The following is a 144179-nucleotide window of genomic DNA, read 5'->3' on the forward strand; positions in this document are numbered from 1 at the left end:
CATCAATAAGTAGAATCTAGATTCTTAAGGCAATATACTGCATCTCTATGAACTGCCATTTTCTTTTGTGGGTTGTTTTCATGTGTAACCATCCCTTTGTTAATTCTGTAGGTTCCAGATCCTTTAATCTCTGATCTGTGGCCTGTAACCTAGCATTCCACCTTTCAGTCCTCTTCTTGTATAAGTCTCTCTACTTTTGATCATTCTTAAAAATTATATATAACATTATGATTGTTATTGAAAAATAATTATTTCTAAATGGGTAAATATAGTAAAATTACATGGAATCTAGGTGCCCTGATCCAACAAGCTCAGAAGGAATGAGTCATGTGGACAGTATAGACAATAAAGTATCAAAATGGGCAGATAGTGATTGGATTCAGTGCAGAAAGGAGGGAAATCAAAGGATCAGAAAAGATGCTCTATCATTTTAAGCATTGTTATCCAAATATTGTCCCCAAAACCAGAGCACAAGCTAAATATACACATTTCTCTGTTAATAAAACGTCAATGGTTGAAATTCAGAAGACACAGATAGAATAGCATCATCTAAGATTCTCTGACACAATACTGCAAATGCCTCAATTTAAATTTGCAGTGAAATACACAGTATGAAAGGCTATTAAAATCTCTCTAAAATAATTCATTAAAGAGTACGTTATCGCATATGAAGAGTATATGCAGTAAAAAGTGATATAATTACAATAAATAGAATATAGAAAAAGGAAGCAGGATCAATGCAAACATGTAAGGTCCTTTGAGATTTTGTACACAAGTTAGGGTGTGCAGATGGGAGATAGTGACATCGCTTTGTGTGACATAGGTGTTGTCAGAGATGTCAATCTGCATGTCTTTCCCCGTGTTTACATTCACATCCTCTCTACCATCCTCTTCAGAGCATTAAGATAAGTACCTACGCCTAGAATAGGAGTACATTTGTGTGCACATGGCTAATGAGTTATGCAACCATTTCTCTAGAGTATTTAGTATGGAATTTTAAATTCTCACTGTCTTTCAGTTTATGCCTGACCCCCATGTCAAAAATGGCTTAGCAGCTATGGTGGGAAGCTATAATTTGAAAGGTTAAAGCCCTTCCACATCACTGAGCTAGGACATGGTTGGTGAAAGGCAATAGAAACCTGCTTAAGTTTCAATTGCTGGACTTTAATTGCATGAGCAAATCCATTTCTTGAAGTAGGAGTCTCAAATGCCAGCAAGATTCATACACACTTGATGGAAACATTTAGTCCCCAAGTTGTCCCTTAGTAATACTTTAAAAGTTAAGATCATTTATGTAGCATAATTTGGTATAGTAAAGAATAGAACAGGGGAATATTTTAGCAGGCTATTGTCAGGAATACGTTGGGCACATATTCTTCAATGAAACAAGAAGTTTATAAATTATATTTCCGTCACAACAAACATGAGTTTCCTTCTTGCTCCTGTAGGTTGCCCTTTAGGTAAGCTTATTTCTCCTCATCTTTTAACCTCAGATCAATCTAAGAAATTTCTGAACAAGAAGGAAATGATGTTTAAAATAGCTGAGGAATCTTGAAAGTCACCCCAAGAGAGAGTTAGTAAAACTAAGTGAACACAAGGTTAAGAGTTCAGCAGGATGTTCCACAGCCCATTAGGGCAGACAGTGTGTTCCCTGGTAATGACTCAGGACTGTGGCTTTTATTTGCTTAAACTTGCCTGTGCCTGTAATGCTACTGCTCATGAAACAGTAGTTTGCTTCACTGAAATAGAAATCAGAATACAACTGTGTTCTGCCTTCAGTTTGGCCTTTGAAAGTTGCCACCAAAGAATGCATAGCATTTTGGTTTTGTTAATGAAAAGGTTAATTTAAAAACATGATTAAAATTCTTTTAACAAGATGAATGACCTGTTATCTATTATTTTGAAAATGAAATATGTTTTAGTCTCTATTTGACAATGAGAGGAAATTATAGGACATTTTACCCCATTTTACTCACTCTTATAAATGATACTCTATACCTTTTAGGGGTCATGTAAACATTTGAAAGTAATTTTCTCTGCTCAAATCTATTTCTATCTTGCATTTAACTATTCTCATATAATGGACAGTCTGGAAAGACTTGGAAGAAACACTTTTAAGACCCATTAACTATTAACAGGGGCAGATAAAATTAAAACCATGAATTATTTCCTTAAATGTGAGTAATAGTGCTCTTGTCTCAGATACTCGTGCTATAGAAGTCGGTCGTGTCATTCCAGCACAATTAACCGCTTAACTTTCATTGTTGACTTGATATAACCAAGAATCATTTGACGAGAGAATCTTAATGAGGGATTGTCAACATGGAATATGTCTATGGACGTGACTGTGGATGGAGAGGGACGTGTGTTGAGTTATTTGACTTGGAAAAGCCAACCCAATGTGAAGAGCACCATCCCATAGGCTTGCAGTCTAAGCTGTCAGGAGTAGAGCTTGGAGCTGAGCACAGCAGTGTTGTTCCCTGCTCTTGACTACAGATGTGATGTGACTCCCACCCCGGTGATGAGCTATAACTTGGAGTTGTGAGCTAAAATAAACTCTTTCTCACCTGAGTTGAGCAGGAATGATCAAATAGCTTCAGAACACTGCTCAGTAACCACAGACTGCAGGCAGCTCATGCAAACAGACATTTGTAAGAGCTGACTTGCCAATGATGTGATTCCTTGAAGCAGAGGCAGAATTAAAAATATCCGTTGTTTAATAAAAAGATTTTTCTATGCTTTATTTGGGTCTCCTGAGACACAATTTTTACTTATTTGAATTTCTTCAAGTAATGGAGTAGATTAGTTATTAATGCTGAATCCCTGGGAAAACGCTAGAACTTCTGATATGATGACCTACAACTGACCATAGTATATTTAAGCCTGGGCTAGCCAAAGGGGAAAAATTGATCAAGTAGAAGTTGATAAGGTTAAGTATTTGAGCCACATGAAATCAGTTTAACCTCTAGGATAAGGGAGGAGTTCTGGAATATAACCAAAGGCCTCTTCAATTTTATCTGTGTAATGACCCCTCTATAAGATGCAATAATCTTTGTGGAGTTGACACTTTTGATTGGAGATGCCCATGTCAGTGCAAGAACAATTGCAGATGAGGACCGGAATACTTTTCATCTGTAGATATTCCTGTGTGACTGGTATGAAGTTCTCATAGACTCTGTACTTTTCAAGTGCTCTAGGTAAACTAACCTGCAGAGAGACAAGGGGGAAAAGATCCTAAGCTGTGGTCATTCAGCCAGCCAGATGCCAGAGCGGCCTTGAAAGACTCAGAATTTGCTCCTGATGTTCAAGAAGATGCAGGTCTGACATTTAAAAGCTGAACTAATTCTGAGCAGTGAGATAGTGCTTTACAATAGCCTACTGTTTGTGAGAAGGTAGATCCTTTTCATTTAGGTTCTTAGTCTCTTTTTAATTCATTCTTTCTCTTTGCTTCTTTTCTTTTCCTTTTGAACTAAAGAAAACTCAGTGGGTGATATTGCCCATGCACTTGAAGACCATAACAGGGATGTGTTTGTAAGTGCTCATGCTCAATCAGGAAGATAGAGAAGGGTGTATAGTAGGGCCATTTATTTAGTCCTCCCTTTCATCATAAATATGATGCTGTTTTAAAAATATAAAAATAAAAGGGCAGGGGTTGTCTTTTAGCCCGCTAGGTCTGCACCGCAGTGCCCCAAGATATCTGCTAGATATCTTGACGGAAACACATCCCAGCTGCGCACTTTCCTACACTCAAACCTTCACATAAAAGAACACACAACACAATAATCTTTGACCCAATTGGTAAGATATAATTGCCCACTTAAACATACAAAGCCCGGTACCATCTATTCCTAGGAACATAATAACAACCTGTAAATACACAAAGCAGAATATTAACATCACCTGCCATGGCTTCTCCTTCTCTCTCTCTCCTCTGTCCTGTCTCTTCCTCTCTCTCTCCTAGTCTCCTCCTCCTCCTTCAAACTTCTCTTCTGTCCATCCCTCCTTCTCCTCCAATGACAGGCTTCCTTCTATCCTGTACCTGCCCCTCACCTGTACTTTACAAATTCAATGGGGAGGTGGTTCTGGTGAAGTCACCTGAGTTCTGAGTACATGACTAGGCAGCTGTCCTTGGGGCAGTGGAATTAGCATCAAAATACATATAACTTCAGGGCAAACCACAACAATATATATTGTCTACTTATGCTTGTAATATGATTAAATATTGAAGCTGATGGACAGGTTCTTTGGTGCCAATTTCCCACAGCATTTGAATCTCCTTGTTGTTTGCTGACCACCATCCTCATGGAGAGGGGCTTTTAAGAAACTATCCTGTAGTTGTTTTAATGATCTGGAAAGGCAAGCAGGAGGCACTATATTTCACATATTTTACTTAAATAAAAAGAGATTAGCAATTTACCTTGTATATAAAGAGAGGGAACGGCAATGTAACAAGGACTGGACATTATCCCTGAGTCCTGATGGATGGTTTCCTTCCTTTCTCGCTGCTGCTGCTGCTGAGGAAACTGACAAGAACTCATGGGAAGTTGGAATCTGCTCATCATGGACATGGTTGTAACATAAGTAACAGGAAACCCACCCTCCAGCGACAGCCTAGGCATGAGAGCCTCATAACAGCAGAGAGAAAAGTCACATTCCAAGCTTGCTGGACAGCCTTGGGATCATGACACCAAGCATTTTGCCACTTGACAAAAGCCCCACATGCCTTTCTCAAAATTCTGTTGATCACATTGGAAATTAATTTAGCTTCATGCAATTAAATACAAGTAAGTATTAGTTGTTCATTTTGCAAGTCCTAGTTTACCAATATAGTTCTTTACATATAGGCTGCATGGTAGGTGTGGGACCACCAGAAGCTTAAGTATCAGTTACATAGCTTTGAGGTTTGTTAACATGTAATAATGGGCATAGAAAACAGATAACAATGGACAATGCCAACTTATGACAGGAATTTATGAGAATACATCTTCTAGATCAATAGCTTCATAGTAAGAAACTGAGTTATTGATCTGTCAAATGTGATCTTTTCAGTCTACTTACAAGAATAAGAAGCATTTTATAAGAAGGGGACAATGGGATGTATCTCAGGGCAAGAAGTAAGAGACATACTTCCTATGCAGGAGGCAACCTTCCTAACTCCTGCTTATGCACAGGTTGAAGTGGACATTCTGCACAATTGGCCTTCTATGTTAATACGATTTTGTTAGTTAACCACTGAAGAGGAAAGAGATAGTGTGCAGATATTCTAGAGAACTTAACTCTTTACTGTTAAGCAAAATAAATACTTGCTCCTCAGGCCCCCTTATTTAATGAAGACAGGTTGGGTATAAAGTACCTGAAGACCTATCTGTTGAGCTAAAAAGTGGCTAATTAATTTTGAAGATCAAGCAGACCCAGGCAGGCCTCCACTGCAGTATGTCAACACAGATGTTATTTCTATGAGAAGACCCAATGTCCATGCTGCTTTTAAAAGGAAAGATTATCCTGTGGAATGTTTGGGAAGCTCTGGATCAGTGAAAAGTCTATAGTGCCAGAGCAAGAGCTTGTAGTCCTGTGGTAGGAAGCTGTTGGGAATTTAAAAATCTTTTCTTAGTACAGTGAAGCCTCAATCACTAACCCCAAGGGTAAAATTCCTCTCTGCACAAACTGTCCTCCATAAACCATATATGGTTTTACACCAGTGAAAACCCATCATGTTCATCCAATGTTATAGGAAACATGTACAGAATATTACACAGCAACCCCAAACAGCACAGAAAGCACAAACATGACCCATCTCAGACTGGGTTTCTTACATGCATCCAAGAGAATTTAAAATTTTATCTGTTTCTATTAGTGACCTTAGAAGTGACTTAGGTGGTGTTTCCCCAATGGACAGAGTTTTGAGTCGTTTCCACTTAGTTAGAAAGAGGGAGTTAGCCTAAGGCAATTATTGTGTTCTTGAGCAATAGACGGTCAACTGTTTGGCCAAGGACAAACTTGTTTGAACCATTACAAACAGGTATCTTGAGATTTAAAGGCAACACTGGGTCCTGAATGTTGCTAATTCCGGCAACCTTGGTTATTCAAGTCTTTTGATAACACATAGTGACTAAGAATAAAATATGGGAAAATTCTGCAGAAAGTGTTTCCTATGCACCTTGTTATTCAGTGGTTTACTGTGTTATCTCTGGGCATAGAGTAAATGAGTCATAGTTATAAAATAACAGATGATCAACATCCTTGAGTGTTTAACATCTCAGTGGCAAATACCAATGTTAAACTCCACATAAATTGTCAAACCCCAGGGATTCTACCAACATCTACAGAAAAGTTGAATTCATTGCCTGTTTCCAACCTACAAGAGGTAAGAACAGATGATTACAGAGTTTCTACAATGCCCTAAATCTGAGGCGTATCAGTTACACTTTTGTTATCGTGCTAAAGTATAGCAATCTAACAACTTATAACTGAAGAGTTTGTTTGCCTGACGGTTGCAGAAGTATAAAGGCCCATCATGGCAGGGAACTATGGCAGCAAGTGGTAAGGAACTCCCTGGGACCTTGGAGGACAGCACCTAGTTGAAGAAATGAAGAACCTTGTGAGCTCTCTTGTGGATAGATGAGAGGGCAGACAGGGGCTACTCAGAAGCTGGAACAGCTAAGGGCTTAGCATGGAGGCTTCTCAGAGGTATGAGCTGCTCACAGGTTAGCAGTGTTCTGCTGGCAATCAAGGGCTCCTGAGAAATGCCTTAGGTTTCTGTTTCCTAGTTAAGCCGAGCTCAGGTGAGAGTCTTTGCTATCGACACTGACATTTAGGGGTTCCACCTGGTGATGTACCATCCTAGCCTTTTCCTGATAATAAGGGGCAATGGGAGTCCTCTGTCTGCTTTTGGCTGGGTGGGGCCATTGAAAAAAATGAGTCTGGAGTGTTGGACCAAAGCGGGGATCAAACTGATAGGTACTATTAGGAGATCTGAAGGAATACTGTCAGAAGCATCTGTTTCATTGAATGTTGGGTCATCTCATAATTCTTTTCTGAAAGAAAAATCTGAAGACATCTGGCAATCACTACTAGGAGGAGGATAGAGATCACAGAACCAAGGAGAGACATGAACCAAAAGCCCAAAGGAGACCAGAGGGAGAGGCCAGTATCACAGTATGCTGGGCAGGGTAAAATTCTGTATGTCAGCTGATGCAGATTCCTAATCTTCTCTTCTACGGATTCAGATCGGTTACATTGTAACAGAATTCTTCTTTGAGAGTGCTAAGGCCCTCTTTCTCTGGGGTCAGTAATTCAGAGGCCTTAGGTTTTGTAGGACCACCAGGGCTACTGAGGTGAGCTGGTTTTGTGGTAGTTTCAGGACTAAGGCTGATTTTGGGATGGTATCTGTCAGCAGGATGGAAATCTGCTGAAACTGATAAAGTTAAGACGATTAGGGTTTTGATCTTGGCAATCTTGGTGGCTGGAGGGTGGAATGGGGCCCCAAGACCAGAGGAAGGAAAGAGCCCACCCTCAAGGATAGTCAGTGGGCAGGAAAGCTTAATCTTTTAGTGGCTTCTTTGAGCGACAGAAGTCCTTATCAGGCAAGGGATCTGGAGTCCATTTGAGATATAACAGACGGATCCAAGACATGACACCTTGAAGCTTGCATGCATTGTTTTAAGGTGAAAAAGAGATAAAAGTTTTAGACATATCAGCAGGATCATTGTTTTACTTTGCATTGAAATTCTCATAGTAGAGAAAGTAATTTATAAGTGTCTGTGAAGTGCTTAGGTACATGTACACTTTGAGCCTTTGCAAAAATAAAGCTTAAAGAGCTATTAGCATAAGCATGAACAAGTTTAAAACAACCAAAGGAAATTGAAGTTCTTGAGCTTGTAACTATGATAACTTTAATTATTTTTAAAGCTTTAGTATTTCAATAATTATAACTTTTCCGAAAGATAATTAATCACTAATTAGATATTAATAACTAATCATTAATAGCAGCTTAATATTGATGTGTTAAATTTTGAACTTTTGGAAGTTTTCCTATTATATTATCAAGTTTAAGTCTCGTTTTTCACATATCTTAAGTCACTTCCTCACAGCCCATAACTGTATCTTTACAAACATTTATGTTTTGTGTTTTCTTTACGGAAGCATCTAATCATTTATCATGAGATGTAGGTGTTGGATAATTGAGATCAGTCACTGAAAAGGCTCTCTAAACATCACAGACACATAAAGTAACAGATAAAAAATGTTTCAGTTGCTGGCAGAGGCATGGTAGTTTTGAGTTTGTTTCTTTCACAGAAATGTGTTTATGAGGCTACCCAGCTCAGCAGGCAGCCTCAATACTAGGGCAAAGCAAGCCTGACATTTATACTTGAAACATTCATAGACCTAATCAGAATTTTGTTTTGTTGTTTTATTTTTGTTTTATTTTGTTTTTTATAAACAATTTAGGCTGGGAGGTAATTGAACCTTAATTTTTGAAAGACACAGATAATTAACCTTTTTTAAGCTCTCAAATTTGTGACATCAGAAGGCAACATGCCCATCTTTTCTACCCAAAGCTATTGAAAAGCCAGAATGTTTTCTAATGTAAAAGTAGTCTTTTTAACTTCAACCAGAGGAAACGCCAAAATCTTTTATCTGTCAAATTATCTCTGTGTTTTGTTTTGTTCCCCACACAACTGTCATGATCTACTTATTTGCTTCAAGATAGGGAAATATATTTAATTTGTATTTAAAAGGAACCAGAGGGATTGGTCCTCAAATGGTAGGGAGAAGGAAAGTTCAAGGAGTTAAAGGAAAAGGAGAAGTGAGGCTCAGCCATGATATCCCTTCACAGCAATGGAGTTGAGAAAAAAAACATAAGGAAGAAGCTAGGAGTCAACAGAAGGCTTGAGGGAGCAGAAGAGACCTGTGGCCTTGGGTGGGTGAAGCTTCCATCAATGCCCAACACAGAGATTAAGCAGGAAGTAAAAAGCAAATGGCCTAAGGGTCAATTTGTTACCTGCCATCTGCAGTTTCCAGGTCTCCTTTCTGGGAGTCATGGTGATGGTGATGTCCCAGGGCAGTGTCAGTCTTAGGCAAAGTAATCATGGGGATCAACCCTCCAGTGTCTTATCTTGGGTAAGATAAGATTATCACAGATGATGTGAGGGGCAGATTTTGTTCAGTGCCCAGTGTTGCCTCACTTTTATCAGGTCCAAGGTGGAGTTGCTGGTGCCCTATCTTCTTTGAGCGTGGACTTGGGGCCAGAGTTTGTTTTTCTGTCTTTTCCTGCTCTTCCTTTCCAGTAAACATCTTAAGTGCCATTTCAGGTCTCTCTGAGAGATTTGAGGGACATCATCCATGTCCTGAAAATTATTTTATATTAAAACAAACTTTTTTGTTTTTAGTTACTTGTTTCAGGTTGAATTTTGATACCTTATATGGAAGATTAAAGCTTGTCTCTGTAGATGAATTTTATATCCATACTTAGTATGTCTAGAAACATAGTCTTGAGTGCATTAAAAATCATGATCACTACCAGGCATGTCTTAACTATACTTCACAGGTTCCAAGTTACTAATTTTTATAAAGTTAGGATTGTCTAATTTTATCTCTGTTTGAGCCTTAAATTTTGTGTTTTGAATGAGGATCGGAATAAACTTTAAACCATAAATATAGTTCACAGAGTTGGGTAGCCTCATTTTCTTGTTCCTTTTAGAGTATTCTTTTACAAAATATCACAGTTTTTTTTGTATGACTTAACCTATCCAAATATCTAAAATATTAACACAGTTAGCAAAGACCTAGTAGGTATGTCTTTAAGTCAGTTTTTGTAAGTCTGAAGAAACCATTATAATCTTAGAAAGCCACAGATCTTAATAGTCAAACATGTGGTTCAAAAATTTTATTTACAATAAACCATGTCTATGGTTTTGTCCTTATTTGTCTTAATTTTTTATTTTACTTTTAGGGCAAAATCTTCATACAAAAATATAACCCTAACTAAAATATCTTAGAGGCTTAGTGTTGTTCCCTTAGTCTAATGTTTAAGTATCTATTTTGCAAAATAAGGGATGCTTTAATATATTATATATATATATGTGTGTGTGTGTGTGTTTGTGAGAGAGAGAGAGAGAGTGACAGAGACAGAGACAGAGACAGAGAGACAGAGAGACAGAGAGACAGAGACAGACAGAAACAGAGAGAGAAAGAGAGAGGGAGAGATGTTATAGCAAATTAAGATTTGCTCTACATCTTTGTACAAGTCTTAACTTTTTTTTTACAGATTTTATAAAGTACATGGCTTTTCAGCAATGGTTTTAAAGATAGTAAGCAGAGGTAAGAACAAAAGGAAGGAGGTCTGAAGCAAGGGGTAGATCCTTCTATTGGAAGTTTATATCTTAGCTGTTCTCAAGCACAAGCTGTCAATGTGTATGGATAGCAGGGGTGGGGCGGGGATCCAGCTTCTACTCTTTTTCTCTGTCACAGAGTTAGGTGGGCAGTTTGATCCAGGATGGGGACTTTATAGAAAAACTTTCAATAAACAGACTTGGGTCTAGAGTAGGCAGGTCAAATCCCATCTCCAGAGCCAGCTTTTTAAGAGACTCTAACAGCACGTCATGACAATATTTTAATGTTATCCATACCAAAAATATATTTGAATCTCTGTTAAATTGAACCCAGTGATCAGAGGGAGAGATTAGGAGAAGAGCAGAAAAGACTAGAGGAAAAGGAATTTGGCTCATTTGTCCATGTTGACAGAAGCTGTCACAATCTATGAGAATTTAGAAGTCGAATATTTTGGCCATTAAGACTGGTATGTACTAAGGCCAAGCTCTATTGCAGTAAAAATGAGATCAAGGCTCATTAGTATCAGCATCCAAGAGAGAAAAGAAACTGAGAAGGAAGGGGAAGAAGATTGGTGCAGTCATGCTCACACTAAAAAATTCCCTAGGTTAAAAAGTTGAAGGAGTCCTGAGAAGGGGGTGACAGGAAAGAACCCCAGTTTCAGAACAAAAAATGGGTAGCAAAACAATTAGGAAAGTCTTTCCAAACACTAGGAACTGGTTGCAACTAGAAGAGCCTCTGTCAAGAGGAGGCTACGTGGTATTTAAGCACAAAGAGGTAGGAACTGACTACCGGTCATAAGGATATAGGAGCATCCAGAGAGCTAGGGTCAGTGAACCAGAGCACGTTACCAAGTAGAATGAGGTTCATCCAGAGAATCCCGAGATCAAGATGTTCATCCCTGACTCAGTGATGGATTCCCAAAAGAGCACACGAAACTGCCTGGCATGAAGAAGACTGCGATGTGAGGAAAACTGAAAAGTGAGTAGATACTTCTGAGTGAAAGACATTCACCCCAGTCTGTGAGAAGAGAAGTGGTGAGAACAAGGGACTCCAAGTCTAAAGTCAAATATGATATACGTAGGAGGCGAATGATGCACCCCACCAGTGGGCCGAGTAGCAGATTTTGGTTCCCTTAAAGAAAGGACTGGGTCCCCAAGGAGGACCCGGGTGTCCTTCCCAGTTTCATCATAAAATACAAGTAAATGCAGCACACAACCACCACACACAGAAACTCCATGAAGAGGACAGCTCAATAAAACCCTGGCCAGCTGCCTTGGACAGGAGAGGATAGCACTAAGAGGAAGAAGCTTGTGCGGTTTCATGTGGGTGGATGACGGGTTGCGCATGGGCTGCTCAGAAACTGGAACCGCTAGGTGCTTAGCACGGAGACTTCTCAGACACGTGAGCCGCTGACAGGTTAGCAGTGTTCCGCCAGCCATGACGAGCTTCTGAGAAATGATTTAGGTTTCTGTTTCCTAGTTAAACCCAGCTGAGGTGGGAGTCATGTCAACACCATCAGCACCGACATTTAGGAGCCTGCCTGCCTTGTGACCTAGCACCTCCTGAGAACGTTTCTCATGCAAACCACTCACTAAGCTGGGGATCCACGAGTGATTTATCACTGCTGTGTGACAAAAGTTTGCCCGAGGAGACACAGCACATATCTACTTACTCCAGAGAGGGAACCCATGACAAACAAAACTAGACACCATCAAAGTCTTGCCGGATGAACTAATGAATTTTATTTAGTTTATTTATAGCAATATGGATGAGGGGTTACTTATGGGACCAGAACTGACTCAAAGACTACCCCAGCACAAGTAACAATTATACAGAGTCTGGAAACCGCACAGATTTCAGGAAGCCCGGCACTTTAGAGAGTGTCCTTTCCAAAGGACTTAGTCGTCTACACTGCTTTCAGGAGGCTGGGTCTCCGAAGCTTTTCTTCTCTGAAAGGGACTTAACAGCTTGGCTTATTTACAACTTGGGAGCAAGGGGGCTAGAGAATCTGTTCTGTTTTAGGGACTTTCTGAAGCTATTTTTTGCGCTGCTTAAGAATTTCCTTTGGAGAATAGAATGTTTCCGTCTTGGAGGAAGCTGTCACACAGCAAGCATCGTGTAATGTCTCTCAGAAAAGGGAAAAAGCTGTCTCTATAGACGGGAAAGTTTGACTGTGGAGTCTGTGCAGCTGCCCGTAGTTGACAGAGCTGGAACGAGCATCTGTACAGTTAAATTTCCAGGCTTCAAGAACAGCTTCTCAGCGTTCACGTGAGTGATACCGTCTAGGGTTAGTACTTTGGAGGGTGTGTAATGAATCACGGGCACCATATGACACTTCCTACGTATGTTACTTCCTCATCATGATAGGCGAGGGTAAATACAAGCAGGGAGGTGCAGTGTCAATGTCACTGGAAAAGAAGTCGAACCGTCTCTCACCACAAGTGTAGGCTGTAATGGGGCGGATAATCTCATAGCCTCATCCAATTTTATTTTTACTTAGTGTAAAAATGGAGGAGGCGTCATTGTCGGTGAGGTCTGGGCCTCCAAGGGTTTTGTAAGCCTCGTTTCATTCATCCAGGCCTGCATGGTTTACCCTGGAGCCCATCCTAGGTGTTTTCATACTGAGTATGAGTGAGAAAAGGGAACCCCAGTACTGTAAAACTGCAGAATTCAGGACCGGTGATGAGGTTTGGCTCCAAATACTCAGGAAGAAATCTATGTAAACGGTGGAGAGAGGAATATGGGGCCCTGGAGGATGCTTCCCCAGCATTTCTTCATGGGGGAATCTTATTGTCTGTGAAACTGTGTTTGACAATTTATCGTTACTGGATGATGTTTATTCCTTGGCTAACTTCCTATTGGTATTTAGTACATATTCTGAATCAATTCTTATTCTGATGTTTTAATTTTTGTATAATCTGATTTACTTAGAATAAATGCATATTGTGTAAAATGCGCATGGACAGATGGTAAATCCATCCATGTTCATAGTAAAAATATGAAAACTATGAATATTTTTAAATATTATTATACACACTCACACTCTATGTATTTATGCATGTATAATCTATATTCTATCTATAACATCCTATGTCTATTTATATCAATATTGATCTATACCTACCTATATCTATATCAATATCTAGATAGATGTTAGTGTGTTTGTGTATGTGTGTGTGTAGGTGTGTGCACATCTGAGTGTATACATGTGCATCTTGTATATGCAAGAGCCCGGGGAGGACAGAAATGGTCGTTAGGTTTCCTGTAACTGGAGTTACAAGTCGTGAGATGCCATATGGGTAATGGGAATCAAGCCCAGGTCCTTTGTGTATAAGTACTCTTAACCACTGAGACATTTATTGCTTCATCCCCAAAATGTTGCTCCGACTGTCCTCAAACTCACAGTTCCCTTGCTTTGTGTTTTCGGCATAGCCGACCAGTGTGCACCAACACAGCGTGGCTAAATTCTTAATAATGTTTCCTACAAGGAATTTCAGTCACTTGCTGATGTTATGCACAAACTTTCTCTCCCTATCATCCACTACCTAATTTTACATGTCTATCATCTGTCTGTGACCTTTATCTATCTCATTATTAATGTATGTATGTACTATTTCCGTAACATGTATATGTGTGTTTTACATGTATGTATCTATAATCTGTTTATCATCTATCTCTATCCCTCATCTATCCATTTATACATATAGCTATGTAGCTGAATTATAGAATCCATACAAAGGTTCCTGACCTGAGAGTTACACGTTAGTCATAGATAGGTTAGATTAGACTAACATAGTAACTGTACTAACTCGGATTTTAGATGATATCTTAGACAGAGTGATTATAAATGGGAAAAGATGAAAGAGTCTGTAAGTGATGTATTTGCCCTTGGCATCCAAGTGTCAAACTTCACAGAACTACTACACAGACATAGGAAGCTGTCCAGAACATGAATAACAAAATAGTGTTAGGCTAGAGAGACATACCAGTCCAATGAGTCCATGAGTATGAAGACTTGCATTTAGACCCCAGAACCCATGTAAAGTGCTGGGTAATGTGGTAGGGACTGTGCAATCACAGGTCGGGGAAGGAAAGACAGCCAGATGCCTAGGAATTACTGCCCAGATAGCTTAGTTGAGTCAGCTTCAAGTTTAAGGAGAGACCCTGTATTTATTCTCAGAGTTCCTTAGGATGATCACTGAGTATGCATGCACATGCACACACACACACACACACACACACACACACACACATACACACACACATACACACACACACACATGAACCTCTATGATAATGAATACATGTGTGAGTCTGACACACATCCACGAACAAACTTATACATATCCACACACAGAAAAACAAAGAGAGAAGAGTTTCCTTTAGGAATTTTATTTACTTTGAAATCTAAGCCATGCATCTTGCATAACAAAGTGTGAGGAAATCTACCCATCTTTATGAGTATTGATATTCTGGTCATTACTCAGAGAGTCTTTCAGGAGACAGGAGGAGTTGGAATTCAAGCTGGAGAAAGTTGGCAGGTGAGTAACAATCCAGAGGAGAGAGATGGAGTCTTAACATTCTTGCAGCAACTCTATGACAGAGGGCAGGCAGCCTCCTGAGGAGAACAGAGAGCACAGGCAATGTCCCTTTGAAAAGCAAACTCCTTTGCTCTTGATTTACAGCATGCATTGTTCCCACTACTGCCCTGCTAAGCCCATGAAAGTGGCTTGGCAGTCTTACTTACCTTTATCATTAACTCAGAAGAAATGGGTCTCCCTCCCCCAGTAATGTCATGCATCCATTCTTAATAAATGTCCACATTTCATCCTGTCACCTTTTAAAATCCGCAGTCACCATCTGCCTTCATTAGCAGCCCTTCCAACCTATAAATACTCAGCTATGCTGTCTACCATCTCCTAGCCATTCCCTGCACACCCATTCTTTCCCTCCACACACACTGTGCACTCTCTGCTCTTGTACACACGGCAGTCCTGGACTCTCTGCAAACCCATCCATTCGCTCCATGCACACTCTGTGCACACCCCTTCTTTCCCTCCACACACACTGTGCACTCTCTGTTTTTGCTCACACTGCAGTCCCCACACAATCTTCTCTTTTGGCTACCTATATTCCACCACTGAGGCTTTGTGGGCCCTCATGTTTATGAGATTTGATTCTTAGTTTAGAAATTCAACTATACACACTTGTGAATATAACACCCATTATCAATCTTCATAGTTGTTTATAAATTAACCTTTCTTACACATTGTAAATGTGGGCAAACTCTTTAAGCACCACAAAACAAGCAAAATTGATCTGAAAGGAATTGGTGTAGGTGTGATTATGATCAAGACATATCGTACTAAATTATATGAGGACTAATATTATCGCAAAATATTATATTATATGAATGTTAATTTATTGACTAGTCTTTATCATGTTACTTGGACCAACACTGATTTATAATGATGTTGATAATTTATTCAATTTATATAATGCCCTTCTCTTCAGAATGATTACACTGTTAATTCCATCTCTCTCTCAGTGTGTTTTAAAACATATCCCATACTGCCAGTAATGTATTTCTGTTTAAAGTATTATTGAAAATTTATCCTTCAAGGAGTAGTTCTCAAAATTTTTATTTTGTATGATTCCCTCTAAAAACAGGACAAAATTTAATTTGACTTTCTGTGAGTGTACACTACATGACTAACTAGATAGCTGGCAGGTCTCTTCTCCATGCTTTCTCAATGAGAAAGAACAGATGGCAAATATTAGGAATCCAAAAGATGGACACACACACACACACACACACACACACACATAAGCACAAACACATACATATGCACACATACAATTATCTAGAACACACCTCTCTGTTAGTATCACTTCCTCAACATTTGCTACTGGTATCTAGTATTTTATGATGAATAGATTCCTTTCTATGCACCACAAATTGACTTATCTTTTTAACAGTTTAATTTTTTAACTTTGAATTAAACTATTGAATCACTCTTTCCAATATCTAATATTTTGAAAATATTAAATAAAAGAAACCTCCCCATCCTATCTCTTTTCTTCTATGAAGCCTCTTGTACTCAATCCATGTACTCTAAGACTCTTGCTTTGGATGTGTAAGTGGAAATGTCAAGAACAATTCTGTGTGAAATACCAATAGATATAAAATGTAGTCCCCAGATACATTTCTGGATCAGGGTTTAGTGATAAATTTACACATAGGTAATATGAGCCTCACAATTGTGATATGACTCTACAAATAAATGTATCCTTATTCCAACTTGTCCTAACCCTGTGTGAAACAAGCATTGGTGAAAAAAATCATAAATAAATAATAAATCATATTGTACAAGTATATTGCCATGAGATCATGTTATATCTTTATATACTCTCCAACCATGAGTTTGGACTTTAGTATAAATAAGAGGACTCAGGTTGAAATTTCAGCTTTAGTCACACCTCAGAAACATGCTTCCCACAAAGCATACATATGGCACATATGTGCCATCTATTGGATGTTCAGGCCGCATGCAGACGGCCATGAGATTACATGTCTCCCTTGAAGAAGAATGATCCCTGAGCTACAGTCCTAACGGTGTTCTTTCTACCTTCCTGCTTTACATTTGCTTGCTTTAGTTCCTCCATGTTATGGCTGCTTTTCACTTTGCTCTCCTCTATATGATGCTAGAATACTGGCCAGAGATGCACATAAACACACAAAATGTCTTCTATGAGGGGATGACCTCTATTAAATGCCATCATTTGATTTTTCTGCAATGGAAACAACTTGGGCATCCACTAGAGAGTAAAAACTAGAATCCTAGATCTGGGTATCAATGGGGTAAATAACTGAATGCAGCAAGGCAGAGTTATCATCTCAAAGTTTAATTATGACAAAAGGAATTTGCACCAGAAATAAACATGTCTTAATTCCCCCAAGAAGAAAATTCTACAGAGTAATCCCTGCCTGAAATGAAGGGTGCTGCAGCTAAGTCCAGTTTCTATCTATTGCTTCAGGCACAGATCTCCTGCATATGATTATTTATTCCTTCAGGTAGAAGAGACAGAAAAGATCTTTGGCCCACAGCATACCAGATGCATAGCAGACCCAAGCTACAGCAGACAGCACTGTTTCAAAACCCACACCTTGAGCAGCTACATAATCCTTGTCCAGCAGCTGGTCTAGCAGGAGAGACAGTAAATAAAATAGGAACCCAAGTGTTAGCTAATGGAAGCTGAGGCCAGCTCAGAGTTCTCTGTTACATGTCAACAACAAAGGTTTTGTTCTCTTAGTGGTATCGGAGCATCTCATCTTGGGTTGACTGCTTTCCTGTCTGCCATTGTCACCCTGGATCTTGACAGAGTGGCTGCCGCACTGTCCATTGCTCCCCACTGTGTCAGAAGGGACAGAGTCTCAGAGTCTTGATCTGTGCCTCCACAAAAGAATGCATCTCTTCTACATCTGTCAGTCAAAGCAAATCCCAGAGCCGCGTCAGAGTTCACCAAGGCCTTCCTCCAGCATAGGCAGAGACACTCGGGACAGGAATGTGAACATCTGGTAAAGAGCAATGGAATCTATCTCACTAATGAACTGCATTTTATCCGTGTCAGAGTTTAGCATGACCCTTGATTCCTCTTTTAAAAATACGTGTTTAGAAACAGCTGAGAACTTTTCTATTTAGGAAAAAAATCCATTAGGGTACCAATAAATTGATCTCCACAAAAAAGGTCAATGATATTTGAGTGGCAATTTAGAGCTTTCAAAGCACTTTCAAATAAACATCTCATTTATTTTTCCTAAGTACTCAATGCAAACTTGAATTCACAGACTTTCATTCTGAATTTAACTATTTTAAACCCATACTGTAATTAGTTAAAAACGAAAAATAAATTTGCCTATGTACATAAAATATGAATTTATTTTATTTCCTCAGTCTCTCAAGATATAGGTCAAGGTATCTTGAGCTGATTTTGACAATAAATTTCTTTCTTTGATTTCTCTTATATTTACTGTCACGATCTTTGACTTTCACCCACTTACCTGTGTCCAACTCTGCTCTTCTAAGAACCCATTGTTCTTAGCAAGGTCATCTGCAGATGACCATTCCTCCTACTCTTAATTGGCTATATGCAGGTCATTGCTGTCCAAGAATAATCCTGCTTTCTTAAATAATTATGAATCTCATTTCCCAAAGTCATTGTCCTCGCATACTCTATATGGGAAAATAAGATATTTCTAATTAGGACTATTAAGCTCTAGGAAAACCATGGAGTTCACAAAACTCTCTTCAAAGAAGGAGAGAGAGAGAGAGAGAGAGAGAGAGAGAGAGAGAGAGAGAGAGAGACAGAGAGAGAGAGACAGAGAGACAGAGAGACAGAGAGAGACAGAGACAGAGACAGAGAGAAACAGAGAGAAACAGAGAGAAACAGAGAGAAACAGAAACAGAGAGAAACGGAGACAGAGCTACAGAGTAATAGAGCAGCTTCATTGAGATGTCAGGAGTAGAGAAGAGAATCTAGTCTACTATTCTGCTTTCTCCCTCCCTCCCTCCTTCCCTCCCTCCCTCCTACCTTCTCTCCTTTCTTCCCTCCCTCTCTCCCTCCTGCCCCTTTTCTTTTGCTCCCCTCTCTATATGTTCTCACTTTAGTTTGGGAATGAGTCCACCACTCTTGATCTCTTGCATTACTGTGTAGCTCTAGAGTCTGTTTGTCTGTGTCAACACTGATGAATAAATATGTATTTTTTAGATTACAATATAATTTCATAATTTACCTCTTTTCTATATCTGAATCTTCCCATATATCTTTCCTTGCTCTCTTTCAAATTCATGCCTTCTACATACTCACTCACATACACACACAATATATATATATATATATATATATATATATATATATATATATACATAGTGAGAGCCAAAGCGATATTTTAAGTTTTAATTGCTATGCCTAAGAGATTCATAAAACAAAAATACCTCTTTCCTGAAAGATCCTTGCTCAAGGACAGATAATCCCTCTAAAGTGCTGCAGGCTCCTATTCACTCACCTGAACAAGTTTGTTTACCTCAATGTCACCAAGTGTGCATGGTCACATGCTGGCAGGAAGTATATATGTATATAATTGGCCCTGGTAGGACCTAATGGCAAACATGGTGTCCTTATGGAGTTGCCCTTTTTAAGCAGCTGCAAAATTTGATATATCACCATTTTCTGGGAACCCAGAAGTGGACCTGGCCTGAGTCCACCATTCTGGCCATATTTAATTAATGCTTGCTTCCAATTTGCCTCAAAATTGTAATAAACGTCTTCTCTACTGGTACCATTACATATATGCATATATACACAGACACATATACACATATACATATATGTGTGTGTATAAATACATATATACATGTGTAGATATTCTTAAATAAATAAATACAATCTGCTGATCCTGGTAATATTACATGCAGGTACACTTTCATTGCTGATCATTTGGTATTGGATTACAGTTGGTGTGCTCTTCTCTGGGGGAGACTATTCTCTCACTGTGAGAATTCCTCAGGTCTCTGTAGGGTTGGGCCTGTGGGCTTTCCCCCTTTCACATTAGCACATCTACTGCCATCTTTATTCAGCCAAGTTTTGTCCTGTCTCACATGGAGGAGACCTTATGATGTAGCTTCTGATACTACTAGAAGATACAATCTTACACCAAACTCTCTGATACGATTGTTACAACCTTTCTATATGTTTCCCTTGATGTTTGCTGGGCCTTAAGTGCCAGAGTGTTTTGTAGATTATTCTTTGAGACAGGGCACCACAATGTGGCCTTTTGATTGGCCGTGGTCTCTAAAATACTGGTCATTTTTTTTTTTTTTTTTGCAAAGAGAAATTTCCTTGATGAAGCTGAGAAACACCTCTCTGTGGATATAAGGGGAACTATTTAGAGTATTGTGAGAGATTGTTGATGGTGTAGTAAAGTGTTAGATGCATGTAAATTCCTCTCCAAGATCTTTGCCTTCATTAGCAGAGAGTAGTTGGCTAGGATTCTAGTGCCACGCATGCTTTCCATCCAGTTGAGTGGGTCTTATGTTCAATTAGAAAGCTGTTGTCAACTCTTGATCTAATTTGGCCACACACAGAAAATGGCTACCATGCTTTAATTTTCCCTACCACCATTGGCTGTAGGCACAACCCACAAGACTCTTGCTAGAACTAGCAACTCAAATTTCTGTTCTTCTCCTGAGATTGGTAGAGCTATAACAGCAGCAGTAGCCCATGGATCCACAGGGGGAATCACCACCTCGTATGGCTCCCACTTGCAGACACTGTCTCTTGGGGACTTAATGTCCCTTGATGAAGTTTGAGGGACATGCTGACATTATAGCAGGAAATCTGGAATCCGTGCATCAAGAAAGAGTAAAAGATCAGGTTCGCCTGCCTACCCCACACTGCATCTTTAAAGCACCTTACCCTGATTTGAACTCTCGGTTCCAAAGCAGTTTATCCTGGAGGGTGCTTAGATACTGATAAAGGCAAGCGCATTTTTCTACACGTGTATCCCACGCATTTTTGAGACATGCTTCATGGAACTGCTGGCTTTTCTCTCCTAAACAGTTTGGGGAGCTAAGTCAATTTATGAATGTAAAGCGTTGGAAGGTTAATGACACCCAGAGAGCATGGTGAGTGCAGTCAATCACTGCCGCCATTCTTGTTTCATCAGTTCTGCCTCCGACAATAGCACAGCAGGATGCTTTAGGTGATCTGGACACGATGTAGCTTTTACTCTCTGGATTATTATATTTCAGAAGGGTGAATATACACCAACTTAATATGCTATAATGACCTTAACAATAATGCTAGGAGTGTGAGTCCCGCGGCTCAGACAACACAAAATTCACATTAAGCAAACTGGACTGGTTCTCAGATGCTGTGAAATCTAATCTGGGTCTAATGTAATTTGGGATCCTGACTGAGAAGAGAATGTAGTGAGGCTATAATACGACTAAGAATGGTGAGAACAGAGACTGTGCTCTCTGTGACTGAGAGAAACTAGAGGAAAAATTCAGAACAACTGAAGAAGAAACACCCAAAGAGAAGTGACAAAGAAAAGCAAACGGGAAAAACATTGCGCTGAACCTCAAGCAGTAAACAGCGTTCCCAAAGATCTATCTGTGTGCAAGGCAGCAAGAGGGGCAGGAGGGATAGCTCAGAGGGAGCAGACACTTCAGTTCGCAGCATTTTAGCTGCTTTTGGGTTGGAAAGAGCTGTAGTTTCCATCACTGTGGCACTTCAGCCCCTGAGTCAAAGGTCTTCCAACCCCAGATCAGACGAGCAGAGGCCGGTGTTTATGAGGAATGGAAATAAATGATATGGCACTAATCAGCACCGTGCCTCTGCTGCCTCAGTGGAGGGTGATAAGAGTGAGGTTATCATCTGAGAACTGTGAAGAAGAGTGAGGAACATTCTGATTCAGGCTCCCCTGGCCTCGAGGCTTCACCAACCTCTGAACTCAAAGTCTGGAGTGGACTGCTGATTGATGCTCACACACTGTGAGCTTAGCAGGCAGGATACAGCTGCTAATTTCACTATCTCTGATAAAATATAATTGCATTGTTTCATTCCAGTGCTCCACCCTGCCTCTCTATGCTCCCTCCCAATTCTCATCTGCCATTTCTAAAACCATTGCTGTTGTATGCACGTGTAAATTAGTAATATGTGACTAGAGTCTGATGAGTCCATCCAGTGTTGCACACAGCAGTAGTTGGTTTCATTTCTTTATGAGCCATTTGAACCCTGTGAACATTGCTTATGACCTGGGGCCACAGCAGATCCTGCAGCCAGACTGAAAGTTTCACACCTCTCTGTCAAAGGTATGCCCAGCTCTTGATGCCAGAGCATTGATGGAAATACTAGTCTACAACTGGGTAATGTAGGCATGTCCATTGATGATGTCAACAGGCAAGTAGTGCGATTCACTTATGAAGACATTCTATCTGCCCTTGTGTATTACATGCTGCTTTCCTTTCCTTGATATAGGTTATGAATTTGTAGACATTTTGGTGATTGTTAGAATCTGGACATATCTGCAGCACTTCATGAAAGATAATTAAATGTTTAAATGTTGGTGGTTATCTTAGTAACTGAAAGAAACAACACAGAGCAGAAAGACAAGGAGACATCCTGTGTCTCTAATTCACAGAAGTCTTTTACTCTGTAGATTAAATGAGGAGCACACCACGTTTTCCTTTACCTGCTGGATTCCTACCATGAATTCACATAACTTTTTATATTTACGTAGATAGCAGTGTTTACAGACAGTGGTTTTGAAGATGAGGAAAGCATTAATTGTTTAAGGATTCATGTCTATTGACCAAATCAAGGTGAACACATATGCAATCAAAGAACAAAAGGGGCATCTGAAACCTTAGTACGTCTACCTGTTTTTGCACAGGCTAAAAATAGGGCTGAAATGGAGTCACCATGGTTGAAGATACACATCAGCAACAGATCTCACTGCTGTCATATAATTTGTAGACAACTAGTTGGTGGCTCACGGAAGCTTTTGATTTCATTGAATTGAACCCAAAATGAATTCAAATTTCCAATGAAAAGAAATTCTGGGCTCTCTGAGTCACAGGTTTGCAGTGAACATGTGTGGGAAATTTTTAAGAGTCCTCTTTATCTCATGGAACACCCTCCTGTTTCCTCTCACATCTCTTCATACATTTTCCTTTTCAAGTTCTTCAGAATATGCACAAAATGGTTTTGTAGTCACAGTGATTTGACCCCTAGACTGTGAAACCTAATTGGATATGCACTTTATGAGGTAGAGACAATTTTGAACCCTGTATTTCATCATCCAATATTAATATTCAAGTTTTATATTCTTTCATGTGTTTCTTACTATCCAGGACCCAGACATGAATATTTCATACTGAATGAGAAGACAATTTTCTAACGGATGTTAATTACTTTACTAAAATTACATTTGACTATGGGAGGTCAAAGACACAAGAGACTTCATGATATGTCATAGTACAAATGTGTACATGGACTTTAAAATTATTACTACATATTCATATATGGCCAAAGTAGTAAATAAAAGAATGAAAGAAACAAGTACATCACAGGAGCAAGTGACACTTGCAGTAAATAAATGTAAGAACAAACTCTTATCATACCCACTTTATAGACTCAACAAAGACAGCATGATGTGCACACTGGCCATTGCAGTTTTCTGGAGATGCAAGAAGGAGGCCACAGTACCAAAGTCTCTACTCGCTATGTGGTCAGGAGAGGGCATCCTGAGCCCAATCAGTCATGTCTTAGACAAACACACACACACACACACACACACACACACACACACACACACACACACATGGGTACAAAATGTTGAATATATATAACACATTATATAGAACATATCATGTTGAATAGTGGTTACATAAAACTAATAAATATAAACATCACCTCAAACATTTATTTTGCTTTAAATTAAGAGTAAGATGTGAAGCGCAAGGCCCTGGGTTCGGTTCCCAGCTCCGAAAAAAAGAACCAAAAAAAAAAAAAAAACAGAGTAAGATGTACTCTCAGTGAGTATCAGGCATATATCACATTAGGAACTACTGTCAGTCTACTTAAATGTAGATATTCACAGATAAAACGATGGCTCAGTCATTTCCAGAACCCACACACAAGACCTGACCCTCTAATAAAATGGTTTATCAGTTGATATTTGCAATCCCACTACATGGCAGTACAATTGCTATTTAGGACTGTGCATGACTGTTTATACATGTATGTGTACATGTGTTTACATTCTGGCATTACATGTACCTCTGGGTGTGTCTATATGTGTGCATGTGCATGTGTGTGTATCCTTATATGTGTCTACACATGTATCCCTGTGTGTGTGTGTGTGTGTGTGTGTGTGTCCTTACATGTGTCTGCACACGGACATGTAAGTTGTGAGTATGAATATGGAGGCCAGAGCCTGATGTCACACAGAATGATCCACATGCCCCAGGGGCTTCTCACTCGCTCCTCTAGCTCTGGGCTTACAATTCGGTGCTGTCATTCCTGCAATCAGTCTATGTATATATTTTATAAATGTTAAAGTCTTGGTAGCTGATGTCTTCCTAGTACTTACTTTTACAAGTTATTTTATTGTTTGTATTAGAATGTTCCTATAATTAGCCATAGTCTATATATCTGTGATAGCAGTTTTGACCACTCTGTTTAGGTTTCATTGTGTTTATTTTTATTACTCTTACATTCCGTGGGTTTCTATTAAGTTTTCATAGAGCCATCAATTGTTCCTGATCGTATTGATTTTTCTGGCCTTGGAATGTGAACTCTGTGGTTTCTCTTTTCTTTCACCTTTGCCCTAACTTGATGATTTTTCCAACTTCTTCAGAGTTAACACCTCCTTTCCTTGAGCCATATGTTTGACAGGAGTTTACATTGCTCTTACTTGATTTGAGTTTAAATTTTCGTTACCTTTCTCTTACACTCATTTTACAAAATGACATACATTTTGATGTGGCATCCTGGTATGTTAACCTTCCATTCATGTTTATCTGTAATCAATGTTTTTTTAACTTTGCTCTCATTCTCCCTTTGTTTTCCAGTTTATTCCTCAGAACCTTGCTGTTATCCTACTGTTATCTTCCATAACTTAGAAGGTTTCCAGAATTATTTTGGTCTTGATTTCTAGTTCCCTTCTGTGATGTCTCATGCTGCTTCTCTATTCAATTTGTTATTACTTTCATGGTTCATCCTGTGTTGTACGAAATGAAATGTTCTGCCCCCAATGTGAACATGCATTCTGATGTTATTGGATTGAACAGCTTTTCTGTATGTATGTGACAGGTGCACTGTCCTAAAGTAGTTGATATCCCTTTTCTGCGTTGTGCCTGAACCAGGCTTGCTGGCACATCTGTACCCAGAGCATGCAAGCATGTAGCTAAGTGGAGAACAGCCTTGTAGAGGCTTGTGTTTTCATGCTGTTTTTGTTACCCAAAAACCTGTTTGCAGTGTCACACACAAAGGACTAAAAGAAGCTTGACCTTAGTTGGTTTTTGACTGGTCAATAAGGTTACTGGGGCCAGTGACTGGGCAGAGAGGTAGAGGCGGGACTTGTAGGATTCCTGGGAAGGGACTAAGCAAGGAGGAAGAAGGGATTCTGCCATGTTGAGGGTGTAAGAGATGGACCATGCCAGAAAGGTGCTGAAGGGAGAGAGAGATGACTTGTAGGTACAGGAAGAAAGCAGCCCCAGGAGGGCTGCCCAGCAGGGTCCAGAACAGCAGATAAAATAAAGATTTAGTTAGTGTTAACTCAGGAATTTCAAAGGGGAGTTTGTGTTAGCCACAAGAAGTTAGGGCGTAGCCCAGTCATTGAGCTGCTTAAGGCATATTAAAAAGAAGGCTGTGTGTGTGTGTGTGTGTGTGTGTGTGTGTGTGTGTGTGTGTGTGTATGCACGTGTGTGCATGTGTGTGTGCGAGTGTGTCTTTTATTTGTGAATATAAAACACTTGGGTGGATTTAGAGGAGGTGTGCTAACCTGCATGCCTGCACGGACTTTAGAGCAGATTAATAATCTGCAGCTAAACAGCATGGTTCTGGCATCAGGTGAGGCTGGTACTGAACTCATGCCAACCAGAATAGTATTTGTTTATATCTTATAATTCTTTCCTGAAAAGGGAGGCTTAGACTTTTCCATGAGTGCTTTTGGGAAAACTGTAAGGAGAGCATTATAGTGCTTTGATCCACTGGCATTTATGGCAAAATCGTAAGAACAGCCATGCATAGAAGCACGGTCACCATTACCAACACCAAAGCAACACAGTCAGGGACTCAAAGAACACGATTTTCTGGAAAACAAGAGTATGTAAAATGGACCTTTGCTGAAGTCACTGTTGTACTGATCATTTATTTGAAACATATTAGACATATGGGATTTTTTTCCTGAGTTGACTTCTTAGATTCCAGGGATACCTAGTCATTAGACGATAGTTCAAAGATTGTGACTCAAAAGTTGTAAAAAGGAAGTTGAAAAGCTATACTGTCCCAAGTATTTGAAAATGCTTGTTTTAAAAAGCACTACAGTTAGACTAGACTACATTCTTTTTTGCAAGTATTTAAGAAGGTATATTTTGATGCTGGCATGATGTATCAGTGGTTAGAGGTGTTTGTCTCATACACCCAGGAATGTGACTTAAAACTTTGGAACACACACGAAAGCTGTTAGAGAGAATCTATTCTCCCTGGGTGTCTTTGACTGTCACTTGCGCTTTGGTGTGTGCATGCCACCCATAACAAAACTAAAAATCAAACTGAAAAAGAGTGTGTATATGTATGTGTGTATACGTCTGTGTGTCTCTGTGGTTTTTTTATGTGTGTGCCTCTTTGTGTGTATGTGTGTGTTTGCTTGTGTGTGCCTGTGCATGTATATATAGAGGCTGTGTGTGAATGCGTGTGCTTGTGTATATCTGTCTCTGTGTGAATGTGTTTGTGTGGTGTGCATGTGTATGCTTTCATGTGTGTGAATATGTGTGCCTGTGTGTATATGTGCTTATGCATATGTGTATGTGTGTGTTATGTATGTATAAGCCTATGTGTGTCTATGTATGTGCATGCCTGTGTGTGTATGTGTATATATGTGTGTGTGCCACTGTATGTGCTATGTATGTGTAAACCTTCGTGTGTGTATGTATTGTGTGTGCGGGGTTATGTTTATGCCTGTATGACTGTGTATGTGTGCCTGTTTGTGTGTGTGTTTGTGTGTGTGTGTGTGTGTGTCTTTTGTAAGTTACCCTACCCCATCCAGTTAACAACATAACTTAAATACAGCACATTCATTTTCAGTGCATAGTTGGATGTTGGCAGGCAAACATTATTTCCTGATTTACTAATAGCATGTAGAAATATACATATCTGTCACATCTGTAGCTTCTTTACTACCTGCAACTAGGGAAATGTAGAATGCATTTCAAACTGTCTCCTTATGGGTTAATAGCACACACTTCTGCAATATTCACACTAGGGTCTCAGTTATCACTGGGAATAGATAGAGTGACAGTTAGTATTTCAGAACGTAGCTTTCCGTCCTCAAATTTACTTTTTGGGTCTTAGGGGCACATTTATTCTCCTGAGTCATCCCTGTGATGAGAGCGTGGACTTGTTCTATTGGGCTTCCTGATGTAATTTTAATGTCTGTGGTGATGCCTCTGTTTATGTAACAAGCCACTAAGCTGTTATATTTTCCTTTCCAACACAGAATATGCAATGTATCAGACTTTATCCCCTCATCAATTGACCCATTTATTTCATTTTTCTATTTCTAATTCATCCTGCTGAATTTGTTTATATTCTAAAAGTTCACAGTTGCCAATGAAGCTGTGTCAAACCATTATCCTTAACTGAAAGATCAAATGGTATCTGTGAATAAAATAGATGGCCTGATATTTGAGTCCATGAGTGTCTCTGGTGAATTTTTATACAGTTGTTCCCTTCTCCTGATGATTGTCCAAATGTCCTCTTTATTCCTAGGAGGTCTCCATTTCTAAATTGTCCTCAGTTATGATCAGTCACTGTGATTAATTCCATTTCAAGGGATGCTGGGGACAGTTTCTGGTACACGGATGGTTAAAAAGAGATGAAAATAACTCAGCTTCAGAAAGAAGGTCCCCAAAAAAATGTCAATCAAAACCAGGGTCTTCATCTTCTAGCCTCCTGCATCATCACAGGCTTTCCCCTACCAGTGAGATATCTCCATGTACATTATGTATCTCCTAGAAGGCTGTATACCATGCAGAACCTAGATGTAATAATTTATTTATTGCTGAGGACAATGAGACCATGAATCCTATAGTCTTTTCTTTGTAAGCTACCTTCTTCTCATTGTACTTTGAAAAGTTGATCTCAAAGTCATTTGAACCAAAACTGTAAGTACACCTTAACGATAAGTAAACATTTTATTCCCAACTAATAATTGTGCTCAAGACATATATCGCCCAGTGGGGGGAAAAATTCCACAGCTTAAACTCAAAAGTAAGTGTAGCCCACACACCTCTGGTGGGGTTTATAAGCTCGAAATAAATGTTTCAGGTTTTGTGGGCATCTACCAGTGGCCTATGATTTTCTAGATAATCATTCTCAGGGAGACGTTTGTCAGTTCTTCTCTTTACCTATAGTTTAATGTTGAGCCTATTGTGACACCTCATAAATTATGCATCAGTGAATGACATTGTTCGAATCTGTCCAGAGATCGAGGAAACAAGGTTTACGTTTCATTTCCTGGCAGCCAAAGCGAACAGATGACAGAGCTGTGATGTGGGTACAGACAGCGGACAGGGAGAAAGCAGAAACTTTCAGTGCCAGCCCTCGCTGTAGCTCACAGCAGTGTGGCCTTCTTGCAGGTGTGACTTCACAATCTTGCTCCATTTTGTCAAGGCTTCCTTCAGGAAAACACCTACTGAAATCTCAAATTTTTAATGAAATTAACATTTTTCAACAAATAATTTGTTGGAATACCTTGTTGAATTTCTGTTTCAATTAATTAAGTTTATTGTGATATTGTCTGGGTCAAGGAAGGAAGGGAGCATTCTGTATTACCTGTCGGTATTCTCTGTGTCACCACCTACTTGTATAGGCAGCTGTGACACATCAGGTTGATTACGTGAATTATTCTTGGAGAATGCATCTGAGTCCTAACTCGGAAAAAGCTAAACTATGACTTATAGGGTTACCTGCCAGACATACTCATGAGTTTCTAAATAGCAGAACGTGGTGTGTGTGTGTGTGTGTGTGTGTGTGTGTGTGTGTCTGAGTGTGTGTTAAATGATGCCAACCACATGAGACCACATCAGCTAGCAGTAGCAGCTCCCCTTGAGTGTATAAGTGCCCTCTACTATGAAATAATTCAAATATACATTTCTCAAAAGGTATTTTTGATATTGAGTCATGACTGAAAAGTGCAATATACTCATTTGCATATGAACATATATGTGCATATGTTCATATACATATTTTGCACATGCTGCTTCAGGTAATCAGGACTCAGACTAGAAACAATAGAATAGAACATCTTCACATTTGTCAAAATCTGTGCCCAACATATGCACACAGTCACCACAGAAGATAAACCTTTAAAATATGGCATTAGCCTCTTTTCTTGTCTGCTATTCAGCCTCCAACTCCAGACCTAATCTACCAGCTATGGATCACAACTGGTGGGTCCTGGGAGGGGAAGAGTGACGGATGGCCAGAGAAGAAGAAACTGCAAACTACAGGCATATGTAAACACAATGAGAACAGACTCTCAGGAGACAGCTTTAGTGAGACCTCTCATTTAATGGGAGAAACAAAGGCAACGTAAACATTTGGGGATGGGTTAGCTTTTTGGGGGACGACTGTACATGATAGGCTGGGGCCAGGGCACTAGGATGGTTCATTTGCATAAGGAAGAAATCCAGGTTCCGCTGGACAATACCTTATAAAGGGAGAGGAAGTTTAACCAGACTGTGGTGCTCTGGGAGCTTCTCCAGGAGGGAAAGGTGGGAGTTTAGGGATAGAGTGGGGGGCCATTCAGGCTTGGGGCATGGGGCAGCAATCAAACTTCTGTTGATCTTAGGAGGAAATTTCTTGGGTTTGGATGCACCTCAACCCCATTCTTATTCTGGATGGGTTTCCCCTAGTCCTATTGTTCCCTGACCCCACACTTGTCTGATCAAATGCCTGAAAGGAAGATACTTAAGAAGGGTGTAGATTTATTTACAGTTTCAGCAAGTATGGTCCTCCATAGTGGTGACAGAACTACAGCAGAACAAGAGATTTCTTAGTACTACTCAGTGTCTACAGTCAAGAAGCAGAGAGCAATGGAGTAAGACCAGCCTAATAAACCAGAAGATCGACCTCAATCACCCACTTTGTCCAGCAAGATCTTCATGAAGGTTCTGCATCCTTCATGTGCCAATACTTAGGTACCAAGAATTTAAACACTTGAGCCTATCAGGACCTTTCACATTCCAGCCTCAGGAAATAACAAACATGGAAAAATATTTTGCATCCTATAGAACCATCCTCTCTAATGGTCCAAAACAAAAACAACAACAACAACAACAACAACAGCAACAACAACAGAAAGGAGACTGTTGCTTCACTCAAGTAACCTAGGCTGGTTTTGTTGTGTGACACCTGAGGCATTTTCTACCCGATTCAAGGCAATGTGGTTGGTATTATTCTTTATAATGAGTGGTGACTGGTTTTGTGTTCATATTATTTTTATATTTAGGAATGAGATACTGAGTTTTTATTGCATCTTCATTTATTTCAACCTCAACCTATCGCCATTAAGGACCTAGTAGAGAGAAGAATGAACTGAGGAGAAAGTGGGTTGGGATAGCTTATGGTGATCCTTGAACCATTAGGTGGCATGCTGAATCTCAATGTTCTCATCAATTAATTGTGAATGACTTTTGAAAAAATAATTTATAAGCTTGTGCTACATGAAATGAAATAATTATTAATGTGAAATTTAAAATGTTCATATATAAGTCACAGCACAGAACAATAAAGAGAAATGCCCAGTAAAGGTTAAAGCTAATATAATAAGATTTAAATAGGAACAATAAATAGGAGGAACAAATTAATAACTTTTCATAAAAGTTCAAACATTAGGATATAGTTTAGATTTAGTGAAAAACTTGAAAAATTTTGTTACAGGCTTTTTCACCTTTTTTATTGTTTGAATATTCATAATGACATGGAATTAGACATAGGGATAGATAGAGAATAGGCAGATATGGATAGATGATAGGAGGACGGCAGATATAGATAGGAGGGAGATACATAGATATATAATAGATACATATATAGATATATGATATCTACATTATATGTAGATAAAGGAGATAGACAGGCTTATGTATATGATAAATTGAGACAAACGTAGGGTATTAATAAATAAATGCATAGATATTTGATAAGCAGGTAGATAGGTAGATAAAATATGGATAAATATATTAAAGATAGGTAGATGATACATAACATAAATTGATCATAAATGAATGGATAGATAGATGAAGATAGGTAGGTAGATAGATATATATAATATGTATATTACATATATGTAGTAGGTAGATAGATAATAAATGATAGATGATAGGTAGCTAGATAGACAATAGATAGATGATAGATATATGAATGATTGATGATATATAAATTTATGAAAAGGATGCATGACTACATATATAATATATAAATCATGGGTAAATATTGTTAATAGAGGGTATAAACCTAGATGACAAATGAAGCATATTATATATATATATTGCATATATATATGTGATATTAGATATGTGCATTGATAGTTGATAGACAGAGAGAAGTTCTACTAATCTGAAAGTTTCAATGACTGAACTGTAGTGTAAAGGAAACTAAGTGTTCACAATCCTAACTTCACCATTTTCTAGTCAAGTAACACAGAGATGCAATCAGAGTTACCCAGGATTGCTTTTCAAATTGGGTTGCAAATCCAAAGCATTCTTATAATCCCTAGTGTGGAGAGGTCATTTTTATTCAGTTTGAAATGTTCCCTCAGTTGTTGGTAATACAGACACAATCATCTTTTCATGATTACACTGCTCACCTTAAATGGGCAGCAATAAAGCAGGAGACTTCAGAGACTGAGGGACAAATAGAACGTCTTTTGTCACTCTTCCCGAGGGCTTTCTATTGAGATACTCTTGACAAATTTAAGAAGGCACTCATACTTGAGTATGGTTCACCTACTGTCTACATTCACTTTCTGTTAATATGTGAAATTCTTACCCCAAATTCCAAAGCCCTATTTCTAGACCCCTAGGGGAGTCATGGAAATCAAGTGGTGTGTATCTTTGGAGAATCCTTTAACTCAAGATTATTAAAATTCAATGCAAATATTTATTAAAGACTGACTCTCAACATCCCTCTGTTCCTGAAATTAGACACAGGTAAAAAATATTTTTGTTTCTTAGCTAGGACAGGAAGCATTGAAGGAGGTAATAAATATACAGAATAAAACACTGAAAATTTTCATGTTGCCTCTAAAAATTGTGTCTCTCCTAGTATAGAAGCTCTGAAGCCCTCTCCCTTTCACATGCAAATCTGATTTCTTGTAGGTTTTGATACAGTTCCTGTGGCAGAGCAACTTGGGGAGTGATGAATTCTGTACCTTCCATCATTCTTTACATATAATATGGATTATGTCTCATTGTTTGTATACATTGGCTTAGGAATAAAGCAGGTCCCCACTTACAAGTTACTCCAAATTCTTGAATATAGACACTTTTAACTTACTATAGCTTTAATTAATCTTCAACTTCATGGTGGTGTCAGAGCTATCATGGCTCAGTGGAAGCATCACTAAGAATTCTGAAATTTATTATTTCCTGTGAAACGTATGTAGGTTCTAGTTGCCTTGCCCTCTTTCCCATACATCACCCTCCTCCTGCAGCACCTGTAACCCTAACCCCTGATCTGAAGTGCAGGTGCTTTGCTGTGCAGTGTGTGTACAAGGCTGGATGCACACCTAGGCCAGGTGCATTAATGCCTCTTTGTCTATGATGTTCTTGCCCTATACAAATATATTTATTGACCTAACCCAGACAAATCTGGGGGACTCTGTGAGACTCATATTCCATGTCACACATGATAGGCTGTAGAAGCTCTAGTATGTAACCCAGGTGAAGTGAAAGGCTACTCAAATTTGAACTGGATCTTCCCACTTCTGTTTTCTTCTTGTTATTCGTTACATTGTACTACAACTATGACTACTACTTCTACTTCTCCTACTAAAGCTACTACTACTACTACTACTACTACTACTACTACTACTACTACTACTCCTAGTACTACAATTACTGTTGCTGCTGCTGCTACTACTACTACTACTACGACGACTACTACTACTATCATCATCATCATCATCATCATCATCATCATCATCATAATTTTGGGTTTTTTTTTCTTGAGATAAAATTTCTTGTGTACCTCTTTCTGTCCTGGACTTACTCTGTAGACCAGGCTATCCTGGAACTCAGGGATCTACCTGCCTCTTCCTGCCAACTCCTAAAATTACAAGTGTGTTGACTATACCTGAACCTTCTTTCCATTATTCAAAATCGTAGTAAAATTATGTTAAAGTTCCACTACTCAGATTCTCAGCCTTATGCTGTTTTTCAAGATTTGCACTTGAGCACTGTGCCACAATTGTATCATGAGGAGGTATTCAGTCTTGTACTGTGCTTGATTTTCTATTGCTCTTGAGAATCAAAAGCCTCACAAGGACATCTTCCAAGTCATAACAGCGGCTTGATAGAAGAACTTCTGACAATTCTAACATCTTGCAAATTAATAAATTCTATATAACTCCAGTCTGTCTGTTTGTTCTAAGGAACTGGATGTTTACTATTTTCCAGCACACCTTAGAGAGGAGAAGACTGATCCTTCTCAGGTAGTCTTCAGTGTGTACGTGAGGCATCAGGAATCGTTTTAACTTCAGTTGTCATATAAAAAGTTAAGGGAAAAAATGTTTCATAAGACAGTGGGCTGAGAGGGAAGGAAAAAGATTTCCAAATTATTAAAAATGACAAGCAGAGCCAGGAGCAGTAGTGAGGGGCCAGTTCTGTGCTACCAGTGACTCATAGAACTCCTTGCTGTCAGTAAGCACATTATTCATAAAGGTTTCATTGTAAGTTAAAAATAATATCATGTAAGAATGTTTTAATTAAATTTTTTATAAGGAACATCTGTGGTTATACGCTGAGATGGGTTAAAGGAGAGATTCTATGTTACATTTTGGTTTCTATCTTTTATCCTTCTGTAATAAAAATTTATTTATGTAGTAACTTTTCCAGACTGAGTTTGGGGAATATGAGGATTGTGTCCTAGATAGAAATTCACACCCTGCTCCTGGCAGGGAATCTGAAGCCTAGAAGGCTCCTAATAAATATGTTAAGCTGACCTAAATTTAAAACTCTGTTATAGTTTCAGCATACAAGAATGCTTTCAACTTTACATGCCTTGCTTCAAATAACCTGTAGGCATTGCATGATAAAAGCATAGACATGTTTTAGAGAGATGAACATTTATATATTGAGGTGGGAAGGTCACTGGAGTCTTGGTTAAATTAAAAATTGACCCCTGAAAGTTTTATTTAAAAAGGAATCTTACATTTCAGTATCCCTCTGAGGGTTTGTTGGACTCAGATTATGGGATCCAATGAAGTACATAATTTTGCAAGGTAATTTAGAAGCCAGTGTGAGACACTGTTAAATTCAGTATGACTATGTCACATTTGTTTCTATAAGGACACGGAATATAGAGATGGCAACTCATTCTCTTACCAAAGCCAAAAAATATTACCTTTTAATATTTATTTATTTATTACCCAAAGGATGACATCTTTCATAAATGTAAAAAATGGTAATAGATGTTTGTTATGGTGATGTTTGCTTAGATTAAACTATGTTCAACCTGTATGTTCTGCAGTCCCAATATCAAGGCAGGCTGAGAGGCCAAAGGATAGATGTAGAGACACTATGTCAGGAGTTTGTATCTAAGATTTTCAAAAGAGTCAGTGCAATCCAACTGAGCCTGGCTTTGATCCCAGTGTCTGCCAGTTCTCATATAACCACCCCTGGAATTCATAACCCCAGGGTCTTGTCATGGTTGCCAGGACATTGGAAGTTCAAGGGGCAAGATCACAAATATCCAATCTCCACTTTCCTTCTCTTTACAATGCAGATTCTCTTTATTGATCCAACAATAAACTCAAGTGACATACACAAGTGTCTGGGGAAGAACACGCAGCTGTGTGTGCCTGACCTTACTTCACATCTGCAAGTCAACACCTCCTCACCCTGTGAGTATGTTAGAATTGTTATTTACTTAGTGTGTTCTTGCTAAATTAAATGATGGCATATTAGTGTCTGATGGTGAGAGAGGCCCACAGGTATTATAGGCTTTTCTGGAGAGAAGCTGATTACTGCTGAAGGGCTGTACAGCATAAATCATCTTGTCTTTGAATTGGACCAACCAAATATGTAAATTGTCATGGTTAAAACAGAAAATACACCTGCTACAAATATTCTTGCTTATTCTCTAGCACAGTAAATTCCCTATTCTTTTTTTTTTTCCCGGAGCTGGGGACCGAACCAAGGACCTTGCGCTTGCTAGGCAAGCGCTCTACTACTGAGTTAAATCCCCAACCCCTAAATTCCCTATTTTTATCTGAGAATCTAAGCTAATGATTACGGTAATTTTGAAACAGTGAGAGTCTCAATATTTGACATGGTGAGTAAATCTTTTAATGCATAGAGTCCTTTTGTGCTCCTTCATGGCATGGGTCATTTGAGTTTAAAACAAGCCATGTTAAATAGAGAAGGAAGTTTAAGGATTGCTGGAAATGCCTACTTATTATCTGCTATTCTCACAAAGAAACATGCCAGGCATTTGAAAACACTGAGAAATTTGCTTATATTTTTACTGTATGATATAGTTTAAAAATGTTTCACATGATAGTCAATAAATAAACTTTGTTTTTAGCTAAGAATATATTGAAAGACACATTTTATGTCTACCTTTTTAATATTCTCAAAATAACAGTGATGAGTAACATTCCAGTTCACATTATCGTATAGAAGAAAGAAACAAAAATAATGAAGTCTTAAAAATCTTACTAAAAGACAAAGGCCCCAAACCCACAATGAACTAAAGCGATGAACATTGGTATGTTAGAAAAAGTTTATCTATGGAAAGGAGTATAAGTCAGAAGGTTTTTTTAAAAAGTAAATTAGCTGAAAAAAAAAACCACCTTAAACACAAAGCTTACAATGTCCTGTTTCTTATGAATGTTTCATCAGCAAATGTGTTAAAATGGGTCAGAAAGTAGCTTCAAGGACAAGTTCAAATTAAGCTGAGTTTTTATCATGATTCAATTTCACTAATTACTTTAATAATTGAAGATGTTATCCAAGGCATATTGTAAATCAGTTCATTGTTTACTCCTTTTATATATTTTATCAAATGTGAATTTCAATTGCTGTCATGAATAGACACAGGTGTAATATCTATGCAATATTAGTCAAAAAATAAATATCTTCATCAAATAAACCAGTTGTGACAGTGAACACATCCAAGTGGGGAAAGCAACGGTAGTGTTTAGGGTGCATTCCACCCAAACAGATTTTCATCTTCTTGCTGAAATAAAAACATAGAGCACACAACACACTTTAAGTCATTGTTATACTTGGCTTTTCCCCATTTGTACCTGTTTTCAGAGTAATCCTAAAGAGCACCTTTCTCTGTTTTCTATCTTCTACTTCTCTTGTACAAGAGACAGAAGGGAGTAGGGAAGAAAATAAGGAGGAAGAAAGGAAGGTAGGGTCATAGTTAGGGATCCCACTGCTGAGAGAAGGTAACATGACAGGGCAACTCTCCACAAGACATTTAGTTGGAGCTGGCTTGCAGGTCCTGAGGTTATCCATGAATTATTATCTTGGCAGGAGCATGGCAGCCTGTGGGCAGACACGGTGCTGGAGGAGCTGACAGTTCTGCATCTTGATCTAAAATCAGACAGGAATAGTGTCTCATAGCCCACCCACAAAGTGACATGCTTCCTCTAACAAGGCCACCCCTCCTAATAGTCTAATAGTGCTACTCCCTGGGCCAAGCATATTGAATCCACCACCGGGAAGGGAGGAGGGAGGAAGAGAGGGCAGATAGAAAGTAGGAAGAAATTTGGAGGCAGATAGGGAGTCAGTCCAACAGGCCTGAGTTACAGGACCAAAAAAAAAAAAAAAAGAAGAAAAAAAAAGAAAGAAAGAGAGAAAGAAAGAAAGAAAGTGAAACTATATATCTATAGCATAATTCAAAGAAAACACAAAATCATATGAGAAATCATCCCTAATGTACCAATAGAAAAATACCTTTAACAACTTCCATTTCTCTTTAAGCATCAACTAGTAAGCTAAGTATTACTATACTGAGCTGTGATGCTCAGACTTTGAACAAGTAGATTGGGTCTTTAGAATGCAGTATTTTCTGCCTAACAGGTTAGAAACAAGGGGTAGACTCTCAAGAGACACCTGCAAGTACTAGCTTAATAAACAGTCTCCAAGGAGTAGGTGTAGCATAGAGCATGTTCTTCATGCTCAGCGTAGAAGGAGAAGCTCTTGAGTTAGGATCTTTATGCTACAGAGCCACTATATTGATTTGCCATTCTGTGACCTGCACTTAGTAATTATGCAGAAATGCAGAATCTGTCTGAATTCCCCTGGTGTGCTCGGTTCCCAGGTTCTTTAAATGACCTTGTGTGTATACTATAGGTCTTCAGGCCTGGATCAGTTCCTCTGACACCTTGATTTGACCTCAGAAGTAGAAATGGACAGTTAAGGGACATGGTATTTACTTTCCAGCTTTATTCAAAGATCATTCATCTGATTATCAGAAACACAAAGAAGTGGGGTAAAATTACATCCAATTTCTTAAGTAATTAAGTGTTTGTTTAATCTGTTGGCTGCTTTATACTTTAAGATACTCAAATTTTTCATGTTGAATAAAAGTCTTCTGTCACTCAAACTAATTTTATCTTTCAACAAAATACTATTAACCATTCTTTGTTTCTTATTATAGATATTTTAGAATTACAGAGGTGGACTAGCAGCAGTTCAGCCAGTCAATGTCATCTGTAGCAGTGAATACTAACTCCAGCACTGAGGAAGACCCACTCTCAAAATCTAGAATTTATTCTAGTGCAATAGTGTATTTAATTGAGGTGTTAATAAGAAATCTTTTGGATATTTTCTTAAACAACATACACAAGGCTTTTCCTCTGACTCTAAAAAATAAGTAACTATTGGGTCACTAAAACCAGAAAGTTCACAAGAAAAATAACTACTTGCAAATAGAAATCTAATAAGGTATCTGTACTTGGTCACCAGCATTATGATTCTAAAATTCTCTGAATATAACACCTGAACTATCACTATCTACAGGCTACCCAGGAGGTCACTAGAACCTTCATGTGCTCTCAGTGTCCTCCCTTTGAAAATTAAACAGTGTTGAAGACCTCTAAACATCAACTGGAATAGGGAAAGAGGAAGGGAAGAAATAAAAACAAAAAGCGGTTAAGTAGGTATCTTACGAATATAATTAAGTAATTCTGAGTAATTTATTAGAAGAAAAATGAGGAAGCCATCTTAATTGGGTAGCTGGGAGCTGGCCCAGTGCTCTATCAACCCTCTTCACAGCTATTTCCTTAACAAAATGAGGATCTTGGTGTCCTTATCAAATTTGTCATGGGTTCAGTGACATTGGTAGAGGGTAATTGTGCTTTACCAACTGAACACCCATTACAGTCAGTGCAATTTGAAATAGAGAAGAGAAATAAGCAGAATGTCATCAGCAAAAAAAAATTAAAGACACAATTGCCTTCTTCTCCTTCAACCAGCCAGCACCATTGTGATAGAGAAATATCTACTTACAAGAAAGTCCCCCCCTCCTACTTCCCCAGGACAGAATGTCATGTGTAAAATGGAGTGGCAGTGGTACCCTGACTTGCCAGAGTCCTGTGATCCTCTCAGTGCTTACTGTAGTAGAAATATGCTCATAACAACAAAGCTACTTACAGGAAGAATGTATTAAGTAAGGTCTGTCTTAGTTTGAGTTTTAATACTGGGAAGAGACAGCATGACCAAGGCAACTTGTATAAGGATAATGTTTAATTGGGTCTGGATTACAGCTTCATAGGTTCAGTTCATTATCATCATCAAGGTGGGAGCATAACAGCATTCAGGCAGATGTAGAACAGGAGGAGCTGCGAGTTCCATATCTTCATCCTAGGACAACTAGGAAATGACTGACTTCCAGGCAGTAAGGATGAGGATGTTAACGTCCATACCCACAGTGACACACCTATGCCAACAAAGCCACACTTCCTAATAATGCCACTCCGTGGTCCGAGCATATATAAACCATCATATTCCACTCCCTGACCCCCATCGGCTTGTTCAAATACATGAGTCTATGGGGACCATACCTAGCCATAGCATAATAAAAAGTACACTTAGTACAACTTTCAAAGTTCCCATAGTATATAGCAGTCTCAACAATGTTAAATGTCCGAAGTTCAAAGTCTCTTCTGAGATTCATCTACTCACATAACTCTCGAAAGCAAGATAGGAAGCCAGCTGGGCAAACTCTTGCGTCTCCATGTCTGTTGTCAAAGTGGTCTTCAGATGCCCAATTCCATCTTTCTTTGTTGACTGCAACTTCCTTCCCATAGGCTGGTTCCACTTCCTAATAGCATCATTCCTCAGTAGATATCCTACAGCTGTAGCATCTCAAACATCATGGTGTCTCAGAGGCAACTTCAGCTTCACAGATTCTTGCTCCAATGTCTGGGATGCACACATGATTTTCCTCCAAAGCCCTGAGTCACTTCTCCAACTCTGCCTTCTGTAGCACTCTAGGATGTAGTTGACTTTATTCCACTGCTGCTGCTGTTCATCAGATGGTACTGGCATCTCCAATACACTGGGCTCTTCTGTTGCAACTAGGCTACAACACTAGCATCTCATAGGCTGTCTTCATGGTGCCAAGGCTCAACTTCTTTAGATGACTCCTCTAGTCCTGGGCCACCAACTGCAGGGTTCATCTTCACCAATGGTCTTCCCTGGCTTCTCAGAGTGACAAGACACAGCTGCTCTCCATGACCCCTTCATACCTTCAAATCCAGTACACTGGGATGATTCCTACACATTACCAAGTTCAGCTGCAGCGTGGATTACAACCTCGTTTACCTCTGGAACACAACTCCTCTGTGCTCTCAGAACACTGCCCAGAAAATTTCACCTCAGTGATTCTGGTCTCTTCTTAATCACCACTAATTTCCTAGCTTCAGCTAATCTGCATCAGTTGTTCACATAGTCCCTTCTATGCTTGACTATAAAGCCAGAGTCACATGACTGAGGATGCTGAGTTCTGCTGTTTGCTGGGCTTAGAACACAGCTCCCTTTTTGAACTCCTTCACTGCCTAAGGTTGGCTGTCCTGGAACTTGTTCTATAGATTGACCTTGAACTCAGAGATCTGCATGTGTCTCTCTCCTGTAAAGCTGTAATTAAAGGCATGTACCACCATGCCTGGACTTAAACTTTTCTTCTCCTAGAACCTGCTAAGTTCATGGATGGCTTTGAACTCAAAGATATGCTTGCCTTTGACTCCTGGGATTAAAGACAGGCATGTACTGCCATGCCTGGACCTTTACTTAACTGGGTTCGGGATCTTGCACCAAAGTTATCATACCCTTAATTCTATATAATATCCTTGAACATGGGATTTAGCTCCGTTTCATTTCCCGAAGCCCCTTTAATACCCAAACCATATATTTTATGTTTTGCCTTTCTAAGCCTACTACAGTTGGCCAAAATGCTGTTCATGAGACTTAAACAATGAACAAAGGGTTTGTTGGCTAGTTTTTTGAGACTTCTTTTGTCAATGCAATTAATGTAATCTCTTCACCTTATCCTCAGGCCGACTCTTCAGACAGGGCAAAAGCAGCCACATTCTTCACCAAAATATCTCAATAGGCCATGTATTAAAATTCTTCTCCTCTAAAACTTTTAGAACCAAGCTTTCTTTGTTCAAATCACCAGCAGGAGAAGTGTTTTCCATATTCCTACTATGATAGTCTATTAAGCCCCACTTAAAGCATTCCACTGCTTTCCAAATCCAGTCTCAAAATCTATATTCTTATAAAACAGAAGCATGGTCAAGCTTATCATTGCAACAACCCAGTCCTTGGTATCAACTTCAGTCTTGGTTTGGGTTTTACTGAAAGGAAGAGACACCATGACCAAGGCAACTTTATAAAGGACAACATTATAAAGGAGCCAGCTTACAGGTTCAATTCATTATCATCAAGGTTCAGTTCATTATAATCAAGGGCTGAAGCATGGCAGCATCCAGGCAGATGTGGTGCTGAAGGAGCTGAGAGTTCTACATCTTCATCCAAATGCAACTAGGAGAAGACTGACTTCCAGGCAGCTAGGATGAGGATATTAAAGCCCACACCTACAGTGACATACCTATGCCAACAAGGCCATGCCTCCTAATAGTGCCACTCTCTGGACCAAGCATATACAATCCATCACAAGGGTAAATTGTCAATTGCCTATTTTTTTTGGAGGGGTGGAGGAAAGAATTTATTCAGCTTATATTTCCACATTGCTGTTCATCACCAAAGGAAATCAGGACTGGAACTCAAGCAGGTCAGGAAGCAGAGTCCACGGATGGATGCTATTTACGGGCTTGCTTAGCTTGTTTGCTTTTATTTTTTTCTCTTGTATTAGAAATTGTCTTTATTTACATTTCAAATGTTATCCCCTTTCCTGGTTTTCCCTCCAGAACCCTCCCAATTCCATTACCCCACCCCTTGCCTCCATGCGGGTGCTCCCCCACCCCAGACCCACTCCCTCCTTCCTCTCCACCCTGTCATTCACCTACACTGGGGGGCACCAAGCATTCATAGGACCAAGGGCCTCTTCTCCCACTGATGCCTGACAAGGCCCAGCCTCTGTTACATATGCAGCTGGACTAATGGGTCACTCCATGTGCACTCTTTGGTTGGTGGTTTAGTCTCTGGAAGGTTTTAAGTGTCTGGTTGGTTGATATTGTTGTTCTTCCTATGGGGTTGCAAACCCCCTCAGCTACCTCAGTCCTTTCTCTAACTCCTCCATTGGAAACACTGTTCTCCATTCAATGGTTGACTGCAGGCATCTGCCTCAGTATTGTGAGGTTCTGGCAGAGCCTCTCAGGAGACAGTTATATCAGGTTCCTGTCAGCATGCACCTGTTGACATTGCCAATAGTGAAAGGGTTTGGTGACTGTATGGGGGAATGGATCCCTAGGTGTGGCAGTCTCTGGATGGGCTTTCCTTCAGTCTTTGCTCTTTGTAAACACTTCGACTCCGTATTTCCTCCTGTGAGTATTTTGTTCCCTCTTGAAAGAAGTACTGAAGTAACCCACTTTTGTTTTTCATATTCTTGAGCTTCATGTGGTCTGTAATTGTACTTTGGGTATTCAGAGATTTTGGGCTAATATCCACTTATCAGTGAGTACATATCATGTATGTTCTTTTGTGGTTGGGTTACCTCACTCTGATGATATTTTCTAGTTCCATCCATTTGCTTAAGAATTTCACGAAGTCATTGATTTTAATAGCTACATAGTATTTCATTGTGTAAAGGTACCACATTTTATGTATCCATCCCTCTGTTGAAAGACATCTGGGTTCTTTCCAGCTTCCAGCTATTGTAAATAATGCTGCTATGCTATTCCACAAAATTGAAACAGATGGATCACTACCGAATACCTTCTACGAAAGCCACAATTACTCTTATACCTAAACCACACAAAGACACAACAAAGAAAGAGAACTTCAGACCAATTTCCCTTATGAATATCGACGCAAAAATACTCAACAAAATTCTGGCAAACCGAATCCAACAGCACATCAAAACAATCATCCACCATGATCAAGTAGGCTTCATCCCAGGCATGCAGGGATGGTTTAATATACGGAAAACCATCAACGTGATCCATTATATAAACAAACTGAAAGAACAAAACCACATGATCATTTCATTAGATGCTGAGAAAGCATTTGACAAAATTCAACACCCCTTCATGATAAAAGTCCTGGAAAGAATAGGAATTCAAGGCCCATACCTGAAATAGTAAAAGCCATATACAGCAAACCAGTTGCTAACATTAAACTAAATGGAGAGAAACTTGAAGCAATCCCACTAAAATCAGGGACTAGACAAGGCTGCCCACTCTCTCCCTACTTATTCAATATAGTTCTTGAAGTTCTAGCCAGAGCAATCAGACAACAAAAGGAGGTCAAGGGGATACAGATCAGAAAAGAAGAAGTCAAAATATCACTATTTGCAGATGACATGATAGTATATTTAAGTGATCCCAAAAGTTCCACCAGAGAACTACTAAAGCTGATAAACAACTTCAGCAAAGTGGCTGGGTATAAAATTAACTCAAATAAATCAGTTGCCTTCCTCTATACAAAAGAGAAACAAGCCGAGAAAGAAATTAGGGAAACAACACCCTTCATAATAGACCCAAATGATATAAAGTACCTCAGTGTGAATTTAACAAAGCAAGTAAAAGATCTGTACAATAAGAACTTCAAGACACTGAAGAAAGAAATTGAAGAAGACCTCAGAAGATGGAAAGATCTCCCATGCTCATGGATTGGCAGGATTAATATAGTAAAAATGGCCATTTTACCAAAAGCAATCTACAGATTCAATGCAATCCCCATCAAAATACCAATCCAATTCTTCAAAGAGTTAGACAGAACAATTTGCAAATTCATCTGGAATAACAAAAAACCCAGGATAGCTAAAGCTATCCTCAACAATAAAAGGACTTCAGTGGGAATCACTATCCCTGAACTCAAGCAGTATTACAGAGCAATACTGATAAAAACTGCATGGTATTGGTACAGAGACAGACAGATAGACCAATGGAATAGAATTGAAGACCCAGAAATGAACCCACACACCTATGGTCACTTGATTTTTGACAAAGGAGCCAAAACCATCCAATGGAAAAAAGATAGCATTTTCAGCAAATGGTGCTGGTTCAACTGGAGGGCAACATGTAGAAGAATGCAGATCGATCCATGCTTATCACCCTGTACAAAGCTTAAGTCCAAGTGGATCAAGGATCTCCACATCAAACCAGACACACTCAAACTAATAGAAGAAAAACTAGGGAAGCATCTGGAACACATGGGCACTGGAAAAAATTTCCTAAACAAAACACCAATGGCTTATGCTCTAAGATCAAGAATCGACAAATGGGATCTCATAAAACTGCAAAGCTTCTGTAAGGCAAAGGACACTGTGGTTAGGACAAATCGGCAACCAACAGATTGGGAAAAGATCTTTACCAATCCTACAACAGATAGAGGCCTTATATCCAAAATATACAAAGAACTCAAGAAGTTAGACCGCAGGGAAACAAATAACCCTATTAAAAAATGGGGTTCAGAGCTAAACAAAGAATTCACAGCTGAGGAATGCCGAATGGCTGAGAAACACCTAAAGAAATGTTCAACATCTTTAGTCATAAGGGAAATGCAAATCAAAACAACCCTGAGATTTCACCTCACACCAGTGAGAATGGCTAAGATCAAAAACTCAGGGGACAGCAGATGCTGGTGAGGATGTGGAGAAAGAGGAACACTCCTCCATTGTTGGTGGGATTGCATACTGGTACAACCATTCTGGAAGTCAGTCTGGAGGATCCTCAGAAAATTGGACATTGAACTGCCTGTGGATCCAGCTATACCTCTCTTGGGCATATACCCAAAAGATGCCCCAACATATAAAAAAGACACGTGCTCCACGATGTTCTTGCAGCCTTATTTATAATAGCCAGAAGCTGGAAAGAACCCAGATGCCCTTCAACAGAGGAATGGATACAGAAAATGTGGTACATCTACACAATGGAATATTACTCAGTATCAAAAACAACGACTTTATGAAATTTGTAGGCAAATGGTTGGAACTGGAAAATATCATCCTGAGTGAGCTAACCCAATCACAGAAAGACATACATGGTATGCACTCATTGATAAGTGGCTATTAGCCCAAATGCTTGAATTACCCTACATGCCTAGAACAAATGAAACTCAAGGCGGATGATCAAAATGTGAATGCTTCACTCCTTCTTTAAAAGGGGAACAAGAATTCCCTTGGCAGGGAAGAGAGAGGCAAAGATTAAAACAGAGACTGAAGGAACACCCATTCAGAGCCTGCCCCACATGTGGCCCATACATATACAGCCACCCAATTAGACAAGATGGATGAAGCAAAGAAGTGCAGACCGACAGGAGCCGGATGTAGATCGCTCCTGAGAGACACAGCCAGAATACAGCAAATACAGAGGCGAATGCCAGCAGCAAACCACTGAACTGAGAATAGGACCCCCGTTGAAGGAATCAGAGAAAGAAGTGGAAGAGCTTGAAGGGGCTCGAGACCCCATATGTACAACAATGCCAAGCAACCAGAGCTTCCAGGGACTAAGCCACTACCTAAAGACTATACATGGACTGACCCTGGACTCTGACCTCATAGGTAGCAATGAATATCCTAGTAAGAGCACCAGTGGAAGGGGAAGCCCTGGGTCCTGCTAAGACTGAACCCCCAGTGCACTAGACGGTTGGGGGGAGGGCGGCAATGGGGGGAGGGTTGGGAGGGGAACACCCATAAGGAAGAGGAGGGGGGAGGGGGATGTTTGCCCGGATACCGGGAAAGGGAATAACACTCGAAATGTATATAAGAAATACTCAATTTAATAAAAAAAAATAATGCTGCTATGAACATGTTGGAGCATGTGTCCTTGTTATATGTTGGAACATCTTTTGGGTATGTGCCCCGGAGTGGTATAGCTCTTTTTTCAGGAAGTACTATGTCCGTCCAATTTTCTGAGGAACTGCCAGTTTGATTTCCAGAGTGGTTGTACCAGTTTGCAATCCCACCAACAATGAAGAAGTGGTCTCTTTCTCCACATTCTTGCCAGCATCTGCTGTCACCTGAGTTTTTGATCTTAGCCATTCTGACTGGTATAAGGTGGACCTCAGGGTTGTTTTGGTTTACATTTCCCTGATGACTAAGGATTTTGAACTTCTTTAGGCACTTCTCTGCCATTCAATATTCCTCAGTTGAGAATTCTTTGTTTAGCTCCATACCCCCTTTTTAATAGGGTTATTTGATTCTCTGGAGTATAATTTCTTGAGTTCTTTGTATATATTGGATATTAGCCCTCTAACAGATGTAGAATTGGTAAAGATCTTTTCCCAGTCTGTTGGCTGCCATTTTGTTCTATTGACAGTGTCCTTTGCCTTACAGAGGCATTGCAATTTTATGAGGTCCCATTTGATCTTACAGCATAAGCCATTGGTGTTCTGTTCAGGAAATTTTCCCTTGTGCTCATGTGTTTGAGACTCTTCCTCAGTTCTTCATCTATTAGTTTGAGTGTATATGGTTGTATGCAGAAGTCCTTGATCCACTTGTACTTGAGCTATGTACAAGGAGGTAAGAATGGATATATTTACATTCTTCTACATGCTGACCTCCAGTTGAACCAGCACTGTTTGTTTAAAAGGCTGTGTTTTATCCACTGGATGGTTTTAGCTCCTTTGACAAAGATCAAGTGACCATAGGTGTGTGGGTCCATTTCTGGGTCTTCAATTCTATTCCATTGATCTACTGGCCTGTCTTTGTACCAATACCATGCAGTTTTTATCACTATTGCTCCGTATTACAGCTGGAAGTTAGGGATGACGATTCCCCTAAAAGTTCTTTTATTGTCCTGTGTTTTTTGCTTTTCTAAATGAATTTGCACTGCCCTGGGATTTTTGCTTTTCTAAATGAATTTGCAAATTGCTCTTTCTAATTCAATGAAGAATTGTGTTAGAATTTTGATGCAGATTGCATTGAATCTGTAGATTGCTTTCGACAAAATGACCATTTTTATTGCATTAATCCTGCCAATCCATGAGGGTGGGATGCCTTTCCATCTTCTGAGAACTTACTTCGGTTTCTTTCATCAGAGACTTGAAGTTTTTGTCATACAGATTTTTCCCTTGCTTGGTTAGAGTCACACCAAGATATGTTATATTATTTGTGACTATTGTGATTTCTTTCTCAGCCCGTTTATCTTTTGAGTAGAGAAAGGTTAATGTCTCTGTGCCCCCTGGTTAGACTAGCTAAGGATTTATCTATCTTGTTGATTTTCTCAAAAACCAACTCCTGATTTTTCTGATTCTTTGTATAGTTCCTTTTGTTTCTACTTGGTTGATTTCACCCCTGAGTTTGAGTATTTTCTGCTGTCTACTCTCCTTGGGTGAATTTTCTTGTTTTTGTTCTAGAGCTTGCAGGTGTGCTGTCCGGCTGCTAGTGTATGCTCTCTCCAGTTTCTTTCTGGAGACACTAAGAGGTATGATTTTTCTTCTTAGCACTGCTTTTATTGTGTTCCATAATTTCTTTCTTTATTTCTCCCTTGACTAAGATATAATTGAGTAGACCATTGTTCAGCTTCCATGTATATGTGGGCTTTCTGTTTTTTGTTTTTTGTTTTTTTTTTTTTGTTGTTGTTGTTGTTGAAGAGCATAGTCAATAGTAATCTGATAGGATGCAAGGGAATATTTCAGTTTTCTTGTATCTGTTGAGAATTGTTTGGTGACCAATTATATGGTCAATTTTGGAGTAGGTACCATAAGGTGCTGAGAAAAATCTATATTCTTTTGTTTTAGGAGAAATGTTGTATAGATACTGTTAAATTTATTGATTCATAACTTCTGTTAGTTTCAATGTGTCTCTGTTTAGTTTCTGTTTCCATGATCTGTCCATTGATGAGAGTGGGATGTTGAAGTCACTCACTATTATTGTGTGCTTTGAGCTTTAATAAAGTTACTTTTAGGAATGTGAATGCCTTTACAATTGGAGCACAGATGTTCAGATTGAAACTTTAACTTAGTAGATTTTTCCTTTGACAAGTATAAAGTGTTCTTCCTTGTTTTTTCTTTGTTTGTTTGTGTTTTTTGTTGTTTTTTTTTGATAAATTTTCGTTGAAATTTAATTTTATTTGATATTAGAATGGCTACTCCGGCTTGTCTTTTGGGACTATTTGCTTGGATAATTTTTTTCCAGCCTTTTACTCTGAGGTAGTGTCTGTCTTTCTCTATAATTTTGTTGAAGATATTTACGGTCCCCTCTCTTCTATAGCTATTATCCTTAGGTTTAGTCTTCTCATTGTTTCCTGGATTTTCTAGATGTTTTCTGTTACTGTTTTGATCTCTTGGTTTTCTTTTTCTGTTTTGTTTTATTTTTCTTGCATTTCCTTTGACTTGTGTGTCAGTTTTCTACTGTATCTTCTGCATCTGAGATTTTCTCTTCTATTTCTTGCATTCTGTTAGTGATGCTTACATCTTTGACTCCTGATCTCTTTCCTAGGTTTTCTATCTTCAGGGTTCTCTCCCTTCATGATTTCTTTATTGTTCCAATTTCCAGTTTTAGATCTTGATGGTTTTGTTCAATTCCTTTAACTGTTTGGTTGTGTTTTCCTGTAATTCTTTAAGGGACTTTTGTGTTGCATCTTTAAGAGCTTATACCTGTTTACCTGTGTTGTCCTCTATTTCTTTAAGCGAGTTATTTATGTCCTTCTTAAAGTCCTCTATCATAATGATGGGATGTGATTTTAAATTCAAATCTTGCTTTTCTGATATGATGGGGTATCCAGGACTTGCTATAGTGGGAGAACTGGGTTCTGATGATGCCAAGTAGCACTGATTTCTGTTGCTTAGGTTCTTGTGCTTGCCTCTGGCCATCTGGTTGTCTCTATTGTTACCTGCTCTTGCTGTCTCTGATTGCAGCCTGACTCCTGTGAACCTGGTTGTGTCAGAACTCCTCAGAGTCCAGCTGTCTCCATGATCCTATGATTCTGGGATCCTGTGATCCTGGTTGTGTCCAATCTCCTGGGAATTGAGCTTCTTCTGTGATCCTGTGATCCTGTGATCCAGGGCGTTTCAGAGCACCTCTGATCTTGTGTGTATTTGAGCATCTGGAAGTCTGGCTTCCTCTGAGTATTGTGGTACTTGGTGCAGAATATTTTAGGAGTAGGTACAGAGCTAGAACCCACGGTTCAGGTGTTGGTGTGGGTGTTGTGGCAGATGTTGTAGTCTCTTTTGTGATCCTGTGATCCTGGGTTTCTCAGAAGATCTTGGAGTCGGGCTCCTTCTGGGTGTTTTAGGAGTGGGTACAGAGCTTGTGCCCAATGTCTGCTAGGGCACTGATTGAGATTGGAAAGAACCTGTGCCCCTAGCTGGGCAGGGGTTCCTACATCTCTGAATCCTGGGGTACCAAGTTATTCCCAGTGTTGAGGCAGATGCTGTGGCCTCCTCCCCTCTGATCCTGAGCATGTTAGAACACCTAGGAGTTGGCTTTCCTTTGGGAGTTGTGGGACTGAGGAGCTAGCACCCAATCCTTAGATTCTGTTAATTGCTTTTTATTGTTCGGAAATATCACTTGCTTTTGGATACTGGCTATACATCACCTTCACGTGCATTTTTATGGATTATGATTAAGTTGTTTTCTTATTAGTAATAACAAGTGTTCTAACATTGGCCGAACCTGTAAGTCGTTCTTCCCCTATGCACTATTTTACTCATTTTTTGGTTGATTTAGTGATTTATTTTGAGTCTTGGTTCAAGTATATTTCAACAATAACTAAATCTCATTCTGGTCTCTAATCTGAGTGGTAATTAGCAAACTTGTCAATTTAGACTGGGAATGGAGTGGTGGGTGGGGTGACTTTCAGTTGGACACCAAATAGAATCAGCAGAGAGACAACTGAGCTAAATATCTCAGAAAAGTTAGAATAAGGGTCAGGAGTCATAGATGTTTTCAGAATTGGAATGAGTACCCAAAGTTTTAAAGATAGATTGAACAGAATAAATACTTTGAAATTCAAAGTATAACATAAAAGATTACCGTGCATAATAGGTGAAACAGACATGTTTGGTTGTTTGGATGAGGAATCCTGTTCCCCACCTGACCCCCATTCCCTTGCAAGCCTTATGTGTTTTAACACTTGGTCCCCAAAGGATGATAGCCTTTTTCTTTCTTCCTGAGTTATACAACTAACCTCTAGGAGGTGGAGCCTTACTAGAGGAAGTATTTCACTGGATGTAGGCTTTAAGAGTTTATGGCCTTTTCCCACTTCCTCTTGCCTCCCTGTGTTTCCACTGTGGATAAAAATGTGATCAGACAGCTTCCTGCTCCTACATCCTTGCTTGCCTGGCCAGTTTTTGCCATGATTTACCCAACATTCCAGAAGCCCATCGACCTTTTTCCTCTGTAACTTGCTTTACATCTGAATATTTTATCACAAAAAGAAACTATTTCAACACAACTGTTCATATGTACACATACATTAATCAGATATTAGTACATTTCCCTCTATTATTTTATCATGTAATGTTCAGTAGTAAAACATTAAGAAACCTGTATTATTATATTTATATTATGGGACAACAATAACATTATTTCTCTGGGGATTTTCCGACATACCCTAAAAAATGATATTTCTTTGGTGTCATATGTAAGATATGTTGCCATAAATATAATAAACAAATCTCTCCCATTCCTCACTAGTGCAGGCAACATAGGGCCACATGGCATCTGTGGGTAATTTCATCTCAAATAGCAGAGTCCCAATCTGACTTGTGCAGCAGCAGCCTCTTGCAATTCTCTCATTGAGGACTCTGCTCACATTCCCAGCATCTGCCCCCTGTGGTTATAGTCACAACTTCCCAGTAACCCATTAAAATCAAGACCCAATAAGCCTGTAACATAGCAATCTGATTTATATCTTAAATTCTCAATCCACAAAACACAATAAACTCACCACAAACTGATAATGATATAAACTGTCCACCTAGATAAGACAAATTGTCCTATAAAACTCCATCCCTTATGAAATATTCATAACTATCTGTGGTCATTTAAGGCCACACGGATCTGGGACATCCTTCCCTGCTTCCATCTTGCTTCTTTTCCTTCTTTTTCCTCTCTCCCCTTTTACAAGACTCTGTCCTCAGCTTACTTTTTGGCAGGCCTTGCCTTATCTTGAGCCAGCTCTCACCTGTGTGTAGACATCAAATAAAAGATAGTTATTTATGCAGAATTATGACCTAGTTATTGTTTCCATTAGAAAATTGAGTACATCGTAAAGAGATGTTAATTGTCAATTTGTCAAGGGGTTCACTTATGATGGCTCCTCTTGGTTGTTGACTGGATTAGGAATGAACTAAAAGGGAAGGTGATGGGGCAGTCCTGTGAGGGACTTTTCTTGAACAGGTTATCTGAAGTGTGAAAACCTGCCATAAATGTTGTTGCACCTTCTGGTAGAAACCCAACAAAAAGATATGAAAGATGAAAGCTTTGATTTCTACCTGTCTGACTTCATCTGTTTTTAATTTAATTTTATTTTTGCATATGCACTTTACATATTCACTTTACATCTCATTTACTGTCTTCCTCCTGGTCACAATCCTTCCTTCATCCTTCATTCTCTCCTTCCTTCTCCTCTCAGCAGATGGGCGATTCCTGGGTATCCATCCACCCTGGTACTTCAAGTCTCTGCAAGGCTAGGGGCATCTGTTTCCACGGACACCAGACAAGGCAGCCCATCTAGAATATATCCCAAATACAGGTAATAGCTTGTGTGATACCCCCCTTTCCAGTTGGTCAGGATTCATATGAAGACCAAGTGGCTCATCTGCTACATTATGTGTAGAGAGGCCTAGATCAAGCACATGTATGTTCTTTGATTGGTTCAGGCTCTGAGAGGCCCAGGGGTCCAGGTTAGTTAACATTTTTGATCTTCCTGTGCAGTTTCTATCCTCTTTGAGCCTGAAATCCTTCCTCCTATTCTTCCACATGAGTGCAGAAGTTACATCCATTGTTTGGCTGTGTCTGTATCTGAGTCAGCTGTTGGGTTTACTGCCTCAGAGGGTTGCATGCTCTTGTCTGCAAGCATTACTCTTACTGTCCAGTTCATCAACTCTGTTTCTGCTGGTGCTCCATTCCTTTTGGATACTAAAGTCATCTTAAAGTCATCTTCTTAGGGATTCCACTGAAGACTGGAAACTAGATGTTCACCAAGAATCCCTGAGGCCTTCAGTGACAGGTAGAACTTCAGAGACATTCAGCATCATGAATTTACAAGAATTTAAGACTCTTCACTGTAATTCTGCTGTATCTGGAATAACAAGATTACCCTGATAATGTGGTATCATGTGAGCCAAACTAAAAAGTACCCGGTATATTCACATATTCATGTGGACTTTGTGTGCAGGTCAGGAGACAACTTTAACTTCCTTTTTGTCTTTCTACTTTGGATCTGGGAAACAATGGAGGTTGTCAGACTTATTTCACAGTAAGTAATTTTGCATACTTAACCATCTCAGTGGCTCTTTTTCCTCGTGTGTGTGTGTGTGTGTGTGTGTGTGTAAAGCTGTATGTTTGTCTATGTCTCTGTATATGCATGCACATAAGGTACATATGTATTGTATGTGCATATGTGTGCAAGTGTGCATGCCTATCAAATGTTCATAGAAACTTGACGAGAGTATCAGCATCAAGTGACTTGCTTGATCAAGTTCCACATCATTTAGGTCAGGGTCTTTGACTGAATCTGTAGCTAGTTCAAAAGCTGGCAAGTCCCAGTGATACTCTAGTCTCTGCTGCCCACTGACCTGAGCTTATGAGTAAATGCATCTTTTCTTGGTGTTTTAACCATGTGCTTTGATCCAATCTTGGGTTCTTACATTTACCCAGGTGGACTCATATATCCATTTCTCCAACTCTTCTACTGACTTCTAGGTACTGAAATTCTCCTGTTGATATCACCTTACTAAATCAAGTATTCTCCAGAACCAGAATCTGTACTTTAAAGCATCTTTATGTTTCGCTTGTGATTTTTGGACTGTATAGGACATTCCTTACTTGGTGGTCAATGTTAATTCCAACTAAGACTTGAATTTTGGGGATTTGAATATGCACATTTTTTAGAGAATATTGAACTTCCTTCCTCTGAAGTAGAGATTAAGGAGGACCTGACAGTGTACAAAGTAGCGATTATCTGTATCTGATGGCAAGAGAATATCTCAATGAAAAGTATAGGGAAATACCGGGGCAAGAAGGCAGGCAGGAATAGGTGGGTGGGTGGGGGAGCACCCTCATAGCAGTAGGAGGAGAAAGGGTGGGATAGGGAGTTTTCAGAGGGAAACAAAGAAAATGGATAACATTTGAAATGACAATAAAAATTTCTTCATGAGTATAAGGACTATAGCTGTAAGACATATTAATCAGGGCTTCCAGTTAGAGATATTGGAGGCTGTGAATACAGTACAGTAATGAAACATTTGCATAGCATGACTGAAGTACTGAGTTCTATTCCTGATACTGCATTTATCTATTTGTCCATGTTTGCTATGTTTGACTGTACATGTATACATACATACATACATACAGACAGACAGACAGACAGCTTCCAGGTAGCTGGCTAGGTTTTAGCTAACTAGCTAGCTAATTTATATATGATTCTCTTATACATCTGTCTATTACATATCCAAACATTGACATAGATGTTAAATAGTAAATAGATAAAAGATGATTTCCCTTCAACATATTTGGCTTGACTTGTAAGTTTGCAGTGGTGCCTCAGTGAAAGTGTTGATGAAAGGTGGGTTACATACAATACTTTCTCTATCCATATTCGTTTGCTTATTTTAAAAATATTTTATCCCAACAGTAATTACTAGATGTTTGAGAATAAAAATGAAAAGAATATCATTTTAGTCAAATTTTCATGATTACTGTTTGCAGCATCCCATCCTCTGACCACCTGGGATGCTTTGTCCTTGCTTCTGAACACATTGGTGCAAATGTTTGGACTGAGGTCTCTGGTAAGGTACATCAATCACATTCAATCATGCCCATATTCAGCCATGCATAAACGTGGAGAAATGGCCAATAATCAGAATAGCCTTTTAAAGAATTCACTGACTTTCTGAGCTGGTTTTCCAATGTCTCTCACTCCCATTTTTCTCATTAGTAGAACTGTAGAGATTAATGTTGCCTCATTTTGACAATGTTGCTTATTGATTCCACCCTTGTCTATAATGATTCATAAAAAATTAATTGTGTATAGACAAGTTTAAAAGCTGCATTTCTCATCTAGTTTTACAAGCTATAGCTTGTGCATAATAGTTAAAATGTTAAAGTACTATAAAATGTGTTTTATCAACTCATTTATATATTCTCACCACATGTTACATCTTTAGACACGTCAGTAAATCAACTTCACTTTCATCTCTCCTTCTTATTAAAAAGGAACTTTTCACACAGGAAAAACTAGCATTTCCCCATTCTTGAGTATTCTATGAATTGAATATTCTCTCATAAACCAGATTTTCTCTAAATAGATCTAATAATAGCTGGCACATAGCTGAGAGCAAAACGTAGGAAAATCATTCCCCAAGACAGTATCTTTCTTAGACTTGTGGAAATTCAAAACAATCTCTGAATCACTTCCCAATCACAAGGCTTACATAAGAATGTTATCATATTTTTATTTTATTTTATTTTACATTTTGCAATAAACCAAAATTATAAAACAAAATTTCTTTCAACATCATGCAAGACTTGCCACAATAGATGTTCATTTAACAAGACAAATGTAGAGTAGCCTAGGACAACATGGTGCTTGCAGAGCCAAATTTGTAGAAAGAAAGGAAGTTATAGGTACTAAAGGCATTTTGCCAGACTTTTCCTAAAGTTGATTTCCAATTGTCTTTTTCTGTATGTGTGTACATTTATTTGAGGGTCATAGAATAATCTCTGAGGTCTGATACCATCCATTTTGTTCTATCACCATCACCACCACCACCACCATCATCATCACTAGCTTAAATCTCACTAAGTAGACTAAGCAAACTATCTTGTTAGTAGAGTCCAGGGATTTTACTATCTCTGTCTCCTAATTTCTAGGAACATTATTGATTTGTATCACTACTCCTGATATTTAAAACAAACAAACAACAACAAAAACATCAGCATAGGAATCTAAGTTATGTACACAAGTCTGTTCAGCAAACTCTTTGCTGACTAATCTATTTCTCCAGCACAGAACCACATTTTAGTTTGTCTGAACATTTGTAATTTGCTTTGCTCTGAGAGTAATAAAGATATAAGAAGAAATTAAATCATGTAAGTGTAAATTTATTCTAAATTCATACAGACCTACTTATTTTTCCACATTTTTCTGAAGAGAACTATATATTTTTTTCTTGTCTAATCCAAAGCACACTTCTCAGTGAATGAGTATGTTCCCAAAAGTCATATCACTTTATGAACCTGAAACAGATATAATAGATATCAGCTGACCAAGTCTACACATTTTTATGAACTTTCTTGCTTTGAGAAAAATAGAAATTATTTTTGTTTAATAGTACCCAATGCTCCCACTCTTTCTACTGTGTCCCTATACCTTCCACACCATACTGTTTGAGATACTTTGAGCTGGCGTGACTTGGATTCCTAGAGCTCACCATCATAACCTTACTTTAGCATACATAACTTGAATCATCATTAGTGCAACTTTCCTGTAAGAACATTTGGATATAAATACAATTTGTATCTTATCATTATGCTCTCCCCAGTCTAGTCTGAATCAACCACAGCAGTGATGGTTCCCTTTTCGGAACCATCGAGCTCTAGGGAGGATAGTGTAGATTGAATCTTGGGCATAGAGCATGGTAAATACTCTCTTACTGAAGCATATCCCCAGGTTCAATCCTGTGAAGTAGGAATGTTTACATAGGATATTCCTGGCCACTCTCTTTAGGATATTTTGAGTTCTACATTTGTGAATTTAGAACACTGAAAACATTTCGTAACTGGGAAATGCAGAGTAAGTTTTAATTTTAGAATGACTTAAACATTTTTATGTTTAAGCATGCTAAGTAATTGTCTCTACATATTAAAAAGAACCTGATGAGACATGATGAAGACTTATGTTGCTTGGATAGCACGTATGCTCTATTTGGTCACTTGTTAGATGCAAACCACTGCCTGTCTGTTCTCTCTCCATAATCATCTGAAGAATTTGTGTGAATGAATGATACGGGAATGGATATGAATTAAAGTTTACTACTCATACAGAAACCACCAGTCTCTCCAAGGAAGAATGATCAATTTTGGTAAGAGGTCAATATGGCAGACCAAAGTTGAAGGACAATGATGATGCAATTACCTGTGTCCACACACATGTAAACATGATGGCACTAAAGCTATCTCTCACACATACATGCAAGAAGAATAAACTACATAAAAATTTACATGTGTTCATTAAACAAAGCCTTTGACCAACAAATGGTACATACTTAACCAAGAAGCAGTCAGAAATTGATTGAATTTAGCCATCAACCTATCAATCAAAACCCAGGTCAGTATTGTGGGCTTTGATTCTCTCTTCCATCTCAGGGAAAAACAGAAGAGTGAATTCAATATTGCTTCTGAATCCTGATGCCACTGTTTAGGACACTGAGAAAAGTAAGGATACCAGATTTTTCTACACATTCATTTTTCAAAACAAAATTACTCAACTTTCTCAGCTCATAATATCTACACCAAAATTAATGAGGAATCCCACTTGCAAGGACCTCCCGGCCTGGTGGAGGTTGAAATGAGACAGAGTCAGACTCTGATATACCTTTAAAGACTGATGGTCTCTGGACCTTCTGGCTCTTTAACTATACTGAATGTTGATGATAACTTCTGTATTTTTTTTTCGGAGCTGGGGATGGAACCCAGGGCCTTGCTCTTGCTAGGCAAGTGCTTTACCACTGAGCTAAATCCCCAACCCCAGATGATAACTTCTAAAAAGTCCTCAAAACTTTCTTATTAATTCTGACAGTTAGCTGGTTTAGGCAATTAACAGCTGTAGTCTAACTGAGGCAGGGGATTGTTCTACCACTGCAGGAACTGCACAGATCTAACTTCCAGCCTGCTAGTTGAAGTGTCACAGAGAGAGAGAGAGAGACAGAGAGAGAGAGAGAGAGAGAGAGAGAGAGAGAGAGAGAGAGAGAGAGAGAGAGAGATTAAGAAGTAATTTAGGTCTTTATCTCTAAGTTTCAAAACATTCCCTATGAAAGTTCTGTTGAGAAAAAGGGGATTGGGCTAAGGAAAGAGAGGATAAGAAGTATTTTCCACACTGTTCATAGCAGCCTTATTTATAATAGCCAGAAGCTGGAAAGAACCCAGATGCCCTTCAACAGAGGAATGGATATAGAAAACGTGGTACATCTACACAATGGAATATTACTCAGCTATCAAAAACAATGATTTTATGAAATTCATAGGCAAATGGATGGATCTGGAAAATATCATCCTGAGTGAGGTAACCCAATCACAGAAGAATACACATGGTATGCACTCATTGATAAGTGGCTATTAGCCCAAATGCTTGAATTACCCTAGATGCACAGAACACATGAAACTCAAGACGGATATCAAAATGCGAAGCTTCACTCCTTCTTTAGAAAGGGAATAAGAATACCCTTGGCAGGGAATAGGGAGGCAAAGATTAAAACAGAGGCAGAAGGAACACCCATTCAGGACCTGTCCCACATGTGGCCCATACATATACAGCCACCCAATTAGACAAGATGGATGAAGCAAAGAAGTGCAGGCCAACAGGAACCGGATGTAGATCTCTCCTGAGAGACACAGCAAGAATACAGCAAATACATAGGCGAATGCCAGAGAACGGGACCCCCGTTGAAGGAATCAGAGAAAGGACTGAAAGAGCTTGAAGGGGTTCGAGACCCCATACGAACAACAATGCCAAGCAACCAGAGCTTCCAGGGACTAAGCCACTACCCAAAGACTATACATGGACTGACCCTGGGCTCCAACCTCATAGGTAGCAATGAATGGCCCAGTAAGGGCACCAGTGGAAGGGGAAGCCCTTGGTCCTGCCAAGACTGAACCCCGAGTGAACGTAATTGTTGGGGGGAGGGCGGTAATGGGGGGAGGATGATGAGGGGAACACCCATCTAAAAGGGGAGGGGGAGGGGTTAGGGGGATGTTTGCCCAGAAACCGGGAAAGGGAATAACATTCGAAATGTAAATAAGAAATACTCAAGTTAATAAAAAAAAAGAAGTATTAAGAGAAAGGGGAATGAGGAGAATCTTAAGAAAAGCAGGATGAGGAGGATGCTGAGAAAGGGAGATGAGGGAGAATAAGGGTATCTGCACTAAGGGGAAAGGGGAAAGGGAGAAAGGCCTCAGCACTTATACAGCTTTCAGAGTACATGATCATATATTTAAAAAGTCATTTATCCCAAGTTCAACAGGTTTCTGGGGAATTAAAAATTATAACTTTTGTGACAAACATATTAGTGAACTTTCGTTTAAATAAATCCAGTCAATATTTTATCTTTTATCCTAGAAAATACTAAATAATTAGCTCCCTTTTAATGACCTTTGGGAAATGGTTTTACAACCTCTTGGAATGTGCTCTATATAGTAGATGCCTGCTTCCTATCTTAGAAGCAATATCATATGACACTGAAGACTGGCAGAGTTCTCATTTCAGTTTTGATTATCAGAGGGAACCTAATATCAATTGCACTATAAAAGAGCCTAATAAATACTGATATAATTTTAGGAATCTTAAAGAATCATCATTAAGAAGGAATTGGGTAGTGATCCATCAGTTTCTATTGTGGAATAGTTTAGACAGTATTGGTACAAGATCTTCTATGACGGTCTGATAAAATTCTGTGCTAAACCCATCTAGTCCTGGGCTCTTTTTAGTTGGGAGACTTTTAATAGCTGCTTCAATATCTTTAGGCATTATGGAGTTGTTTAGATAGTTTATCTGATCCCTATTTAATTTCAAAACATTGTATTTGTCTAGAAAATTGTCCATTTCCTCCAGATTTTCCAGGGTTTTTTTTTTTTTGAATATAGGCTTTTGTAGTAGGATCTGATGATTTTTTTTCGAATTTCCTCAGATTCTGTTATGTCTCCCTTTTCATTTCTGATTTTGTTAATGTGGATACTATGCCCTGTGGTTAGTATGGCTAAGTGTTTATCTATCTTGTTGATTTTCTCAAAGAACCAGCTCCTTGTTTTGTTGATTCTTTGTATAGTCCTTTTTGTTTCTACTTGGTTGATTTCAGCCATGAGTTTGATAATTTCCTGTCTTCTACTCCTCTTGGGTGTATTTACTTCTTTTTGTTCTAGAGCTTTTAGATGCACTGTCAAGCTGCTAATATATGCTCTCTCCTGTTTCTTTTTGGAGGCACTCAGAACTATGATCTTTTCCTCTTAGCATTGCTTTCATTTTGTCCCCTAAGTTGGGCATGATGTGCCTTCATTTTCATTAAATTCTAAGAAGTCTTTAGTTTCTTTCTCTATTTTTTCCTTGACCAAGTTATTGAATAAAGCATTGTCCGACTTCCATGAAAATTTGGGCTTTCTGTCATTTTGTTGTTACTGTGGTAATCTGATAGGATGCGTGGGATTATCTCAATGTTATTGTATTTGTTGAGGCCTGTTCTGTGAATGATTATATGGTCAATTTTGGAGAAGGTACTGTGAGGTACTGAGAAGAAGGCATATTCTTTCATTTTAGGATGAAATGTTCTACAAATATCTGTTAAGTCCATTTGGTTCATAACTTCTGTTAGTTTCTCTGTCTCTATTTAATTTCTGTTTGCATGTTCTGTTCATTGATTAGAGTGAGGTGCTTAAATCTCCTACTATTACTGTGTGAGGTGCAATGTGTTCTTTATGCTTCAGTAAGGATTCTTTTAAGAATGTAGGTGCCCTTGTATTTGGAGCATATATTTTTAGAATTGAGAGTTCATCTTGGTGGATGTATCCTTTGATGCATATGAAGTGTCCTTCCTTGTCTTTTTTGATAACTTTTGGTTGTCAATTAATTTTTAAACTTTATTAGAATGGCTACTCCAGCTTTTTTCTTTGGACCATGTGCTTGGAAAGTTGTTTTCCAGCCATTTACTCTCAGGTAGAGTCTTTCTTTGTCTCTGAGGTGTATTTCCTGTATGCAGCAAAATGTTGGGTCCTCTTTAGGTAAGAGATCTTTAGATCTGTTAGTCTATGTCTTTTTTGGCGGGGGAATTGAGTCCAGTGATGGTAAGAGATGATAAGGAATAGAGATTGTTGTTTCCTGTTATTTTTGTTGTTAGAGTTGGAGTTCTTTTTGTGTGTCTCTCTTCTTTTGATGTTGTTGCAAGGAGATTACTATGCTTATACCTAAAACACACAAAGACCCAACAAAGAAAAGAACTTCAAACCAATTTCCCTTATGAATAGCCATACAAAAATACTCAATAAAATTCTTGCAAACCGAATCCAAGAACACATATGTCGTCTCCGTCTCCGTCCCCCAGAAAAGAGCGACACCACGACGTTCTTCTCAAAGCAGTTTATTCAGGAACCTTTCTTTCTGCATGCAAGCAGCAATCTCTCTTTTCCTTTCTCTTCTCTCTCCCCCCACCCTGTCAGCCCCTGAGCACACTCCCTTATATCCTCCCTCAACTCTACCTCCTCAGTCCAGACTGCGTAATCTCAGTTCATAGGTCCATGTCACATGGCCTGATCTTGCATCATAGTGCACCTGTGCAGTTCTCACAATGGACGTGGCTAGTTTCAGGTGTGTGAGGAAGTCAGGTGCTAGTCATGAGACTTAGTTGCAGTCCCGGGCGCCATCTTGGGACTGCCGCCACACCCGCTCCCCACATCCTTTGTGACTGTATAGCTCAGAATGGCTCCCTACACACATAAAAATGATCATCCATCATGATCAAGTAGGCTTCATCCCAGAGATGTGGGAATGGTTCAATATACAGAAATCCAACAATGTAATCCACTATATAAACAAACTCAAAGAGAAAAACCACATGATCATTTCATTAGATGCTGAGAAAGCATTTGACAAAATTTAACACCCCAACATGATAAAAGTCCTGGAAAGATCAGGAATTCAAAGCCCATACCTAAACATAATAAAAGCAATATACAGCAAACCAGTAGTAAACATTAAATTAAGTGGAGAGAAACTTAAAGCAATCCCTCTAAAATCGGGTGCTAGACAGGGCTGGCCGCTCTCTCCCTACTTATTCAATATAGTACTTGAAGTCCTAGCCAGATCAATCAGAGAACAAAAGGAGGTAAAAGGGATACAAAATGGAATGGAAGAAGTCAAAATATCACTATTTGCAGATGATATGACAGTATACTTAAGTGACCCCAAAAGTTCCACCAAAGTACTGCTAAGACTGATAAACAACTTCAGCAAAGGAGCTGGGTATAAAATTAACTCAAACCATTCAGTAGCCTTTCTCTACTCAAAGGATAAACAGACTGAAAAAGAAATTAGGGAAATTACACCATTCACAATAGTTCCAAATAATAAAAAAACAACTCAGTGTGGCTTTAACCAAGCAAGTGAAAGATCTGTATGACAAGAACTTCAAGTCTGAATAAAGAAATTGAAAAAGATCTGAGAAGATGGAAACACTGCCCATGCTCAAGAATTGGCAGGATTAATACAGTAAAAATGGCCATTTTGCCACAAGTAACCTACAGATTCAAGGCAATCATCATCAAAATTCCAACTCTATTCTTTATCGAGATAGAAAGAGCAATTTGCAAATTCATTTGGAATAACAAAAACCCAGGATAGCAGAAAACTATACTCAACAATAAAAGAACTTCAGGGGAATCACCATTCCTGACTTCAAGCAGTATTACCAAGCAGTAGTGATTAAAACTATATAGAATTAGTACAAAGACAGGGAGATAGATCAGTGGAATAGAATTGAAGACCCAGAAATGAACCCACACACCTATGCTCACTTGATCTTTAACAAAGGAGCTAAAACCGTCTAATGGAAAAAAGATAGCATTTTGAACAAATGGTTCTGGTTCAACTGGAGGTCAGCATGTAGAAGAATACAAATTAATCCATTCTTATCACTCCGTACAAAGTGGATCAAGTGGATCAAGGACCACCACATCACCAGATACACTCGAACTAATAAAAAAATGATGGGGAAGAGTCTCAATCACATGGGCACTGGGGAAAATTTCCTGAACAAAACACCAATGGCTTATGCTATAAGATCAAGAATCGACAAATGGGACCTCATAAAACTGCAAAGCTTCTGTAAGGCAAAGGATACTGTCGTGAGGACAAAGCAGCAACCAACAGATTGGGAAAAGATCTTTACCAATCCTACATCTGATAGAGGGCTAATATCCAAAATACACAAAAAACTCAAGAGATTAGACTCCAGAGAGCCAAATAACCCTATTAAAATGGGATCCAGAGCTAAACAAAGAATTTTCAGCTGAGGAATATCAAAGGGCTAAGAAGTACTTAAAGAAATGTTCAACATCCTTATTCATCAGGGAAATGCAAATCAAAACAACACCGAGATTTCACCTCACACCAGTGAGAATGGCTAAGATCAAAAACTCAGGTGACAAAGGATGCTGGTGAGGATGTAGAGAAAGAGGAACACTCCTCCAATGTTGGTGGGATTGCAGACTGGTACAACCATTCTGGAAATCAGTCTGGAGGTTCCTCAGAAAATTGGACACTGCACTATATGAGGACCCAGCTATACCTCTCCTGTGCATCTACCCAAAACATTGTTGAACATACAACAAAGACACATGCTCCACTATGTTCACCGCAGCCTTATTTATAATAGCCAGAAGCTGGGAAGAACCCAGATGCCCTTCAACAGAGGAATGGATACAGAAAATGTGGTACATCTATACAATGGAGTACTACTCAGACATCAAAAACAATGGCTTCATGAAATTCATAGACAAATAGATTGAACTAAAAAATATCATCCTGTGTGAGGTAACCTAATCACATGGTATGTTATCACTGGTAAGTGAGTATTAGGCCAAAATTTGTATTACCCAAGATACAATCCACAGACCACATGAAGCTCAAGGTGAAGGATGACCAAAGTGAGGAAGCTTCATTCCTTCTTAAAAGGTGGAACAAAAATATTCATATGAGAGGATATGGAGGCAAAGTTTTGAGCAGAGACTGAAGGAACAGCCACTCAGAGCCTGCCCCACTTCTGGCCAATATATACTGCCACCCAAACTAGACAAGATTGATGAAGCTAAGAAGTGCATGCTAACAGGAATTGGATATAGATATCCCCTGAGAGACACAACCAGAGCATGTCAAATGCAGAGGCGAATGCTAGCAGCAAACCATTGAACTGAGAATGGGACCCCCGTTGGAAGAATTAGAGAAAGGATTGAAAGAACTGAAGGGTCTTTCAGGACCATCTGAACAATAATACCAACCAGCTAGAGCTCCCAGGGACTAAAGCACTACCCAAAGAGTATACATGGACTGACCCATGGCTCCAGCTTCATATGTAGCAGAGGATGGTCTTGTTGGGCATCAGGGGAAGAAGCCCTTGGACCTACCAAGGTTGGACCCCCAGTGTAGGGGAATATTGTGGGGACGGGAAATAGGGGTAGATGGGAAGGGGAACACCCTTATATAAGAAGGGGAAGGGGATGTGATAGGGGGCTTATGTCCGGGAAACCAGAAAAGGTAATAACATTCAAAATGTAAATAAAAAAATACCTTAAAAAAAAAGCCCAAAACAAAACAAAGAAACAAAAAGCATGGTAAAAAGACACATAAAGATAAGAATTAGACAGAAAAAAGCATCATCATTAAGAATTAAATCATATATTTTTCTATGTTGCATCAGTATAAGACAGTACATCTTCATTGGTCTGCCAAGATATGCTCAAAAGGATGGGCTAATACATAGTGAAATATATATATATATATATGTATATATATACATATATATATATATGTGTGTGTGTGTGTGTGTGTGTGTGTGTGTGTGTGTGTGTGTGTGTGTGTTTATAATTAGGAAAAGCATATTAGTAGCAGGAATTTTTCCTAAAATTGATTTCTCCTGGTCCTTGCCTCCTGGAGCATATTTGTATTGGATTATAATCCAAGGTGTATTCGTCTCAGGAAGATCACCTTCTACTTGTTAGATTCAGCTATGATGGCACCTGACACATGTTCTCCAAGGACAAGCTGCTGACATAATACAAGCAGTGGTATCACTGGACAGAGCATCTTTTCCCCTTACTGTGTAGTACTCATGGTGGATTTCATAGTTCAAAAAGATATGTTTTTCCTTTGTTTCCACACTTGTTTAAGAAAACTTTTTAATGTATAGTTCTACTTGAAAAATACACACCTCTGTGTCTTAAGTGCCATTGCTCTGTAGTATACCTCATCTCTTCAGCTTTCCTCTGAACTAAGCTAAAAAAAATAAACACCACACCATTATTGTAATTACACAGTAAATGTAACAAATGGACTTAGTTATAATTAAATCCAGGGAAAGTCCTGAGCACTGAGACATAAAACATAATTCAAGACCATTATTTGTGGTTAAAAATCTTTCCTTGGAGAAACAAAATATTAACCAAAAGCAGTTTTAAAAATTGAACTTGTAACGTTTCCTTTTTTAATGAGGCAAAGCAACCATTGCCTAAGCCCAAATAGAACTCCGTAAATGCTCACCAGAGGAAGAATATGTTCATGGAATTTTATTTTGCTTATGTCTATAATATAAAACTATGAAAGAAATATTCACCAAGACTAAAATTTCTATATATCTACATACGTTTTTTGTTAAACATCCATCCATTTTCTAGAAAGCAAACAAAACATTTCTACCATACTCTTTTTCCCTCCTAATCTTACTGTGCTCACCAACTCTCTTTGAAACTCATTTATATCCTGATAAGTCCATTTCATGTTGCTTGATCAGTGTATCTGATTCAGACTGACTAATTTGGGATCAGAAATCCTATAAGAGGCCTCCGTCCTGGAGAAGACTGATTCTCACTTTCTTAGCCGGTCCTAGTTGCCCATAGTTCTCCATTCATTTCTGTATAAAGGAAACCAAAATGATGAAATATTCAGGTAATCGGATAGAACTAAAAGTTCTTATAGTAAATGATGTAACCCACAGCCAAATGACAAGTGCTGCAATTAGAGTAATTTTGTCATTCCTAGTTTCCAGTATTTAGATGTAATCATGTAACATGAAAAAAGGAAGAGCTCATGGTGAGCTATAAACAGAGAGATAGAAGTACAAAGCATCTGTGATGGGGGAATGGGGAAAACTGGAAAGCACTTTGAAAGGGAAGGAGGGCAATAAGAAGGAATGAGGAGTGAGAAGGGATAGAGAGCACCCACCAGGACTGCACAGCATGGCTCACAAATGTCTGCAACTGCAGCTCCAAGATACCCAATGCCCTCTGATTTCTGTAGGCTTGCAAGAGCAGTGTGCACATAAATCCATACAGGCACACATTTGAACAAACACATATATCCATTTTAAATATCTTTAGTCCTGGGAAAATGGCTCAACCTGTGAAGTATTCACCAAAAGTGCTAAGGACCTACATGATCCTTAGCAACCTAGTATAAAATCAGGTCCATCTTTGTGTGCCTATAATTTTTGGGGCCTGTTATGCAGAAGGTCTAGAGGAACTGTACATTCATTAGGTTCCTGCTCATAAGTCAAGGTTGAGTGTGATTCAGAAAGACATAGACATTAATCTGTGGCCCCCACATGTACCTTAATGTGCACAAATATATATACACTCACACAATGTGTTTACATATTCATACATATTGACACACACATATGTACATGTATACATGTATATAGCACTTTCATACAAAATACTCAAGTACATATGCATTCATATATACAGTCATCTGCACACACATACACACACACACACACACACATATATATACATATATATATATATCTCCTCTCTCTCACACACACACAAACACACACATACATATACATATCACTTCGGTATTCTGAATCATACTATCACACACTAGTCACATACTTTCCAGTGTACAGAAACACACACTCTCACATACATATGCATACATACACTCTCAAATACATATTCACACACAGAGACACATTAACACTCACCTACATACATCACTTCTGTCTCTCTGTAACACGCACACACACACACACACACACACAAACACACACACATATCACTTCGGGTATTCAGTATTTTCTTTTGCAATTACCATATGCTTTCTATGATGATGGGTGGAAAGTAGCTAATTTCAGTCCATTCACCTGTCAATGATGCAACTCTCATCTTTGCAAAGGTCTGTGTTTCATGACTGATGTAGAAATGCCATGAGCAACACCTGCAAGATGTCTCATGAGAAAGTTCTAGCACTATAAATAAATGAAATGATTAAATATATTTTTTGGAAATGCTATCAAAACAGACCTTAAAGACACAGAATAAAAAAAAGGAGTTAACAAGGAAAGAAAAATATAAGTGCAAACAGAGAAAATAAAAGGAAGTGTATGCAGAAGTAGTCTGACAAAAAGAGTGAATTACTAATGGAGAAGAATGTGTGTTCAACGTGGATAAATGACAGCCAGTGTGAGTTTCATTGCACATTTCTATGGATCATTTAATGTGAAGAATAAGAGGTGAATAGTCACTCTGAAGACAGATCTGCCGTTATCTGGAATGAAAGACAAGAAATGGGCCACAGGGGACAATTCTCACTGGTGTAGCAAGACCTGATTTTGTGGCCATAATGCTTTATATAATACAGGTAATTCTGAGAATAATTTTTTAATTGAGAAAGGCCTTCACAGATAACTTTACAACAGCAGTGGTAGTTCTTATATTTTTATTTGATATTGATTATGTCAATAGAATAAATCTCTGTTGGTAGATTCGGCAGCATAGAATGGAGTGGTAGCAAAGAGAGGGAGCTGCTACATGGCCCAATGTCCAGGAGATTCCCAACTGTCCTTATGCCCATATTTTAAACACTTTCATCTCATTTTCAGGCCCTGTATCTATAGTCAAAGATTCTGGGAGAAATGTAGAATCTCAGGCTACCGTGTTTTTCTTTTCAAGGAAAATTCTAAAGAAAAAAATGTATAATACAACTTTTATACTAGATAAACATTGGGAGACAATGACCCAAATATACAATTGTGAGAAAGAACACAACTCAGACATAGAGATTAGTGTTTTCTTCTGGGCAAACCACGTAGTGTGAACACAAGGCAGAGCTCCCCAGTGTAAACACGGAAAGACTATTCACAATAATGAAACATAACTCCTGGGAGTTTAGGACACTGGAAACAGCACCGTGCAAGGTTGGAACATGAATTCTTCATTATGGAATGACACCTCATCCCTACTAAATATATTTTGAATATCAATACCTTCCTGCTTTTAGTACAACCCAATTACTATTGACCATTTCTATAGAACGATACTTCAAAGCAAATGCAATAGCAAAGGGGAAATGAAGGCCTCACTTTCCATTTGAAGATCCCAAAGTAATTATGTGAAAGAAGACACCTAACATTTTCTCAGCTCACCAGAGACAAATGCAGAGCAGCTGATCAGATGTCTCCGAGTCCCATCTGCCCTGTGAAAGAAGTGTAGATATCAGGCTGGAGATGTGCTCTAATGGTAGAGTGAGGACTGCCTGCCATAAGTGAGCCCTTGGGTTCATCCCTGGAAGCATTAAAAACAACAGTTATTCACAGTGGCTAATTCTGGGGAGACATGTGCCTGACACAATTATAATATAAAAATAACATGCATTTTTGTGCCCTAGGAGATATATAATTGATTATAGAGTTACATTTCAATAATGAAAACCATTCGCACTTCCCACAACCCAGCTATGCCTTACAGCAATGGTGTAATGCACCGTCAGAGAACTGAATATGCAAGCAGGAATGGAGGCTCTAGAATCTTCTCAACCATGACTCAGCAGGATCTCAACAGTGACTCAGCCGATAGGATGAGCTTCATTACAGTTTGCCCTTGAAATCTTATATTTACCTATGCTGTTTTTATTTCACAAAACGTTTAAATGTGAAATAAATTGAAAATAGCAGCAAACATCTAATGGACAAATACGTTTTTATCTGTTTTCATAGCTTCCATTTAGCATTCAGAAGCAGAATTTGCACCTCAGGCTAGGTCATCTGGCAAGAACATCTGAGTGCTTCCCAGAGAAAGAAGATAATACAATTCGAAGAAAAGAATAAAATTTAGAAATTGAATTATATGAGAACAAATATTGCCCTTAAGGTTGGATGTAAGTAAAATGTGCACCCACCCATAATTTTAATTAATTTTACAAGATCCAGAGTTATTTATGATTTTCACATAAGATAATTCTATTATTTCACTTCATATTTTATAAGATAGTATGAAAAAGCTACAATGTACTACTAAAAGCAAAATAAGATATTTTCATTCTAATATTAATATGTTTTTAAAATATTTTATTTTTATATCTTATTTAGAATAAAATCTGGTAGTAACAACCTCTAGTCTCCTTGAAGAAAAGTCTTTTGCTCATTAATCCAACCAAGTTTCTTTTTTTTTTTTTTTTGGTTCTTTTTTTCGGAGCTGGGGACCGAACCCAGGGCCTTCCTAGGTAAGCGCTCTACCACTGAGCTAAATCCCCAGCCCCCAACCAAGTTTCTTAATCATGCAACATCCATAGGAGCATCTCAACAGCTAGGGGACTCGAAGGTAACCTAGCAGGTTCCAACAGTGTATAATGTCTTTCCAGTGAGTCGGGATGATTTAGTGGTGGTGGGCTGGCAAGAATCTGGTGGCATCTGGCAAAGTTTTCCTGGAATGTTGCAAATGAGTATGTGTGTTGCCCAGAAAGAGGAGGTGGTGTCTAAGTTTAAGAGGTTGAACATTTTTAGAAAGCTAGATATCGTTGTGCGATGAGAGGAAACAGAAAACACACAAAGTATACGTTCTCATACTACTCAACTATTAAGAACAAGGACATCATGAGTTTTGCAGGCAAATAGATGGAACTAGAAAACATCATCCTGAGTGGGTAACTCAGACCCAAGAGGACATGCATGGGGTGTACTCAGTTATAAATGGATATTAGACAAAAAGTACCAAATACCCAGGATACAATCCTCAGAACCCAAGAAGGTAAGCAAGACTAAGGGGCCAAGTAAGGATGCCCCAATCCCACTTGGGAGGGAGAAGAAAGCAATCATGGGGGCCAGAAGGAGGGAGGGACCTGGGTGGGAGAGGGAAAAAGTGGGGCGGTCTGGTGAGATGTGGGTGTGGTGATGGGGACATCTGCTTGGAGATGGGGGAGGAAGCATCTTATGAGGAAGTCAGAGGGCAGACCTTGAAGGGGATAATGACTGGACAGTAAAAAAAGATTAAAGAAAAAAAAGAGAGGAAAAGAAAGTAATCGCCATAGTAGAAGGACAGAGTAAATGCTCTAAACCTAACTTCTGGTCTTCAGCACCTTTGAGATTTAAATAGTAAAGTGACAAAAAACATTAAAGAAAAAACTTTTAAATGTGGATTGGCATACAAACATCAAAAATGTCAGAGGTTAAGCTACGCTCAACTTTGTAGAACATGATTCTGACCCAATAGGCTGAAACCAAGAGGTTTTGCTCTGTTTTGCGTGGGTAAGGGGTTGGACGGGGAAGAAGTCAGTGAAAATAAATAAGAATCCCCTTACTCAGGGATGACAGTGTTTGAGAGTCATTAAAGACTAGTATTTGGGGACTTTAAACTTGGGAGTTTGAGGTTTCAAAGGGCCAGAACATTCAATCAAAGTGATCATTGCAGGAACTGTCCCAAACAAAAAAAAAAATGAAAACAAAACAAAACAAAAATCCTAAAGGGTAGTGACAGAAGTCATTGGCAGACATAACCAAGGTTACTGCTCTAATATATATGTATGCATGTATATGATTTACATCAAACACATCACCTGGGGAAACATCAATTTTGATCTAATAATTGGTCACCGGAACCTAGCAAAATTAATTACAATTATGTGTCAGAGAATAAAAAATAATATATTTAATGTTTTTAAAAATGTTGCTAGCAGGTCTATATACTGAATACTCTAAATATTTGAGGGTTTTTGTCCAGCACTACATATTAATTTAAGCATAGATGAGTGTCTTCATACTAAAAATAAGGAAATATTTCAAATTCAAAATATATCGTGTTGGGAAATAAAATTCATCCTATGCTATTTTCTCAATCCCATGATATTCTCTGGACAAATACTCATACCAGAGAATAAAACCCAAATCTTAATATCTTAATTGTAGGCCGTTAAAACCTTCTGAGATGACTTTCTCAAAAGATTTCTGTTTAGCCTTTCAACAAAAGTAAATCTTGTTTATAATTTGATATTCCCACAGAGGCCAGAGGAGGGCATTTGATTTCCAGTGACTGGAGTTAGAGACAGTTGTGAACAGCCATGTGGGTTCTCGGAATTGAACCAAGAGCCTCTGGAAAAGCAGCACATACTCTCAAGCACTGAGTCACCTCTCTAGACTCATCTTCAAGGATTTTAAGGACTGGATATACGTTTGAGTTAAAGGAAGATAGAGAGCACAGTTGTGCTTGGAGCACACTGGGCTCTCTTATTTCTCCTTTTTGCTCTATGATCTTTCTTACAGCAGTGAGGATAAATATCTATTTATCCTAGAGCAACTGGAAACAACAAAAAGAGAAAACATTCCTTCTAAATCTAGCTTGGTGAGCCAAAGAGTTCGTTGTAAATCCCAGAGCGTGTGTGAAGGGCTGTTCGTGGGAGAATGTCTATGGGGCTATTTATTGGTGCTTATGTGAAAGTTTGATCCCTGGGATAGGTGAGAGGAGTTACTCATAGGATTGGGGGCAGGGCATTGATTATGAGACCATGCATGAGGAGATACTGACATGAGCATCAGTGAGCACAGGGATCCTTATAGGAACATGTGTAAGAGGTTGGAAATTAATGGGTAAATTGTCATTTACAGGATGAGGAGTGAGGAATGATTCACACAAGGTTGGTAATAACTATTTACAAGAACCTGCCTGAAGAATTACAGGAGTATGGCCTAGGGATTCATTACAAGTATATCGTGAGGCCATGCATCTGCTTTACTATAGCGGCCCATCGGGATGAGTGACAACCCAGGAATGGTACATCCCTGAATTCCCCCGAATGACTTGAAAGCAGGCACTACACCATAAAACCCCTTCCAGCCCATCAATTGTTTATTACTTATTTACACCCAAGGGGCTTCCTGAACCTTGTAAGTTTTGTGAGCTTCCTGACTTTTGTAAATTTCATGAGCTGCCTGCTTCTTGCTAGCTTCTTTCCCAAGGGAATGTTTCAAGTCGGAGGAAATTGGTTCAGAGCACAGACACACACACACACACACACACACACACACACACACACACACAAACACACAGATACTAGCCCACCAACAGGGATGTCTTCTGTTAAAATATTAAAGGATGAACCAGAAAGCAGAGTGAAAACAGCCAAGGGAAGAGTACTGAGCCTTGTAACTGCTCCAAGCCACTGAGAGGGCTCCCATACAAAGTACTGCTTTTACTATATCCCTCGATGTAGAAAACTGGGAGAGTGCACCCAGGTGGCCTCATGTGTTCTGTGCACTTCTATCGCCTCTGCTTCCCTTTTTATTAAGGAACACTTGTGATTGTGCTTTCCTTCTGTCACCACATATGGCAAAGGTGTGGGCAGGTGGTAACTTGCCTCTAAAATGAGAAACTGCCCAAGGAATCTCTGTGAAACTGCATCCTTACCTGATATGAAATACCCTATTGCAAATAAGTGGAATAGCTGAGGAAAATAATGAATGCATTTTTCATATGTAGGTGATGTATATTGTATAGCAACAATGATACTATGATAGACATAATCTCACAAAAGACTGATTTCCCCATAGATAAACATCCATCCAGTAATAGATATTGACTATATACTGACTATATTCTGTGGCCATTATTTCAGAAGTCAATCTGTAGACTTTGGTATATTAGATATCATATGATAAATACAAACCTATATAAAATATAGCTCGTTTGACATCTATGTAATTCTGAAGACTACACAGTTAATTAGCCAATGTCAAACACATAGCAAGTTCATGACTCTGAGTTTTCCTATGCACTAGATAATCCAGTCACTATTGTGAGAAGAGTACTGGTGGCCATGTGGCTCTTGCCATATTAGGATTCTGCATTCTTTCACATAAGGTTTACATTTCAGTAATGTTAGTTACTTCTGAAAGTCCTAAGGCCACAGAGAAGAACTGACATGGAGATTGTTGGAAATGTGGACCCTCTCTTGCAGAAAGGTATTTTTCCTTGTCTCCATGAAAAGTCTGCATTCTAGCACACAAAGATACCTATAAGTACCTTCCACTATTTACCTCTTGAATTTCCCTTACATGCCAGTGTGCAGGAGGCTTAACTCCTAGGCTTGAAACTATTAAAAAGAAATGTTCTACTGGACTGTCATAGGACAATGCAGGCATGTTTGCAAATGAAGGAAAGAATGTAGTCCATTGGGCACACATTTTCTCACTTTTACTCATACATGTGAGGTGAAGATTATGTCTCTGTGATATGTTTTCTTGTTACATGAGAAAAGCAACACACAAATCAACAACAAATGAAAAACTCTAAAATGTAAGCAAAATAAAGCTTTTCCTCTTAAAAACTGATGTCCTCAAGAATTTTGCTATAGAAACAGAAATCTGAGACAGAGGAATCTCTGATTCAGGAAGCAGGTGACCAACTAGGTATCGAATCCACCAGGGTCTTGTTTTTGACATTCATAGCCTTGAAAGGAGTGAAGAATTTGTTTCTGAAGCTAGTAACATAACCACTCCATGGCAATTTGTTAACCCAATCAAATTAACTAAGGAAAACCATGCCCACATTTCAATTTGTGAATTATTTCCCAGGGACTATGATACTCTTCATCTCATATTACCTATATTTGGGGGTACCAGTTAATACTGAAATCCTTTACAGGTTTGGAAAGGTGCACAGACTCTATTTTGTTATGGTTAGAGTACAGAGTCACTGTCCTAGATTCTCCTTCAAGCCCTGTGTTCTCACCATTTCAGCAAACGTATAAAGCATTCTTCTACTGGTCAAGACCTAGCAGCATCTGTGACTCCAATATACTCTGGCTACACCAAGGGTGGCAGGGCCCAACCTTACTCTTTCTACATTACAATCTCCTAGGTCAGTTGAGGAGACCCATGGCCTCATGTCTGGTGTCTGACTCTAAAGAGATGACCTTGCAGAATGGAAATACCATTCACATTACAATGATGTGATCTTTAAAGTATAGCTCTTCCCCCCCACCCCCCGGAGCTGAGGATCGAACCCAGGGCCTTGTGATTGCTAGGCAAGCACTCTACCACTGAGCTAAATCCCCAACCCTCTTTTTTTTTTAAAAAAGAATTCTTGACCTCGAAGCTACAGAAGACAGTGATTTCTGAGTAGTTAGAAGACTTTAAAGCTTTCAGTAAGGTCTTGGTGGGGAATTTAAGATCCCAATACTTAGAACACAGATAGGAATTTCCAAAACAATCATGTGCTCATTTCAACTAAACTCTTACAAAGGAAGAGCTCTTTGGGCAAAATCACCCCTGTCATCTTATGTGCCTGATTACAAATGTCTACAAGTGGTAATGTGAGTAACGATTCATATATTGTGCTGTCACTTGCCTTTGTCTTGTGTGTTAATGAAAATGGTATCTGTGTTGCATTTTAAAGCATCGTATGCTAGAGAATCAACTACAGAATTCCCAGAACCAGCATAGAAACACACACATGTATGCATAAATATACAATTTGCAACATTCATTACACAATCACATGCATTTAGGGATTTGCTATACGCAGTTGGATTACAGGAAGCTATTTTAACAGTTTTAACAGCATGTAAAACTGTTACTTCTATTTCTAATTCTGGAGCTTGAAGTTCATGGAGGAAAGCAACCAAGAAGGAAGGATTCCAAGCAGGCTGAAACCCACAGTTATAAGATCGAAACCTATGAGAATTGTTTGAAATTCCTGTCCCAATCTTTTTGATGAGGTTATCCTAAAAAAAGTGGGCTTTTATTACCAAGATAAAATATACATGCTTGGTTAGGAGTCAAAGAAAATAAAAGATAGTGAAGAGAAGTAATGGAATTATGGTCTGCCTTCTCCAAAGATCTGTCTACTATATTATGTTGATAATATATGTGTGTTACAAAGTAGCTAGTGATATAATAGGTATAAGAAAAGGAATCTGATAATTATTAATTCTAGCTGCTTATATACATTACCAACTGCCATCCCTATTGTATCATAGTATGCTGTTGATACAATGTTAAAAGATTACGTATGGGTTGGGGATTTAGCTCAGTGGTAGAGCGCTTGCCTAGCAAACGCAAGGCCCTGGGTTCGGTCCCCAGCTCCGAAAAAAAGAAAAAGAAAAAAAAGATTACGTATTAGTTACTTTCATATGTGACAGAAACAACTTGAGGAAAGAAATATTTATGAAGCTTCAGTTTTTCAAAGTTTGAGCCCATCTTGTCAGGGAATGCCCAGGGGAAAAGCTCATCTCAGGGCAGCATCAAACTGTTGCTGAAGCTTTTCACATCACAGCAGACTGGGAGTCAGACACTCAGACAGTGATTGGGTGAGGATGATATTCTCCCATGAATGTAGTTCACACAGTGACCTATTTCACTAGCTACACCTCAACTTCCACTTTCTGGAACCTACCAAATAATAGCACCAACTGGGGACCAACCACTTAAAACACAAATCTATAGGGACATTTCAGAGTCAAGCCATAACAATTTTCCTCTGGCCTTAGAAGAGCATGGCCATTCCATAACACAGAATGTATTTAAAACTTCTTATAAGAGTCCACAAAGTAGTCCAAGGTCTAAAATGTATTCATGAAGACTAAGTGCAACATCTTTGCGGCATGTCCCTATAAAAGAGAAGAGGCTGTTACACACTTCTAGTATACAGAGGCATGGTATAAACATCCCAGCTCAAAGGAAGATTGGAGCTACAGAAACAAGGGAGGGGACCAAGCTAAACCAGAGACTATAGATTCCCCAACCTCAGATCTAGCATGTGTCTGACTTAGTTGGTTCCACCTGGCTATTTCAGCTTTCTGCTCTGATAGCTCATGATCTTGGCATCCCCAGCCTCTTGGGCTCTTCATTTCAGCTCAAGCTTCCACTTCCTACCCACAGCTTTATGCATCTTCCCTCATCTGAAGAGTCCCAAGCAGGAAATATGACTCTGGCTATAATTTCCTAAGAGGAAATGACTTACTCTGGATTTTTAAGAAGCCCCCATGACCTCTTACCTCTTCCATTCTGAAGAACTGCAAAACCAGAACCACTTTGCCAATGCTGAGTTCTGCTGCCAGACAGAATAGTAGCAAGGTTCTCCTTGAAGCACACTGTAGCAGATTCCAAATTCCTGGGCTCTGGGACCCTAGTAAAATAGGTCTGTTAGAGGATTTTTGGCTGATACCAAGAAAGGAAATCATTCAAATTGCTTTGCAGTTTGTCTCTGTGAAGCTTTCCATGTAGAGTCTCATGGATTTCTGAGATTCCTTCAAAGACTTTTCCTATTGCCAACATGAAAATGGTTGGTTCCTATTACGAAAGAAAGATCTCGTCAGTCACAAAGGCCTCTTTCTCTGAACCACTTAGGGAAGCACACTGATTTTCTGGACAGTCCACATACTTTTCATATCTCTCTCTTACAAATTTCCATTTCAACCTTCACCAAAAGCAAACAGCTGTAACTGGGCATCATCATGAATATGATGTTAGCCTGAATTTTTCTTCATTAAATTAATTCTGATACTATAAATTAAGCATCACTCAAATTTCAGGCCTATCTGAGAAAATACATAGAATTATTTTGCCAAAGTTTGGCATGAATGGCTTCATTCTATATCTGAATATATTTTCTCATGTGATCCCTTGTGAGCCTGGCCTTCTGAGATTCCACAAAAATCGCCCCTTAAAAATCTGACTGAAGCATTCAGAATTTTCTTCAGTTTGCCTTTTCTAAGTTCTTCCAATTCCTTCTACTAAGGATATAAAAAAGATGAAGAAGCATGTGGTTAGGGTTAGTTTTTTAGCAGTGACGCTCTCTCGCATCTCGTGATATCTGAAGCCTTTGTGTCCATTTTTTCACTGCACATAATCACCCTATTGATTCATGTTAGGTCAACACATATCATCACTATCATGCTGCCTCCAAATGTAAGTCTATTTACAGCAGATGCATTCTTTAGAAATATAAGATGCACACTGCTTCCAGTTGCCACAGGTACAATTTCAAAATTACACAATATCTTCAAGTTAGGGAGTTTTATTTCCTCGCGCTATAGTGACCCCAACTATATAATGATTTTTGCTTCTACTTCATGACTGTAATTTTTCTACTGTTGGGAGTCATGGTGTAAACGTATTTGGAGATAGAAGCTTGCCTAAGGTGTCATGTTCCACAGTGAGAACCGTTGATCTAAAGAGAGCAATGCCAGATGGTGGCAGCCCAAGAGATGTGTGCATTACAGCAACCAAGAGGAAACAAAAGAAAAGGAGTGTTAAGAAGCTGCTATACCTTAGGCAGAATGAGAACCACAACAGGAGGAACTGTATTAAAGGGTTCTCGGCATTAGGAAGGCTAAGAACCACTGCTTTAGATGATACTGTGTATCCTTTCATCCTGTTAGGCACATCCAGGTGCTTCACATACATAATCCCTTGATTTTCAGTAGAGCTTACAAATATTGTATGTTGTGTTTATCCTGATGTTGAGAACACTTTGGGTTTCCCTTTCCTTTTAGCTCTTCAAACAAGATCATGAATAAATAAGAGACACTTTCTTTTTATGATCACATTTTCATGATGTTGAAGCTGCCATTTTTGTTGTTGTTTAGAGATTTTTGGTCTGAGGCAGACCAGATTTCAGCCTGGTGGCGAGCAGTAGGCTCTGAACCCCATGCCCAGCGGAGGAACTGCTGCTGGCGACTGATAGATGCAGAGGGCGGGGGCGGGGAAAGGTTGTCATGAAAGTGTGGGCTCTGCTAAGTCAGGAATGCTCCGTCGTCGTAGAGAGCCACATGCCAAAGAATAGTTGAGGCATACAAATTCTACTTAGTGGGGTTTAAAAAAGACACAATGTTGGGTGGGTAGGGAAGGGGGACCTATCTGAGAAGAGTTAGTTTAGGATGAATATGATCGGAAGATAATGTATGGAATTCTCAAAGAAGTAATAATAGCACAAAGATAGAGTAAGCACACACACAAAGTTAAAATAATTGTTCTAGTGTTACTCAGCAGGTCATGCTTAATCTCCCAACATCAACTCTCAGGTCTAACGGAAGGAGCCTGTTAACCTGACTGCTTACATGCTTCCTGGTTCACAACTGCCATAGTTTGTGTCCCATCTGCCTCTCTTTTCTTACTTCTATTGTAAAGAAGCTCACAATGTTGTCCGGTGACTTCATCCTGATGCCATTATCTTGCTCTTAGGTATGAGCTGTGTATATGTCACCAGGACCTCCCTACCCAGGGAAGCGCACCTGGATTTACACAAAATGGAGTTGCAGCAACAGTTTACATGGATGTGCAGTTCTCTGTTTTAGAAACAGCCTCTATGTTGCTTTTCCTTAAATGTCCCCGGAGCCCACTAGAAACAGCCACTTACTGCCGTTACTTGTGTAGGGGTCATGTGGAAAGACAATCACGCAATTTAATCCAAAGGCAGAACCATTCTACTCATGCAGAGAAGCAGCCTGATATTGTGATTTCCTCCAAGATAGTTTTTCTTTCTTGTGTGTGTTGGAATTTTCACAGGAATTAATTCACAATTTCTGCCTAATAACTTACTTCCGGGAGGGTAGATAATAATAGGTTGAGTTCTCATTGGTATACAGCTTTTAAATTTAAATTTATTTATTGGTTTAGTGTGTTTATGGATGTGTATTCATGTGTCTCTGTGTTTGTATGTGTGGGTGCTGAGAAAAAATTATTTGCATGAAATGGTTTATTTCACTGGGTTGACATGCCATATTGTAGTCGTGTAGTCCTTCTTCTTGGCACATCAGCCAAACATCAAAAATATTTAAAGTATAAAGACAAACATTGACAATGAGAGGTTAAGACAACAGGAGGCTCAGAGCACTGTTCTGCAAATTAAATTATATATGTCTAATTAGTACTGTGAAGATGCACTAAATTGTATTTGTTAGTTTTCATCTAATTAATATTTTCTAAGATTTTTAAATGTCAAATATTTTTGTGGAAATAATTCTGTGCCTTATGTGCCATGATACATAAATGAGAATCATGCACCTATAATGTTTCTTAAATAAATCACACATGATGATGGGCCATGTGACCTACAGAGAGGACTCAGTAGAGAAGAGTTCTTGCTGCAGAAGCACGAGGAACAGAGTACCCACATGAAATCCCAAGCACCCGTGTGAAACCATTCATGCCTACTTACTTGTCCTGCAGAAAGGCAGACAGAGGAAACCAACATGAACCATCCAAGCCTGAATCCCAGCACTGTCAGGAGGCAGACAGAGAAGATTCCGGGATCCGCTGGGCAGCGGGCTTTCTCCAGCTTCAGCGAGAGATTCTGTTTCAAGGGAATGAAGTGGATAGTGATAGAGTAACCTTCTTCCGAGACACGGGATCCACTCACCTATGAACAGTCTCACAGATCATCCACGTACTTCACCTTTCTCTTTAGAATTTGTCTAAAAATCGAAATTAAAAGCAGAAGATGAATTTGTAGACATGCCCACTGTTCAGTTTGATATTTTAAAATAAAGATGCAAATGTTGGCTAAATCAAAATCTAGGGGTGTTTCAGCATTGTTTGTTATGTTTACACACAGGGGGAAATGTAATGGTGGCCTGAAATCATGGCAGGCTTCCTGAATGCTTGCTCACAGGAACCACATACAACTCTAATTGTGTCTTCAACTCTACTCAGAATTCTCTGAAGTCAGATCACATTGGATTAAGTCCCATTACATTCTCAGTGCAAATAAATCTGATTCTTATATTATTTGTGCTCAAACATTTTAGATCATATTACTGGATGATAATATGTTTTTGTCTGGACAAAGCATATAATCATTAACATTTATGGCTCTATTTGGTAAAGAGGCGGGTGGCTTACACTATCATTTCGTGAAACGTAATCCAATTGCTGGCACATTAGGACTTTCAGTGTTAAGGTTTACAATGTAAATTTCAGTTCTGTTCTGTCATAGCTAACAAATACTGAATTATTTCTCCCTAAGAAATACACCATTGGAATCCATTTAAAGTGCTTAATGATGTATTAATAAACCATGATTTTACAGCAGGGCTTCTCCACTCCTCTGCCTGGCGCCAGCTCTGATGCTGCCAATCAAATTAGAATGTGATATTTTCTAAGTTAATAAAGGTTAATTGGACATATAGAAAGGAAATGTGAACTCCAGAAATATCTCCTCTTAGACTATTCTTCCCTGAAACTAAGATATTATGTTTCTGTAGCTGAAGCATCCTTGTTGCTTCTTTAAACACAAAGTGCTATCAGCTTACACTTTATTTCCTACACACTTGGTATATTCTTAAATTATTATTGACACAGCTTTTCCAACTGATTATTTACTGAAGGCAGAAAGACTTCAAAGGACTCTTTTGGAAGCTTCCTTGTGGAGTATTTGTCTTTAAGTCAGCTTGCTCAACTCCACAGATCAAGTTCTCATCACTAACTATAATCCTGCATTGCATTCCCCCCTCCCTGGTTAAGCTTCTCTCCCTTCAGTTCATCTCCATGGGCAATGGGCCTGGCTACGCTGAGAGAGAAGTGGGCTCAGGACAGCATAGAGACATAGTCTTCAGTGTATGCCATTGATGAGGTGTCTGTGCACTATAAATACACCTTAGTGAAACTTACTGAGGGAATAAAAGACCTGAAAATACAGTGAAGGCAGCCTGGATACCCTTGGGATAGCAGAGACAAAATGAGTTTCTCTATCTTTTATCCATGGTACATCTGTTTTTCACAAACTTTGTTCCTTTTTTTTCTTTTATCTTTTTTTTTTAAGATGAACTACTTAAGGTAAACTGGCTTAAGAAATTTCAGAATCTTAGATTCCATTCTCAGGTGATATATTTTGCTTTTCTCTTCTATACATTAAAAAAAACTGGGATGAGAGAGATGTGTCTACGGCTTAAAATGCTTCTTCCTCTTGCAGAAGACCTGGGTTCCTAGCAACTGTGTCAGGCATCCCAAGACTGCTGCAAGGGATCCGATGTTCTCATTTAATTCCTCTGGATTTAGTGCACATGTGACACACATACACACACACACACACACACACACACACACACAAATACACACACATGCATACACACAAACACACACATGCACACACACACAAATACACACACATGCATACACACAAACACACACACACATGCACACACAAACATATGCACATACATGCATATACGAATACATACACACATATACACTCACTCATACATATGCACTAAATTAATAAAGAAATAGCCAAAGAAAAAGTTCAATTTCTAAATTTATCACAGGTGCATGACATATGTGGAGCAAAACTTGTGTAATATGAAATTTGCCTGATTGGGAAATAAACATGTATAGGTATCATGAAATATTTGTTTGAGAATTTTTGTGCCCACCTTTTTAAAAATAAAAATATTTTTACAGACAAGGTATTCTTCCTCCACACCATCCCCACCTCCCTACCCACCCAACTCCACCATTTTTTCTCTCTTTAAGACTAAACAGGTAAACAAACAAACAGAAGAACAGAATTCAAAATAAAGAGAAAACACAAGAAACATACACATAAACCTGTAAAATACAAAATTGGCATCCATAATATACAAACAAATGATTAATAAGACAAAAAATGCCCAAACAAAGCAGTATGAAATAAAATTCTACAAAAACCTCATTGAGTTGATTTTGTTTAGTCCATTACTACTTGGTATAGGATCTGACCATAAATATGGTTAGTATTCCCAGTGAGACTTCACTGAAGGAAACTAATTTCTCCTTTGTGATCAGGATAGCTTTTGGGTTAGGGAAGAGTGCTGGTCTCTACCCTCCATCCCCAACCCCCAGCACTGGGACCCCACCCAGCTTAGATCAATGCAGGCCCTGTGCATGTAGCCACACATGCGTCGTCCTGTAATGTTTAGAAGACCTTGTTTCCTTAGTATCTAAATTCCCTCTGGCTCATACAATCTTTCACCATTCTTAAGTGCCTTGTTTTAAACATTCAAAGGAAAGCTTTCTTCCTTAAAATGCAAATGAGTAATAACAATCAAAACATCTAACTCTTCTCAAATCATTGTTCTAGGGTTAAAAGAAACATGTCATGTATGCATGCACATGCATACATATGAGTACACACACACACATACACACACATACAGACACACACAGACACACACATGCATACACGCACACACAGACACAGACAGACAGACACATGCACACGCACACACACACACAAAGACACACAGAGAAACACACAGACACACACACATGCACACACCCACACACACATACACACACAGACAGACACATGCACATCCGCACACATACATACACACACAAATGCACATACACACACACAGACACACACACATGCACACACGCACACACACATACACACACAAACGCACATACACACACACACACAGACATACACAGACACACACACACATACCTGATTAAGGCTCCCATGTACTGCACATACTGGAAACACGGTTGGTTTTTCTACATTTTCCTCCCAGTACTCTCTGCATACCTCCAGCTATGGACTGTAGACCAAGTTGGCATATGGTTTTCAGTTTGGCCTCATATGTTTCTGCTGAGTTGGCTTGTGTCTGGGCTAATTGACACTAGTGACAATGCAAATGATATGCAAATGAACCCCTGTGGGTCTCCTTTCTAAGTTCTATTTATGCCTATGCAAACTCGGCACTTTGTAACATTCCCAGACATTTAATTTAGTGGTTTGTGTAGACATTTAGTATTATTGACAATGATACATTGGCCTGCTATGGTGTCTGTCCCTGATAAATGTTTTTACTTTAAACACATCATTAAGACTGATAAATTTAAAGAACATGAAATGAAAGCTGATAATGTCATTATGATAAAATTGAGTCAAGGAAAATTTACAACTATACTAACAGGCTGGGGACAAACACACTCCCTCACATATGCATGTGTATACATGCACACACATATGAATGAATACAGCACATGTATACACACACAGATGTACACACATGCACATACACACATGCACACACACAGGTGCACACACATACATCTGTGCACACATACACACACATACACATGTGCACATTCACACACTCAAATCTCCCAAAAAAATTTTTTGACAGTGTTGTTGTTACAGATAGCAACTAGAGTGACTATGGCCGCTTGTGTGCACATTTTCTTTAACTACAGGATGAACATTCCAGATAGTTTATTTACTTTATACACATTTTACCTTTCTGGGATTTAACCTTTGATTTTAGCAAAAACTCAGGTTCCATCTCTGGATGTCCAGAGAATGTAAAAAGATATGTCTAATCAAGAAGGAGCAAAAGAAATTGCTAATAAATCTCCAGGAATTTTGCAAAAAAAAAAGAATGAACACAAGACAAAAAGTCACATAAATCTATCAAGCATGTAGCATAGACAGGCATATATGAAATCATATATGAAATGAACTGAGGCTACGCCACGGTCTTCAAAGTGTAGATAGCTATGGGGCGATTGCATAGTTCAGGAGTGAGGTGTGCAATACAGAAGTTGAGTGGTAGAGAAGAACAGTCATACTTGAAGTTTGATTCTCTAATACGGATGGGCAGAAAGGTTAACGCTGTGGTGAAGGCTTGGTATGGTGACTTGCCTTCATCCCTTGTTCTGTCCCATGAGGTTAAACTGCCTTCATTATTGTGACATCAGGGCTGAGCTCCATGACAGTTGTATAACTTTGTCAGGCACATATTTCCTTGTGACACAGGAACTTCAGTCAATAAAGCCCCAGCACTCACTTGTGCTTGGCAGTGAGGACACAGCATAGACTATACCTCTAGGTCTATTTATCTGCTAATCATACAAGGGGACCCCGGTTTGGAGGCACACCTTCTGAGCCCACTAATCACTTGAGTTACTTCCCAGGTTGTTATTTGGACTGATTGAAACACATACTCCTGTGCTGGAAGATGATATATAGTGTGTGTTCACTTCACCTGACCTGAAAGTTTTCCTGCTGGAGAGAGGAGAGAGACTCCTAAATCAGGAAGCAAATAGAACTTACAAGCCCCAGAGGTTAAGATTCACAAGCCCCTGCCCCATTAAATCCATAGTAACAGTTGCTGGGTAAAAGTGACTGTGATCATCCAAGTGATGCAGAGTGATCCAGGGAGGCAACACTTGTGAGCTTCTACTGATATTATGATGGGGTTACTGATTGTATAGCTGATTTTGAGTCACTTCTGTTCACCCGAGTGGCCCTGATAAATTCACTGATTTACTTGGTGTAGTTCATGTGCTATCTGTGACCCAACAGGGATAGTGCTCTATGACACATATTAAGTTTCTCTCTTCTCTGTCTCTTTGTTTCTCTGTGTCTCTTTCTCTTTCTCTTTCTCTGTCTCTGTCTCTGTCTCTGTCTGTCTCTCTGTCTCTGTCTCTCTCTCTCCCTCTTTCTCTCATTCTCTTCCCTCCCTCTGTGTGTGTCTGCCTTTCACTATCTCTCTTCTCTGTTCTGTTTCTTCCTATTTACTTTTATCTCTTCTCTATTTTTTTGTTTTTGAAGAAAAATTTATACATTATAAAGTAAACCAATTTTCAATGTGGATTTCATTGAATTTTGAGTAATATACACAACCATGTAAGGATCATCAGGATGAGGGTTATACAAATCGTACAGAATCTCCCTCACACCACTTACAGTCAGCCCCCTAATAGCACATCTTAGTTCCTGTTCTAGGATTTCATATAAACGGAGCAATAGACGGTTAGTTCATATAACTAATCCTTGCTTGTTGGCTTTTGTTCTGTAAGAATAGTGTATGAAGCTCAAAAGTATTATGCAGAAATAAATCTTTTTTAAATTAAGTGCTTTTATTTCAGGCCTTATACTTCAATTTCAGGAATTCTCATTTTATGCATCTCACTTATCGTATGCTTACATTTCCTTTCTGTTTTACAATAAATGTGTAGCCATACTTTCAAAGTTCTTACTGGCTTCGGCATTGTCCTCATCCTTGGTGGGTTTTTTCCCCTTACATGTATCCCCACCACAGTATAATGTTCTTCCCATCACAGATCGCTGTCTTACTGGGCTATCGACACTGTCTTTACTACACTTTAGGTACTCAGATCTTATCTTCTCTTAATAATGTAGAGTTCTGTCTGACTTGTAACATATTCGTTGTTAAGCAAACACACTGGGCAGAGACTCATTTGAATCTTGGTCCAAGCTCTTCTGTAGCCAGATCGATATCCAGCAAAGATGACCCACTCCATTTCGGTAATCTTAACATTAGGACTGAATGGCTGACGCTGATGACAGCTCTCTGCACAATACGAGATTCAGTTGCATATCTGAGAACTACTCACCGTTAGCACTGATATCCCTCACCCTGAGAACCAAAACACCACTCAGATCTGGACCAAATGAGTCTTAGTGTCAGTTTCAATCTGACACACTTTTACTTTCAAAGAGTCACCCCAATGTAGTCCCGATCAGCTGGACCACAGTGATTCTGTAGCCCCTGTGGCTGAGCTTTCTTACCTCCTATTATATCCTACCTGACAGCTTGCATGCATGCATGCATACTATTGACCGAATATGTAGACTGATTGCACAGTCCTTCCTGGGTCTCCTTTGTACATGTTCTTCCCTCTCTCTAGACTCCAGCCATTTAATTTCCTTAAATTCTGAACTGTATCACTCCATGTGGCCATAGGCAGGCATATGGTCCATCTGAATGCATCTGACTTAAGATGAAAGCCAACTGATCAGAAATTCAACCTGCTGGCATCCTTTCCCAGAGCACCTGCCTGTACTGGACGCCATCCCCATCCTGAAATTATTTCTTCATAAAGTTTTACTTCTTTTCTAATTGTTCATAGCAGGAGGGAAATTCCCGTGACAGCTTCCCTAGAGTAGACAGCGAAATACATCAAGGGCAGTGGGCCAGACTTGGAACAACTCAGGACCCTACATTAGCCGTGTCCAACAATAGGCTTGTGTGTATTACTTTGAGCTGTCTTATGCCAGGAATATTTGCTGTTATACCTTCAGTTTTAAAAATATATTTTATTTATTTTGTGACAATTTCTTACGATGTTTTTGATCATGAAATTTTTGTGACAAATTATTAAAAGAAGGGATTCCTGGTGACAGAGACACAATCAAATGTTCTAAAATCTGAGATACAGACAAATTATTAAACTATCTTTTAAATTTTTTTCTGCTAATCTTGTTGTCTTATTAAATGAAATGTGGTCTTCAGAGACTGGAAAAATAATAGAAATCAAATGCTTGTACCTGGTATTTTCTCACAGCTAAGATTAAGCTCCTACCAAATTTAGAATACTCTACACTTGAAGACATACTGAGAGCCATTAAAATACAATGTGGAATTGTGTCCTAAAGAATAGTCTTGTTCAAACATTGCAAAGTATGAAGAATAAGTCAGAATTGCAATGCTACTGAAAAGAGATTTATCCTCTCAAGAACCCCAAGACCAAGTTCTCAACACAAGGAAGATAAATTTACCCCACGGGGGACAGAGAGCATGAGATACAAGACTGGAGAGAAGGTGATAGGAGGAAGAGAGAGGAGGCAGGGATATTTGTCCCTGAGGGGAACAAAACACTGCATCTGGATAGAGAGAAGACAGCATGGCACACAGAAAAATGATTGTTTATAAAAGTACAAGTGGAAACCCCATATTAGGATGAGGTGCTTAATTTTAATTGGTGAATCAGGTGAGTCAAAAGAAGCTTTCGATTGCTGGACTCCAATACTTTGATAGTTGGAACTTGGTCATCGGCTTCAGGAGGAGGAAGCAGTCAAACAATGGAATAGATAGACCTTGGTAGCTGGCTGTAGGAATGCAATCTAATATTTGTTAGCAAGGCAGAGGAGATGGGGGAGCAGGGTTCACCATGCGTGAGTTGGCCAGAGTCCCTTCAATTATTTTAAAGACAACTTTTAATCCTTATCTTCTTATTTAATTCATTTGATTAGACAGTCAAAGGCTTCGTAACATTTCTGAATCACGAGACAGACTCTTATTTAGTAATAAATATTATTTATTAAATTCTTCTGGGTGCCCGGTAAGATACTAAGATACAAAAGTCCAATGGTGAACAAAGTAAGCAAACATTTCTTCCTTCGCTAATTCTATTCTAATTGGGTATTCTAATTAGCTCATTGTCAGGAAAGCAGCTAAGGACTTGGCATACTGAAATATCAATTGCGTATCAAGCCAGGATGACATCTCAGGGAGGTGCCCAGGCTACTGCTGTCATTCATTAGACTAGACTTGCTAACTTAAGACTACACTGGAACAAAACTCAAATTTATATACATCTTCCATATGCCGTCATTTTGCTTAAAGCACCTTTAGTGGCAGAGGAACCCAGGGATGCTGAAAAGCATCACACAGACATGAAGCCAGGCTCTGAGTGGTCCCTCTCCCTCAGACTCCTCTTCCTGCTTCCTCTTTTTGGTGATGTCAGCCCCTGTTGCTGGGAACCTTCCTTTTCATGCGAACACGTCTGTAAACAGCCCAAATAAATCAATTATATGGTATTGCCTCTGGTAGTCATATTTTTTTTTCTTGATCAGCTCCAAATCCCTTAGCTAATCCCTCTGAAAGAAATAGATAGTAAAAACTACCGATAAAAATAAAACATGCAAAAATCTGGAGTATGAAATAGGAGTGAGGCATTTGGCACTTTACGCAGAGAAAGCAGGTACAAGCTCACCAAGGAATTGGGTGTGGAGAAAGGTCATGTAAATGAGCAGATCTAGCCTGCAGTTCTGAAGAATAGCAATTAGAATGAGAACTAAATTGCCTAGAGTGTGGCTGGATTAACAATCAGAACATCACACTCTGGATTTTACCATATTCATTATGTTTTGCTCTGCTTTTTTGTTACTTTGTTGATTTTTTTTTAAAGCAAGGGGCTGTTATAGCCTATGGTGGTCTGGAACCTGCTATGTATCTGAGTTGCTGATTAACACTGTTCCTCAATCCCAGTGATATCCTCTCAGATGGCCTAGTGGTGTTATTGAATTAGTCTCAGGCCTGGTTACTTCCATGGGTATTGAAGCTAAATCCTCGGGTTCTCAGGTAACAGCATCTTCATGTCACTTCTGGAGCCACCACCATCTCAGTCCCTGCTCTGTCCCTTCACCTACTGTAATAAACCCTTTAACATGGCATTCAGCAACTAAGAAACAAGCGTAAACAAAAAACACAACATCCAGAATCAACACATGTGTTCACTAATGGGAAAGAAAGAAAGGAAATGTAGTATCAGTGTATGGTGCCCAGCACCTGAGATTATAGCCCTTGGGCGTCTGAGACAGGAGGAAAGCTGTAGTGTGAGGGCAGCCTGGCTTACACTGCAATTCTGTCTGACGCAATCACAATGAATATGTACCATGTATCCTGTCTGCTGGAGAACTGATTCTATTGTGGAGATATTTTATCATCTTCACTTTGCTATTCTTCATATTTTTTGTGCTAAATCACAATTGGAAATTTTAGACCTTGTTATATCACAGTGATCATATTTTATATTTACACTGTTTATGTGTTATTTTTATCTTCTCTTTTTAGTTTTGTGTGTGTGTGTGTGTGTGTGTGTGTGTGTGTGTGTGTGTGTGTGTGTGTTAGGCCCTAATTATTCTCATAAGAGTTTTGAAGAGCGTTTCCTGTGGTTCTATGAAGCTCTACTCAATTCTCCTTGTTTTAAAAGGAATGTTCTGCATTGACTTTAAAAATTACAAGCATTTCACTAATCTGCTTTTAGTTTTCTTTATTGTATTTCCTGTGTCTTCTGTTTTAATGTGGATTTATAACAATATTATCCCTTTCCACGTGTTTATATAGTTCTTCATTTTCTTAGCCTAGGGATGTTTAAAATAGCGTTTCTAATGGTGTTGTCTATTGATTTCCCACTCTCTGTTGTTGCTAGCGTATAGGTTCCTATTCACTGGTCATTCTCTTGCTATTTAGTTTCCCTTTTTATATTTTGCCCATTTTTAATTGGGAACAAAGCAAGCGCTTCATTGATTGCTAAACTTTGTTCTATCCCTTTAGGTCGCACGGACATTTCCTTTTTCCTTTCTGTCGTGTAGTTAAGCGTCTTCCACGTTCGATCCCCTCGAGATTTTGTTCTTCTTCTTCTTCTTTAGCAGGCAAACAGCAGTCTTCACTTCAGGGCTGATTCTCCCTGGCTCTTCCAGAAAAGACTTGTGGTGGTGCTGCCTTTTGGAGTCTCTGACCCAAGCCCGTGGATTAGAAGTTCCTTTTTCTCTGCCTGGCGGGGAAAACAAAGTGTTTTGGGCTACATGCGAGATTTACTTCTGTATTAGTTTTTCATCTTACTTTTTGGTGGAACCTGTCTGAACTTTGTAGCTTGTGCTCACACATACACATGTCGGTGCTCAGCAGAAATTCAGAACTTGCTCTGAGATATCAACGCAGACCTGTGGGCATGGTTTTCCATCCGGGTCTCAGCTTTAGCCACTCGTCTCCTGCTCATATCTATACTCTCTACAGAGAAACACTGAGACTCAGCTCTGCCCCAGACTTCCTACTGTTTCTGTTTGTCTAGATGTCACACACAGCTTCTGAAAGTGAGTCTCCAGTATAATGAGTATAAGTACCATGAAGAAAAGCAATGCTGTGCTCTCAAGAGATGAACATGAAACACATATCAAATACCCTGCTTCTGCCCCAGTGTATTACCGAATCGATAAACCCTCTACTTCTATAAATTGTTATTGTATATTATATCTTTTGAAAGCTGAAACATATTGCTGTAGTTTAGCTCTCTGTTTAATTCTCTGTGGCCAAAAGCAATTTGGGGAGGAAAGGATTTATTTGGTTTACAGACCATCAGAGCAGGGACTCAAGGAGAAACCTGGAAGTAGTTAATGCAGAGGCCATGGAGGAATAGTGCTGATTGGCTTATTCCCCGTGGCTTGCTCAGCCTGTTTTCTTATATAAGCTAAGACAGCCTCCCTAAAGACAGCATTGCCCATAGTGGGCTTAGCCATCTGCATTAATTCCAGTTAAAAATGCCCCTTACAGAGGCATTAATAGGGAGCACAAGAGAATAAGACATTAGACCGTTTCCAGTATCTCTAACTCTATTTCCTGTTTTTATTTTATGACATTTCTTCTACATGTATTTATTTGACAGGCTTTTATTTATGGAAGATGGTTTTATGAGATCACAGCACAGGACCTCCACAGTATGCTTTAAACTCATCTTCTCCAACTCGGTTATATTTGTGTCTATCCGTCATTGCACGGTTACCTTGGTCCTGGGAGGGCAGATTCATAAGGTCACTGTGGAGGTCAGCGCAATAGCTATCTCTCAAAGATGCAATCAGGTCTGCTGTGGTATCAGAGGGGCTGTTTATTTATCCACTTAATCTTTAATTTATTTTTCAAACCTGTTATTCTGAGTTTATCACCTATTTCATACCTTTTATAATAAGGTTCAGAGGATCTGTTTTTTTTTTCTTTTTTTGCTGAATTTTTGAAACATAATATTATTGGGATATCTCTGCAATCTATCATTGACTCTGAAATAGGGGAACCTATTTTTCTAGGGTTAGCATGAGCAGAGCCACTGGGGATTGCTTTCTGTTATATTTACTTCTATACAATACTGCTGCCGTGTGGAGTTCACATATATAACGACCCGTTTATAACGCTAAATCTTCTTCACAAAACATCCTGCATTAGAAGGCGATTTGTCTGGATAGTAACTAGCTAAGGGTTTGGAGCATGGACTGTTTCTGAGCAGACTTCCTCACTATCTCCCTGTTGTAAGAGTAAGATTGAAAATGAAAAGTACATAGAAGTACATGCGAGAGAAAGGAAAAACACGTGATTTCATGCATGTGTGTATGTGAATATATAGAGTTCATATGCATGATATTTATGTGCATCTGTACATAAGAAACTAACAGCCTTAATTTTTATTTCGAGAAAATTTAGGGCTTTTGTTATGCTAAAAGTACAACAAATTCATTCACACCTTGCTTTATATAATTTTTCTTTCCAATCAAGTAAAACACAAACAAAAATACTTTTACTAAATTTTATATAACTGTAATTTTTTTCGTTTTCTTTGTGAATATTTTAGAGATGTGGTATTACTATGTCATTTAGTCTAAGAAAAAAATATGGTATTTGTTGTTGTAAAATTATAAAATAGATAATACTATCTTTTATCCCGCACTAGATCCGTCACCAAAGTGGCCCAAGATATCTGGTAGATATCTTGCCAGAAGCACACATCTCAATTATGTGACGGCCCAGTGACTTTAGCCGCCACACACTTTCTTAAACTTAAATTGCTACATGGCTACATGAAAGAACACACAACACAATAACCTCTGACCCAATTGGTAAGATATAATTGCCCACCTAAACATACAAAGCCCAGTACCATCCATCCCTTAGGAACATTCATAACAACCTGTGAAGGTACAGCGTGGGATCTTAACGTTAGCTTCCATGCTGTCCCTGTGGCGGCTTCTCTGTGGTCTCCCCTCCTCTTCTGTTCCAGTCTCCTCCTCAAACTTTTCTCCCGCCCATCCTTCCTTCTTGTCCAATGATAGGCCTTGTTCTATCCTGTACCTGCCTCACCTGTATTTTACAAGTTAAATGGGGAGAAGGTTCTGGTGAAGTCACCTGAGTCCTGAGTATGTGATTAGGCAGCCATTCTTGGGGCAGTGGAATTAGCATCAAAATACAGATAACTCCAGGGCAAACCATGACGGGTATTCTTGTGATTCACTGAAGTTACAGGAGTTTGTTAACACACCCCGTTTGCATTTCTTTTGGCTGGTATAGATACTTTCACTGTTTAGATATTAGTGTGTCAGTTATGCATTAATAAAGACAAACTCTTGAGTACTTGACCCAAAAACTCAATAGGCTCTAGGCAGTCTGTTGGTCCGGTCTGGAAGAAGTAAATGATGTGTTTGTTAATGCAGTAGATTTCAGAAGAGAAGATTGGACTCATCCTTGAGCCTAAAGAAGAGTGGCTGTTATTGAAGGTATAAATGTGCACAAAGTTCTCCAATCACACAGTCGGTAACACCTATTTTTAAAGGCACCAGTTTTCAAATGACCTCTAAGTTGTTCACTGCTATCATATAACTTGTATAATCAAAACAAGATCATTTTTGGAACCACTATGTTTAAGCCTTGCCTAGAGCACAGCTGTGCTGATCCACACTGTTATTTGTAACCTAAGTTGTGGCAGCCATCCTTTTACCATTATGATTTTAGGAATACCTGAGACGTAGTAAGTTAGGAAAAGAAGATGTTTGTTTATTTTTTTGTTTTTATAACTGCTGGCTATCCAAGGTCAGTGTGGGTTTGTACAGAACTAGGTCCTTAATCCCCTGTGTGGGCAGCCCTACGTTCTAGCCTGTTGGAAGGTAGAAGGCAAAGTTTAAGGTCTGCCTTCCATTCCTGGTACCCTCACACCTGATTATTTCTTTCTTTACCAACAGAGTCTTACTATGTATCTGTATAGTGGAACTTGCTATGTAAACCAGATGGCCTCCTACTCACAGAGATCAACTTGCTTCAGCCTCCAATGTCTGGGTGCTACCATACCCCATATTCTACCTAACTTTTAATGTCATACTTCCTGTGTTATCATGTGGACAATACCTGATTTTGGAAGGATCACTGAATCCACTGAAAAAGTCATAGGACCTACGCAAACACGGGTTCCACTCTTTTATAAAGGTAACTAGTAGGATGTTTCTAATCAGGGTGTCTTCTATCGTCCCATAACTTAATCCTGTGTGTCTGTCATTGTGCTAGCACTACGGTGTAACGAATACTTACAAGTCCAACAAAAAATTATCTCTTTCAAATCTAGGGTTTGAACAATATTTCCAATGGAGTAAATAAATATCTGTAATCCATTAAGCAACACAGAAAGTTTTAAGAATCAACGTTGTTATTTTCATTCCCATCAAAGCTCCTTTGGGGGAGGAGGAGAGGAAACAACCAGAGCCAGAAAGGAAGAATGACCACAGATAAATGGTGTTTTCTGGACACAATACTGTGGTAGCACACATGGGCTTACAGCAAGAGAGCCCACGCAGACATATATCCGCTCAAGCCAACCAAAATCCCAGCAACAAGAGGGGAGAGAGGTGTGAAGCCCAATATGAGATAACTGAAGGAGAGAAAGTCAGTTTTCTTTATGTTTTTATATGTTCTTTATGTCTGGATAGGTTAGCTAAGCTCCAGCAGAGGTGTACACTCAAGAATGTATGGTTAGCACACATTGGCTTGACTGGTATAAAGAAGCTGGGTAGCTCGGAAATGGGGGATGAGTTTCAGAGGAAGTGGTGGGTGGTGATTATACTAAAATACATTGCATGAACTGATCAAGGAGTTTCTTGAACAGGATCCATTTTAACCCACGTGCCTGAAAACAATTTTTAGCAAAGACTGAAAACCCAGAGACCCACTGGTGTGACAGTGTTACCTTTGGATTGTTTTTGTCACTATTGGTGACTGCCATCTGGCCAAGTGAAAAGTGTGTTATATGTGCTGGAGATTTCTGTATTTTAGCTTCATCAAAGGAGCATTCGATCAGGGTTAAGTTATAGATTCAGGGTCATCTCCGTCTTCAGACTTTGCAACTTTACCAAGATGGATATCAGTGAGAGCTGTCCAGAAAGTTTCTTTGGTTTATTCTATTTCCTGGTGATCAGCATTCTCAAAGGAAAATAAAATAGTTTCTGACCTTTAATGGTTTTCATTGGTCTGGACAGATCTAGTTCTAAAGAGTCCCCAGTAGGACTCAGAGGAGCGGCCAATAAAACCATCTGTACAGAGAAGGCTATCTGAAGATTGTGTTGATGATCAACAAAAGAAAGAATAAAGGCTTAAAGAAGCCAAGAGACAAGACATCACCTCTTCCTTGGGTCTCACGGGGCTTTGAATTGCTTCCCCTTTCTCTATTTCTATCTAATGAAAAGGAGAACTTACATCTTATAGGCTCTTCATTGTCTAGTTTCAGAGAAAGAGCAAAAGCCAGGTGAGTCTTCCACTTTTTGTCAGCTATTCTGAGAAGGAAAGAATGCCAGGGACCCTCCAGCAACAAACTGGTCCTGGGGGCAGCTCTAAGTATTATTAAGAGCAGGGTTCCAGGTGCATCCTCCTAGGGAAATTAAGACTGCCACTTAACCGACATTGATTTTAGCATCTGATTTTCAAAAAACTAACAATAACGAATGTTTGAAGCTCATTCAATTTTTTTTCCAAAAGGAATTACTGATAGGATAAGATCTTTCAGGGAGAAATTGGTAGAGCACACTGAGAATAGATTCTCCCATGAATAGAGCAGCCCAGACATGAGAACTAAAATGAAAATGGGGGGGGGGGGTGGGAGAAGGGGGAGAGGTTTAAAACAGATGTCTGGTGATAAATACGTTTTGAAAAGCCTCATAAACCAAGTGTGAATGTTGATATTAGCATTATAATGAAATAGGACGTGGAAAAAAAGGATTGCATTTGTAAATAATTAGTTCTATCAAAGAACTAGATGGACCAGGGATCAAAGTCAGCCTAAAAAAATATTGATGTAGAACTTGCGTTTAAGTTCTAAATATCTATTAATCACACCATAGGTTATTCCTTCTATCCAAGTAAGTGCACTGGTTCTCTGGGGACATCTCCAGACTTGACTGGAGAAAGGAGATAAAAGACGCAGCGTTCAGCCTCTCTGCTCTTTTACAATCAGTAAGTAGCCAGCTGCTCCATTACCACAGAAGCTTGTACTTTGAGCGCATTCAGGACATCTATCAAAACGGTGTTTACATTTCCCTAATAATGTTAACTTAAGCATTTTACTGCCTTACTCTGCAAACTGTCTGAGTACACTAAAGAAATCTTCTTCTCCTGGGAGAGGCTGGTTAAGCAAAAGGCAGACTACCCACAATGCCTGGGAGCTCTGGAGGTTGCTGTACGGCACCTGCAGAGACCCAGCCTGAGTTTGCTTTTGTCGGGACCCAACCCAACCGGGAATCCCCCGTGGTCAATAAATGCTGCAGAAAGTAAATGTCCTTCCATACAAATACCCAAGGCTCTGTGATTTGTGCAGTTTAAACAGGGGGAGCAGAGCTGATGAGAATCCCAAAAAGGAAGCTACATGCAGGTGGTTGTTGGTCCCACACTGCTGTTTAAATGCACGTGGTAAATCCAGCCACTCTGCCTTGCTCCTCAGCACTCTGAAGAGCAAGTGGCAGAAATCAGGAGTTTTGCACCTAATCCACTCTTGAGTCACCCAACCACAAAATTATATTTAAGCAACTGCCTTGACAGCTAAAATGCTAGGCTTATTTTTCTCCTCTTTGCTCTAATAACTTAAGAGGCAGGAGATCAGACTTTAGGAAAGGCTCCAACGTCACTATCTCTGACCAGTTATTAATAGGAATAATAATGGCATTTGTAATAAGCTCTGGCTGAGGCCTTAAAAATGATTTGTATTTTAAAACCATAGAGTTCGGAAAATAAATGCACGTAAGTGTCTGACAGTAAACTTAGTGTCTTTGTAGGGAATTTGGCACTTTGGTATTTGGGTTTGAAACTTCTTTAGCCTCAGCCTGTGATTATTTTCTTCCCTCAAGCTAACAAAATACCAAATTATACCTTAGCATGAACACACCTTCTGTTCCTCTTTAGCAGGAATTAAATAACTTGAATAATAGAAAAGAAGGCAGGAGGCCATGGGTCAGCAGCAGTGGGCAGCAAGGCAAGGAAGGGGTAACTCCCTCCCTTGGCACAGTGCCTTGCAAGAGTGCAAATGTCAGAATAAAACATACCACTTTTTGAGTTAGTGCAATGAATAGTTATGTGAAATCCAAACACATGGCCACACCACCTCAGAAGTCAGAGTTCTCTTTCTATGCTGTCGTACTTTATCTGATAAAATGGTAGAGGCTTTATCAGATGCTTTATAGCCGGCAATAAAGAAGCATCTGACTTGCAAAGCAAGTGACTTAATTTCAACTTCAATACCAAAACAAAAGGAAATAAGAAGCACTGAGGTCCTTTCCTTCTATTATTGTGTTTTCACTCAGTAAAATTTGTGTCATATACTGGCAAGTGTGTGAATGCAAATAAACTACCATGTATATAAATATATACTTTCAACATTCAGAGATGATTTGTGGGTGTCTAGAATGGATTAATTAATAGCGTCAAAGAAAAATTTCTTTGCTATAGGAATAAAACGTGCTAAATATCCATTAAATTCCTCATGTTGGCCAACAGTACCCAGAATGTTCTATGTGAAACATACGTTGGATTTTTTCTTTTAGGGTAAAATTCTACCTGCATAGTAACCGCCATGCTCTTCTATATACAGGTAAAACATACATTCATCGTTGATTTTGTGGGACGGTATTTCCATCTTCCCGTTAGTACTCCTCTGAGCCCAAACCTAAGGATCCACCCATCACTAAGCAGGCTCTCAAGTCAATGCAGTAGCGATGTTTACAGGATACCAATCTTTATAGGAATTGCAGGAAGGAAGTGAAGCCCTGGCTTCTTCCATCTAGGGCCCTATTTTAATGGTGTCGCCCACTGAATCTCTCATGAAGTTCCTTCTCTAAGGCTACAGGAAACCACATCTGTTCCATCACCTAATCTCACTCTGGAGACAGCAGCAAGACTACTATTAACTCGGGAATATGCATTTCTACACCCTTCCTTACTGGGCAAATGGTAGATATCAACTAAACACTTGAAAACTTCTACTGCTTTGCATATTGATAAGGAATTCCAGCCAGAAGCATACTACATGCATGGTTGTCTTTCAATATTCTATTCTCACCACAATGTCATGTCACCACAAATGCTAGTGTTACTGAAGATGCCAGACATAGAGTGGGGTTAGTAAGTGGTGGACCCTGAAGTTCCTATCACACATTATAGAGCATATTTTTGAAATCCAGTAGCAAATGTAAGAAATATAATACCAGGAAGGTAAAGAAAAGGCAACTTTCATCAACTTTCCTATTACAGAAATGAAGGGGTAAAGAAGGTCTTACAAGTTCAATCGATCCCATTGAATTTTACACACACGAATACATACATGAGCGCAAACACACACATACACACATGCACACATACACACACAAATATTATTTTATTATTTGGTTTGTAGAAACATATTACATGGCTAGAAGAAAGACTACTAGGGCAACTAATATCTACTTTTGGAAGTATAGAATTTATTATATGTGTTTGCCATAATTAAGTGAATCCAAAATGTTTTAGTGTTCAAATCAAGAAAAATAATTCAATAATAACATATTCAAGGTTAATTACAATAGACATAATTTTTAAGAGCAACATCTTTACTAAACATTAGAAAGATTGTCATAAAATTAAAAATATATAAAGAACAGACTGGATAAACTTTGACATCAAAATTGATAAATGCTTTTTAAACTAGCTGTTCAAAAAGAGAATTTCTTTTCTAGAAAACAGCTTAAAATATGGATTTACAATAGTCTCTTATGAAATATAGCTCAGAACGTAAGAAAAGATTTCTAATACTTTTTTAGGTTTTCCTGAGATGGGTTAGAATTTTCCTTTGACATATTTTTAAACAAGTTTTTACTGACCATAGAAAACGTCTAGGGAATTCTTATTTTATTTGTACAGTTTTTCTCTCAGCATTATTCTTAGATGAATTAAAATAATGCGTGACTTGAATTTGATGGATGGAAGTTGTATGCAATAATGGTTGCATTGTCTTTTAAAGGAAGCAACTCATTTCTCTGGAGAATTTTAAAAAGTGTCTCATGTTGTGTGCTTCATCTGTTTTCATAACAATAAAATAGTCTTTAATTAAGGCTATCTTAACTTCTTGTGATTTGCATTTTCAAGGAGTATACAGGTTGAATAACACAGAGAGAAATTCACTGACTACATGTTGCTAATATTTTATTACAAAAGGCCCATTTGTATTCAACTTCCATAAGCATGGGTTAATACGCCCATGCTTTTGAGAAGGAAGAAATATAAACACTTCTATAACCTCTCATTGATACCAGCAGCAGGTTTTCTATTAATATTTTGCAGGGGAGCTAGAGAGATGGTGTTTTGTTTAAAAGTAATTGATGATCTGCAGAGGAACTGAATTCACTCCCCAATACCCATATCAGACTGCTCACAACTCTCAGTAACTCAAGCTCTAAGAGATCCAATACCCACTTTTGGACTCTGCATTAACCTTTATTCATGTGCGTACAGACTCTTGAACATACGCAGATACATACATACATGTACAATACACACACAATATAAATACACATATATATAATTGTATATATGGCAGTCAATTGCCCAAACAAGCTAGCTTTGACATAACATGTGGTTATGTTAATAAACAACCGGACAAAACAACTCAATATAATTCATAAAGCAAAAATAAAACCAATACATCTAATCCATGAATTGTCACCTTGGAGATAAAAACAGTAAGGCAGTTGGCATAAGAAATATCAGGAGAGGGCAGCAAGTTGGATCAATGCTTAAGAATTTGTTCTGCCCTTGCTAAGAACCTGAGCTCAGTCAAGTGGCTCACAAACACCCATAACTCCGTCTTAAGGGACCTGCTACCTCTGGCTTTTATGGGTTACTGCATGGATGTGTCTATATGCACAGACACATAAATGACATGTAAACTAAACCTTACAAATAAGAAAATGCTGAGAGCTACACTGGATTGCATCACACAGGCAGAGTGGAAAAGAAAGTTGTGACTCTCTCTTGACTCCTAGTTTTACCCTGGGCATTGTGCTCCACATAAGAGTATTGATCCCATTAGGGAATGTGAAAGGGCAAGCATTCGTTCTACAACAGTGAAGAATGGAGGCACATATGCTCACATGCATAATACAGCAGCATCTTCCTGTGACTCTGCCTTTCATTCTACCTTCGCCACTTTGCAGCAAGCTCCTGTGTGGAGGGCTACACCTGGTATGCCACGGCAAGAAGAAATGCCCGTGATGCTTTTGGGGCATGAAGAGGTAAGGACATAGGGGAAAGTAGAAGACTTAGAGACAAGCTCAAAATAGACAAGGCATGATGGGCAAGGCAGGGATTGGGAACAACCCATTGTCAACTAAAATGAGAGGATCACCTGTAGCCTCCCTTAAAGCCTGATTGCTAATTACAGATAGGATCTGTCCTGGGTAGAGGGCACGTAGATTCTTATGTGTGGAAAGAATGACTTTAGTCAAAAAAAATGTGTATATCAGAAAATTTGATAATACACATTAACATGATTGAGTTAATCCAGAGATTTTTACTGATTTTGCTTGTCCTATCCTAGTCTATCATCTGCTCCTTTAAATGTGCTTGTAATAATTTTTCCATGGTATGCCGGTAGCATGCTATTTTATATATATAAAATGATTGGTAACTACTGACTTCTTGTTGTCTAAATCAGCAGACACAGACACTATATTGTCTAATTCTCAGACTCGGCAGTAGCCGCTGGTCTACTACAGTGATGTCACTGTAGACTAGTCACAACAAATGATTTCCTCAAATCTATTCATTTAAGAGGACGCCAAATATGTGGGTGTTGCAAAGAATAATAAGGAGACATATTTTTATCTGTTCTTTGAGAGAAATGACAACATCTTATGTAATTAAAGAATTAATAAGCCAATTGATTTCAAGGTAGATGTTCTTTAGAGTATTCTATGCTATGGCAGACCACTGTGACTTTAATACTGAGTTGGGAGTCAAGCAATATCATTCCTCTAGAGTTTACTGTGGAATGACATTGAAGGGGAGACGCCCACACGTGGCATTCATGGCCGTATCCTTTGTATCTCTGTATTATGCTGGATTTTGTCCTGCAGATATAGATCACATGCCTTGATTATACTGAAATATCTATAAGAAATCCATACCTTATTTAAATATCTATGATTAGGATTTTCTCGGCTCTAAGTAGTCTGTTTCCCATTCTTGCAGTGGGTGAGTAGATGGATTCTAGAGTTCACGAAGATATGATATGATAATCTGAATGTCAGCCTTATATGATAAGACATATTAAAGTTATATGTGAAAAAATTCAGATTCTTTCCACGGAAGAATTTTCCCTGAGTCTACTTTAGGGATCTTGTCCCCAGTCCAATTACCAGGGTATAATAGAGCTAGGCTTAGACAGTGCATTACCACAGTCCAAACATTTGACAGAATATTCTTCATGTTACTTAAATCCTTTTCTTAGTGAGGTTACTCATGTTTCCACTCAGTTCACACATATAAATACATTCTCCTTCCTGTTCAGCTTGATCTGCTTTGCACAATGTCTTCAATCCTCATGCATGTGGAGATTTCTTTTCCCAATCTCAACAGCTCCCCCTTTTACCTTGCCAACACTCATAATGATTTTTTATCATCTTGGTGGTTACTGGTATGTTCTGATGCATATGAGATAGCATGCATCGTTACAGAATGGTGAATTCCTCTCTAAAAACGTATCCCAATGGAGGCTTGCTCAGAACAAAGGAATCCCTACTTAAATGTATTCAGCCATCTGTGTTGCCAACACCAGCTACAAGAATCTCATTTCTTTACATTCTCAACACTTGTTGACTTCTGACTTGACTAATGCCTCTGTAGAGTTCAAGCTGGTATCTCATATTTATTCATATTCCAGCCCTTGATAATTAATCATGTTTAAAATGTGTTTCCTATATATTAGGCAACTGTGATGACTTTTGAGAAGAAATGACAATTTGAATATTTTGCCCATCTTTTAATCAACCTACCAGTTTTCTAGTACTGATTTAAACAGTTCTTTTCAAGTTTTGAATATTCCCATTATGAAATATAATCATTGCAAGCATTTTATCCCACTCTTTAAAGCTGTGATTTCATCTCATTGATCCTTTACTGTGCTGATATTTTAGTTTTCTATAGTTCTGTTTATCTGTAGTTTCCTGTGGCCCTCGCCTCTGCACAGGCCACTCCCTCATCCTATGCCGTCTTGAACTGTGAAGTTCAACTTATCATACCTAGGCTCAAGAATATCTTTCTTAATCACAGTAGGAAGCATTATACTCAGCATATTGTTGCCAACAATAAATAAGAATGCTTATTGTCATAGTATAAAAATCTGCCCTTTGGAATTCAATGAACTCTTCAAAAGCATATTCTGAATCCTGCTGTTTTGGGGAGTGTTTTCTTTGTATATAGTTGCAAAGATGATTAAAGAAATGGTTGTCAGTTGCCAAGAGGTCAGGTGGACATGGGGATAAGGAAAAACTCTGTTCCCAAATTCTTTTCAAATTTTGCAGGGCTGGTTATTAGAAGGGGATTGTTCTGAAGAGGAAATGAGTCTTTCTGTTGACTTGCCAGCTGCACACAGTTTCTGGTGTCTCTTATGGGTCTGCGGACTATTCTCTTTAAATGTAATGTTTTTATTGATTCAAAAATCTGTAATCATGGCTGCAGGTTGTGTTTGCTTGGTTTCAGGAAGTGAGTGAAAATTCTTTTTGGTTCAACCACTAAAGTCCCCTCCTCATGCCATACAAACTACGGAGTACTGTTGTATACAATCAGAGATGAAGACATGTCAAAATTCAAATCTGCGATAACTGGTAGACTCATGAAGTACCCACTTATTGACCTTTCCCCCTTTTTCATTTTGCTTCAAATGTCACACAGACATTTGTCACACAATACATAGTTTGTATTGAGCTCGTAGACAACTTTTCCTGAGGTTCTCAGACAGTCAGCTTCCAGATTGCTCTGTTGAACATTGTCAGCTTTCGATGGTCAGTTGCAACTTTGGTCACCCTCATGGAGCTCATCTCCTTAGGGAAGTCTCTCTCTCTCTCTCTCTCTCTCTCTCTCTCTCTCTCTCTCTCTCTCTCTCACCTTCCCTCCCAAACCACCCATGCATAATGGTTCTGGTCCATAAAAAACTTCATATCTACTCTATGGTGGTGGAGAAGAAGTCACTTCACTGAAGATTCATCCAATAATTTAAATGGTTGGAAGTGGTTAAAAGACAATTCCTGCAAGGCAATGATCACACAATATAAATGGATGTCATATACGTATTTTATTCAATTTATCAAGTTACTGCATATGAAAGCACAGTAATAAAACACATATACTTAAGCTGTGATTTATAACACAAAGCATGTTAGACCTATTAAGTACAATTTGTAAAATTCACACAAGCAAAACAAGACTATAATTTTCCAGCCTAACAAATTACTAATGATGACATTTGGTGAATGTTCTAACGTCTACTACGTGTGGCCTATTCTCAGTAGAAACACTTGCATAAGGTATTTGTCAGAGATGAAGAACTCTGCTTCCATTTGTTTTTCCTTCAGGACCCAGAGTAATGCAGCAACCACTTTCTGAAATATCACAGATCATAATGTAAGGTAGAAGGGCATTTGGGGAGGTTCACATCAACAACACAAATATTCGAGACAGATATTGCACAAGTATCAACGTTTTCAAATATTTGACCTAAATTATTCATATAGCTGGCCCAAACCAAGAGATCCTGAAAGTTTATAAATAAATATTGAGGAATATTAATGAGTTCTGTAGTTACTAAGTGCATGGAGGTTTGTGGTCACTTCTTTATCTGAGTGAGAAATATACGGGAGAAGAAACCGTGGTGAGGCTTTTAGGCATTGGAAACTCATTCATCTACTTCTGCTTCAGCCATTGTGACAAGAAATGAGTCAGGTAATACGATAGTGCATGAATTGTCCCAATATGCCTCACATTGGCAAACTTACACCACATCGATTAATACTGGATATTGGCTGTGATTTACCTGTTAGAGATATGACCTCTAAGAAAGTCGGCATTGGTCTTGGTCCCAGTAAACAAAAGTTAGCTGTTATTTATGAAGATACCACTCACTTTGTTTGCAGACATGGAAAAGTCAAACCTGCCATCCTGTAATACTGGCTTGCCATGAAAGTTTTACCCACAGGTGACACAATAGCTATGTGAGTAACCAACCACTTTTATAAATTGTACTGAATGTCTCTTTCATGGGAGGGATGTCTGGCACTTACACATTGCCACAAGCCCATGACTTAGACAATCTTAAAGTGCAGAGGACAACCTATTGGTAGTTTTTCCATAACTTGTTTTGTTATCAAATTATCTTCTAAGTATTCACGTTTATATCTACAAATTTGTGCTCCTTTAAACTTTAATCAGAGAAGTGTCTTTTTGAAAATGGGTAATGGATTTGCACATATAGTCTTATATACACATACATACCCATATACATATATATATATATGTATGCAATATAAAACAGGATTGTTGGTATTTTCAAAACTGCTCTCAAACACTATGACGTTTAGAGCAATCTGAATTCTATATACATATTTAAATATTGGGTCTTCAGGATTTTATTACATACTGTGCCATCAAAGGTGAGACTCTGGTCTCCTTTTACATCTTTTCACCTGACTTTCAAACTTCAAATTTGTATCAATGCCTGCTCTTACCTTTATGATTATTTCCTTTCATCTCCGCTATAATCGGAAACTCTCATTCCGGATTACATTAGAAGAAAATTCTAGATGGCATCTTTTTCTGAAGGTTGAAAGGGTGGCCATGCCCTTCACCATGTGCAGATGAGGATTGTGAGCTATAAAGAACTGGCAATCTCTGAACTTGTCTTCTCCTGAGGAGTCTGAACTTAGTGCCTTGATGTCTCACAGACCTTAAAGTACACAGAGGTGTAAGGCCATGGCGATCAAGTATAGTTTGAAACTGGTTTGTGTCCTCCAGGACATTAGAAAGTTTTTTTCTTTAATTCAGAAAGCATGCAGATCTGAATGGTATGTGCATACCCCATTGTTAAAATTGGAACTTTCAAATAATTTCATCTTCACCTTTAAAAATAAGCATGTCATATTATTTATCATGTATTTTCTTCTCTTATTTCTCTGATTTGTGTCATTTCCTTCTTTTTTAAATTATTTTATTTTATGTAGATGGATGTTGTACGCATGTATGTCTGTGCACCATGTCTTTGCCTTGTGCCTAGTACCTGGTGCCTGTGAAGGCCAGAAGAAAACGTTGGATCCCATAGAACGGGGCTTACTAATGTTTGTGAATTGCCAGATGACTTCTGGAAACTGGGCCCATTTTCTGGAATTCTGCCAGAGCAGTCAGTGCTTTTAACTACTGAGACATCACTCCAGCCTCGATTTCCTTAATACTAAGTTTTTGTTCATTGTCTGATTTGTCTTCCTTCTAGATTCATTTAATCTCCGTTTGTACATTTTCCTACACTCACTTCTATTACGGAATTTTGCCACCCTGCAGGCTTTAATACTCCGCATGTTTAATTCTACTCATCAATGTTTTTATTTCAGATAGTTTAGTATTGACTACAAATCCCTTCAAGTCTCATCAGTTCACCTCTGTTTCTTCAGAATTTATCTCCTCTTACCATCAGCATGTTATAGTTTAATATCTATTACCAGCGCTCAAATAGACTGCGTTTCACACACAAGCACAAAGACTCTTCCAACAGTGGATCTCCAATAAATAGTTTCTTCACATGCATGGGGAGCAGGGTCTGTGCTACATTGTGTCAGAGATGCCTCGGCGTGGCCAACACCCACTTAGCTCAATGCTTCCCAAATTAAATGTGTGTCTGTGTGAAACATGGCTGCTGCAGAAGAATCCCGGGCTTTTCTGAACCTAAGGAACACATATTTTCTGGGATTGTCAGAAGTTGTAATTTTTTAAAACCACATCTTACCTTCTTTGTAAAGGGATAAATGTTGTTTATGTAGTTTGTGGTGTCTCCCTTTGGGCAGTAATTTAAGTGTTCGGAGACTCAGAGGCTTGGTGCCCAAAGTTGTTTCAGATAAAAATAATTCTGGGTTGATCCATGTTTTGATGTTTTCCTCTGAGCCTGCACCATCCAAGAAGCAGGGGCTCCTTCAGTCAGCAGCCAAGACCCAGAACACGGGCGAAGAGCAGAGCTCTCTCCAAAAGCAAACTAAAACAGCTGCTTGCTGTCCTCAGAAGCTGGAAATGTGGGATTGTTTTCACAACAGTTGTCGCCTGACAACTGTATGTGGAAAAAAAAGCTGGGAAATTCATTCTTCTAATGTTAGACTCAGAGCAGAGGTGGATGGCTCCAGTCTGAGACACACCAGCTAGTGACGGCTCAACGTAGTTTTGATTTACGGGGGATTTTGTTTATTTATTTTAGTTTTGATCAATAATGCACTTGCAATATCTGGCAGTAGTTCATCATAGCTCAGTTAAGTATATATAGAGGGAATAGGGCAGTCCCCACATCCCCAGTCTCTAACGCCTGAGGAGTTTTTTGGTGTTTTTTTTTTCCCCAGAACATTTGAAGCAGCTTACAATTCTTCTCTTAATTGAAAACAACCTGGGAAAATCGCATACACACGCAGAGTTCTCTTCTGTAGGTGAGCCCCATCCTGGGGTGTGGCTCGAATGGCTTCATTCTCCTTTTGCTATCACAGCTGGGGAATTGATTGAGTAAATGATGCAGCCACAAGGACATACCAGTCTAGCCAAGAGGAAAAGGCAATTCCTTCCTGGCCATAAGAATAAACCACAGATCCTGTGTGGTACAGGGAATGGGCGTCTTCCTTCAACCCAAAAGGGATCCACACCTCTGATTAAAACCCATACGCTCTAATTCTAATCCGCCCTTTCTGAACTTCCATACCACTATGTTCAGTGAACTCATTTAGGGCCTGGAAGATGCCGAACAGATTGTCTGCGATCTCAATGCTACCGCGGCACTCTTTCTCTCTGTTTCTTCTTTTGGCCCAGGGATCGGGAGAGAGATGGATTGCTACTGCTACCGTAACCCGAAGATGGAACCGTGATCTGGAATAGTGGATTGTCAAAAGTCACTGGAGCTAAATAACCACCACTGGGATTGGGCATGAGCAACCGGGAGCCGAGAGTAAGAAGTAAACAAGGAGCCTGGGGGTCGGAAGCTGCACAGTTATAATGGCGTTTGTGTGAAGCGCTGCAGGGTACTCCAGAGCCCGCAGGAGGCTGCAGGCTAGATTATGCCCCGCAAGTAGAAACAGGTCTATTGTGACTATAAAAAACCTTGTTTTAAACATTCAAAGTCAGTTTTATAAAGAAAGCAAGGGTAACTCATTGTACTTATGACGCTTATCAAAGGCAGCCAGAAAATGTTTTGATACAAATAATAATTTTAAGACTCAAAGAGTACAGGTTTCCAACAATGCAGCCTGTCTGGGATATAAAGTCTGTCCGCAACTCAGTTTTTATCACTGAAGCCCTAACATTTCTCACCTGGAGGAAAAATACTCACGTGTTAATTCTTCATATTGCCCCTGGCTAAAAGAGAAGGGTTTGCTCACTCGAGTCTCCTGTCTGGGCATGTTGAGGTACTTATATCATATGAGACAGACATATTATTGGCATTTCATTTTATTACCATAATTTTAGGGATGAAGGAATATGACAGTTTGGCTTTTCGTGGCCCATATATTTCTAAATCAACAAGAGTAAAACTCTCTTCATGAAACGATTCTTTCCCTCTGTCTCGGAGAGCAGCTGGTAAACAAGCCACATCTTTTTGAGGACATAACCTCCAGGCTCAGACTGAGAGAGATGCCTGCCTCTAACCATAGAAGTCAAGGGTAGGATTTCACAGGCACCGTAATGCTCTTTTGGGGTGATGTGTCAGTCAAGGAAATGTGGATGGATGGGAGGCTCTAAGGGAGAAAGCACAGAAATTAATTTAATGCAGGAAATTCTGATTCTTTTAATCTTTCCCAACTAAAGGAGGTCTAAAGCAGAAAACAAGCATGTGTCTTCAGTCACTGTCCACAAGCACGGTTACAACTTCCACTCATAGTGTCAAAGGCAAAGGCTTTTTTCCCCAGCGCATTACTCGCGGTTGAGACTCTCGTTGTGCGCGCCACGCTGGTGGATGAGATAGGGCTGAGCTACACTCGCGGTATGTTTTGGGCCTTATGAACTGTGTTGAGCCATCTCAGCTGCATATACTTCACGGCTATGTTTTTCAGAGCATTTGATGATTCTAATGAGCCCTTGAATATATTTAGTGGCTCATTAAATGATATTAAATGAGATAGTCTGTTAAGGGATAAGAGCTGTTAACTGCAACATCTTAATGATCACTTTACACAAATTGCTAACCTCCTATAATCACATGGAAATGATTTCGCGATTTCCAAATTTTAAAAGTTTAATTTTAATTAGATTGTCTGTAGCGAACTCGTGTCCGTAACGTGCTAGTAGTAAAGCTGTAAACTTGGGCGCAGAAATGCTCACCAACTCCACAGTGAACGTCGTCATTTAATCCATTCGTTCTGCCCCTTCATTGGGTTGTGTTCTGTTTTCTGCAGGATCAGGGCCAAGACCATGCTCTACTGGGGATTCAAGCACAGGTCGGGTACCAATAGAGGAGCCAAGGATAACCAGGTTGATTGACCCTTTTTCACTCTGCCATTCCAGGTGACTGGTAGTCAGTCATTCATTTCTTGCTTTGAATAAAAAAGGCCCACTCAATGGACAATCTTGGCTTCACCATTGCTTATTCTAAGCTGAGCTTTCTACGACAAGGTTTTTGTAGAAGGCCAGATCATATGAGCAAACCAAACAACAGCCTACATGTATGTTTCCAGTCTCACTAATATATTAAAGTTCTGGAATAACTTACTTTACTGCATTTCCTATTCAAGTACAGACTGTAAATTACTGCCTGTTTTGTTTATATACTTTTTAAAAAAGATTTACTTATTTTATATATGTGATTACGTTGTCACTGTCTTCAGACACACCAGAAGATGGCAACGGATCCCAATCCAGACGGATCTGAGCCACCATGTTGCTGCTGAGAATTGAACTCAGGACCTCTGGAAGATCAGTGCTCTTATCCACTGAGCCATCTCTCCAGCCCCATAGATATGTATTCGGTGACGATTTCCACACTTTGCTTCTAATGTAGAAAATTTAAAGGAGCATAAATATCTCTATTATTTTGAATATCTCAATTATTCAAAGGTGAGAGCGGTTTTATTTTATTTAATCCCACATTGACATTTACATTGTAATCTTATCGAATATTGTTTAATGTTTTATTTTAATAATGTTAACTGTTAAATATTCTCAAGAAGAAAATATCCTAAAATTTTAATAACAGTGAATAACACAGTGCTGGATGCATGCAGCTATGGCATAAGCTCGTGGGCCACAGGACTGCCTGGAGCTTTTTGCTGTCTCCACCGAAGAATCCCAGTGTGAAGAAAGGGGATTTTCTTAAATATTTCATGCTTTAACTTCATTAGCTGTAAAGTGGAGATAACAGCTCGATAGGGCTCTTAGAACAAATGTGAGCACCTAGACAGAACATCCTTAGAGAAATGTTTGCCATCTTGTAAATGTTATTTAAACAAAATTAGAGTATCAGTTTAGAGTAATGCACAATATCCCAGGCCCAAACTGTCTTAAGGAAACATTTCAGTTGCTTGTAGTTTTCTATGACTCTGTTGTTTCCTTATAATACATTCACATAGAACAACACGTTATCAACACGTTATGTGAATATTTTAATGGATTTCGGAATATCTGGTCAAATGACCTTCTAAGAACCATCTATTTGATTATGATGTTCCAACTATCTATTTCTTATCTATCATCTGTACATCTTTACCTATTTTTAAAAGTTTCAAGTTGTGTATTATCGACCATCTATCATCTCTACATTATAACTTATTGCTTATGCATCATGTATCAATATTAGTCTTATCATCTGTGTCTTTACTAATATTATGTAATCATAGTATGAAGACTTATATTACATGTATGCATATGAATTAATTATGTATAAATAAAGTATGTGCTGGACATATGGAAGTGCATTTTAATATTTGTCAGTTCCAAGCATATATGAGCTATAGATTTTCAGTGTTCTTATCTATAGGCAAACAGGCAGAAAAACACAAAAGATCAAATATTTATATACTGTAATTATCATCTCCTGAGCAGAATCAGTGGAAAAAGCACAAAATAATTAAAAAATGCTTGAGATACCACAAATACTTATTTTTAATTGAAAAATTAAATTGACAATTACGTGTTAGTGCTTTAAAGTATACAAAAGATCTTTAAGAACTGCATATTTATGGAGAGTGACATACAGATTATGGAACAGTGTAAAACTGGTAAGAAATAGAACTTTAGAGCACTCAACATATATGAAGTTATGGTATTAGAAGAAAGAAATGCCTACAATGCATTTAGAAGAAAATTTCCAAAAATCTGTACGTTGTTTCAATCCACAAAAATTGAATATCTTTGAAGCAGGAGAGGTCAAAAGAAATCACCAAGAAAAGCACAAGGCATTAAAATGTGACCCTGGTAGAACAAAAACTAGTTATGTGACAAGTAAGTGGGAAACAACAGGTTAAGGTCAGTGTCTTAACTATGGTTTCTATTGCTATGCTGACAAGCCACAACCAAAAGCGACTTGTGTGGGAATGGGTGGGGGACACATTCAGCTTACCCTTCACCTCACTATTCATCACTGGGAGAAGTCAGGAGGGGAACTCAAGTAGGTCAGGAACCTGGAGGCAGGAACTGGTACAGAGGCCATGTACTGAAGCTTACTAGCTTGCTCCACAGCTTGCTTTGTTATAGAGCCAGGAAAACTAGCCCAGGTATGGCATCACCCACACAGGACTGGGCTTTCCCCATCAGTCACTAGTTAAGAAAATGCCCTATACATGGATCATATGGAGGCATCTTCTCAACTGAAATTTCCTTTTCATGGATAACTTGGGCTCGTGTTAAGTTCACATAAAAGACATATATGGTATATATTCATATACATGGATAGAGAGAAGAAACTGGTGGGAAAGGGGGTGAAGAGGGATATGGGGAGTCCTAACAGGTATGGGGGAGTGGGGAAGGGCTGGGAATAACAACGGAAATCAGTGGGGTTCATGTATTGTATTTGCTGTAGTGAGATGAGGGAGGATATGGGGAATCCATGGGGGTGGCATTAGCTAAGATTCCTACCAGCAGGTGATATAGAAGTAGCCACCTCCTGTAGCCAGGCAGGATTTCCAGTGGAAGGAAGGAGACATCAACCCATAAAACCTTCAACCCAAAATTTTTCCTGCCTACAAGATGTTCAGGGACAAAGATGAAACAGAGACTGAGGAAATGGCCAGCCAATGACTGGCCCAAATTGAGACCCATCCCATGTAAGTTAGCCAATCCCTGACGCTATTAATGACACTCTGATCTGATATTGCAGACAAGAACCTAGTACAACTCTTTTCTGAGAGGCTTCACCCAGCAACTAATACAAACAGATGCTGAGACCCATGGCCACAACAAAGAGGAATTTGGGGAGTCTTGTGGAAGAAAGAGGGGTAGAATTAAGCAAGACAGAGGAAATTAGGACAACCCAAGAAGACCTACAGAGTCAACTAACATGGGGGACTCACAGAAACTGAACCACCAACCAAAGAATGCAAGGGCTGGACCTAGTTCTTAGTTAAGGTTTTACTGCTGTGAACAGACACCATGGCCATGACAAGTCTTAAAAGGACAACATTTAATTGGAGCTGGTTGGTTCAAAGGTTCAGGCTATTATCATCAAGGTAGGAACATGGCAGCACCCAGGCAGCCATGGTGCAGGAAGAGGTGAAAGTTCTACATCTTCATCTGAAAGTTGCTAACCGATACTGGCTTCCAGGTAGCTGGAATGAGAGTCTTAAAACCCATACCCACAGTGATAACACTCCAACAAGGCCTAACTTCCCAATAGTGCCACTCCCAGGGCCAAGCATATACAAACTACCACAGCCCCCTACAGTTTTGTAGCAGTTGTAGAGCTCCGTCTTCATGTAGGTCCCCTAACAATCAGAGGAGGGGGCTGTCTCTGATTCTGTTGCCTGCCATTGGGATCTTCTTCCCCTAGATAGACTTCCTCATTTGGCTTAAAGGAGGTGCTTATTCCTTCTGGGACTTGATAACCCAAGGTAGAGGGTTACCCAAGAAGTCTTCCTCCTCTCTGAGGAGAAGAGGAAGAGGTAGTGGGAGAAGGGACTTGAAAGGGAAGGACTTGGAAGAGGGGAGGGAGGAGGATGCAACTGGGATGTAAGGTGAACAAAAATGAAATAAATTATAGAAAAAAATGTCCGGAACAATTAAGAGAGTTAAAGTTCTCTAAAGACTTCTAAATCTCAGCATCAGCATCATGAGCCAAAAACAGGAAAACAGTAAATTACCAGCATTAACAATTGTATCCTAGCACTTAACAAATAAGAGAGGGAATAAATGACAGTGCTTCCTATCAGGCAGAGCATTGTATTAAAATCTGTTGCCAGATTGAGAAGAATGAGGCTGCCACTCCTGAGGAAGAAGCTGATGGATACCTATATACATCTAAGGTCCAAAGTGTACCTCAGTAATAGAACTCTATCACCTAGGTAGAGTTCCGAGCCCTAAGACTGCAAAAAAGATCAATGGCAGGAATCCGAGCAGGTGAGGATGTTTGTAATGACATTGCATTTGTTGAAAATAAAAGAGAGAAGTGAAATGACAATAACAGTGTATTAAAGTAAATGTTGTCAAAAATAAAAGTTATTGGAGAGATGAGTTTGAATGCAAACAACTGAGTCCTAATATAAGTCTTTCATCTCAGAGTATATCTGGGGTAAATCATATTCACAAATTCTATTGCAGCTTTGAACCTAAAAGGAAGAAATTTTTATATTAACTCCATACATATCCATATATTATCTGTCTGTCTGATTATGTGATTACACAACACAATGTATGTGTTTAAATACAACACAATGGAGACATACATAAGAACCCCAGTCTGTTAGTAAGAGGAAACTTTGAAAATACTCCTGTAGGATATATGGAATTTCATATAATTATAAATTATAATTATAAAGAATAATTAAATATTTTTGACTTTTGAATATTTATAAAGAATATTTATAAATAACTGAAAATTATCGAAGGATTACAACTTTAACAGATATATTTTTCATCTTTCCTGATAATTGAATGTAAGGGCACAATGGTCAACAAAGCTATGAAATATTACGGAGATCTATTATGTAAATAAGTGAACCAACACAAAATTCATTAATATACCCAGAAACACATTGCCACACTATCTTCCAATGTGGAATCACAAAATTCAATACTGAGACTATATTCAACAAAGGTACAGAATCTTGCTGGCATCTCTTAAAATACAATTAGTGCATATGTAGATCTATATACAGTCTGTCCTTTCCCTCCATCCCTTTTCTCTTTGTCTTTTATACCTCCTTTTCCCTTTAACCCATACTGAAGATGCACAAGTCTTCAGAAATGAGGCTTTACTAAAACAAACTTGCCTATCCTAATCCTTTCTTCAGCCCTATCTTTAACTCCATAACCACCACAGAGCATCAGCAGTACAAGGCTCTAGGGAGATTCTTATGGTTTCTAAGTATGATATACTATGACCGTTTTGTAAAAATAGCTTTGTAGTTGTCTTTAAAAACCTGTCATAACTATAAGAAGTTACTCAGTCAATTACTGTTTTCCTGAGTGTGTATGGACATAGACACTATATGCATGAGTATCTCTATCATCTTTAATTATAAGATATAAGCAACATTTCTACAATGCATGAAAGCATTCCCGTGGTCATGCTATTGGACATTTTCACATGACAAAGAAGTATTTATGACATTCATACAACCCTGAAGATGAATACAAAAGACTTTTGGACTAAAAGCAGATGTCTACTAATTGAAGATTACAAAAAGTCAAAAGCAGAAGATTCTGGAAGGTTCTCTTGAATACTCTAATAATGCCTTGGTATGTACATATCGAGTGCTTGGTTACACTTAATTTATTCTCCAACAGCTGTAACTCTGTGTACACATATTTAAAACACCCCCTTCTACTCAGCTAATACAGTTTTCATCCTATTCTTCCATCGGGGCTAAGTATTTTTTATTATTTCTATTTCCTTTATGTTAGCTCTAATTTGTTTATATTTTCAGCATAATAACCGTGTATATGGGGAAGAGAAGAAACAGGACACTAAGATAAAGATCATATCTCCAGCATTGAACAGATTTGGAGAAATCAGTAGCATAAGCTTCGTTTATGTTCTACCTTTACTCATTATTTGCCCCCACTGCTTCTCCAATGATATGATCTTTAATAATTTTAATAAAACCTCCAAATACATGTGAAGGATTATCTGAATTATTTCTATGAGTGACACGTTTTCTGGATAAGACCCAAATTGTGGAATAGCGGATAAATCTGCCACACTGATGGAAGGAGTGAGATCTGCCCAGACAGAGCCAGCGATAAGGACACTTTGTTTTGCTGTGCACCTGGTTCAGGTCAGGAACTCTCTTGGTATTAAGTAAAAGCCATGATTAAAAAGAATTAAGAAATGTGTTCAGAATCTAGATTAGCATGGCATATTTAAAATGACCCTTGAAAAACCCAAGGATAAAGACTGTGACATGTGGCTTAGCATACAATAGGATTCCCATTCATAAGTCAAGGAAATAAACAAAGGTGCCTGCTAACCCTAAACAATAGTGAAATAAAGAGTGTCTACATGAGAGTGTAGTAAAGCAATGCCTTAAAAATTCCATTAAACAGAGCACACATTAAAATGTATCAGATTGCTGTAATAAATATCAAGATGGGAGATATATCTGACAATACTGGAAACTCATTTTTGTAGAGTTTTAAAAGATTAAAAAGAATTCACTGATTTATCATTTTAATTAACTCAATAGAAGAAACAGAAATATGTGTGCATAAGGCTATGGAATGTAAGCACATTTGCCAGCTGTGAGGATAACAAAGATTTTCATGATCTGATATTGGGATGACTGATGTCTTACCTCTCCTGATTGGCAACAGGCTCTGACCGTGAGGAAGGGAAAAAGACTACACTGTGATAACCCTATTGTGACTATCCACCATGCCTAAGGATTGTTTATGCCCATTCGGATTTTTCCATTTTTCAAACACTTATCAGATGTCAAAATCTGTGTTTATATATGGAAATAAATCTGGGCAAAATATAATTTATTTGTCTAAAGTTAAGGTAACTGGCTGGCAGGCATTACACCTTGTACTTTTATTGTTCCACCGTATCAGCAGTTGCAAAGGAGAATTTATCTCTAAATATAATCCTAAGAGAGGATTGACAAATTCTGTAGCCACTTTGCTGTCATTCAACTGTGAATTCACTCATCAAATATCAAAAGAAGCTGGCTCTCGTAGCATTGTGTCACCTCGACGACCACATTTACAAATGTGCCTGTGTCGTAAAATGTGTTACCTACAACAATCCCGTTGCTTTTCCTGGACTGTTTAGAGACCTATGCAGAGATAGCACAATGAATGCTGTGGGTCTCTCCACAGGCATGTTTACAGGAGGGAGAGCGTCATACAATGGGCCTCCCCCTCCACTGTCTGATGTGAGGCAGAGCCTTTACATGGCCTCTTTATTCATGTTCTATTGCACATACGTGATCTCCCTTGGTGACTTCAACACTAACACTTTAAAATCATTATTTCACTGACTGTGTGTGTGCACGTGTGTGCATAGGGCAGGGTGGGGGTTGGCTTCATGTCAAATGTGGAAATCAAGAGGAACTGATGAGAGTTGATTCTCACCTTCCATAATCTTGGTGCTCCTGGAACAAAACCCGAGTTGTCTGCCTTGCACAAGTTTTCACATGCTCAGATTTTAGACAGCCCAACGTGTTTAACCTTATAGTGACGGGGCCTCTAAACTGAGCACCTTCCTTTCCCTTGTTCCTAGAGCAGGACAGTTGATATATAGCTTGAAAATTATATGCTCTTGATAAGCTTCAATTCAGGTTAGACTTACAGTTGGCCGAGAATTCAATATGAATTAATTAACAGCTTATAGCAAATAAGTTGTATATAAATGGAGACATGTGGAACAATAGAGATTATATAGGTGCCTGCTATAATAGAATGTGACCAGAGAGTCATAATAGCTTAGGCATACACAAATAGCTTAGGCAAAACAAATGAATAATCATTTGTTTTGTTAAAGTTTTTATAGATACACTATAAAATACTGTAATTGTGAAAAAGAGAACTCAAATGCATGCATAAATCAGATGATTTTTAAAACTGGATCAAATATATCACAATTTTAATTTTTAAAGGTAAAATAAAAGGATTTGCTTAACAAACACTACTGTTCATGTTAATCATCGACATCATAGTGACATACAGTTGACAAAACCACCAAAGTTTACAGCAAAGCTTGGCGTTTCACATAAAGTGTTACATCAGAGCCTCTTTATCCTATTTTAAACACTATGTAGCTATAAATTCTAAGGATTTAGACCCACCTGTCTCGTGGGTCATAAGGAAGTACTCCCTGCCTGTCTGTAAGATATTCATTTAATTACCAATGTGTTCTAAGAGCAATATAGTTCACCCAGGTGGAGTCCCTCTCTTTAGCTTTAATTGTAAAAATTTGGAGGTGGTAGATGACTCAGTGGGTAAAAGCTTTTTCTTCTCATCCTGGCAACCAAAAGTTTTTGATGTCTGAAATCCACATTCTGAAAAGAGAAAAATGAAATGTAACCAATTGTCTTCTGACCTTCTCACAGCTGTGATTTTCCACAAGATGACAAATGAGACTTCTCTTTTGTACTAAAAGAGCGAGACTGTCTTCTGTCCCCAAGCTGTGTGTTTACTCTCGGCCACAGTGATGCATGCTTTTACAAATTCCTGTGGTGTTCTCAGGGAAGCAAATTAATAGCTGACCAAGAAGGTGGTTATCTGTAGAAGAGCTTCGAAGAGCACCAGGAGGCTAAACGTCAAACAAAAGAGGTTTGAGGTTTCTACAAAGAGCAAGGGCGGCTCTCACTTTCCAGTTTAATGCTTTTCATAAGTAGAAAAAAAGGTGCAAGCATGGAATTGCATTCTTGTAAGGATTTGACACATACCCTTCTTAATTATAATTTCATCTGAGTGAGGATAGTGGCCTCAGAATCATTCGGGTCACAGTGCTGAAAAGTATTGCACATTATGAAAGCCTACCACTACCCTGGCTAAGGCGTGCAGGTTTTACAATCCAAAGGATCTGGAGAAGGTAGCATTCACTAACATAAAGGCCAACCAAAGGGGAATTTCTATTATTATTTCAGTAATAACCTAAATATCGGTGGGCTGCTGAGAAGAAACTCGGTAATAGCAAAAATCCCAAAACAGATGAGGAACGTGTGGAGTCAATGTTGAGTTTCAGAACGTCTGCCTCTGTGAAATGTAGAAAAAGCTACCTTGAATATCCATCTGATAATCATATCCTTATACAGGAGAATACAAGAGTTACATTTTCAGTGAGTCAGTTTAAAGTCTACACTTGGAAACGACCAAATGGTGACCTATACCCAGATTTAAATGGTGGAATGCTATGTTCAAATGATATGATGGATCCCACCCAAACTGAAAGGGATAAAGGGGATAAATAGATACAGAAGTGTTTGGAAGAAGCACATTTGTGTTCGCTGTTTTTCTTGGATTTGCGAATCATAAGTTTGTAGCTATTTACTCCATAAATAGTTAAGTAGTTTCTAAGACCAACATCTTGAACCACAATCATAATTTCTGCCTTACTAATTATTAAAACACATAATTTACAGTGCACAGCTTAGCAGACCATGAGGAGCTCATCACAGAGGGCTATATCTATATCATAACACCTGTGTATATTGTTCATGGACTATTGAAGAGGACTGGGTGGAAACATTGTAAGAACTAAAATACCAGAAAATCTGCTTTGATTTTTTTTCTTAGAAATGAGTGCATGAATAAAACAGAAAAAATGACAATATTAATAGACATATTAATGTATAGGGAAATTTTGTGAGGGTGTACTCATAGACAAAGAAGTATGGGTAACTAGTAACTACTGGAAAAGAATCACCCATTCCCATGGATGAGTCCCCTTATTGGTTGTCCAATGTAAAGTTGTCAGCCTTAAAGACATATACATACAAACAACAAAGATGGATTCATATATGTGTGTGTGTGTGGTGTGTCTGCATTATACTTCTATGTGTTTATGCATTTTATATAGAATAGATATAAATATAGTTATATGTGCACATGCGTGTATGTGCAATAATAATAATAATAATAATAATAATAATAATAATAATAAAGACAATTCACATCAAAGTGGAGGAAGAACATGGGATGGGTTGGAAAGGTTATCTGGGAGGAGTTGGAGGGAAGAAAGGGGGTAAATTGAAGTAATTACATTTCAACTGAAACATTTTATAAAACAAAAGAAAAGATAGCATTCCTATGGTTCCAGGAAATTAATAAGAGATGAAAAATATCTTCCTGACAAAGGCATAAGCAGCTAAATGCGACTTACATTGGCTTACACATTGTTGACAGTCAGAAATCAGTCCCTTCTAGCACAGTGAATAATTCAACATATATTTAAAATCATTCCTAATATTATTTATGAATAATTTAGATATCATATTTGCATACATTCATTAAAATATGAAAATGATTTATAAATCCTTTTTCATAAATGACCTCTAAATTGTAAAAGTTCTATAAAACTTGCATTATTTTCAATATTCTCATGTGATATATTTTATGAATATAAAAAAATTAAAAAAAAATCCCACGCTATTAATTTATAATTACCCAGATATTATCCATCACAATAGATAAAGTTTTCAGGTCAATTAGCTAAAAGCATTGACAATTATCAAAGCAATAAACCACAGTCTAGCAATTATGTTTTACATAAAGTTTAATTCATAATTAGACAGATAATGTAACATGAAAAAATTGAGGTTTGAATGATCTTATCATCATAATGTCTTAAGGTTCACCATGCATTAAAAAATGACCCGTGGTTGGGCAAGCAAATGCAGCAAGATTGTGGTAACTATAACATCTGCCGCATGAATCTGAGTCAGCGGGGGCTGCTTTAGATGAGACTTTTAACATTCATTTTCTAAACTAGCATGACAGAGAAATAAACCTGTAGCTGTGGAAGTAAGAGATAGATGTACCTGGTAAGCAGCTGAGGAGCCTGTGTGATCTGAATGTATGGGGCTAAGGAGAGTAGCACAGGTGACCTATCTGACTTTAAGTCAGGTGTAGTGACTAAAAACATTCTGGTGTGAAAGCATGGTATCATCTAATGGATCCTAAGGGTGAAGTAAATGTTGAAAGGAGGTGGTGCTCCCTGGAAAATGAATATATAGAGAGAGGAGTTTTAATCCAGTAACATGGCTACTCTACCAAGAAATCACATCCAAAGACTCTTTAGGTCTGTAGGATCTGGCTTGAACATAGACACACACTGAATAACAGTAGGGTTTGGGCTGGAATACAGACATGCCCTCAGTACATACATTGTTAGGTAGCAGTGAAGGTAAACATTCATGTTAACAGGAAGCATTCATGTTTGAAAGTGATACATAAATGAAGGTCAGACAAAGTGATGAATCAGAGAAAGATTTGACATAATTAAGTCAGAGATTAGATACACCTGCCTAATTCTCTCAAGGATAGCATGGGAAGAGAGGATAGTTAAGAGCAATTTGAGAGAAGGGTGTGTGGTCTGTGGTGTGGCATTTGTCTATGGTAATTTTACCAGGGCAGTTATAGAGAGACAGGTTAAAGAGAAAACAAACTAGACATAGGTGAAGACAGAATGAGACAGGGAATGAGAAGGAGCCAGAAGATTAGAATATATTAGTGAAGTTAGTTTGGGACCAGGCAGAGCAATTCAGTGGGAATCAGAACGAAGTCAGATTGAGTCAGTCAGCTTAGAAGATCAGATTGTATGGAATCTAAAAAAGGAAATCTTTAAAAAAAATGTAGGAGTTTAAAATACAGTGAACTGTGGAGATTACACATTTGTTCCAAGCACTAAAACTAAGTATCAATAACAATTCTTTTCAAACTCTATTTTTTCTGATATTTTTTGAAGCTTTATATGTATGCTTATGACATGCTTCATAATAAAAATACCCTTATCAAAAATATTCAGAATGTTATTCTCTGAAAATATTTTTGTCTTTTGTTTAGTGGCTTGGTGCTAAATTTACTAAAATATTACTCTTACTATAGCATGAGACTATTCCTCTGCCATCGATGTAATTATTATTCAAGCAATTCATAACTAAGACAAGAAATACTATAGCTTCTAGCTAAACAGAACCTAAGGATTGATGTCAGTCACATCAGATACAGGTCATCTTCTCCACACTCTCTCTTCTCCTTCAGAAATGAGTCATTGATCCCTAACATTGCAGCAGAATTTGTGAAGATTTTCCATTTTATAAGATTTAATGTGGACAATGTCAGAAACATCAAGAACTGGTTATGGTTCAGAGATAAATTCTTAATGATATGCAGTCATATATTTACCTCTGCTTTCTTGTACCTTTTGAAATGGAGGAGGAAAAAAAATCCAGTGTGGGAAGATCCAACACAGACAAATGTGTTTCTATACAGTATATAGATGTTGTTCCTTTACAAGTTCAGTCTAAAGTGTCCTGAGGCTTAGATTTCCACTCTGGATTTGTGAGACATATATGTATGTCATGTATGATGGATAGATGTACTTCCTCCTTTGACAGGGCTCCAGGTATGACACCTTCATTTCATTTTCTTTGTAACATCTGTCTCTTGCTTGACTGTTCCTATTGTCCATTGCCAGAATCAAACACCTTAATGCAGAGGGTCAGGCATTCTTTTTGTTGTTGTTGCTGTTGTTTTATTAATTAATAAATAAATTAACGTCCCCCTCCTGGTCCCTGCCTCATAGACTCCCCCTTCCCATATGCCTCCCTTTCTCCTCTGAGAGGGTGAGACCCCATGAGTATCTCCCCACTGTGGCACATCAAGCCTCAGCCTGATTAGGCACATCCTCTCCCAATGAGACCAGACAAAGCAGCCATGAATACTGAGCTTTCCGACTGCTACATATATGTGGGGTTTCATTCCAGACCCTGTATGCCCTTTGGTTGGTCACTCAGATTCCGAGAATTCCCAGGAGTCTAGTTTTGTTGACTCTTTTGATCTTCCTGTGGGGTTCTCATCTATTTCAGGGCCTACAATTCTTCCTCATCCTTTCCGTAAGTGTCCCTGACCTCCGTTTAATGTTTGGTTATGGGTATCTGCATCTGTTTCAATCCACTGCTGTGCAGAGCCTCTCAGAGGACAGTTGTGCTGGGCTCCTATCTGCAAGCATAACAGAGTATCATTAATAATTTCATTGATTAGTGATTGTCTATGGGATGGGATTCGAGTTGGGCCAGTTATTGGTTGGCCTTTCCTTTGGTCTCTGCTCCATCCCTGATTTTTTTAAACAGTATGAGTTTTGGGTTAAAAGTTTTGTGGATAGGTTGGTTTCCTTATCCCTCCCCTGGAGGGAGGGGCGAGGTTCTTCCTGGCTATAAGAGGTGGTCTCTCCATGTCCCCACTGTTAGTCATCCTCCCTAAGGTCACCAGCATTGACTACTGGGAGCCTTCCCAATCCAACACTCTAGGACTTTCTAGAGATCCTCCCCTTCCCCTAACCCCTGCAGCTGTAGATTTCCATTCATTCTTCTGCCCCCCTGGGCTTCTCTCCTGTTTCTCCCTGCACCTGATCCTGAACACGCCCATTTCCCTCCCCAAAACCCATTTTCCTTCCTCTATCTGCCTTCTATGGCTATTTTGTTTTCCTTTGAAATAAGATTCAAGCAGCCTTGTTTGGGCCTTCCTTCTTGTTTAACTTCTTTGGGTCTGTGGGGTATAACAGGAGTATTTGATACTCACCTCCATATTCACACAGAGCTCTCCAATTCATGCCCACCCATCATCTGACGGAGGAACCTACAGCATTATGATTTTGCCAACATGTCACATGATGTGTATAATTTGGCTTAAGGCATACTGATCACATTTTCTAAGACTCTATATTCATCTGAGTAGATGTTATTTCTTCTAGTGCCAGGTATGAAAGCTCAGAGAGACCATGTGACTTATGGATTCTGCTCTCATTCCCTTCTCTGTATTTGTAGGTAGTGTCTAGGTATTTTTCTCATGGAACACGTTTTTAGTCCAAAACAGTTCACATATAAATCCACACATAAGTGATGATGTCACCAACATGTGGTATAAACTCACTTCTTTTCATTTATCAATTGGATCTGTAAGCTGTGGAAGAAACTTTTCCCTGATCAAACGGGGAAATGGGACTCTACCAGATGGCATATAGTTATGCCTACAGTCTTTCAAAATGAATCCCATAAAGCATAGAGCTTCCTTTCTGTAGCACAAAGGAAGGCTAATACAGGAAGAACCCAGTGCACAGGGTGAGGCTGGAGATTTGAGTCTTTTATTCAGAGTAGAAACCTTTGGTGAGAACAAAAATGATACTTTGCATTCTACTGAGGGAATTAAAAGCCACTAAAACATGTTCATTGGGATACCTTCTCCCTCAATGAGAAAGGAATTGTTTTGCTTGGTCTGAATTTGAGAGATAATGAAATAATTTAGCCATTGTTCCCAGGGAAACTTTTTAAAATTTTTAAATGAATTTTAGTCAGAAATATACCATTTAAATGCTTTCAAATTTATGAGGTGTGGGGTAACTATAAGAGAATTTAGGGGTTTTACTACATAACAGAAAATCAATTTTGGTCATTCTGAATAACAACAACAACAAAATAATAATAATAATAATAATAATAATAATAATAATAATAGTAATAATGCCAGTTAACCTTTTCCCATACTGACTTTCATAATTTAAAGTGCCTGTTTCATACAGTAGATGCTTCATTAAAACATTTATATATTGTTTTATATATATAAATATATATGAACATTTATTTTTATTTTTAAGTATGTGTGTTTTCTGTCTGCATGAATGTCTGTATACCATAATACATGCTTGGGAAGGACAGAAGGGAGTGTCAAATCCTCTGAGATCACCCTGTGGGTGCTGGAAGCTAAGAGAGGTCCTATGGAAGAAAAAACAGTACTCTTAATTACTATGCTGTAACTCCAGTTACTAGTGGATGATTTTAATTTAAATATATTCAGCATTTATTCTATTTTTACTATATTCATGTAACACATTATAGACACACACATGCATTCTCTGGCAATGTGTCATTGTCTAATTGCCCTTTATAAAATGTGGTTTTGACAGGTCTTTAAAACTAATGCATTTCTATGCATTTTAAAAAAGTGGAGCCTAGTAAAAAGAAGAGCATAGTCACTGTCAAACAAAGTTCTTTCTTTCTCCAAACTTCACCCCTTTCAAAAAAGGTCTATAAACTTGAAGTACGGTTGCTAGAATAGAGAGTCAAAATGAGCAAATGGGTTCACTAAGAATTCTTTTCCAGTATCTCACATTAAACTTGTCTCTGTAGACAAAGATTTTCTTGTACAAGCAAATAAATTGTAAGTAGTTACTAGCTCTTTGTTTGCATGACATTTGGTCCAGTTCAATAAATAACACATTTTTTTAAGTTTATGCAAATATTACACAAATAATAAAAGAAAAAATGCATAGCAGTTGGAATTGTAGTTGGGTGGAAGGAGTTATATCTAGCATGGAAATTTCTCTTACTCAGTCCTAAGTATCATGCAAAGTAGAAAAACAGTAGAGGCAAGGAGTACAGTGAAGTGATGCCACCATCTCTACTCTCTCTCTCTCTCTCTCCAAAACATGGTACCTTCTTCATATACCCACATATATTTTAGTTTTCTTCAAAATAGGGGGAGGAGAGGAAAGGCCATGTAACTGTGACTATATTGCAAATTCAGTGTTGTCCACAAATTATAGCAGATCCTTATTAGTTTGTCCTCAGTGATACCAGAGTCAACTTCTATCAAATTCTTCCAAATAGGTATTTTAATAGAGCATTTTCTCATCTTGACTGGTGTTAAAGGACTATATAAACACTAAAATATCTAAGATGTGGAATTCTGATCTCAGAAAGGAAGACCGAAGGGTGGATTCTTCAGTCCCTCTTAGAAGGGGGAACAAAATATTCAAAGGAGGAAATATGGAGACAAAATGTGGAGCAGAGACTGAAGGAAAGCCCATCCAGAGAGTGCCCAGCCAGAGATCCATCTCATACTCAGATACCAAACCCAGACACAGGAGATGCCAAGAAGTGCATGCTGGCAGGAGCCTGATAAAGCTGTCTCCTGAGAGGCTCTGCCAGAGCCTAACAAATACAGAGATGAATGCTTGCAGCCAACCTTTAGATTGAGCATGGGTTTCCCAATGGAAGAGTTAGAGAAAGGACTGAAAGAGCTGAATGGGTTTGCAATCCATAGGAAGAAGAACAACAACTTCAACCAACCCGACTCCCCGAAGAGTTCCCAGGGACTAAACCACCAACCAGAGTACACATGAAGAAACCCATGACTCCAGCCACATATGTAGCAGAAGATGGCATTGTCAGGAATAAGTGGGAGGAGAGGTCCTTGGTCCTGTGAAGGTGGGTTTCCCCAGTGTAGGGGAATGCCAGGGCAGGGAGGCAGGCGGGAGTTGGGGGGCACCTTCATAGAAGCAGGGGGAGAGGGGCTGGGATAGGGAGTTTCTGGAGAGGAAACCAGGAAAAGACTTAGAATTTGAAATGTAAATAAAGAAAATATCCAATAAAAAAAGGAATAATGCTCTTGACATTCAGACAAATACCCTAGCCACGGTCTGTGGCTCTGCAGAATAAAGCTAAGGTAAATGAAGAAGACAGTGATATGGGGGAGGGTGGTCCTATGACTGATAGAACCAGAAGTGCATGAGCTCATCTCCAGCATAGGCGTGTCTGAAGACTAAGGAATACTTCCTTTCCTTCTCAGTTCACCTCTAGAAGAACCTGTTACTCAGCCTAGAAAATGTATTTCCCTGACCTCCCATTATTCTTTACTGCAACTCAAACCAGATCCAAGTACACAAACTTAGACTTGCTTCGTGGCACAAAGGATGACCAGATTCCACATGTCCTGTATGATTTAAACCAAATATTGCATGAGCAACTCTGGTATCAAATAACTCTACTCACCTCAGCAAAAGTTGTGCTGTTACCAAGTATTTCAATCTTGTGTATAATTTTGGCCCATAAGGTAAGAGCCATTTGCTGGTTTGTTGCTTCTGTTTTCAGTCCTTCACTTTTGTGTCATTCTGTTCCCATGGGTGAATTCTTCTGTTTGAAGAGTCAGTGAGTGTCTCTAATAGAACCAGTGTCAGTATGCTGAACATCATTCTTCCCTCTCTCTCTTTCACTCTAATCAGAATTAGTCTTTGTGGGACAAAAATCCATGCCAGGAAGTTTGGTAAAGTAGAGCAGGTCTAGACTGAGAGACTTGGTGGACCTGAGGCTTAGGTGACTCCCAGCTCCCTGCCTGACTCCTGACTTGGAACAAGTGCCGTGCTTCTCACATAAAAGAGACATGACCGCCACACATTAGGTAGGCTCAAGACAGAGGTCTCCATGCTAGTGAGGTATCTAGAGATCTGGAGGGCATTGCCAATAAGGTTCCATTCCCAGACATTTCTCCCTGCAAAGGTATTTATTCTCAGACCTTAGAAGGGGAGAATGGTTTTCCACCATGACAATAAAGGTTTGGAAACATAGACTGTCCCTTTCCATCAGAATCCACTGTAGGGAGCCATGGAGAAGGTCTTTACCTATAGAGCCACTGTCTAACCTCAAATAGAAGTCCTCTCCATACTCCCAGCCACAATGGCCACGAAGCCAACTGCAACAAGCCAAGGACTCTCCGGGTGGGACTAGCAAGAGGTCCTCTTTCCTCCTCACCCGCCTGGACCCTGGGTAGACACAGCCCATGGGTCCCCACTCCATTCTCAGTGCTTCCACGACTCTTACAGGTGCCTGTGTATTCAGGGGTCTGAGAATCCCTTTCAGCCTTGTCACAGGCCTGGGGATCCTGGAACTGGCTATGGTTTTTCCACATCTCAGACTGTGCTTTCCCCATCCGTGTGAGTTAAGTCCAGCCAAACTCCCCATGTTTTGCCTGCACAAGTAGCTGTGCTTTGCCCACCAATTCGAGTTGAGTGCAGTCAAATTCCCAGCGATCTGCCTCCACAAGTAACTTGTCCTGTGGCAGAGCAGACTCGGGACCTGCAACCCTACAGTCTGTCTTCTCTTAGTTTTTAAAAGGACATGGTCCTTTGCTTGGAGAATAATTCCACATTATTACTTGCTTTCTTTACACTCGGTAGAGACCTGGTAATAGCTGCTTCTTCATCATGTCTGTGCCTATGTAAGTATTCTGACTGATCATTTACTCCTGAAAAAATGAGAACTAGGAATCTTTTCATCATCCCCTTCCTTCATCTTGCAATGCTGGGATAATAAAGTTTCTCCAGTGGTTTTCATGGAAGTTTCACTGCTGCAGAGTTATTGAGAACTTTGATTTCATTCTTTCAGTTTTCCCTTAAGTTTAAAGAGCTCATTCAACATCTTGTCAAAGTCTAGAAACCTTCTTCACCTCTGATCAAGATTATTATCCTGTGTTCAAAGATTTTATCTAATGGATTTCATGAATAGTTCTCTTTTTTTCTTGTTTCTTTTTGGTCTGTGTACATTACCATGCATCATATACAATAATCTACATATATTTTATTCTGTAACTGAGTTCTCCTGAGTCTCTGAAGTAAAGTCTATTGGTAAATGTCTGAATTTTCTGTATTTTTTCATACACATAGTTCCTGTCAATGTTTTTCTATATTTAAAGTTTGTCTGAAAGGTCTACAAGCTAACACTAATTTTCATCAGTAGCCTATTCATCACTGCTTGTTTGTTTGTTTTGTTTATTTCTATGGTTATCAACTATAAGTGGGACATTTATATCAGTTCCCTTCCTTATGTCAGAAAGAGCAGTATCATGGAAAAATGGGCAGAAATAATGTAAGAGCTGGAACATGGAAACAAGGACTATGACACGCTGCCTTCTGAACATGGTCACAGCTGTCATAAACAAACAGTAGCTGTGATGAGCTCCACAAGGACTGCTTAAAATTGTCATAAAAACTGCACTATGGGCTGGAGAGGAGTAATGAGATTATACCACAAGCTGATGAGCAATTGGCTGTTGACAACTTCTGGGGGAAAGTAAGTGCCTTAGTTTGTGTTCCATTGCTGTGAAGAGACACCATGACCAAAGCAACTCTTAGAAAGGAAATCGGTTCATTGAGGCTGGCTTACAGTTGCAAAGATTCATTCCATCCTCATGATGGCAAGCAGCATGGAAACTTACAGGCAGACCTGGTGCAGGAGGAGCCAAGATGTCCATCTTGATCCACTGGCAGGAAGGGGGAGACTATATGTATTTCTCACTGGGCATAGCTTGAGCATTAAAGACTACAATGCCCCAACTTCCCAGTGACATACTTCCTCTAACAAGGTCACACCTACTCCAAGGAGGCTACACTTACTAATAGTGCCACTCCTTACGGCTAAGCATTCAAACACAGGAGTCTGTGGGGGTCATACCTATTCTCACCATCACAGTGAGCTAGTGTTTTGTGCAAGTGTGATTGCTAGTAGGCTCTCATATTCAAGTGACTGATCCACACCCACAGGCATAAAGTAAGCATTAATTAGACTCAGTAGTTTATAGTAACAAGGAAAGTGAGCAATAGCTACAAGAAGACATAAAACTGGTAGAAAAAGGTATTGGAAGGAATGAAGGAGTATTGAGTATTGGGGGAAAATAGTAAGATATGTATTGTAAAATGCACTAAAACACGCATTAACTGCAAGAAGAATAAATCAACTATTACATTAAAATAAAGTAAAAACTTGTTAATATGGGTTCATAAACTGTTTCTAAGTATATTTCTTTTAAGTAGAAAAAAATCTACATTTCCTTTATCTTCCCTGCACTCTGCTTTTTCTCTCTCTTGGCATGCTTGCTATGTGTAAATGAATGACAGTATGCATGTCAATTATAAAATTTGGAAGCTGTGGACAATGTTTAATTTTGCAAATGTGGCAACATTTTGTAAAGTCACAGATACAACCTTCTCTACGATATAGATGTGGCTTTACCCAATAGGGGATATGTAAAACATCGATCAATTTTTCACCATATTTGACACTTGGATTTTCTCTCGTCATAAAAGGTTCAATAAAAGCAATTTTTAAATTTTATTTTTGAGAAAATAGAACATTTTGTGGCACAGAAAGCATTTAGGCATTCATTTCTCCACATTTATTCCAAGACGCTGAAAAAGCATGAGAAGAGTCATTGGCCAAATAGAAAATGGACATCTTCCTCTCAGAGAGATACACAAAGGGAGCAGTGCAAACTGTACTGACATTAAGAGAAGGCCAATGTCTTATAAACATTAAACAGCAAGGCAAATTCTGTGTGTGCGCACAGGTGAACACAGTGTCTGTTCCTACCTATGCCAGGGAAATGTATTACAGCAAGTGTAGAATACTAATCACTGAGTTGTGTGGTCACAGAAAAGGAAAGCAAGATGAAAAGTGAGCGTTGCCGGACTCTTCAGAGCACTTTCACACACACTTTCACACACCAGCACAACATCAGGCCAAAATCCTAGCAGGAATTGGGAGGTTCTGGCGAAGCTTCAGCCCAAGCTGAGGAGCTGTTGGCAACTGCTGACTGTTGCTAGAGGGAGAGAAACCATTGTCTTCAGAGATGGGGCTCCTGGCAGATACATTTATACCCACATACATACAGGCAGTATTAATTGGATGCACTAAGTTCAAACTAAAATTAGAAGAAAATGTGGCAAGAAGCAGACAGACAAGCAGTTAGAGGGGAGACAGGAAGGGGACAATTGGATTTGACTGACACTTAGGCATGCCACATGTGCAATTCTCAAATTTAAGAAAATGGAGCTTGGGGCAGCCTACTAACAAAATCATGAAAGATCTTGCAAACCAGTATAGTTGATTGAGAACCGTGGACGTTATTGAAACAGGGAAGAAATAGCAGGTAAATATATGTACTAGTATACATAAAACTTTGAATACTAAGATTTGTGTCAGTAGTTAAAAACTTTCCACTGTAATGGTAATCCACATAACAGGTGAACAGCAGAGTTCAAATCGAAGGGCAAGAAACTTCAAGAATTAGTTGGGCACAAGCAGAAGAAAAACGTAAGAAGCAGAGGCCGCCTGCTAACCTTGCCAAAGGCACCTGAGAACTTAACACAGGGCTTCGGAGTCACTCAGATCCCACACGGGGGAAAATGCATTGATTTAGATAAGAAAGAAATCAAGCACAATAAACAAAATTTGGGTTTTGTACTTTCAAGTAATGAATGGCTGGAAACGAGCGACTATGGGAATTTTCATGAGATGTCTGCATAATCTTTGTTGAATCTAATGGGAGAGAAAGCTGAGTTTCATTCTTTTGGTTAACAGGACACACTCAGACAAACACAGACAAGAATAGTGCCTGTTAGGGTAATTCCTTGACAGGAGGGGGATCATGGGGTATTATCAATACGATAACACTGATTCAAAAAAATCAGTATCCCATCTGGAAGGGATCCAGGCTCCAATATATCATGTGCATTGTGAGCCTGACTTTGAACATGCTATGAGAAAACACAACTTGGTAGTCATTGTGAAGTACCTATAAAATATTCAAAGAACCAGGAAGCTGAACTTTCTGGTTCCTTTGGAGACTCATTTGTGTCATGTGGTGTTTTTCTGGAAGTTGTCTTATGAAAGGATGTTTTGCTGAGGCATATGCTTGAGAGGCCTTGGGATGCTTGTAAAGAGTATATGTAGAATGCAACCAGCCGAAAACGATGCGCTTGTATTGGCTTGCTTTGCATTGGCTTGCTTTGCAATGCTTTGCCAGTCTTCACTGATCTTCACATGGCATGACTTCGTAGAGGGAAACAGCACCAAAGAACTAATTGCCATTTCTGCAGACTCATCCCAATCTCATCTCAGTTTCTTTGAATGGAGCCTTAGTTACTGGTCCCTGTTTTGTGTTTTCAGATTGGACTCGACTGTTACTACTGATTCGTGGTTGACGTTTTGATTGGACGGCTGTTATTCTGACAATGACGATTGGAATCAGCCAAAGTACTACTTACGAGCAGGTACACATCCCCCTTGTCTTATTAACCATCTCCACTAACTCTGGTCGGTGTGCTAGAAGGGAGGTTGAAGGACCATTATTAAAGTAGGTTTTGCAAAATCTAAGCCTGCAGAGGCAAGTTCTTTCTTCCCCATTACCATCTGAGCAGTAGCTGTCACTCATTCATTTACACGTTAAACAGAACCAATCAATGTTCATGTCTAAGAAATAGTGACCAAACTTAAAATTTGAATAATGTGCTTTAAATATTGGCTCAGTGATTTGGGCTTCTGCTTGACTGTGAAAATGAGGCTGTGCCTTACTCTGGAACTTCGTTCTCTGGGCTCCTACCTTTTTCTCCACACATGTGCATTCAGCCGATTGCATAGTGAGGGCCCCATGCTTTGGATACCTGAATTATTCTCAAGGGGTCACATTCTGACTCATAGAGCTCCTCCAGATCCTTCCGTCCCCACCTTCCGGACAGTTTCTCTTATTTCTGCATGTGTTTCCTTATCCCTCCACACTAATCACCTTGTTAGTCTTTGAACAAGCTACATCTCGTGACCTCTCTGGAGGCATGCATCATATTTTCCTTTAATACTGAACTTCAATTCTAATGTGTTACACGCCTTCCAGCCTTCTTAAATGCATGCTCCTTGCAGTCTTGTTACATTCTATCCTTCTAAAGGAACCTGTTATGTTATCACAATTAAGATGAAACTTTAATAGGTACCGTTGAATACAGAATCCTCTGTTAAATACTGCATGGTTATTCCACGCAGAGAATGTATTTATGCAGCTGGTAAATCCTTTGAGAGTGTTCAGTTTTTCTGGGCATATAGAGGATTTTGAAATACTAGCAACTTGTATCTCAGTCAGGCTCTCACCATGGCAACAGCTGCTTACTTCAGGAAGAATGACAGCAACCGTTGTAGGTTTTGCAAAGCTTGATGCTTAGTGTTTTGTTTTGCTTTGTGAGGTAGCATTGTACCAAATGTACACAACAGCTCTCTTTACATAGATTATAAGCACGAGATTATATGTCATTAAAGGCCCATTTATAAACATATTTTAAGTTAAAGTAAGATTACAACTGTGATCCAGCTTTACCGAAAATGCGACATAGCCTAAAGACCTATGCCTATTGTTCACTCAAAGTGTTTAGCTAGAAACTCATCTAATTTATGGTGTAAAATGAGAATATGATTTCCAAGGGATCTGAAAAATCTTATTAATCTACAACTCCCACTCTTTAGATAGATTGTAAATATGTGCATAAATATAGATTTTGCCACATTTCAGTGCGTTTCTGACTAGCTCATTAAAATGATTTATTTTTAAATTTACAACTTTCGTGATGATTAGTGAAATTTAAAAATTAGAATCTACAGTTATGCAAATCTTCTAAAAACAACATACATTTTTTTGCATGCATAGCCCTCCCCATTACTCTTTGGTATTCTTCTGAGTATTGTGTGACTTTCCTCCCTACTATAATTTTATGAGTTCTTTCAACATTTACCCAACTCTCAGAGAAACCCATCTCTAAGATTTTTCAGTGCTCAGGTGGAGAGAAAGGGAACTCAGTGAGTACTCTCTGTTCAATTTTTTGCTGAAAATACAGGGGTTTTGATTATGAGATATTGTTATTTCTGTAGTGGCACCTGAAATGGGAGGTACTTGTCTTTTTAGATGATTTTTTCACCTCAATTTTATACCATAAAAACATTTTTGAAAGTAAAATATTTGGATGCCCAGTATCTTACAGCATTTTGAATTCATATTAGGCACTACTGTGTTTTGTGTATGTTAATATCAAAGTATGTCATTCTTTGAGTGCTAATATATTTATTAGAAAAGATGTTTCTATCAAACATTGGTTCTTAATGCAGCACAAGGGTCACTGATATTAAGAAAATAAATTATTTTTGGTGTTCTTTTATTCTACACTTGCTTCATCTTGAATGAACATATGCTTGACGTAAGACACATCCATTTCACTGGCCATAGTATAGTTGGATCAGATTATAGCAAGGAATGGAGTATTCGTCTGTTGACCAAGGCCCTTCTCTCTTCTCTCTGCTCAACTCCCTCCCTTCAGCTACTGTGGCTATGAGAATATCCTATAGTATATTTCTTCACAGTTTACTTACGAGAACAAAGATCAATTTCCAGTATGATGAGAGTTGTAGGGATTTTAAAGCCACAATAGATGACAGACAACAGAAGAAGTGATCTCCCTCAGAAAAGGAGGACCAGAGCAAAACCTGCAAAGAAACTGATCTTAACAGGCTTCAGAAAAAAAGAGCTTGTAATCTTGTAGATGTAACTCTTCTTTTTTTAAAAAAAATTCTGATCCTCTCATCCTTTAAAAGCATGTGATTTTTCTGTATTATGACTTGTATTGTTATTTAAAATCTTTCTCAGTTCTCAATTTGCATTACTCAAAAAGCTAAAAAAAAATCCATGAGCACATTCTTCCAATAAATCGGGTTTTAACTATAATGTATATAACAAAGGAATAACTCTGAGGAAGTCAGGAATAGTCTGTTTCTCATCAACCTTAAGACGTCTATCAGCAAGCAGATAAAGCAAAGAGAACGCAACTGTGAATCTGAGCTCCAGTGAGCCATCGGCCATTCACTGAGAACTCCACCCAACATCACTGCATTAAATCCTTCTCGGAGACTTTTTCTTCTTTCTCTAAATGATAAGTGAGGGAACAGACACAGGTGTGTCAGCTCCATCCACTTCCAGAACAGGTGCTTTCCCAAAGCTATAAATGCCAATGATAACATAGCTGTGTCAATACATCCATTCACAGAAGAGATACTTGCCCAACCTTATAGATGTCAGTAATAGCATGGGTGGATAAATTCCATCTACTCACAGTATAGATGCTTCTCTAAGCTTATAGATGTCAATAACTGTATGGGTTCTATCCATTTACAGAACACATGCTTCTCAAAGCTATTAATGTCAATAATAACATAAATGTAGCAATCCATTCTTTCATGGAATAGATGCCTCCCCAAACATATAGATGTCAATGAAAAACTTCAAAGGTTCATCAGTTTCTCCTGATCTAGTTTTATTATTTATTTATATTATTTATATTATTCATGTTTATTTATTTATAAATTTATCAATTTCCAGGAGGGTGAACTCAGAGAAAGCAGCAATTTACTTGCACATTACACAAAACTAAAAGCAAGAATTTTAAAAATTGTTTCTCATGTAGCTATAATAAAGGCTTGAAAGGGTAAAACACACTGAACTTTAAAGTATTAACAAGTTTGTACATACAAACACAAAGTTATTCAATGACAAGCTTGAACCTTTTTTAAACATCAGCTGAAATGAACTCAAATCACATAGAAAATTTTGGTTTGCGTTTGTTGATTTGTTATCACTCCTCCTAGCACTTGATTAAGCAAATCCTAATGTACATGACATGAATTATTCATTTTGAGGTGTTGGTTTTGTTGACTCCTGAAAATCAAATATACCTATGTAACTTCAGGATTGGAAGACTTTGGAACCTAGATAGTCTTTTCAAACTGTAGGTACATCAATGTACCACCCCAGGAAACATAATAGAGGTCAGTGTGATTTTAGAATAACAAAGCCTTATACCACACAATGTAATCAGAATCAGTTTATAAACTGCAAGTACATAGGCACAGCGACAAAGGACTTGATCACATAAAGTGATGCTCAAATCCTTGAGTAGAATTGGAGTAATTTACACACAATGAAGCCACTCAGGTAGAGATGGATTTTTAAATTCAAGTCAAAATGCAATGGCACCAGTGTAAATGATAGTAGAGAAGCCCAAAAGAACATAAGACAGTTCTTCAGTAAATCTCTTAGGCCTCCACTCTTGCCTTCATTAACAGTGACATAGGTTGAATCAACAGGTGGCCTAAGGTATTTCCTCCCTGAGTTATCTTAGAAACACCTAAACACAATTTATAGAGAAAAAGAATACATAGCTGTGAAATGAGGTTCTAATCAATGGCAAAAAAGGAAGTCATGTCTTTCAGAATTATAAAATTTTCTAATTAAATTACCCCTGATGAATGCAGGTCTGTTCACTGATCAGCTGTGTGCAAAGCTGTACACTTAGACACGTTATCCTCTCCATAAAAAGCAAACAGGTCATAAATCTTTCCCATAAATCAAAATCATGGTGTAGTCCCTTTGTCTGGTTTACTGCTGTATATTAGAGTGCTTGGATATTTTACATTTTTCTCAAGCTGATATACAAGCAAAGCATTCATTTTTGATAATTTCTGCAAGCGTGTGTTTATATTTAAGCACACTAGCTATTACACCAGCTATATTTCTGTTTTACCTGATGCAAATCCTTTGTCAAAACTATAATGTTGGTCATACTTGGCCGTTGCATGCCATATACTGATTCTGAAACTATGTAGAAGTTAAGATTACTGTATACCATCCATTACCTTTGATGTGTATATGGTTGCCATGATATTTTAGGAAATACCATGAAGTTTCACAAAGATATCTTAGGAGAAAATGGTCATCTAAGCCAATATACAATAAAAATAGCATGGTTAATTTTGTAACTATAAGCGAAAACAAAATCAGAAACTCAAGAATTTAAATGATATTTTGTACTACTGTATTGTGTATTAAAAGGTAGTAAACATAAGCTGGTCAATACAGAGAAAATACAAAATGATCAGGGTTGTTACTAAATTTAAACATTAAGAAGCTCAGAATGACTCATGCTCTAAGATCAAGAATCGACAAATGGGACCTCATAAAACTGCAACACTTTCTGTAAGGCAAAAGACACTGTCATTAGGACAAAATGGCAACCAATAGATTGGGAAAGAATCTTTACCAATCCTACATCTGATAGAGGGCTAATATCCAAAATATACAAAGAACTCAAGAAGTTAGACTCCAGAGAGCCAAATAAGCCTATTAAAAATGGGGTAGAGAGCTAAACAAAACATTCTCAGCTGAGGATTATCGAATGGCCAAAAAGCACCTAAAGAAATGTTCAAAACCCTTAGCCATCAGGGAAATGCAAATCAAAACAACCCTGAGATTCTACCTCACACCAGTCAGAATGGCTAAGGTAAAAAACTCAGGTGACAGCAGATGCTGGTGAGGATGTAGAGAAAAAGGAGCACTCCTCCATTGTTGGTGGGATTGCAAACTGGTACAACCACTCTGGAAATCATTCCGGAGGTTCCTCAGAAAATGGGACATTGAACTACCTGAGGACCCAGCTATACCTCTCTTGAGCATATACCCGAAAGATACCCCAACATATAAAAAAGACACGTGCTCCACTATGTTCATCGCAGCCTTATTTATAATAGCCAGAAGCTGGAAAGAACCCAGATACCCTTCAACAGACGAATGGATACAGAAAATGTGGTACATCTACACAATGCAATATTACTCAGCTATCAAAAACAATGCCTTTATGAAATTCATAGGCACATGGAACGAACTAGAAAATATCATCCCGAGTGAGGTTACTCAATCACAGAAAAACACACTTGGTATGCACTCATTGATAGGTGAATATTAGCCAAAAAGCTCAAATTATCTAAGATGCAATCCACAGACCACAGGAAGCTAAAGAAGAAGGATGACTGAAATGCTGATGTTCCCACTCCTTCTCAAAAGGGGGAAAATATCCATAGGATGGGATATGGAAGCCACATTTAGAGCAGTGACTCAAGGAATAGCCTTTCAGAGCCTGACCCACATGTGGCCCATATATATATATATACAGCCACCAAAAGTAGATAAGATTAATGAAGCTAAAAAATGCATGCTGAAAGGGACTGGATATAGATCTCTCCTGAGAGACACATCCAGAGCATGTCCAATACAGAGGTCAATGCTAGCAGCAAATCATTAAACTGAGAACAGGACCCCATTTAGGGGAATTAGAAGAAGGATTGAAAGAGCTGAAGGGGCTTGCAACCCCCTAAAAACAACAGTGCCAGCCAACCAGAGCTTCCAGGGACTAAACCCCTACCGAAAAACTATACATGGACTGACCCAGGGCTCCAACTGCATATGTAGCAGAGAATAGCCTTGTTGGGGGCACCAGTGGAAGGGGAAGCCCTTGGTCCTGCCAAGGTTGGACCCCAGTGCAGGGGAATATGTGGGGGGGGGCAATACGGGGGATGTACAGGGGGAATTCCTGTATAGGGGAGGAGGAGGGGAGGGAATTGGGGCTTATGGATAGGAAACCAGGAAGGGGCATATGTTTGAAGAGTAAGTAAAGAAATATATCTAATAAAAAAATTTAAAAAGACAAAAACAAAAAACAAAAAACAAAAAAGAAGAAGCTCAGAATTGCATAGCAAGAGTAAAAAACAAGCACAGGCATAGACATCAATACTTCAATACGTAAAATTGTGAAAATCAAATTTAATTCATCAAACCAAAGAAGCTTATAACAAATAAAAAACATGAAGAGTATAAGATGAGAATCATAATTCAAGAGGCTGAGAAAATTTAGCTCATGCATCCATCAAGAGTTCATTGTACAAATAAAATAGTTACAGTTCTATGGCTTTACCTTAAGCCTGAGGTGGTTAGACAGCGTGGTCTTATGTGAGATTGATAGGCAGGATAGGAGAGCATGGGAAAGAACGGGGTTGCGCTGGATCAGGTCAAGTAAGTATTGTACATAGAGTAGAGAGAGCAGAACGGAGCAGAACAAACGAGAGAATACTACAGGATCAAAGGAGTAGAATTATCTAGAAATAAATAGAAATTATCTAGAAATAAAGATGTTCTTTATTTCTAACTATAGCTGTTCTTCAATAGAGCATGTTCATTTGAGGAAAAAGTAAATTTTAAAACTGGACATTACCATCCATAAAATTAACTCAGAAGAAAAGCTATATCTTAATTATGTATATACATAACCCACCTTTAAATTGACCTAAATTTCAAAGTCAAAATTTATTTCAAATTAAACAAATATATTTGAATATTTCTGCAATGTGGGAAATAGTCTAAGAAGACGGTGAAGCACTCTTTAATGACAGTTTTGAGAAACACCAATAAAGGGGAATTTAGTCATAGATTCAAAAGGTCTAATAGAAAAACAAAATCTACCACACCACCATCAGTCATTTTATGGTACATAGTCTGAACTCATGTGCCCTCTCATAATTCTGAATGAAGCCATTGACTGGGAGTTCTGTAATTCTCTCTCCTCCTCTCCCCTTCTCCTCCTTCTTGCAATTGCCCAGATCCAGTGCTGCGGAAGTCTGTTTTTAAAACAGGAGGATCAAAGAAGAAAGGGCACCTCCTTTCACACTCCTGTTAGAGAATTACTACCACAATCTCCAACACCTGGACCCAGCAGGCCTTGCTGCTGTGCTAAGTCCTGTGGTGTGTATTGATTTGTGTGCTCAGGACAAGGTTCTCTCTTTAATCAGAAGAAATAAAATGACACAGGGCATCGACTCCATTGGCTCCACAAACATTATGGGTAATTATTTTAAACATCAAGGGAGGTGGCTTTTGTCTTTCCTGTCTAACAACTGATTGATCCTTTTCTGTAATTCAGGCATCTCTGAGTAGACAAAGCACACATACCAGTAAGCAGAAAGTGCTTGGGAATGCACATTATCCTGAAAATATGATCTTTCGGTGTTTCCAGCTGAAATCAGTGTCTTTGTTACACTTTTAAAATCGTTCCTAGTTTATTACCGGGTTTTAAACAGTACGGCAATCAAAATTAGGGTCTTGCACAAGGAAGGGAAGCATCCTACCAAAGTAGCACACTCCCACATCCATGGGCTTTCTATCCTGCCTGATTTTGTCAGAATGCTTAACTGTACAAAGATTTCTAATCGTTTTTTGTTTTTTTTTATAATGGCAGAATACCTGAATATTGAAAATATTGGTTTCTGTATATTACTAGTACTTCTCTTATATCTGAGCTATGTTTTATCCTGTAAAATTTAAATGCACAACAATATACAGTCAGGAATAGGGACTTGGGGAGTGATATTTGGTGTCTGGATCAAAGTGCAGAGATTGGTAACATGTTAACCTTGTATTACTTGTAAAGCTGTTACCTCTTCACCTTTAAAATGATGGTGGTATTGACATTAAAGAACGTCTCAAAATCATTGAGGAGTTGGTCCCCCTAATACACAAAAAAACACGAACACATTAAATACAATAAGAATAAAGTCTGGTACAATTCAGTAAATGTCAGCTGTTATTTTATGTACGGATATGTATGTAAGAATAAGCATACATTTCCTACAACTATACTTTATATGATTTTTTTTTTAACGTTTCAGGTGAAAAACATTGAGTATTTGTAGGTCCCTGAGTCTGCGCTGCCATAGGGCATGGCCGCTTAGAGAGGTGCGTCTTGGGGAGTTTGACTACACTTACCCCATGCAGCTGCAGGGGTGGTGTAGGTTGTAGGAAAGCCCACCCCCAGTCATCCGGGGAAGCTCAGAATGAGATGCAGGAAGGCCTGAGCTGGTTTGGGTGTTCCCCAGGCCTGCGATAAGACCAGGGCCACGGGGTTCTTGGTCTGTTGGACATGCAGGCACTCCTGGAAGTCATGCAAGAGCGGAGAACAAAGTGGGAGCCCACTGGCTGGGTCTAGCTTGGGGCCAGCAGGAAAAGTAGGCTGCAGTTCTGCAGGCGAAGGTCTTCTCCATGGCTCCCCGCTACGGATCTCGATGAAAAGAGACAGTCTGGGGTTCCGAACCATTTATCGTCAAGGTGGAAAGTGGATGCATAAACCTGTACTCCTCTTCTAAGGGTGGGCCTGAGGTTAAATACCTTTTGCAGGGAGGAGTTGTCTGTGAAGGAAATCTTATTGACAATGCCCTCCAGGTCTCTAGGTGCCTCATTAGCATGGAGAGCTCTGTCTGGAGCCTATATGATCATAGATCACATTCTTTTTCTGTTGTCTTGGTCTGAGATGTTAGGGATCTACAAGTGGAAGGGCTTGGGGCATTGCCCTTATGTGACTGAAGGATACAAATCTATGGGGAGCTGTGGCTATGTGACAAGGACCTGGTGCCCCAAGCAGGCAAACTTCTACCATTCCTTCAGGGTCTCCAGGGTTTCAAAGCCTTTAATTCAACCTAGGACCCCGCTACCTCTCATGGTCCACTATCCCACAAGTGTACATACCTGACCCTATCCGGCATTAAATCCGGTATGACAGGTTATTTGTAGTTACTTTAGAACATAGTATTTTACAGAAAACTGGATTATATTGGGAAGAGATTGCTGCCTTAAAATATTGAAAAGAAATGAAAAGAAAATCACTGGGTCTCATGAATGTTTGTATCAAAGCAACTCTGCAAAGAAAGTAGTCTAGCGAGCATGTCACATTGGCCTATGATCTTTTGTTATTTTGAGTTTTCCTTTTTTTTCCCCCCCCCGGAGCTGGGGACCAAACCTAGGGCCTTGCGCTCTACCACTGAGCTAGATCCCCAACCCCGAGTTTTACTTTTTGTTAGCGCTTTCTGTATAGACTGGCTAACTCTAGCTTCTCTCTTCGGTGTTAGCCATACTTACGGTATTACATTTACGTTGGTTGAGTCTAGGGACTCATGGCAATGCGTTTGGATGGGAACTACGTGTGATGCTGCAGGATGCGCAGCATGTGTAAGAGGGTTCTGTTACACTGCTTGTATGTGCTTTTCTCTGGCATACTAGGACTCACTAAAGGGGCTTTCAAGACAGCACATCACCATTGATGGTTTTGTTTTATACGTAGATTCTCACTATTATCTCAGGGTAGCCCTGAATTCATTATAAGGCCATGCTTGCCTCAACCTTATGGTAATCCTCCTATATCCTACTCACAAATGCTAAGAACATTACATTTACCAACAAGAATGTCAGGGGTTGGTACTTCATTTGGTTTTCTTACCCTCCAGAAGTATGAGAATAAATTACTTTTTTTACATATTTATTGTGAATCTGGTATTCATTAGTAGCAACGGATGACATGGCATTATGTTATAGCATAGAAAATGGAGCTATAGATTAATTTTGCTTAAATCCGAAATTCTTAAGAAAAATGAGTGTATTTTCCCAAACGTTCATCAGAATAAGGTTCTCTGCAGTGACTTACTGGAAGTTTGGACTTGAAATGACAGTCAACCACAGGTAGGTTGTTAAACTCTGGTTGCTAAACAGAGGCATGGTCAGAGCACTCTCTGGCCATCAGTACCTGGCTTGTCTTATCTTAAGTGATTCAACATGGTATTTTAGTGTTCAATGCCATGAAACAATCATTTGAAATGTTGTAGGTAGTAAGAATCCATGCTGTTTTACAAAATCAAAGCTATAAAAAAAACAACTAAATTAACACCTGTCCTTGCCAATAAATCCAGATTGATGGTAAGGCAGCCCGTTTTATAACCATGGTGATAGGCCCTATGTGTCTTAAGACAACATAATCATCAATTTAATTACTATTGTGTCCTTATGGTATCCTATCTCCTCAGGGTTCAGTGCACCATTGGTTCTTTAAAGCATATCAATAAATGAATAAATCTGATGATGATGCTTTGAACCATCTCTTCCTCTCCATCTCCACCCAGCCCTGCACACGGAAGCTTTAGTGTTAAAGTCTGACAAACACATGGAGTAGGAAAATGATTACCCTCACTTTCAAGAGCTTTACCTTCCAAGATTTCTAAAGTGCCAGCGAGCTGCCAAGCAGGCAGGAATGCCCACCTCGGTGGCTGCCAATGTGAGTTCCACACAAGTTTCCACACAGTAGAAAAAGAAAACAACTCTATATGATCCTGACTGCCACATGAGAGTTGTGGCCTCCCCCACCCTTCCTAGTGTCCTCACATGCAAAATAAATCAATAACCATAATAAAAATGTAAGAGTTATAACATTGGGTTAAATAATCTATACCCACATCCTCTCTGAGAACTGACATAAATTATGTTAAAAGATAATTAATAATTTTTATAAAAAAGCTATGTGACATTATTCGTAAGCTATTTCCACATTTCCCTGTATCAATATTATACTTGTTAATTTAAATAGGTATATGTGTTTATAGTATACATTTTATCCGAGTATAGTTGATGCATAACAGTATAAATAACATATTTTATATACATTAATTCAAAACATCAGAAACAAAGCACTTTAATGAAATTTAAAGACTTACTTTAATTTATATGAAATCTTAGTAAAGACATAATATTCAACTAATTTTGATATGTATTACCTAAATCACAATGATTATTCTGATATATTTATTCATTGCATTCCTCACTGTAAGTTAGATCACTAATATTTAACATCTTTGTATCAACCAAATTCTTATACATGTACAGAAAACATTGAATTCAGATTTTAAAAAAAAGAATTGGGATTTTTTCTCTGTCAAACATCCCTGCCAATGCTTTATAAATAAATGTAAAGGAATATAACAATTCAAATGTAACTTATTCTAGGTTGTATATCGTGCTTCTCGCCTTTGCCCGGAGCCATGCACACTTCGCCATGCCAATATTTAAGTTGCAGTTTACAGAAGGAATTCAGAAAATACTACTAGCAGTATGGTTGTTTTCTACAAACAAAAAGTGAAGTGTGAATTTGTAAAGAATCGTGTCTTCCAAAGGGAAAGCCAAACTGTAAATAATGCAAATTGGCAGGATGATGAAATAAAACGATTCCAAAGAATATGTTGAGTTATAAATGGAAATCAGATGGATGAGACAGGTCACTCCTCTTTAGATGTTCCCGAGATTTGACTGAAAAACTTGCCACTGCTCCAGTTACACAAGAAAATGTGTATCAATATTACATCCGTAGAAAAATCATTATCACACATTAAAATGCATGGGGTAGCAGTTGAAGAACCCCACGTTCTGATTTGTAAAATGCTTACAAAATGTAAATGACATCTTGTGTGTGCATCTCTCTCTGTGTGTATGTGTTTGTACGTGTGTTTGTGTGTATTCAGGTGTGTGTGCATGCATACTTGTGTGCGCAGTATATGTGCATGTGTGTTTCTGCACTTGAGTGTGGTATATGTAAATAAGTGTGTGCACTCACATGTGTGTGCATGCATTTATATGTATGTGGTTCCCTGTGCACATGCTTATGTGTGTGTGCATATGTGTATGTGTCCATGTTTATGCATATTGTGTATCACACACTTGACTATGCCTGCTTTCATGTCTGCTCATGTGAAGGCCACAGTAGAAGGAGAAAACCGACTTCTGTAAGTTGTCCTGTGATCCACAGACATGCCATAGCAGGTGAGTATGCACTCACATATTCATGGACAGACACAGAAAACCACTAAATAAAAATGTAAATTTAAAAAACCTATATTAAAAAGGCATTAGAAATGCAAATACCCTTATTTAAATCAATGCATCAAAATGTATTTTAATTACATAGAAAGTTTGTTTGATGAAGTGGAGGGCAATGTACATGTAAAGGAATGCATTGTGTGTCCCAGCAGGAGTGTAGAAGCCTCTCTCAAACTCCTTGAGCAAAAAGGCTTTACAGAGTGGGATTTCTGGTATAAGCACTCAGGTACTGTTTCCTTCTGCATGTGATTCATTCTAATGACACCACCGACCAGAAGTTTGTTGCCAAAGGGGAGGATTCCTTTTTTCCATGTAAAAAGCATGGAAACAATCAAAGCTGTGAGCTCCTTTGTGAGGAGAGCTGCACAAAATATACCACACGTGGAACAAATGAGGCAGAAACAGAAACAGAACTGCTTCCTGTACAGGAAAACCCTAAGAATCTTTTAAAAGATCCTTTTGTCCTTCCATATTACGTAAACCACAGGCTGACTTTGAAAATTTTATTTAATTAAAGTTTTGCCTTGTATAAAATATAAAATACATTTTGTTCAGGGACCAAATGAAATGATATCAAAACTCAGAACCTTTTGACCCAACTCAGTATTAATTAGTAGAGGAATCAATGAAAAAGTGAATGCACTTCCACCCAATATATAGATAGATGATAGAAAGATGAAAACCAGATAGGTAGATAGAGAGACAGACAGACACATATATAATAGATGATAGGTAATAGATAAATACAGATGATAGATAGAAAGATGATCCATACATAATTTATAAGTAGGTGATAGTCGATAGATGGATAGATAGATAGATAGATAGATAGATAGATAGATAGATAGACAGATAGTAAATAGATACTATATAGATAGGTAATAGATGATAGATAATAGACTATAGAATACAGATGATAGATAATAGATAGATGACAGGTGGTTATATTGACATAGATGACAAAGATACAGACTGGTAGAAGATAGAGCATACTAGGAAGGATGAAAATATGATACAATCTGAGACGAACCTTGTTCTTAGAAGTTCCTTAGGCATTTGAAGGTTTTCAGATTATCAGAACCCCAGCGACTGGTAGAAATCAGCATACACATTATGTGTGCTGGTTCACACTCATGTAACCTCAGGTTGGACACCCCTCTGCCTCGATGATTCCTTGGTGTGGTACTGTTCAGCTGCTGATGGTGATGCCACATACAAAGTACCCTCTTTTTACCTGTCTCCCTTCATAGCCCAGCTCTGTCATCACCTAGTGCTGGATTCTTCAATTAGTCTCACATTGAAAACTTCTTACTCTTATCATTACTTCAGAATCTGGTAACAGAGAAAGTTGAACAACCCACAATTTCAACACTCATTATTCAGAAGTGTAACACTGATAGCACATCACACATGGATAACTTTGTAACCAAGAGTCAGATTGTCCCTGGAAAGATTGATATGTGTACCCCCAAAATTAGTATCTAGAGTTTTCATTAATTACATCAAAATTCATTAATTTTTCGACATAGTTTATAAAATAGTATCTTACTATGGAGTTAATTTGTCTTTTGGTTATTAACAAGGATAACATCTTCCCACACCCTCGAATGTTAACTCCGTTATCATATCAGAGTACATAGAACTTCAGCCAAGTTCCAGTGAAGCTGCTTTCTTTTCATTAGAAACTGCGATGAATCCTGAATGCATGTGGTACAGGAACAATTGTTTGAACTGGGCTACATATAACTCCCATCTCCTTTTCCAACTTGATATTCTGAAACAGTTTGATAAAGCGAGTTGTAATTTTAATCAAGATCCTTTAATAAATTTTTAGTGGTAGTATTTTTTTATTAACCAATTTACTATCCTCAGATAAAACAGTGTTTATTTCCTCCACTCTCTGGAAGTTATAAAGTCTTAGCTTTCACATTTTATTATTTAATTTTTTGAAGTAGATACACACTTTCCTCTTAGTAGTCTTATTTTCTCACTACCATTTAAGATACTTCTTCCCTCATTTCTTATTCTTTTTATTAAACTGTTTTTTTCCTCAAATAGAGACTAAGTTATAATAGTCTCACTTTTTATGTGTTTGCATTCTATTTCGAAAGAATGGATTGTTTTTATGGGGGAAAGATGATTAAAATAAAATGAGAGCTTACAAAGAACAAGTTTCCTTTCAGCTTAGACATTTAACTTGAGGGCACTATTTAGTAGTATAATATGTCTGCTCCCTGCTGCTTCTCTGGTTGATGTACTCAGGAGAGCAGGTGAATTCAGTGCAGCCATAGAGAAGGAGGCTGACTACTCACACTGCTCTATCTCCCTCACTCATGTTTTTGCATCAGTTGCAGGTCTCTGTGGCATTTCCTTACTGGTCTTTGACAACACCATATTTATATCTACATCAAAGAGTGGGACCCTTAGTATTTACTTCCACTTGTCAACAAATAGATTGTTGCTTGCTGGGACTGAGATTATCTGGGGTTTCATGTGTCTTGCTTTTGCTTTTCTTACCTTCCACGAATGTTCTGATGACCTTCATCTGCTTTGAATATAACATTAGAAAAGAGACCACCAGGACAGGCCTGATATTCATCCATAAATTCTTCTCTCTCCCACTTGCTGATGCTGTGGTGCTCACGTTCTTGCTAGCCTATGTCACTTCTCAATCAGACTTTCTCCTTCAGTTACAAGGCCATAGCATGGCAGGAAGAAGGACTGACACATGATAGATGATGAAATATTTATAGACAGAATATAAGTAAAGATATAATGGGTAGATTAATGGTGGATAAAAATAGATGATTGGCAAGTAGATAGGTATGTGCATACATGCACGCATGGCTTCATAGTTACATAGAGGCTACCTGACAGGAGATAGATGAGAGATGCTGAAATGCAAGTGGTGGGTAACAGATAGATGATAGATACAAAGTTACATAGATTCATAGATACATACATATCTATGTATGTACATAGATAACACATAGATGCTAGTTGGATTATAGACAGATAGATTGGATGATAAAAGACAGATGGTTGATTCATGCAGGTATCCACCCTCACTGATACATTTGTTCTACAGATCATAAAGCCTTCCTGCTGTTAGCTTTACCTCTAATTATACAATATACTTCTCAACTCTATGGTCTACAGTGGAGGACTGAGAGCAGAGAGTGTAGAATATTGATTC

The 144179-nt window shown here is 38.7% G+C and overlaps 1 long non-coding RNA gene across 3 annotated transcripts; it reads left to right on the forward strand.

Annotated features, from left to right (window-relative positions):
• The first annotated feature begins 12398 nt into the window (after window positions 1-12398).
• On the forward strand, window positions 12399-108361 carry LOC134485698 (uncharacterized). 3 transcript variants are annotated; one of them, XR_015678395.1, is made up of 6 exons: window positions 12422-12600; window positions 35128-35245; window positions 91912-92152; window positions 105278-105413; window positions 106858-106966; window positions 107287-108361. It is a non-coding gene; the product is annotated as an uncharacterized LOC134485698 (long non-coding RNA). The 3 variants fall into 3 exon arrangements; XR_015678397.1 differs by lacking the exons at window positions 91912-92152; window positions 105278-105413; window positions 106858-106966; window positions 107287-108361 and adding exons at window positions 51566-51682; window positions 52328-52408; window positions 78567-80737 and having other exon boundaries at window positions 12413-12600; XR_015678399.1 differs by lacking the exons at window positions 91912-92152; window positions 105278-105413; window positions 106858-106966; window positions 107287-108361 and adding an exon at window positions 78567-80734 and having other exon boundaries at window positions 12399-12600.
• The last annotated feature ends 35818 nt before the right edge of the window (window positions 108362-144179 follow it).

This window comes from Rattus norvegicus, chromosome 2, assembly GCF_021556685.1.
Source record: "Rattus norvegicus strain SHRSP/BbbUtx chromosome 2, alternate assembly SHRSP_T2T, whole genome shotgun sequence".
NCBI classification, from domain to species: domain Eukaryota; kingdom Metazoa; phylum Chordata; class Mammalia; order Rodentia; family Muridae; genus Rattus; species Rattus norvegicus.